At 64.8% G+C, this 112051-nt stretch overlaps 3 protein-coding genes and 1 long non-coding RNA gene across 14 annotated transcripts; 2 read left to right on the top strand and 2 right to left on the bottom strand.

The window, feature by feature from the left end:
* Positions 1-2041: 2041 nt before the first annotated feature.
* On the bottom strand, positions 2042-48472 carry NFIC (nuclear factor I C). Of its 10 annotated transcripts, none has more exons than XM_074566056.1 (11): positions 48317-48467; positions 24334-24865; positions 12834-12905; positions 12256-12330; positions 11990-12113; positions 11642-11766; positions 8423-8551; positions 8133-8317; positions 6701-6860; positions 4985-5070; positions 2042-2937 (listed from the first exon to the last, which is right to left on the bottom strand). In XM_074566056.1, the coding sequence occupies exons 2-11, from the start codon at positions 24749-24751 to the stop codon at positions 2920-2922; spliced, it is 1392 nt and encodes a 463-aa protein (XP_074422157.1). In that variant the 5' UTR covers positions 24752-24865; positions 48317-48467; the 3' UTR covers positions 2042-2919. The 10 variants fall into 10 exon arrangements, with proteins under 10 accessions (XP_074422157.1, XP_074422146.1, XP_074422153.1 ...); XM_074566045.1 differs by lacking the exon at positions 48317-48467 and adding an exon at positions 45408-45608; XM_074566052.1 differs by lacking the exon at positions 48317-48467 and adding an exon at positions 42780-42954.
* LOC141734376 (uncharacterized) lies at positions 45610-46843 on the bottom strand. Its single transcript, XM_074566057.1, has one exon. The coding sequence runs from the start codon at positions 46815-46817 to the stop codon at positions 45720-45722; it is 1098 nt and encodes a 365-aa protein (XP_074422158.1). The 5' UTR covers positions 46818-46843; the 3' UTR covers positions 45610-45719.
* Positions 47568-51847, top strand: LOC141734377 (uncharacterized). 2 transcript variants are annotated; one of them, XR_012584512.1, is made up of 3 exons: positions 47568-47623; positions 48815-48844; positions 50737-51847. It is a non-coding gene; the product is annotated as an uncharacterized LOC141734377 (long non-coding RNA). The 2 variants fall into 2 exon arrangements; XR_012584511.1 differs by lacking the exon at positions 47568-47623 and having other exon boundaries at positions 48724-48844.
* Positions 51848-71495: 19648 nt separating this feature from the next.
* On the top strand, positions 71496-110536 carry UNC13A (unc-13 homolog A). The gene is made up of 42 exons (XM_074565417.1): positions 71496-71689; positions 77942-77971; positions 78384-78483; positions 78729-78846; positions 79066-79189; positions 79351-79424; positions 79518-79572; positions 80367-80402; positions 80979-81186; positions 81723-81848; positions 83275-83886; positions 85646-85739; positions 86831-86880; positions 87613-87691; positions 89312-89383; positions 89702-89921; positions 90180-90407; positions 90643-90784; positions 91155-91324; positions 91800-91915; positions 92020-92183; positions 92434-92584; positions 94628-94696; positions 94832-94921; positions 95425-95559; positions 95921-96054; positions 96263-96348; positions 96625-96751; positions 96847-96943; positions 97082-97225; positions 97772-97855; positions 98137-98214; positions 98470-98558; positions 98705-98857; positions 99009-99132; positions 104849-104905; positions 105092-105172; positions 105313-105460; positions 106535-106591; positions 108044-108136; positions 108214-108373; positions 108658-110536. The coding sequence occupies exons 1-42, from the start codon at positions 71668-71670 to the stop codon at positions 108944-108946; spliced, it is 5286 nt and encodes a 1761-aa protein (XP_074421518.1). The 5' UTR covers positions 71496-71667; the 3' UTR covers positions 108947-110536.
* Positions 110537-112051: the final 1515 nt, after the last annotated feature.

Here is a 112051-nt window from a genome sequence, read left to right as displayed (position 1 = left end):
GTGGGGATGGGGGGGTGAAGAAAAAAAAAAAAAAAAAAATTGCTTTAAAAAAAAAAAAATAAGAAGAAGAATCGAGAGAAAAGGGATTTTTCCGGCCGAGAAGAAGCCATGCAGGAGGCGAAGGGGGGGGCGGCCGCCCCCGGCCCCCCCGGCCCCCCGGGAGCCCCGGGCATGCAGCGACTCCCTCGCACTGATATCGGGTCCGGTAATACTTAGTCTTCGAAGGCAAGGCACATCATGTGGTATAAAATTTCGTGCAAATTAGGAAAACATGGATTATTATTATTATTTTTTTTTCCTCGTAGGTTTTTTTTTTTTTTACGGCTTTTTTTTTTTCTTCTTTTCTACAGAATTTTTTGTGTGTTTTTTTTTTCTCCTCTTTTTGTTGTTTTTTTTTTTTTTTTTTTTCTCTTTCGCTGAAGGTGACGGGGGAGGGGGGGGGAGGAGGGGAGGGGGGGCGGGGGGGGGGGAAGGTAGAGCCGGTTAATACAGTCTGCCATGCACAGCATCAGCCATCGGCGGCTGGGTTGAGCCAGGTCACCAGATCCTGTTAAAGCACCATGCAGTTTATTTGTCTTTTTTTTTTTTTTTTATGTCTTTTCCTTTTTTTTTCTTTTTTTTTTCCCATGTGTTTCTTTTCTCAGATCTTTTTTTGTAAAAAAAAAAAAAAAAACCAAAAAAAAATAACAACCAGGTTTCCCTCTCCGCCAAGCGCTTTTTTTTTTTTTTTTTGGTTGGTTTTTTTGTGTGTTTTTGTTTTGTTGTTGTTGTTGTTGTTGTTGTTGGTTTTTCGTGGGTTTTTCTCCTTTTCTTGTCCGTTTTGATTATTTTTTTCGTCTCCCGGGATTTCCTGCGTCAGCCCTTTCCCCGGTGCCGTGCTGCGGGCGGGCGGGATCCGGCCTCGCTGCGCCGTCCCGGGGTGGGGGGGGTGGGGGGTGGGGGTGGGAAGCTGCGGGGGGGAGCGGGGTGGCCGGTGGGACGGGGGCTGCGATGCCGGTGGTCCACGGGGCAGCTCTGGGTGCCAGGGGAGGGGGTCAGGCGGGTGGCGGCGGTGGCCTCGATGACGTCCCCTGCTCCCGGACATCCCACGGTGGCTTCTCTCCGTCATCACCCGTGGGGTGTCCCCTGGGGTGTGGGGTCCCCTTGGGGACACGCCTGGGACCTGGCTCCTCCGTGGCCGCCACTATCTCGCTGGAGACGTCGGGAGCCTTCGTCACCTTCCTCCTCCTCGCCTCGGCCGCCGCGTGGGTCGCTCTGCTCTAAGGCACTGCCATGTCCCCGCGTCCTCTTCCCGGCCACGCTGCCATCGCGTGAGACGGGGACGGCCGGGTGCTTCCTCCAGCGCGGTCCCCGGCCGGGGGCTCCTCCGGGGGTGCCGGGACCCCTCCCCGCTGCAGTTCAGGCACTTGACGCGGGGCCGGGGGCTCTGTGGGGCCGGGGGCTCCGTGGGGCTGGGGGCTCCGTGGGGCTGGCTCTGCCCTCGGCCTCGCTCAGGCTCCTTTCCTCCATCCTTTTGTATTTTTTAAAAAAAAAAAAAAAAAAAAACCAAAAACCCCAAACCAGCCATCCCAGCAAGCCAGTGCCGGGGGCTCCGTCTCCTCCTCCTCTTCCTCCTCCTTCTCCTCCTCCTTTTTTTGTGATTTTTTTTTTTCTTTTCTCCTTTTCTTCTTTTTCTTTTCTTTCTTTTTTTTTTTTTTTTTTTTTTTTTTGACGATTCCCTCTTAAAAGTGCATTTCCTACAAAATGTGCAACACGAGCGCACCCTCTCCTCGCCATCCACCTGGTACCTGTCCACAGGAATGCATAGCTCAGACACACGGACGCACGCCCCCGCGGACCGCCCCCCCCCCCGCGTGGGGACACGCAGGGGGACACAGGGACACGCATGGGGACACGTGGGGCCAGGGGCCGGTGCACGCTGGGGGGCGAGGAAGGCATTGCAGAGAGACGGTGACCGGTGCCGCGGCGTGACCGATGTCATGGCCCGACGGTGGCAGGCCGGGTCCCGCTGGGGCCGTGGTGGGAGCGTCCCCAAACCGTGTCCCCGCGGGAATCGGGGTGCCACCACCACCACGACCCTCCTCCGTCCGTGCCCACGCACCCTCCATGTCCCCAAGCACCCTCCTCCTTGTGACACTCGCTCGTGCTGTGCCAAGCCGAGTGGGCCACTGTGCCACCGTGTCACCCTGCCACCATGCCACCGCATCACCGCGTCACCGCAGCACGGCGTCGCCCATCCCCGAGGCGCTTTCACGGCACGGAGCATCCCACCGCCCCGACGGCGAGTGCGGCCGCATCCGTTGGGAACCGGCGGCAGGAAGGGCCCCCCCAACCCCGCCGCGCCCCACCCCGGCCCCGGGGCCCCCCCGAGAGTCTGCATGGGGCTGGGGGGGACGGCGGGGGGAGGGAATTGATCTTTTCTACTCACATAGAGGCAAGAATGAGAGAGTCAAGAGCCGTTTGCATATCCGACCCTCCGGCGAGCGGCCGGCAGGGCTCTGGCGCCGCAGCCCCGCTGCCGCTCCGGGAGGCATCGCTGGCACAAGTTGTGTCAGGTCTCGGCACGGTGCCGGCCGACGGGACACATAATAGTGTTTTTTTTTCTTCTCTTTCTGTTTCTTTGTTTTCTGGCGCATCGCTGGGGTGGGGGGGGAAGGTCCTCCTGGGGTGGGTTGTTGTTTTGTTTGTCTGTTTTCCTTTTTAAAAAAGTTTGACCCTTTTCCTTATTCCTTTCTCTCGCTCTTTCCTTCGGGTGTGGGTTTTGCTTGTCGTCGTTGTCGTCGTCGTCGTCGTCATCGTCGTGAGTCCACGCTCTCCGTCGTCACCGCAAGGCTGGGCCTGGTGCTCGGGGACGGGGATGTTCCTCTGGGGGTGCCTAAAGCAGAGGAGAAGGGAGGCGAAGGGGCGGCACGGCGGCGGTTATCCCAGGTACCAGGACTGCCGGGAGAGAAGAGAGAGAGGCCGGCGTTAGTTCTTTGCGCCACGAAGCCACTCCACCCCCCCGGGGCGTGCGCCCCGCACCCTGAGATAGCTGTCCCCATGCTGTCACCCGTGGCGTTCCCCCTCCTGCACTGAATTTATCAGTCCTCTGCGTCGGAGCCACCCGTGTCCCCCTTGGTGGCCGGTCCCTCTGCAGCTCCGCGGCAAAGACGACGCTCCCCGGGGAACAGTCCCACTTGGGGATGACGGGTAGCGGGGGTGGCAGGGCTGGAGACCCCGCAGGGTGGCCCCCTGCCACCCTCCCATTGTCTCCCCCCCCTCCCAAGCCCCAAGTTCAAGTTCGTCCCCGATTACCTCATGTCTGGTTTCCGTTGGCAACGAGACAGCTCGGGGCCGCCGCTTCCCTTAACCCTTCCCGGCCCCGCCACACATGACCCGAAAGCAGCAGGTCTCGGCTACCCCTCCCAGGGATGCGGGACGCCACTTCATTTCCTCCGTGCCTCAGTTTCCCCGTGCAAAGCATCCTTGAGCCCCGGGGAAGCTCCCGGAGCGCGACTGCACACCCGTGCACAGGGACAGGGACTCCGGGAACTGTGAGCAGCTGTCACCCCCAGGGGGCTGGGGGGGTGCAGGGACCCGGGCACCCTGTTCCTCGGGGTTCTCCCACTGCTGCCCCATGTCTCCTCTTTAGGGACCCAAAGCCCTCGGGGTGCCCACCCCGCTGTGCTCTGCCTACGTGTAGGATTGGGGAAACTGAGACAGGGCAGGGGGGGCTGTGGTCAGAGACAGGCCCCCAGCGTTTGTCCCCTGCTACGGCACAGCACCCTTGGGTGTCCTAACTTGTGGTCCCCGAGCACTTGCACCCTGGCACAGCACAGCACCCCTGGGTGCCCCACGGCACAGCTCAGCGCTCCAAGCACTTGCCCCCAGCGGGTGCGGCACCCCGGGGTGCCCCCGGCACGGCGCCATCCACACACCCATCCCACTGCCCCAGCACCGGCGTCACCCCCTGGGCAAGGCTGCAGCCTCCCGAAGCCGCCCCTGCTGGGACGGCTGAGGCCGGCCAACTCATATCACAAGTGAGGCAAGGTGCTGGCACTACCCTGCCCTGGCCCCATGGCACTGCCCACGGCGCTGGCATCGGCTCGCGAAATACCAGTTAAAAAATTGCCAGGACTAAGCAAAAGGCCCTGGAAAGGCGCACGCCACATCCCGCTGCAGCTGGAGCGGCCGGCGGGCGCAGTTGGGCGAGAGCAGGGGATGCTGTGGACACCTGGGCAGCCCGGCTGTGCCGTGGTGCCAGGCCAGGCACAGCTGGAGCCTGGCAGAGGGAGGGCAAGGTGCCAGGCATGGGCACGGCAATGACCTCCCTCTGCCCTGGGGGACCCAGCGCCCGAGGCCCTGGCATGGGGTGCCGGGTGGTGATGCCCATGGTGGGGATGCCAAGGCGGCAATGCCCGTGGTGGCAATACCCACAGGGGCGATGTTGAGGCTGTGATGCCCGCAGTAGCAATGGCAGGGCAGCAATGCCACAGTGGTCATGACCACGGTGGCAATGTCCATGGCAGGAATGCCCACAGCGGCAATTCCCACTGTGGCAATGCCCATGGCAGTGATGCCACAGTGGCAATGCCCACGGTGGCAATATCCATGGCAGTGACGCCACGGCAGTGATGCCGTGGTGGGGATGCCCACAATGGCGATGCCTGCAGTGGCCATGCCCATGGTGGCAATGCCCATGGCAGTGATCTTACAGCGGTGATGCCCACCGTGGCAATGGCCACAGTGGCAATGCCCACGGCGGTCACGTCACAGCAGTGATGCCCATCTTGCCAATGGCCACGGCAGCAATGCCCACAGTGGCAATACCACGGCAGCGATGCCACGGTGGGGATGCCCACGTCAGCAATGCCACGGCAGTGATACCCACAACGGCGATACCCGCAACGGCCATGCCCATGGTGGCGATGCCCATGGCGATGCCACGGCGGCGATGCCCGGGGCGCGGGCAGGAGGGTCCCCCCAGCAGCATCCCCGCTCTCACCTGTGCCTGATAGATACTCCCAGGATCCCTTGGTCCTAATCCCACGAAGGAACGGTTCGCAGGGGGCGTGCCTGGTGCAGAGTAGGCTGGGGAACAAACGAGAGCTCATTAACGGGGCTGCCAGTGGCACCGCCATCGTCCCCCCGGGGCCAAGCCTGGCCCACTCCCTGGCACTGCTGGGATGGGCGTCCCGGGCACCCGGAGCTGGTGGCCGGGCGACATCCCTGGCTGTGTCCCGGCAGTGGGCGAGCAGAGGCCAGGGATGCTGCGCCCGGGGTGGTGCCGTCGTGTCTGTGCCCTGCGGCAGGGCCGGCTTTGGGGCGACGGCGGGCTGGGGGTCAAGACCCCCCCCAGGGTGCAGGCGCAGACGGGTGCTCCCCTACCGTGCCGGCGCCGCGGCTTCCCGAGCAGAGCTGCTGTGGGGCGAGTGTGATGGGAGCCACCAGCTCCACTCAGCCACATCCACCCGCTGCCACTTCCAGCCCCAAGCTGGGGGTCCAGCACTGAGACCCCCCCGGCCCCGCTGAGCTCCTGGGCTCAGGGTCCTGAGAGGGGGCTCAGAGCTACATGTCCTCTGCTCCCCTTGGGGACAGCTAGTGTCCCCCATGCGCATCCTTCCCTGAGCCTGAGGGGGGGACTGGCACTGCCCAGTCCCTCCCCGTGGCTATGGCCATGGCCCCGTCACCGGCCAGGCCACGGCACCCCGAGCTCTCCCCTCCACATCGGCTGGGCTTTGATTCTTCACGCCACATAACCTCGACACCCGCCGGCGGCTGGCAGCACCCGGCTGCGGCCTGTCCCCCGCGGACACTGCGCCCGTGCAGGGCTTGACCTGGTGCGGACATGGCACCCTCTCAGGGTACCAGGAGGTGTCCCGTGGGAACAGTGGGACAGAGACAGGGACAACCCCTCACAGAGTGCGGTGATGGCACAGCGTCCCACCACTGTGGCACATGCCCCAATGCCAAATCAAGGGTGACGCCAGCGTCTTCCCTCTGCGCTCCCAAAATCCTTCTGGCCAAGGCGCTAAAGCCCCCTGAGGTGGAGCGGAGGGGGATGAGCTCGTCAGCCACCGCTGCTAACAAAGGCTCCCCAGGCGCCTCCCGCCGAGGGCTCCAGGGGCCCTGCACGCAGTCCTTGCACCCGCGCCGCTCCACGGCCCCCAGCCAGATCGGGGTCCCCAGTGCCAAGGAATCCCATGGCAGCGAGAGGACGGCACCCCCCTGCGGCACAGCCAGGCACACTGCCCCCCGCGCTGTACCCACGCCGGCTGGTCCCCGCATCCCCGACAGCACCGCCGCTGCCAGCCAGTGGGGAAACTGAGGCACGGAGAGGCGACGGCCTCCCCCGCAAGCCCTACCCATGCTGGGGGGGTTTGGGCAGGATGTCGGCTTGGGGGAGCCCCTCTGCGGCTCCGCTCCCACTCCCCCGGCCATCTCAGAGGGACGCGGGACTCGGGCTGGTCCCTGGGACCAGCACGGAACCCTTCAGGGGAGGGAACACAACAGCCGCCTGCCCAAACCCTGCCTGCTCTGACCTGCCTGAGACCCAGCAAACTCGCTGTGTGCTGGCTGCCGCCCTCTCCCCGGCTGCGGGGAGGCCACCTCCACCAACATCCCCCCAGCAGCACTGAGATTGGGGGGGGACCTTCGGGGGGCTGCGAGAGGAGGGGGCCGGCCGGGCCGGGGAGAGGGGTGGGCGCCGCGGGGTGCTTACTGGGTGATGTCGGTGAGGTCGTCCCTCCCTCGGTAGTTGTCGTGGTGGATTTGGTGTCAGGAGAGATGGCCAAGCGGGGCATGCCGGGGGGAGGTGGCGGCGCCAGCATCTGCGTGGGCAGGTAGTGGCTGGGCACTTTCACTTGACCACTTCCATTTAACTGGGGACACAACACAGACAGAAAAACAAACAGCACAAGCCATTAGGAAGCACGCGCAGCACCGGCAAAGCCGGCCCGGTGAGCCCCCGGTGCCGGCTGGCACGGGCACGGAGCATCCCTCACCGTTGACACGAGTTTGATGGGTCTCAGAGCAGCCCTGAACGGTCGGCGCCGGCGAGAGGGAAATCACGGCGGTGCAGGGGGGGTTGGGAGTGGGCTGGGGGGGGGCCATGTCCCATGGCGGCGTGTGCCAGAGCCGGCGCGCTCTGCCCCCCTCTCCGCGGCGGCAGCGGGAGGCCTTTGAAGTGCTCACCTGCAGGGAAGGGGCACCCCGCGGTGCCGGCCTTCAAAGGCTCCTGTCCCTGCTCCCCACACCCGACCTGGTGGGGGGCCACTCCCAACACAGCCCCCGCCAGCCCGGCACTCAGCCGCTGCACAGGTGAAGATCAGCTGTGCCCCCCACCTTGGCATCAGGCCTCACCGGTGAGGGGCAGCAGGCGGGTGCTGGGCAGACTCAGAGGGGCTCCCTGAGACCCTCCTGCATCCGGGGAGCGGAGCGGGAGCGCGGGGCATGGGAGTGGGAATGCGGCCACCCCTGGCCCCCAGCTTTGGGCACAAAGGGAGCCCGGGGGAGTGGGTGCGCGGGGTGCTGGGTACAAGGGGTGCTGGGGGTGTGGGGTGCGTGGGGTGGTGTCCGTGCCACCCCCGTGGGTCACTGAAGGACACGGCGCAGCGGCGGGGCTGACAGGTCACCAGCCGGCTGCACGGGAGGATGGGGCACACCGAGCCCATCACTCTCCCGGGCACACTGGCACACGGTGGCTCTTTGGCGACGGTCACACATCCCCTGCCAGATGCCACACTCCCACCAGACCCCCCCCCAGCCCTGGCTGACAGCTCAACCCCAGCACCCACCGCCCTGTCCCCGCTACGAGGCAGGTCCCCGTGCTGAGCCAGGGGCCACCACCTCCATTGCCGGAGAAACCAGGTGCCAACCCTGACCAGGCACAGCGGAACTCCCGAACCAACGCATGGCACCAGCCAGAGCTGCTCAGCCGCCACCACAGCGGTAAGAACACCCTACCAGGCTGGGTACCGGCACCCGGGTGCCACCGGAGCACCTTGAGACCCCCCTGACATGCGGCGGCGGTGGTGACGGCAGTGACTGCAGACGATCCAGGAGACGCTGCTGTGGCAACCGGTCGGCAACAGGTCCCCAGCACCCCACGGCGAGGTCAGTGATGGGATGCAGGGATGTGGCCGGATTCTTACCGGTCCGGGCTGCTGGTTGGACGGGTCGCAGGCCAGCGAGACGAGATCTTTCAGCGGGTCCTGCGGGTTGAGATGAGGCGGGTACCGAATGGCCGTGTGGGGGAAGTAGGTGGAGGCCGTCTGGGGGAGGATGGAGGTGGTGGGGAAATGCAGCGCAGACGACGGGTGCGGGCTTCGGGCGATACCTGCAGGTGAGAGCGGAAGGGGTGATCCACAGTGTCACTCGGAGCTAGTCACTGCCCCAGCCCCTCGCTGGCCCCGTGCCTCGGTTTCCCTGCCAGGACACTCACCGCTGTGCACCGCGATGACGGGACGGTGGTGCTGCGTGAAGCTGCTCAGCCGGGGCGAGGAGTCCTGGGGCGATGGGCTGTTGAAGGGGGACTTGTCCATCTCCGTCTTCTTCACGGTGGGGGAGATGCCTGGGGAAAGCAGGGCGCAGCGTCACACCCCGGCACCCGCCACGGGACCCCCGAAGTCCTGGGGGTGCTGCCAGCCTGGCCTGGGCTCGGGGGGGTGCGTCTTCCTGGGGTGAGCGGCGCCCTGGGGCCAGGCTGGGCATGAGGAGGGTGCGTGGGTGTGACGTGCGCGTGCGTGCACGTGTGTGCGCGTGTGCAGGAGGACGGGCACCTCTAGGGGTGTCCTGCAGGTGCGCACGTGTGTGTGCACCAGCATACGGGTGTGCGCGGGTGCGCGCCAGCACGACCGTGCGCACCTGGGGGAGTGTGTGGACACGCACATGGGTGTGCAGGCGCGTGCCCATGCACGGGCATCGGCTGGAGCGCGCGCGTGCGCCCGTGTGCGCATGTGTGTGCATGCAGGTGCTGCATGTTCGCACGTGACCACCCTGGGTGCAGCAGTGGGTGCCCCCACTGGGACCCCCCCCCCCTCCCCTGGCACCCCGGGTCCACATCCCACCAGTACAAGGAGCTCCGGGGGAGGCACAAAGGCGCCTGCTCGGGGTGGGGGGACCCTCCACGGACCTCTGGCCCCCAAGGTCCCTGCACAGTGCCAGACACCCAGGTCCCCAAGGGCCACCCCAGGGCACAGGGTTGAGCAGGAGGGGGCAGCGGGCACATTAATCTCCCGCTGCCACCGTGGCTTTAGCTCTGGCCGTTTGGCCCAGCCCCGGTAATGGGTTTAGCCCCTTCTCAGCCGGGGGTTAGGAGGATTTCCCAGAACATCCCGTACAGGATTGTCATAACCCCGCCTTGCACCCCTCCTCCTCGTCCCCACCCGTCCCTGCCCTGGATCAGGTCACCAGCGGGGGACAGGGACATCCCTGCACAGCTCCCTCCCACCACGCACGCCAGCGTGCAACGCTTTGGGGAGGGGGTCTCCTGGGACTCTCCTGCCCCCCAGCAGCCCCAGCCCCATGGGGCCTCGGGGGGGCAGGATGGGGCACTGTCCCCAGCACATACGGGGCACCCTCCTGGGGCAGGACTTGCTTTCCCCAAACCTCCTTCTGACAGGATCGGTGCCTCCAGCCCCCCGGCCAGGCACCACCAAGCCGTGGCAGGGCTGGGGGGCCGGGACGGATCCTGCCCCACTGTTGAGGGTGCGGGGAGGCACGGTAAGAGCCAAGTGGGGAGAAAGACCAACGGTTCCTTCCTTCGCCTGCAGCCCGCGAAGGCGCCCCGGGGCGTGGGAGCCGCTGTGCCAGCCCTGCAGCATCGCTTTAATTAGCCCAGCCCCCCCCCCCCCCCCTTTTCTTAATGAACAGCTAATTGGGGCTGTCTAGACAGGAAAGGGAAAAAAAACGCCAAGCAAGAAAGCAAGCTGTCCATAGCGCCAGCGGCCGCCGCCGTGGGGCTGGGAGAGGCTGGCGTGGGGCTGGGGTGCTGGGCTGGCCCTATAGAGAGCACCTACAGAGAGAGCCCGTGCCTAAATGAGGGGGGGTCCTGTACCAACACCACGGCACCTACAGAGAGCCTGGGCCTCAATGGGGGGGTACAGCAACCCCATGACACCTATAGAGAGCCTGTGTTTAAACGGGGGGGTGTATAGCAACACCATGGCGCCTATAGAGAGCCTGGGCCCACATGGGGGCGTATAGCAATGCCATGACACCTATGGAGAGCCTGTGTTTAAAAGGAGGGTCGTATAGCAACACCACGACACCTATAGAGAGCCTGTGTTTAAAAGGGGGGTCATATAGCAACACCGTGGCACCTACAGAGAGCCTGGGCCTCAATGGGGGGGTATAGCAACCCCATGACACCTATAGAGAGCCTGTGCCTAAATGGGAGAGTATAGCAACCCCATGACACCTATAGAGAGCCTGTGTTTAAATGCGGGGGTATATAGCAACATCATGGCACCTATAGAGAGCCTGGGCCTAAATGGGAGGGTATAGCAACACCACGACACCTATAGAGAGCCTGGGCCTAAATGGGAGGGTATAGCAACACCACAACACCTATAGAGAGCCTGGGCCTAAATGGGAGGGTATAGCAACCCCATGACACCTATAGAGAGCCTGTGTTTAAACAGGGGGGTATATAGCAACACCATGGCACGTATAGAGAGCCTGTGCCTAAATGGGAGGGTATAGCAACACCATGACACCTATAGAGAGCCTGTGTTTAAAAGGGGGGTCGTATAGCAACACCACAACACCTATAGAGAGCCTGTGTTTAAAAGGGGGTCGTATAGCAACACCACGACACCTATAGAGAGCCTGTGTTTAAAAGGGGGGTCTTATAGCAACACCATGGCACCTACAGAGAGCCTGGGCCTCAATGGGAGGGTATAGCAACCCCATGACACCTATAGAGAGCCTGTGTTTAAATACGGGGGCATATAGCAACACCACGACACCTATAGAGAGCCTGGGCCTCAATGGTGGGGTACAGCAACCCCATGACACCTATAGAGAGCCTGTGTTTAAACAGGGGGGCATATAGCAACACCATGGCACCTATAGAGAGCCTGGGCCTCAATGGGGGGGTATAGCAATGCCACTACACCTATAGAGAGCCTGTGTTTAAACAGGGGGGTCATATAGCAACACCACAACACCTATAGAGAGCCTGTGTTTAAAAGGGGGGTCGTATAGCAACACCACGACACCTATAGGGAGCCTGTGCCTAAATCAGGGGGCCCTACAGCAACCCCTTGGCACATATAGAGAGCCTGTGTTTAAGGGGGGGGGTCCTATAGGAACACCACGGCACCTATGGAGAGCCCATACCCAAGCCGGGGCTTCCTACAGCAACACCATGGCACCTGTAGAGAGCCTGTGACGTAATGGGGGTAATTAGCCTGTAGTAACCCCCAGAGCACCTATAGAGAGCCCATGCCTTGATGGGGAGCCCTATAGCAACACCACAGCACCTATAGCCGGCTTGTGCTTTGGCCTGAGGGCCCTATAGCAACAGCACGGCACAGACTGAGGGCGGGGGCTTTCACAGGGGCGGCCTACAGAGAGCCAGTGAGCTGGCTGGCGGGCTCTATAGTAGCCGGAGGGCACCTATAGGGCACCTATAGGGCACTTATAGGGAGGCATTTACCCCCTTCCATGTCTTCTGTCCAGTTGCGGCTGCTGCTGGTGGGGGAGTTGGAGGAGGTGTAGTACTCGCCCCCTGGGCTGGTGTCGATGTCGTCCTCCATGGACCCCGACTTGTGCCGTTTGCTCCTGGGGGGGCAGAGAAGGGATCAGCGCTCGCCTGTGGCAGGATCCAGCCTGTCCCCCGCGGCAAGATGGCCAGCGGCCCGCGACCCTGCTTGGGCTGGCCCCGGCGTCACCCAGCATCGCCCCACCATCGCCCCGCCATTGCCCCGCCATCGCCCCGCCATCGCCCCAGCATCGCCCCGGCATCGCCCCAGCATCGCCCCGGCATCGCCCCGGCAGCACCTACCCGCTGGAGGAGGTGCTGGGCAGCGTCCTCCTCATGCCGGTGCTGGAGGGGTTCAGGTCATAGGCCAGGTGGCCCTGCAGCTCCCCCAGGGAGAAGTTTGGCCCCGTGCCTGTCACCACCGGCGCTGTGGGGAGAGAGGGGGCTCAGGGAGGGCCCAGCATTGCGGGGAGCCCCAGCCCGCAGCCGGGATAGGGGAGCTGTCGGTATGCTGCCGTGCCCGGGCAGCTGGGGGTTGGGGGGGGTGGTGGCATCACGGTGGTACTCACTTCGGGACACCTGGATGAGCTCGGTGACACTGAACACGCCCGAGGTGACAAAGCTTTCCTGGAAGTCTGTCGAATCTGTGCGGGAGAGAGGAGGGAGCATTGGCGGGGAGGGACACAGGACCACCCCTCCTGCCCCGCACTGTCTTGTGGCGATGCTCGAGGGCACCCCAACACCCCCAAATCCCCCATAATGCCCCCCACCCCCCTCCTCAGCCAGCTTCGCTCCACTTCGATCCCCCAGCAAGGGACCACCCCGACTGGTCCCCTCTGCCGAGGACACCCCGGGGCTGCTCCGTGCCTCAGTTTCCCTGGGGGTGAGAGCGCTGGCAGGGCTGGGGGCTGCACTCCCCACTGTGGGACCCCCATGGCAGCCACTGTCCCCAGGGGACACAGCCCCAGTGAGGCTCTGCTGGCCGTGGGACAAGGCTGAGGCCGTGCCCAGCTCATCACAGGTGCCAGGCAGCGGCTGGCTGGGGGGCATGACTGCCTGTCGAAGGGGCCACTTCTACCGCAGGGACCCTGGGGATGGGCTCAGGTGTCCCGTGACCCCTTGCCCGGGCCCTGCCTGCCCCACTCACCCAGCGTGATGGGTTTGCTGTCCTCCTGGTCCGAGCCGATGACCGTCCGGGGGCTGCTGCCCTGCTCTGCATCTGCAAGAGGGAAAAACCACCGGGGTGAGCCACCCCACGCCGGTACAAGCTGGGGACACCGAGCGTCTTTCCCTGCGGCCCCCTGCCAGCGACAGGAATGGGGACACCCCCACGCTGGCCTGCAGGATACTGCTCCCCCAGGGAGGGAAACCCCTGGCGCTCGACCCGCCCTGAAGCAGGGTGATGGCTGCCTGCTCCCCCTCCTGCCTCCCTGCCTCCTCTCCTCCCTCCAGCTGTCACCCATCCCTGCCCCACCGGGCGGTGTCACCGCGGCCAGGCATCGCCGGTGCCCGTGGCACCTCATCCTGCCTCCCCCAAGCCCCCTGGAGGGCAGCAGGGCGCTGGGGCAGCACCCGCTCCCGGCCCTGAAGCCCCCACCGTCCCCGCACCATCTTAGCTAAAAATAACCTGGCTCAGATGCTGAGCTCAGCAGCACCGGCACTCCCCACATGGCACGGCACAGCATGGCACGGCACGGCACAGCACGGCCGGCACGCCCCCCGACTCTGCATGCCGCAACCGGGCCTGAGCCGCACCGGGGAGCAATCCTTCCTCCCTGGCACAGCCGGGAAGCCCTTCCAAAACTTTCACCGTTTATTTTCCCCCCTGCGCCGAGTCCTCATCCTTCCTCCCGCTCCTCCATCACCCTCCTCCTCCTCCCACCCCTTGGCCTTTGGCATTTCTCTTTCGCAGCTTTGGCTGATGCCGGGAAAGGGCTGCGACAATCCAAACACCACCGTCAAAACAGAGCGGCTGCCGCTGCCAGCCCGCCTGCTGGGGCTGGGGCTTTTTTTCCCTTTCTTTCCTTTTTTTCTCCCCCTTTTTCTCCCCCCCACCCCACCCCATGCTGCCCCCAAGTCCCTCATGCGCGCGTGGCTCCTGGAGCGGTTATTTTTGGCTGGCCAGGCCGAGCCATGCGGGCAGCAGGATCGCGCCGCCCCCCACCCCGACACCCCCGTGCACCACCCGCGCCACCCCCGGGGCCGCTTGACGTCGACGCCGAACGCAGCCATTTTGTCTCCCTCCCTAGTTGCCGCCGTTCCTCCCCACCCTTTCCCCGCGCCGGCCTGGCAGCCCTTCCATGCCGGCAGCCCCGTGGCATCCCGCCCCAATGCCGCATCCCGCCGCCGGCCAGCCCCATGCCCGCGTGCTTGCCCGCGCGCTTGCCCGCACGCTTGGCTTCCTCCAGGCAGCCATTTTAGGGAGCAGAAATTCCCCCAGCGACGGGCGTGGGGTTTTTTCCCCCCCTTCTCTCCATATTTCTTTTTTTTTTTTCGCCTTTCTTTTTCCCCCCGCTTTTGAAAGTCGCCGCGTGCCCAAGCGGGCAGGAGGGGCGCGGGCGGTGGGAGCGAGCCGGGCACAAGCGCGCCAGGGAAGGGGGCAAGCGGCAGCAGGGGACCCCCCGCGCGCCCGCGGGCACCGCGCGGCCGGACACGGCCCCTCCTCGCCTCTTAAAACAACAAATCTCGCAGTGGCTCTGGAAGTGGTTAGCGATGGAGCCTGGCCAAGGCACGGGGCGGTGTCTCGCGGTTACAGCCCCGAGGCCGGCCCGGCTCCCCGCGCTCCCCCCGCCATCGCCTCAGGGCTCCCCGGCCCCCCGCTCGCTCCGGCATGGCACCCGGCTGCCACTCTGGGGGGTGCTCGGCCACTAAAGAAGCCCCCTGGGCCGCGTCCTCACCCAGCGGCCTCTGAGGTGGCCAGCACAGCACTGGGCTCGGCCCACGCGGCCTCCCACCATTGCTCGCCCTGAGATGGCCCCTCACACGGCCCCTTCTCACCCCAGAATGCCACACACGGCCCCTGCTTGCCCCAAGATGCCCCACATGGACCCTTCCTCACCCTCGGATCCTCCATGTTGACCTTCGCTCCCCCTGGGGTGCCTGGCGCAGCCCTTTGCTCCCCCCAAAGCCCCCCCAGCCTGGCCCCTGATCCCCCCAGGGCACCCGGCAAGGCCACTCGCTTGCCCTGGGTACCCCGCCGGCCCCCCTGGGTGTCCCCACGCCCCCTCACCAGCATCACCCTGACCCAGCACCGCCGCTGCCACCCCACCCACCCTTGGGGGGGCACCCCGGGGGCCTCCCCCCACCCCAGTCCCAGCCCCGGCACCCCAAGGAGCACCGGGGACTTTCCCGAGCTCCGCGGTTTGGCAGCAGGACTGTCCCCTCCCGGCTCCCTCGTGTCCCCACATGCGGGCGCCAGGACGGGGGACTGTGGGCTCAGTGTGTGTCGTCGTCCCCCCACGCCCCCCCGCCCCCGCCCCAACACTGCCGGCGATCCTCGCAGCCGGGCGAGCTCGCCAGCAGATTTCTGGCTGCCTGCTCCGGCGCGGCGCGGCCGAGCCAAACTGTTCTCCCCGCCATGTGACAGCTGCCTGCGGCCGGCCCGCGCACGCTAAAATGGCGAAGGGAGCACCAGGCTCCTGCCACAGCCTTTGCTCCCCCCGAAGGGACGGTTTTTTTTTGGGGGGGGGGGACGGGACACGATGGACCAAATCTGGCACCCAACAAGTGGTTCGGTCACACTGGGAAGGCAAAAGAAGCCTGGGGAGCCCCCCCTGTGCCCTCCGGACTCACTGATGGGGGGCATCCTGCACCCTCCGCACCCCCCGGCGCCAGGATGGGGGATGGAGGCCGGGGCGGAGGCCACATTGCGGTTCAGTGCCGGGTGTCCCCCCCACCCCGGGAGGGACGGGGAGAGCACTCAGTGCCCGAACAGGTCGATCCAATTGCTTTTAAAACTAGCAAAGTGTGTGCCCTGGCGGGGGGCGGGGGGGAGGGTGGGGGGGCGAGGGCTGCCCGGGCTCCTGGCCGCGCTGGCAGCCTGGACCGATGCCACCCATTGAATTATGGATCCCCGGCACCCCGGCCCCACCGGCTGGCAGGGTGCTGCCAAGCCCCACAGCGACTCCCTGCCCATGGCCTCGGCCCATGGGAATGACCCCCGGGCAGCAGGGTCGGCCCTGGGGAGTGGGGGGGCTGGGGGTGTCCCTGCAGGCCTGTTGCCCCCCCGGGGCTGGCGCGGCTGTGGGAGAGCCCTGGCTCCGTGCCCGAGCACTGATGGTAAAACAGGGCACGGTGTTACCGGCAGCGGCGCGGGGCGCAGGCGCAGAGGCTGGAGGATACGCGGGGCTGGTGGATCTGCTGGCGCCGGCGTGTGCGGCCATGGCCCCCCCTCCCCAGCGAGGGCAGCAGCTTTCCTCCTCCCCCCCCTCAACAGCTCTGCCACTGACAGGGCAGGAGATGGGAGAGGGCTCAGCACCGCCGCCTGCAGGGTCCTGCCCTGCACCTCAGTTTCCCCTGGGGCCGGTTCAGGGCTTTGTCCCCTGGGGAATGGCCCCCCTGCCTCTCCCTCGGTGGCAAAGCAGCCCCAGCACCTACCCAGGAGCAACGCGCAGCCCCCCCCTCACCCCCGGTGCCTCTGGCTGGCCTCCCCCACAAGGTGCATCATTAGGGCCCAGAGTGAACAGCCTGGTCAGGATGGGGGGGGACACCTGGAGACCTGAGGGAGCCCGAGTGCTGTGGGGCAGTGGCCCCATGGGAAGGGCTAAGGGTGGGCGAGGCTGCCAGGGGAGGATGGGGGTTGCGATTTGGGGGCCCCTCCCTGCCAAACCCCCAGCACCCCCCCATCCCACTGTGACACCCCCCCCCAGCCCCCCACCCCGGGCTGAGTGGCTCCGCTACACGTCTGGAGGCCGGGCAGGCTGGGGTGGCCCTTACATAAAACCCGGAACACATCCACTTGTGTAACCTCCTTTATATAATACCCCGAGAAACGCCGTGTGTGCCGGGTAAATCCCGGCTCAGCCAGGCCGGCCGGCGCGCCGGGGGCACCGGACCCCTCTGCCATGCCCTTTATAACATCCCGCTCCCCCTTCAGCCCCCCCTCCCCTGTGCCTGCAGGGCTGCAAGTGACGTGAGGGGTGAAATGAGTTTGCTGGGTCTCAGCCCGCGAATGCAACGGGGGCGGCAGCTTCTCCTCCCCCAGCCGAGCAGAACCCCGGGGAGGTCCTGGCTGGAGGCGTCCCCCAAGGTGGCGGCGGGGGGGGGGACGGACGCGCCCCGCTGCCACGTTCGCCGGCTGCAGCCAGCTGGCCCGGGCGGGAGGCTGGGGAGGCGCGAGCACGTTGGCCGGCGCCTGCGAGCGAGAGCTGGCGCGCTGGGAGCGAGCGGGGTTGTCCTCGGCTGACCCCGGCCGGCGCGGGGAGACGGCAGCAGCCGGGGGGAACCCCCCCAGGCAGGCGGCGCGGCCGCCCCCTCGCTCAGCCCTGCCAGGCCTGGGCCACATCCAGGGCTGCCGGCGCCCGCCAAGGCGAACGGGGACAGATGGCAGCGGACAAAGGGACGGGAGAGAGCGGGATGGACAAAGGGATGGCTGAGCCCCCCCACAGTCCTTGGGCTCCCCCCCGCCCCCGGCCCTGGCACCCTAGGCTGGAGGGACTGGGGGGCACCCGGGGGTGCAGCTGCTGGGAGGGGATGGGAGAGAGGAGAGAGGGATGGGAGAGAGAAAGGAGAGACAGGAAGGGAGGAAGGGAGGGAGAAAGAGAGAGAAAGAGAGAGAGAAAGAGAGAAAGAGAGAGAGAGAGAGAAAGAAAGAAAGAAAGAAAGAAAGAAAGAAAGAAAGAAAGAAAGAAAGAAAGAAAGAAAGAAAGAAAGAAAGAAAGAAAGAAAGAAAGAAAGAAAGAAAGAGAAAGAAGAAAGGAGAGTGAAGAAAAAGTAAGAAAAAGAAAGAAAAAGAAAAAGAGAAAGAGAAAGAAAAAGAGAAAGAAAAAGAGAAAGAAAAAGAAAAAGAAAAAGAAAAAGAAAAAGAAAAAGAAAAAGAAAAAGAAAAAGAAAAAGAAAAAGAAAAAGAAAAGAAAAGAAAAAGAAGGAAAAGAAAAAGAAAAAGATGGAAAAGAGAAAAAGAAAAAAGAAAAAAGAAAATAAAAAAGTAAAAAGGAAAAGAAAAAGAAAAAGAGATAAAAAGAAGAAGAAAAAAGAGAAGAAAATAAAAATAAGGAAAGAGAGAAAGAGCTGACAGGGAGCAGTGAGAGAGGGAAGGGGAAGCGGAAGGCAAGAGGAAGGCAGGGGGAAGACAGGAGGGCAGGAGGGCGAAGAAGGGAAATCGGGGGGCGGGGGGACACCCCAGCTCTGCAGGTGCAGCCAGGGGGTCCCAGGCCTGGCCCCCTGCCCTGCCAAGGGGGCTGGCCCTGGGCAGCTGCTGGGGGCTGCCGGCGTCTCGCTGTCCCACCAACCCCAGCCCACAGCATGGCACAGCCCCACGGCACGGCACAGCCCCGCGGAAAGGCATGACACAGCCCCACGCCACGGCGCAGCCCCATGGCACGGCGCAGCCCCACGGAACACCAGAGCACAGCCCCACAGCGTGGCATGGTCCTACAGCATTACACGGCCCCACAGCAGGGCACAGCCCCGCGGCACAGCCAGCCCCCTCGCAGAGTCCCATGGGCCCCCCCATGGCCCTCGTGACCCCCATCTCCCCCCCCGCATTGACCGCAGGCATCGCTCCCGGTGCATTGTGGGAATCTCCCGCCCCGGGGCTGCAGTCTCAGGACGCACAGGGCTGGGGGCGGGCAGGAACAAGCCCTCCCCTGGGCTGGCCAAGACCCCAGCGGGGGGGCTGGCATGGCAGGGGACCCCAGTCCCCAGCTGTCAGTGCCAGCCCGGTTTGGGGGCGCAGTGGCATGCTGGGGGGCTTGGCGGCGTCTGTTCCCCCACCCCATGCCCACAGCCGCCGGCGGGAGGGAGCGCCGCGGGCATCTGCCGCCCCAGCTGTCCCTTGCCAGCGCGGCACGGAGCCGGGCACCCGGCCAGGATGGCAACTGCGGCCCTGGGAAGGGCACGGCGCTTGCCAGTGTGGGGGGATGACGGGTGGCGAAGGCGGGGGACGGCAGGTGCTCGCGAGACAGAGCTCGCTCATCTTTTATTCATCGGCCACGGAACGGCACAGGAACCGCTCCGGCCCTTTGCCCCCCCCGCCCCGGCACCACAGGATGCGGCACCCGGTGCCAGGTCCCCGGCAGGCACCGCTCACCCCGGCCGAGGCTGCGGTGCTGAGCACGGGGCAACTGGCTTCAGTGGTGCCCCAGGGCTGGGGCTGCCCCCTGCCAGCCGGGCACTGCGGGGAAGCCGGCTGGCTCCGGCGTGCCTCCGCCTCGGCGCACTGCGGGAGAGCCGGGGAAGCCCTGACCTCCCCAAGGTCGCCGGCACATCGATCCAGAGAGCTCCAGCGCGCCGAAACCGCCCTGGCTGCTGCTTGCCGCCGGGCTCACGGCGGGGCCAGGCTTGGGGAGGGCAGGTCCCCCAGGCAGTGACGCTGCAGGGGACAGGGATGGCTGGGGTCACCGCAGCTCTTGGAGGGCAGGAACCCAGCCCCTGTCGATTCCCTGATGTCTCATACCCTTGTGCCCTTTCCCGGGGCGGGGGGGGGGGGGGTCTCTCCTCCCGCACCCACTGGGCTCTCCCCATCCTGCTGCCCCCAACCCCGGCCTCCTGGTTTGGCTGGGAGCGGAGAGATACCTGGAGCGGGATGAGGGTTTGCACGTCTGTATCTGCGTGCCGGGGGGTTCTCCGTCCTGCCTGCCCGCTGGTGCCCAGCTCTGCAAACGGCAGAGCCCAAATATTGTGCACCCCATCAATCTCCTCGCCACCCTGCCGATAAATATTTGTGCGGGGGCTGACGGAACGGCGCTGCCCGGGGAAACGCCTGCTCCTCCATCTGGAGGGACCGCGCAGACGTTTGGCACGGCCGGCCTGGCACGGCCGCAGGCGCGCTCGGGACGAGAGCCCTGGCACGGGCTCCCCGGCAGATTGGTGCCATCTGCCTCGCGCCGCAGCCAGCAGCGAGGCTGGTGAGGGGAGATAAGGGGCTGCCAGGCGGTGGGAGACGCAGATGCTGGCACGGCGTGGAGGTCCCTGCCTCCCCCCGGCTGCTGTCCCCCCGCCGGCGCCATGGATGGCTGCACGTGGCAGCGTGCCGAGGGGTGCCAGGAGCGGGATGCCACCCTGGGGGCCGCCGCCTGATTGCCCTGGGCACCCATCTGCTCCCACCCTGCACAGCCCTGGGGGAGGCAAAGCCGGGCTCAGCTGCCAGGCACTGCCAGGGGAAGCTCACTGCAGGGCACAGCCTTGCCCCCCCTGCCGGCCCCACACTGAGCACACCGGCTGCAGGGTCCCTGCCAGCCCCAGAGCACCCCAAAAGGTGCGAGGGGCCACCACTGACCCCATCCTGCCTCTCCCCGGCTCCTGGAGCCTGGCCGGGATGGGGTCCAGGGATGGGGGATCCCGGGATGGGGATGTGGGGCCGGGGGCACGAGGAGGGGGGTCCAGGGATGGAGGTCCAGGGATGGGGAGTACCAGGATGGCGATGCAGGGATGCGGGATGCAGGGATGCGGGATGGAGGCACAAGGGTGAAGGCGCAGGGAGGGGGGGCCCACAGAGGTGGGGAGCACTGAGGTGAGGGTGCAGGGAGGGGGGCACCAGCCCCCCCAGACTGGCTGCTGCCGTCGGGAGCTGCTGGGAGGAATCTCTCTGTAATGCTTCGAAGGTCCTGGCACCATCGACTGGGGAGATTGATTACCATTTTACTGCAATGCTTTTGACTTTCACCAGCGACCTCCGAGCTCCCCCCCCCTCTCCCCCCCAGCCCCCCCCTCACCACTGCACACCCAGCTCTGGGCTGGCTGCAGCGCCGTCCCCTCCCCCACTGCGGTGTGCACAGCCCAGCCCTGCACCCAGCCCTGCACCCATCATCCTGCACCCACCCTCCTGCTCCCATCCTTGCACCCATCATCCTGCACCCACCCTCCTGCTCCCATCCTTGCACCCATCATCCTGCACCCACCCTCCTGCTCCCATCCTTGCACCCATCATCCTGCACCCATCCCTGCACCCACCCTCCTGCTCCCATCCCTGCACCCACCCTCCTGCTCCCATCCCTGCACCCATCATCCTGCTCCCATCCTGCTCCCATCCCTGCACCCTGCTCCTATCCCTGCCCCCAGCCCTGCACCCATCATCCTGCACCCATCATCCTGCACCCATCATCCTGCACCCATCATCCTGCTCCCAGCCCTGCTCTCATCCAGCACCCATCATCCTGCACCCATCCTGCTCCCATCCAGCACCCATCCTGCTCCCATCCGGCGCTCCCCCGCACCCCACGGCGGCCCCCCTGGGGCCAGCGGAACTGGGACAGGGTGTCCCCCCAGCCCGGCATCGCTCAGGCCTCAGTTTCCCCAAGCGCAGCCGGGGGCACGGAAAGCCGGGTGGGTCTTCTGGGCAGAAGGATGGGGGGCAAGAAAGAACCGAGAGGCAGAGCTGGCCCTTGGCATCGGTCCGGGGAGGGGGGGCAGGAGCTCAGCACCCCCAACCCCAGACTGCCCCTGACCCCAGGTGGGGAGAGCAGCGCCGGGGGGGCTCCTCCACCGCCTCCCCTCCCCGCCGTTGCCAGAGCAGCGGCTGAGAAATTGTGCTGACACCAGCAAAACGGGCCGGGCGTAGGCGGGAGAGCCCAGAGCCCACGTGCTCCGGCCTGATAATGGGGGGCCGCGGGGGCTGCGGGGAACCAGAGCTGCCCAGCCAGGGGGCTCCGAGTGGCCAAGATCCCCCCCAGCCTCCTCCTTTGGGGCCGGGGCTGCTGGGGGGGGGGGGGGGCCAGCTGCAGGGTGAGATGTGCAACGGGGAAAAGCGAGCGGGAGCGAGCCGGCAGCGTGCTGGGCAGGGACGCGGTGAGCGATGGCGGGGGACACCCCGTGCACCCCGAGCGGTGCCATCGCCTGACCCGGCCATACAGCGCAGGGTCCCACTGCTGCAGTAGCTGTCCCTCCTTGCCTCAGTTTCCCCACCGACGTGGATAACCCCTCACCAGCCACAGCCCCACAGAAGGTGCCCGCTGAGGGCTGGGGCCGGGGCAATGCCGAGCACCCGCCCCACCGCAGCACCCAGCACCCCGCAGCACCCCGGGGGGGTCCCACCCCCGGCACAGCCGGTGCTGCTGGCCTGTCCCGGTCCCCCTTAACCGGGGCAGGGAGCGACCTTAACAGGGAAAGTGAGAGGCTGCCAGGCCTTATCAGAGAGTATTTACAGCCGCTGTGTTCCCAATTAGACAGTCAGGTGACTGCGGCTGCTGGGGACCCAGACGCCGGGGTCAAGGTCGCCGGTGGGGGGTGGCAGAGGGGCAGCCACCTCCCCGGGGACACCCACAGGCTGCGGCGTGGCCAGGGAACCCGCCGGCGTGGGCACCCCAATGCGGCACGCCGAGCGGTGCAGCGGACCCCGTCAGGGCTGCCGCAGGGGGCCTGGTCCCTGCCATCAGCACAGCCACCGTAGGGCTCCCAGTCCAGCATGGGGGGGGGTCCCAGTCCAGCCCAGTACAGGGTACCCCCCAGCCCAGCATGACACCGTACCTCTAGCCAAACCGGCACAGGGCACCCCCAGTCCAGCCCAGTATGTAGTGCCCCCATCCCAGCCAGTATGGCGTGCCCCCAGCATGGCATGTGGCACCCCAGTTAAGCCCAGTACCCCATCCCAGTTCAGCCCAGCACAGCCATGTCTCAGCCCAATACACGACACCCCCCTGCCCAGCAGCTGCTGCCCTGTCCTGCACAGGGCACCCACGCCCCCACCCCAGCCAGTGCCCGGGGCCCCTCTGTCCCCGGCACAGCACCCGCTGTTCCCAGTGCACCACCGGGCCCCATCCTGCCCCCGAGCGGACGAGCCACATGCATGGGCACGTGAAGCCGGCACTACGCGTGCGCACATGTCCACCCTTTCAGCTGATCGCCAATGCCCCCCCAACCTGCCTGGGGTCCCACCTGGGCCCTGGGGCAGGATCTGGCCCTGGCTACTCACTGGCAGAGGCTGTGCCCTGCTTGTCCCCAAAGCCATGAGGGCTTGGCGCAGCCCCCAGTGCCCTGCCCGGGATATGTGGCTCCCTGGGGACCGGGTGGGGTCGCCTGCTCAATGTGCCTCAGTTTCCCCAGTGACACCCAGCGTACCCCACCGCTGGCCAGGCAGGGGCAGAGCTGTCTCTGGCTGTCTGTGCCCACCATTATTCATGGCCCTGGCACCCCCTTTGCTGGGACTGCTGACACCGCGGAGCCCTCCATGGTGTCACTGTCTGGCCCTGGGCCCTGGCCAGTGCCGGGCAAGGAGCCCCACAGTCCCCCCACCGTGGTGTCGATGGGGATGGGGGGAACAGCTGGGGGGGCATCACCCAGTGCTGTGGGTGTGTGCTGCCAGGAGGGGACCGATGTCCTGGTCCCTGCACACCTGGGCAGCTCAGCCTGGCCATGGAGGACTGCGAGCCCCTCGACTGCCCCTCGGGGCTGCACGTCGCGGCCCCCCCTGGCTCGGCATCGTCCCTGCGAAACCCACCCTGCCCTCGCCTGCGGGGATCACGAAGCATTTTCCTGGGCTCCTTACCCGCCTGAGGGTGCTGGGGGATGTCGGGGTCCGTGGGGGACCCCAGCTGCCAGGTGGGTGTCTGTGCCAGCATGTCACCAGCCGGGGACAGCAAACCTGCCCGGATAAAATAAGATCTGACCGGAGCTACTGGGAGCTTCCCTTGCCCAATGTGCGAGGAGGTGGCGTGAGCTGGCAGCGAGGACCATGGCTTAGGGACCTAATCCTCTGAGCCTGGAAACCGTCGTCTGCCCTGCCCACCGTGCCTCAGTTTCCCCCTTTCGATTGCCAAGGCTTCGAGAGCAGGTCTGAGCCTCCCTCCTCGCTGTAGTGAAACCAGCCCAGTTCTCCCAGCGGGTCCGTGGGACCCCTGGGCGGGTGAAGGGCAGGGGAGCAGCATCCCCTCATTGCAGAGCAGAAGCTGCTGGGGTTTGCCCCCGCTGGCACCGTCGCTGCCCCCTCCCCAGCCGCTCCTGTCCCCGCCTCGGTCACCCGCCGGGCGAGGGGCTGGGACGGCAGCCCACGGCAAACTGGCACTGCTGGACCGCTCCCAGCTCCAGCCCTCGGGGGATGCGCTGGGAACAGGCTGTCCCTTCCCTGCCCATGCCGCCCACCCGCTCCTCACCGGGCTGCCGGCACAGGCAGCCACGTCAGGCAGGCGTGGGATGCGGGGTGAACCCCCCCAAACCCCCCCCTCCGGGGATGCCCAGAGCCAGGAGCATCCTCAGGGACCGCTCGCTTCCTCCCCTCCCTGGCACGCGCCTCCCGGGGCAGCCAGGATCCATCCCGGCTGGGGGAGAGCGTCCGTGTGGGCAGGGCGGGGGGCACCCGCTTCCTTTTGCAAGGTCTGCCAACAGGAAACGTGTCCCGGAGTGGTGTCCCCAAGCCAGGGATGGGACAGACATCGGGGGAGAGGGGAAAGCGAGAACAATCTAGGATCAATCGCAGGGAGCCGGATCTGGTTGGGACGCATCCTGGCTCTGCCTCGCAGGGACGAGCACCCACCGAGCACCCACGGAGCACCCACCTCTCTCGCGGACGAAGTAAGCCAGGTAGAGGTCGAGCTCCTTGACGGAGACGCTGATGTGGTGGGGCTGGACGCAGAGGATGGGGTTGGTGCACTGGCCCGACTTGACCAGGCGCTCGCCATCGGTGCTCTCCAGCGGGATCCCTTTGAAGAGGATGACCATGACCAGGTCCAGCCGCCACACCTTGTCCGCCTGCCGCAGGCAGTCGATGCGGCGCATCTTCCCCTTCTGGTCGGGGTTGGAGAGGACGCAGCACGAGGGCTTCTTGCCCGTGATGGAGAGCACGAAGTCCTCGCGGCACTCGGGCCGGATGTCCTTGCGCAGCTTGGCCAGGAGGCGCGAGGCCCATTTCTGCTTCACCTCCGGCTTCTCGCTCAGCAGCTCGTCCTTCACCGCCCTCTCCTCATCCTTCGTCATCCTCTTCTCGTGCTTCTTGAAGTACTTGCGCTTGCGGGCCTGCAGGTTGAACCAGGTGTAGGCGAAGGCCCGGACGTGGGGGAGCAGCGCCTCGATGAAGGGGTGGAACTCATCCTGGTGGAGCAGAGGGACAGGCGGTCACTCCCAGCTGAGCCCCCCCAAACCCACCCCGGGGACGGCTGGGGACATCCCCACCGGGCTCCATCCCAGCACACCCAGGAGGAAGAGCTGTGTCAGAGGCGCGTGCCCAACACGGACGGGCAACCCCTCCCCGTGCAGCGGATGCCCCCCCATCCCGGCAGCCCCCCATAAATCCCACCGGCTGCAACGCTCCCGGGCGCCAGGCACGCCGCCTCGGCAGCACCCGGACCCTCTCCCCTTCCCACCCACGCGTGCCGGGATCTGCTCCTGACAGAAATCCCGCCTGCCATCGCACCCGCCGGAGCTGCCGTGCCAGCGCCAGGCGCTGCCAGACCGCAGCACCCAAGGGACGGGTCCCCCACACCCCCAGCATGCCGGGTGCTCCCCTAGGGACTGTGGGTGCCTCGGAGCTCTCCGCTCTCTCCAGACCAGCGGGAAACTCCCCCAGTTTGCCCCAGTTGCGGCCAGCCCAGCGGCTGGCGCCCGGCCCAGTGCACAAGGAGTGCTCTGACTGCCTTTTTCCATTTGGCGAGCGCTGCTGGACGAGTCTGGCCCCAAAAGAAAACAAGGAAAATGCATCCCCCCCCTCCCCGGCCCCTTCTTCCCACATCCCTTTTTTTTTTTTTTTTTTTTTTTTTTAAATCCCAGTTTGGAAAATCAGTGCTTCCTGGCTGGGGGGGGGGCCACAACCCCCCCGAGGGACGGGACAGAGAGGTGTCAGGGCATCTCCCGGCAGGGAAAATGGCAGGGAGAGGGCCAATCATCCCCGTGCGGGGCCAGGATAGCAGCAAACTTGTCCCCGAGGGCAGGATTTGGCCCTCAGGGTCCCTCACAGCAGGTGACGACGTGGAGAAGGAAGGAGCTGGGCTCGACGCTCGAGTCCCGCCAGAGGCTGCCAGGGCCGGGCAGGGGGTGGCTGGTGGCAGCCGCCCCCACCGTGCCACAGCCCCGGTTCGCAGGGTCATGCCCGGGTTTGGGTCACCCTCCCAGCAGGGGGGGGATGCCAGGGGCAGGCGCTGCTCCCGGGGGGGACCCAGGAGGGGACCGCGGGCAGCCGCTGGGGGAGGACGGAGCCCCGGTAGTGGGACAAGGCGAGCGGCTCTGGAGATGGCGATCGGCCCCGCTCATCCCAGGGCAACGATGCATTTCCCGGCCGAAGCAGCCCTGTCCCAAGTGACCCTCCTTGGAGGGAACAGTGTCCCCCGAAGCAGGCTCCCGGTGGGGGCCGGCCCCATACGGACCCCGCTAACTCCCACGCGGCCCCAAGTCCAGCACAGACCCCCATTAACCCCAAACCAGCCCCTGCGAAACCCCAAACCCCCTCCCCTGGCATAAACCCTGTTAAAAGCCAGCACAGGTCCCCCGGTGCAGCCCCTGCTGTCCCCGGGACCAGCGTCCCCTGCACGCACCCCGCTGTGACCTGGCACAAACATCCCAGCACAGCCCCTACCGTCCCCTGAACCCGGCCCAGACGCCATAAATCACCAGCACCAACCACCAGCACAGCCCCACTACCCCCCCCACCACGCACAGACCCCCGTTATTTGCCAGCACCGATCCATCACCCCGGCACAGACCCCGCTGTCCCCCCGAGCCAACAGCCCCTGCTCCAGACCCAGCCGTGTCCCCACGGGTGTCGCCCCCACAACCCACGGAGGACCCACCCTTGCTGGGGACCTCATCCCACCTGTGGGGACACAACCCTGCTTGGGGACCCATCCTGACCCTGGGCACCCATCCCTGCCTGGGGGACTCATCCTGCCGGGGGAATCCGTCCCTGCCTTGGTGGACCCGTCCCCGCCGGCTGCTCCCGGGGTGGCTGCAGCCCCGCGCGGCCACAGGGTCTGGTTCCCTCCCCGGCAGCAGCCGCTAATTCAGTGCAGCTGGGCAAGGGCTGGGCATGTGTCTTAAATCAGGGAAGAAGGTCAAAGAAAAGTAAGACAGGAGCCGAAAAAAGCAGCAGCGAGTTCCAAAAACAATACTTGGCCGGGGCGGTGGGCGGCTGATCTTCCTTGGTGGCCGGTTATTCAGACGAGCCCTACAAATTGCTGCCATCCCCCGGCCCCGCCACCCTCCCCAGGCAGCTGGCGGCAGGGCTGGCTGCAGGGCCGGGGCCGGGGACACCGCACCATTGTCCCCGTCCCTGCCCACCCCTGGGCAGTGCCACCCCGGGCACCGCCGCAGGGACGTCGGGCAAGAACCAGGTTATCTGTGTTGGGGGTGGCAGCACCCATGGGTGCTGCTCGCCCTCTCTGCGAGGGCCGGGGGATGCTCAGTGCTCTGCCACAGGGTGGCAAGTGCAAGCCCCGGTTTCAGGGGGGGCTCTGAGCAGACGCTGGCTTTGCCCCCCCTCACCACGGTGTACAGATCCCACTTGGACCCACATCTGGGACCCCTGAAAACCTGCTGCGTGCAGAAAACCCGATGGCCCTTGGCAACCCTGAGGCCATGGTGGCCACCCCCCTCCCCAGGATTACGGTGGGACGGGAGCGGCACCGAAAGCCGATCAGCCCCTCACCAACTTTCCCTCCCGCCTGGTTTATCCCGCGCCGAGATGCCGCGCAGAGTTAAGCCGCTTTAGCGGGGCCAGGCGAGGGCGGCCGGGGAGCACCAGGACAGATAGTCGGATGGGTGGGACGGCTGGGTGCTGAGGGGACAAGCTTGGGGACCGTCGTGCCCTCCATCCCTGCCACGCTGCTGGCACCGTACGGCCAGTGAGCCCCTCGGCCAGGCACCCCACCCTGGCTGACACCGGCCAGCTTCACGGCCAGCGCGGCTTCGGGAAGCAGAGGCAGGGATGCGCTTTCCGTCTGTCCCCGTCACCGGTCCCCGCCGTCCCCCCCAGCCCGGCCGGCAGCGTGGAGCGCCGGCAATTGGCTGGTTAAGTATTTCTCCTGCTGTTTTTCCTTCACGGGGCTGGGAAGCAGAGACGTGCTGCAATACCCCAGACGAGGCTGCTCCCGGGGCATTTCCGGACGGGAATCTGGCAGCAGAGCCTGCGCTTGGGCCCCATCCAGCCCGGGCTTGTAAAGCCCCGCGACCCAGGGAGGAGGAGCACGCCTGCGTCGGGGTGCTGCCGGCGCCGGCACAGGGCCCCCCTCGCACCCCCCTACCAGGGACTGGCGGAGCGCTGACTTTCCCTGCCAGATGCTACGAGGGGAAACTGAGGCACGGGTCAAGCCCAGCTCTTTCCTGCTGTTAGTCCTGCCATGGAGTGGGGAGGGGAAGGAGTGATGCTCTGCGTGGAGCTGGGCACGCCATGCCAGGATTAACTCCTCCGGCAGCGCCTCTGCTCCTGCTCCTGCCCGTCCCCACCGGCTCGGCCGGTGCTGGAGCCCTGCACCCCGGCTGCTCGGCCGCGGCGGTGCCTTCCCACCCTGGGGACAGCGGAGGATGCTCTGTGCCACCCTGAGACATAGCGCCAGGCGCGGGGCATCGCGGCCGGGCACCGCAGCGTGGGCTGGCCAGGGCTCGGAGCATCCTCCGCTCCAGCGCCATGTCCAAACAGGTCGGGCTCGGCGAAACAGCCTGAATTTTCCGCTGAAAAAACACTTCCTCAGGAAATTCCCGAGCAGTTTTCATGGGGGGCGGGGGGGGGGGGGGGGAGGGAGGGACATGGGGGGATTGGAGGAGGAGGAGGAGGAGGAGGAGAGGGACGGGAAGGGTCAGTCGCCTCGGCAGCAGGTTTGGCTCCTCACCGGCACGGCCCCAGCCCTGGGCAGGCGCGGGATGCCATCCCTGCCGCGGGCAGGCAGCGACGCGGAGGACCTTGCTGCATCCCGGCCCTGCAGGGACCACACAGGGTTTATTTTATGAAAGGATGCTCAGCCTCCCCGCCAGCCAGCCACACACCTCCAAACCGCTGCCGGCTCCCACCACCGCCGCCGCTCCTGCCACGTCCCGCTCCCCGCGGCCGCGCGAGCCCGGGCAGGGGCTGGCAAGTTGGGTGCTGGGTGCCGTGCCCCCACGGGAAGCCTTGGCACAGCGACGGGCGGGGGTTATGCAGCCGCAGAGGTTCTGGCAATCCTAAAAATCCCCAAATCCCAGCAGCCCAAAGGGGCACGGGGGGGATTTGCTCCTTGCCCCAGCCTCAGTTTCCCCTTCTTGGCGCCCATGGGCAACCTTGGCACGGACGAAACCCGCTCTCATGTGGCCCCAGCGAAGCCTCTGGTAGCCGCTTCTTAACTGTTCGCCAAAGCGGCTCTCAGTAATAAGTTAACCTGGTAATGAGACCTGTTGCCGAGACAGATGCAAATGATTGGGAAGTGCTCATTAGAGGGGATGGAAGGAGGCACTTAGGCCCTGAAAAGCACCCAGCCTTTCCCGGGGCGGCCCTGCGCCGTATTAGAGCCCATTTTACAATAATTGCTCCAGAGGAGGAAATCTATTTGGATTCATCATAAAGTATTTATTAACAAGAGCTTATTCATAATTTTTGCTGCTCGCCAGCATGGCGCGGCCAGGCTTCCCGGCCTGCTCGGCAAGTCCTAACAAGGCTTCCCCGGTGCTGGCGAGCAGCATCGCCGTGCTGGGAAGGGGGAAACTGAGGCACGCTGGGCACGGGGCAGCGGGAAGGAGTGTGGCAGCAGCCAAAGCTCCCGGGAAAGGAGCCGGGGACGGTACGAGCTGTGCTGGCCTCGCCGGCACACACCTGGCCCCGCGCCGGAGCTGCCCGTGGGGCAGAACAGGCTGTGGCAGCCATGCTGCCCCCCAGCAGCTGAGCCGGGGCGGGGACGACCCGGCCCCACGCTTGCAAAACCCCTCTTGCAGCCCCTGCCGGGGCACGGAGTCCCGGTGCCCGGGGCAGCCTGGCTGGCACCGCTGGCGCGTGCGGAGGTGAAGGCAGGACACGGTGCCACCTCCCCGCAGCTCCTCTCCCCGGACCCCAGGGCGTTTCCCCCCTCCCCAGAGAAGAGCATCCTCCGACATCCTCCAGCCAACATCTCTGTGCACGGCTCGGGGCTGCGTACGGGCCGGACCGTACCCTCAGCGCGTTCCGGATGCGGCCGCCCTGTTGGGAGCGTCAGCCAGGATGGATGCAAGGCCAGAAAGGGGCTCCCCTGCTTCATTTACTGCCGCGATGCTCAGCCCCGCTCAGGATCAGACTGGGAGACAGCGGATGGGCTAATAAAACACCCGATGCTCACCAAACACCCGGGACCACCACCCCGCCGGGTCCTTTGAGCCATCCCGGCGCAGGCAGGTCCCTGCTGCCCCGCGGGCGCCGCGAGCACCCCGCGTCGGGCCGGTGCCCACCTGCCTGCGCCTACGTGCCGGGGCGGGAGGCGATGCCGGCGCTCGCCCTCGCAGGTGGTGCGGCTGTGAGCGGGGGCGCGGGGAGCGCGCCGAGGCCGCCGCCGCAGGTCACGCGAGGCCGCGGCAGGCAGCGAACCTGCCAGTTGCTTTGGAAAACAGCAGGAAGAAAAGCAGCTCTCTTTGCAGCCCCGGGCTCAGGTGCCAGCACTGCCTGGGCCCGCGCCAGCCGGCACAGCCCTCCCCGGGGAGGCAGCACCGCCGGCAGACGGCGGCCGGGGGTGGCCCAGGTGGGCTCAAGCCAGGGATGGGGGCTTTTCCGGCAGCACGGTACTTGCCCCAACCCCGGGCCCATCACCCAGCCTCTGATCTGCACGCAGGCACCCTCACCTCCAGCAACAACTGGCGTTGATGGTCCCCGATTTTGCTAAATACACCCCAAACCAGGGAGCGGCGTGCCCAGGGTGTGGGGAGGGGGTAAGGATGCCCCGGGGATGGTACCCAGCGGCGGCACAGCCAGCACTGGCAGGCAGAGGAGCCGGGGGGAGCGGGTGCTGGGAAGGGAGACATGGAGGTGGGGGCGCCTGGGGCCGCTCGCTGCCTTGCCTGCAGACACACTCGGGTCTCCCAGGTGCCTCATTTCCCCCAGGTGCCTCAGTTTCCCCAGGTGCCTCATTTCCCCCCAGGTGCCTCAGTTTCCCCAGGTGCCTCATTTCCCCCAGGTGCCGTCTGTGCCCGTCCCCCTCGGGGTGCAGGAGCTGACAGCTCAGCCACCTCCCCCCGGGGTGACCCCGCCTGTCCCCAAGGTGCGGTGCTGGCTTTCCAAAGACGGGGAAACTGAGGCACGGCACCCGCCAAGCCAGCCTGCAGCAGAGGCAGGATGCGACGGCGGCTGCTGGGGTCCGGGAGGAACCTTGCGAGCAGCGCAGGGGGAGCGCTGAGGGGACCCGGCCCATGGCCAAGGAGATGTCCCCCCGCCCCAGGAAGCATCCCGTGGCCGGCAGTGCGGGGGCCACGTGGCTTCCCAGCCGAAACCCCCCTGGGGCTCCAAGGAAGGGAAATGTTTTCTGGAACTGGAAAAAAAAAAAAAAGCTTTGCCAACAAGGCCCCGGCGCTGCCAGCTCCTCCGCCCGGCCCTGCGTCAGCGCGGGGCCCCGGGGGTGGCCTGCTCCCCCCCAGCCCCGCTCCTGGCACACGGTGGGGACTGCGGCTACGGGGGTGGCAGGGCTGGAGCGGTGCCTGAGACCCAGCGCTTCGCCCACCCCAGACCCCAGCGTCCCAGGCTGGGAACTGCCGGGATGTGCCGCGGGGACGGTGGCAGCTCGCACCCCCAAGAGCGCAGAGGGAAACTGAGGCAGGAGAGATGCCCCGGCGCTGGCAGCACCGTGATTGCCCCAGGGACGGCAAGCAGCATGCAGCCCCCGCTCAGCATCCCCCCCCCAAGCCCCGAGGAAGCTGGGACCAGGCAGGGCCCCCCCAGCCCCCCCGGGGCTCTGAGCCCGGCTTTAGCCCCTGACGCAGGAGGTTTTATTTCCCTCTGTACATATTTTTAGCCCTGCCTGCTCCGTCCTGGCCTTTCCAAGGGGGATTAATTCCCCCCTCCCTCTGCCAACATGCACCATTAAGGTGTGGGGGTGCAGAGAGGGGTCCCCGACTCCCTCCAGGGGATGCCCACGGGGAGGAGGAAAGATGGCACCCGGGGGTGTCTCTGCGCCCCATGACGGGGAGCGCCACGATGGGGTGGCGGTGCTCACCCTGCTGCAAATCCAATCCCTGGCGGGTTGGAGCAAGTCACCAGTTAAAAATAGCCCCGGCCTTTCGCCGAGGAGCCGGCGACCTTGCGGGAGGATCGGCCGCCCCCGGGGCCCTGGCGGTGAAGAGTTCACGGCCCCCCCCCCGCAGCCCCGTCGCCTTCGCTGCAGCACGGACATGGCCGCGGCTCAGCCTCCGCTCCGGCATCTTACGGGCTCCCTGGTGGGTTGGGGACACCCTGCCAGGACCCTCCGTCTAGGCATGGGGAAACTGAGGCACGGGGCGGCAAGAGAGCAAAGGGGGATGAGGGTGTCCCCAAAGGGTCACCACTGCCCTGAGCGCTGAAGGACAGGACTGCTTTAACTGGGGGGGGGGGAGTGGGGTTCCTCCGCTTTCGGCAGCTCGGCGGAGCCTTCCTGGGGAGATTCAAAGGCTGAGCCCAGCCGGGTCCTATTTCGGGAGGGTTTTGGACGCCTCCCAAGCAGCAGGAGTGGGGGCCGGCCCGGACAAAGGGACTTTGTTTGGGACGCTGGGTTCCGGCGGTGCCCGGTGCGGAGGCTGGTGGCTGTGGCTGGTCCCCTTGTCCCCTCGCAGGACAACTCAGCACCCAGGGCCGCGGCAGGGGGCAACGGCCCCTCTGCCGTGTCAGGTGCTGCACCCACCTGGAGGTAAACTGAGGCACGGGGTGGGACTGTCCTTGCTTCCCAGGCCACTGCTGTAACCGCTAAGTGACACTGCCATACCGCGGAGATGGCCGTGCCAACCTGCCTCGTGACGTGGAGTCCACCAGCCACCCGCCCTGGGCCACTTGCCCAGGCTGGCCCTGAGCCATCCCCTGGGGGAGTCCAAGGTCCCTGAGTGGGGCCGAGCACTCCGGGAGCCAATACCCTGGCCACCGGCTCCACGGCGGAGCAGAAGGAAAACCCCCCTCAGGCCGGATCCTGCCAGCTCGGCGCATCGACAGGAGGCACCAGGGTGCCAGCGGGATGCAGTGCTGCCAGCACTGCTTGCCCTGGGACCGGGGGCCTCCATGTCACCTCCGTGTCACCTCACCCCCCCCCACTGCTTGCCTCAGGCCCTGGGGGGCTTCGGAAAGCCCCAAGGTTTGGGGGCCACAGTACCGTTACCAGCCCATGCACGCTCCCCGCTACACGTAGAGCCGCAAGCGCCCACGTGCGCACCCATGGGTGCCGGGCACAGAAACCCCGGATGGGACTGGCTGAGCGGGCAGGGTCCTCACTGCGGCGATGCCGGGTGAGCTCGGGCTGGCTCCTGTCGCCGTCCCCACACAGGACACGGCGTGGCCGCGGCTCGGCCCCGGCGCTGCTGCCGGCAACTCCCCTCTCCAACCAATTCACCACCACAAGGCGAAGAGGCTGGCGAGCGCGTCCCGGTTCCCTCCGGCGGTACCTCAGGATGCGATGCAGTCATCGCTAATGCATCTGGACTCATTTACGGGGATGAGAAAATGTTTCCAGGTTTCCCACAAAGTCCCATTAAGATCCCAGTCCCACTCTATTTTTAGTGCCCTCATCAACAACGCCTTCCCCAGCCACCCTGGCGGCTCCAGGGCCCTACGGGGCTGGGGTGGGGGGGGCACCCCGGGGACGCGCCCACCTTTGTGGGGAGCTGAGCTGCACCGAGACCAGGCGGCTGGAGGGGGCAAACCCCGGTTCCCCACCCCAGCAGCTTCTTTGCACCCATGGGTAAACCCCGGCGGTGGGGACGCCCCAGCTCAGCTTTCGCCCCAGAGCGGCAGAGGAAGAAAATGTGGTGGGAAACAAGAGCGAAAGCTCCCCCCGCATCTCCCCGGTCACCGCGTTGGCCACAGACCCCAGACGGACACGGAAAGCGGACGGCAGCGCTGGGCGATGCTCAGTGGGGCTGGGCACGCTGGTGGCACCGTGTCCCTGCAGGTGCAAGGTCACAGCCTGCAGCACTAATTTGTCACCTGGCGACAACCGGTGGCCCAGCCAACCCCCCCCCCACACTGCTGCCAGCAACCCCTGGAGCCCCGGCACTGCCTCCCCCCAAGGCAGTGGGTGCCTGCGGGGCTCCTGGTGCCGCTGGCGAGGGCGCGCATGGACCCTGTCCTCGGCCCTGCACCCTCCCGGGCTATCTATAGCCATGACCTCAGCGGGAGCCGGGGCAGGCGCCCGGCCGCGCATCCTCCCTTCTTGGCAGGGCCGCCGCCACAGCCCCCACCCGGTTAAAGAGCCGCCGCCAAGCCGAGGCTTTTATCCCATACGCTCGCTAATCCGACGGGATTCGGTGTCAGGGGCTGCCCACGGGCGGCTCACAAAGGCCGTTTCCAGAGGGGGGGCTCAGCCAAGCGATGGAGAACGCCAGCCGGCAAGGGCAGACGGCGGTGCTGGGTGTCACCGCGTTAGGTGACGGCGTCTGACCTCAGGGGCTGGATGAGGGGGGACATGGGTGACCTGGCTCCAAGGAGGTCGAGCAGGGGATGTCCCCGCGCGGGCAGGGGTGACCTGAGGACACCCCGCAGCTGCGCCCCGCAGGCGTCGGGGTCGCAGCCTCCCGCAGAGCCCGGGGTGGGGGGCGGGGGGGCACGGGGAGGGACCTGCTCGCTCTGCGCCGGCTGTCCCCCGGGGGCAGTGGGGAAGGGGTGGCCCAGAGGAGGGGAATTTCCCCGGCTTTTTTTCTCCGACAAACTCCTCGGCTTGTGCAATTAGAGAAATTTGTTTAACAAACTCCCGGGGGAGCGGAGTGGGAAGGTGGGGTGGCGCGTGGCCAGGGGCGCTGCTCGCACAGGCCCGCTCCCTCCCCGCCCGCGCCTTTGATCAGCGGCGCGCTTCGCCGGGCCAGAGGAGCGGTTCCCTGAAGCCAGATGGCGGCCGGAGCCGTGCTGCGTCGCGGGATGCGCCTCGGCCCCTGCGGACGTGCTGCCCGTGGCAGCCCTCCGGCCACGCGTCCCCTCAAACCGTCCCTTGGCCGCCCCCTCCGCTCGCTCGCCCGCATCCCACCGCCCTCACGCTCGCCGGGGCGGCACGGCCTCAGCACCCCGCTGCCCCATTGCTCGTGGCCCCCAACCTCCCGGGCCGCACGTGCGCACCCATGCGCGTGCCCATGCGCGCGGCATCGGCTGGCGGGCAGGCGCAGGCCCGGGGCGCTCGCTTGCGCGCGCTCCCGCTCACTCTCTTTCTCATGCGATGCCATTTCCATCAAAAACCCTTTACTCTGCACTTTTCGCCAGCGCCGCTTCATTGGTATTCACGCCGCGCCGCTCGCCTGTCCTGGCGCACAGGTTACTAAAGGAGATTTTGCGGCGCAGCGCGGCGGGGGTCACATTACAGCCCGCGCCGTCTCGCTTTCCCGAATCGCCGGGCAGGAGCCAGGGGACGGCGGGAGGGGATGGGGCGCAGGATCCGGCACGTCCCAGCTCCTGCCAGGCAACGGTGGGACGAAGCAGCCCCATTGTACCAGGGCAAGGCGGGCTGGCGGCGGGGAGCTCTGCAGCAACCAGCATGACGGGTGGCTCTCTGGGGACAGCCAGGTCACCGGCGCTCTCCGTCCTCCCCGGCAGCCTGCCGTGCCTGCTACAAGGTGGGAGCAGCCGGCAAAGGGAGACCTGAGCAGAGAGCAGGGCGCACGCTTGGCACCGCCATCACCCTCACCACCGGTGCCCGGATGACTCCCGAGTGGCATCCAGTGTGTCCCCGGCAGGACTGTGCCCCCACGGGGGATGGCGTCCTTGGGCGAGGAGGGAATGGCGGGCGCCTCTCGTTTCGGGGCTGGTTCGGGGAGAGGGGAAACGTCTGGATGGAAAATCAACATTTCTCTCTCCGGCTTTTTTGGTTGGTTTTTTTTTTCCCCTTCTTTTCCTTTGAAAGCAAAAATATTTCTTGGTTTTTCGTGATCAGAAACATGTTGGGGGTTTTTTTTGGACAACAGCCGGTCAAATACCGTTTCCCCGCGAAGGGAATGCAGGGGCCCTTAGCAAGGAGAGCAAAGCCTTCTTAAAAAACAAGATAAAACCCCCCGTCTTTTAAGAAATCCACCTGGCCACGGACTCGAACAAACTCCCAGGGAAGAGGGGGTCAGCAGGAGGGCCTGATCCTGGCATTCCCGTGCCAGGCAGCGCTGCCCAAGGGTGCTGCGGCCCCTCCTGGAGCGGCGGCGCTGCCTGGGAGGGTGATGCCCACGGCGGGCAGCCTGAAGCCCAGACCTGGGGATTTTGCCCAAAATGCTGATTAGAGCTGGCTGCCGGCCGGGGAAGGGAGGATTAATGCGCTTTTAAAGCAGCAGCGAGTTAACCGAGAAATCAATCCTTGGCAGGGACTGGCCCGCGGGTCCCCCGGCGCGTGAGCGCTGCCGCACCTGGGCCACGGGATCCTTTCCCAGCTCCTCTCCAGGACTTGGGAAGCGCCGGGCCTTGGCGGCCGGCGCAGGGCGTTGGGTCCCGGCCAAGCTGGCACAGCGCGGCGCGGCTGCGGGGGATGCCTGCCCAGGGCCGACGTGACGGATGGCGAGCCCAGCCGCCCGCCCGCCCGGGTGCGAGCCAGGCCCCGGGATGCCCGCGGGGGACCCTGTGCATCCCCACCCGGCAGCTGGTACATCTCCGGGGGGCTGCGTCCCCTCCCCGAGGGTGACATTGTCTCAGGGTTCCCAGCTGGGCAGGGCAGGGGCGGGAGGCTGAGCTCAGGCTCTTGCTTTTGCCGATTTGGTGCATCCAAAGCCTCCAAAGGCGCTTTGATACCCAAAACCCACCAGGGTTTGGTACTGGGCACCTCTGCCCCCCCCCGCAAGGCTGTGCCCCTCTCGGGCCCAGCAGCCCCCAGCCGTGCCGTGGGGCTGTCACCGGTGATGCCACGTGGTGCTGGCCCGACCGGGCAGGGCTGAGCCAACCATCGATGCCCCGGCCGCTCCCCATCGCCTTCGCCGCGCTGCCCCGACCTGCCCGGCACACCCCGAGGTGCCGCGGGAGAAATCCCCGCCCCACGGGTCTCCGAGGAGCGGATCACACCCCTGCCACCCCCAGGCCCTGCCTGCACCCCCCCGGCCCAGCTGCAGGGACTGGGGGAAACGGGAACCCTCCCTCCCCCAGCCCCGCCGGCCCCCTCCCATAAGCGCTCAGCCCCCTCGGCGGTGCTCAGCGCCGGCATCGCCATCCTTGCGCAGGAAGAGCCACAGCACGGCTGGGGGCGGCGGGCAGCGAGCCAGCATCGCAGGGAGATATTTTGCCTTCTTCCCCCCCCCAGCCCTCCTTCTGCCCCTCTAGCAAGGGACCCCGGGGGTGCTCTCCATCACCGCCACCGTCCCCATCCCGGCCATCCAGGGCTTGGCTCGTCCCTAGGACAGGTGCAGCCATGCCAGGAGTGACGGCAGGGCGGGGGGGGGGGACACGACGACAATGGGCACCCCTTGGGCTACGGGGACACGGCTGGGGCCAGGCATGGGGAAGGCTGGCACCGGCAGCACTGGGCAAGGACAGCGGGCAAGTGGGCAGGGCAAACCATCCCTGTACTGGGGACCATCCTCGGCCTCCATCACCCCCAGAGGCAGGGGACACTGTCCCCCCCTTTCCCTCTGGATGCCAAACCCACCTCCAGGCCCTCCCCCGGGCCGGGATGAATCTCTTGCCGCCACCGTGGCAGTTTTCCCCCGGGATCCCTGAGCTCTCTGTGCCAGCACTACCCTGGGGAGACACCTTTCACATGCTCCAAGTGGAGCGTGGCCAGCTGGGCAGGCCCTGGGCACGGCTCCTCTGCCCACCGAGCCTCGCCGCGCCGGCACAGCCCCGTGCACACCCTGCCGCACCGGCCACGCTGCAGCCAGAGGGGGAAAAAACGCCGGGTCAAAGCAGGATCAGGCTATGGCTCCCAGCATCCGTCCCCAGCCCGCTCGGGCGTGAGGGGATAAAAAAATCACCAAAGAGAGCTATTCCCTGCTTGCTTCGAGATAGCCGGGCAGCGAGCCGGGCTTTGTTCAGCGAGCCGCAAGCGCCCACGCACGCTCGCAGCGTTGGGCACGCGGCGGGTTTGCTCCCTGCCCCGGTCCGGAGGGAAGCGCAGGCAGGGAGGGAAGCACTCGGCAGGGGCAGAGCTGCCCGGGAAGGTGAATTATTGGCGCGCTGGAGGAGGGCGGCTGATTTATCGCGCGAGGCCCCGGCAAGTTCAAGGTGATGCGGTGGAGAGTGGCGCAGCGCGAGGGCCGGCCACCCGGCCAGCGGCTCTCACCGATGGCGTCTCTCCTGCCGCAGGGCTTACCCTGCCCGCCACTCGCCGTGCCCACCCCAGCCCCCCGATCCGGCTTCACAGACCACGCTTAAAACAGGCTCTATTATTCCCGGGCGAGGATTTAAGATGACAAGGGGCAGAAGCGGCAGGGTCCTCGGTGCCGGCGCGCGTGGCAGGGCAGGGCTGGGCTGGCCGGGGCAGGCGGGCACGGCGCGGTAGGCGCCTCGCGGGGAAAGCAAGGATCTCCCGAAGGTTGCATTTAAAGAACGGCCTCATTGTTTTTCTCAAACAATACTCAGCAGATGGGAGAATTGAAAGTGTGTTGCAACCTTCCCTCTCTCCCCCCGCTGTGCCCGGCTTGCTGCTCCCATCCTTTGGCAGCCGATCTGAGCTCCCCGCTGGAAACCAGTTCGCCGGAGCTACTGGTGGAGGGGGTGAGCACCGGCGCTCCCCTCTCTCGCCGCAAAGCCGCGGGGGTTTTGGGAAGGTGGCTTGCCAAAGGATGCCCCGGTGGGATGTGCCGGGCAGGCAGCTCCCCGCTACGGCCACATGCCCCCGCCGGCGGTGGCAGCAGGGTGACCTGCAGAGCCGACCGGTGGTGGCCGGGGAGAGGCGAGATCCCCCTCGGCTCCCCACGGCGGCGACCGGGCCACGTGGCCGCAACACCTCTTACAGCCCGGCTGCGTCCCCCGGGCACTGTGGCGTGCCCGTTTCCACGGGTGCTGCCGGCACTCGCCGGTGCGGAGGTCTGTGCCAGGCCAGCCGGGCCGCGCTGCTCCCTGGTGCCCCCGGGACCGGTGCTGCCGGCTACAGCACGCGCAGGGCTTGTTGCCCGGCTGCCGGCTCTCAGTCTGCATCGCTTCTGCATCGAAACCAGGCTCCGAGGATGCACCTGAGGAAAGCGGTGGGAGCCGGGCGTCCTGCCGGGGTCCGGCTGGAGACCCTCGTCCCTCCCCCAGGCCCCAGCAAACCCGTGGGGCCGGGGAGAGGGTCTCTGGATGGACCCCAGCGAGACGCCTGGCTCCCACCTCACCTCGCTCCCTGCCGACGGGTACCAGGGTGTGGGCTCAGGGAACGCCGGGGCGACTGCCAGAGGCGAGCCAGAGGTTTGCAGGAACACCGACGGTCATAAAATTTACACGTGTCCCCCCCCCCACCCCCGCTGGAGCACCCCAAATCCTCCCCACCCCAAGCCCGTTGCAGACCCAGGAGCCGGGGATAACTGTTGCGGCTCCACAAACACCGCTGGCGCCTGACGGACACCCGCGCAGGGCCAGCGGCGGGTGCTCAGCGCCGGGGTTATTTCGGGGTCCTGGCAGCCGGAGCCCCCCCCACCCCCTTCCCCATGTGCAGGGTGAGGCCTCCTGCGTGGCGGTGGTGCCGGTGCCGCTTCCCTGCTAATCCGGGCAGCTTCCTCCTGACTTCCCGGCCTGGCCCCGAGGGGGGGACAGGGGGAGTGGGAGAAAGTCCCCAGGCAGGGACAGAGAGCTGAGGAGGGCACAAAGTCACCCCCCTTGCCGAGGCCCCGGCCAGGAGCGTGTGGCAGACGATGCCTTTTGCCAGGGCTATTTTGGGCTGCCAAGCCCCAGCTCGGACCAGCTCCGGCCGGGAAGGGCGGCTGCCCGAGCGGTAGCCGAGGGCCGAGTGGCCATGCGGGGCTCGAGGGGCTGGCAGTGGCGATGGCGGCGGGGAGATGCGCGAAGGCAGAGGCAGGGCGGCTCCCGCGCACGTTCCAATGTATCCACATCACCATCCGCGGCTCCCGAGGCCGGGCGAGCCTCCCCGCCGCGCGGGTGGGATGGGAACGGCACGGCTGGCGGCGGGGGGAGCGCTGGGGGGGCCGGATCCGGTAGGTGCAGACGACGTCTGATCCCAGCCGAGCCGGGCTGGATCGCAGCTAAGGCTACGCCAGGGCAAGGGTGGTGGTGGTGGGGAAACCGGAGCCTTCCCCGCGCGAAGGCGGCGAGGCGGAGGCTGGGATCCGCCGAGGAAAAACCAGCTCCCCCCCGTCAGCCGGGCGAAGCGTTGGGAACAGCGCGGGTTTGGGAGCCAAACGGCTACTGCCAGCCCCGGCCCAGCCTGCGACCGCGCGGCTGCCCACATCAGAGCAACGCTGGTAGCTGGCAACAACAGGCCCTGCCAAACCAGCACCAGTTGGAGACTGGGACAGTGGAGAGGTGGCGGGACCCCCGGGAAGGATACGGTCAGGGTGGGAAAGGGACAGAAAGGGAAAGAAAGGGAGAGTAAAATAGGAAAAAAGTAAAATAGGAAAAAAGTAAAATAGGAAAAAAGTAAAATAGGAAAAAAGTAAAATAGGAAAAAAGTAAAATAGGAAAAAAGTAAAATAGAAAAAAAGTAAAATAGAAAAAAAGTAAAATAGAAAAAAAGTAAAATAGAAAAAAAGTAAAATAGAAAAAAAGTAAAATAGAAAAAAAGTAAAATAGAAAAAAAGTAAAATAGAAAAAAAAGTAAAATAGAAAAAAGTAAAATAGAAAAAAGTAAAATAGAAAAAAGTAAAATAGGAAAAAGTAAAATAGGAAAAAGTAAAATAGGAAAAAGTAAAATAGAAAAAAGTAAAATAGAAAAAAGTAAAATAGAAAAAAGTAAAATAGAAAAAAGTAAAATAGAAAAAAGTAAAATAGAAAAAAGTAAAATAGAAAAAAGTAAAATAGAAAAAAGTAAAGTAAAACAGAAAGAAAAGTAAAATAGAAAAAAAACTCAAAAGTAAAAGAGAAAAAAGAAAAGGACAATAGAAAAAAGAAAAATAAAAAAATTACAATAGAAAAAAGAAAATTTAAATAGAAAAAAGAAAAGTAAAATAGAAAAAGGGAAAGTGAAATAGAGAAAAGTAAAATAGAAAAAGGAAAAGTAAAACAGAAAAAAGAAAAGTAAAATAGAAAAAAAAAAGAAGAGACGAGAAAAGAGGAAAGAGAAAAGAGAATAGCGAAAAGAAAATAGAGAAGAAAAAAAGCCCGACTGAGGTGTGCCCTTTGCCAAGTCAACCACACGACGGGGAGCACCATCCCCGGGGTCATTCCAGCAGCCCCGGCGCTGCCCACCCCTGCCCAGGTCGGTGCCCGCGCCGTCACCGCACCCACGGAGCGCCAGAGACGAGGCCGGACCCCCCCCCTGCTGCCCCCCACCACGATGCAGGTGCCGCCATGAAGGGACACCACCACCCCCCACACACACGAACTCCCGCAGGGTGCAAATCTCCGAGGTGGGGCCCGATCCTGCCCCCAGCTCCGGCACAAGGGATGGGATCCCACATGGGAATCGCCGACACGGGGGTCCAGCGGCGGCAGCAGCAACCCCCCCCTCACCCCCTACGCCACCCCCCCCACAAAAAAAGCCAAGCCCTCGTGGGGTGCAGCACGAGGCCGGATTGGGAGCGGGCAGCCAGCAGGGAAGAGGTTACGAGCGGGGAGGCGGGGGGGCGAAGCTGCCTGCTCAATAATTAAATAAATATCAGCGATCAATAAGGACAGAGCAAAGGCAGAGCCGCAGCGGTTGTGGTGCGGGCAAAGGGGGGGGGAGGTGGGGGTCCCCGAAGTGTCGTCCCCCCCCTCTTTGCCCGCACCACGGGCCCTGGCACGGCCACCGGGCCACGTCGGCGTGGCCTGGGGTAACACCAGCGTCCCCACGCACACGGCGACACGCAGACCTGGGGGGGGGACACACACGACACCCCAGCATCGCCCCTCACCCCACTGACAGAGGTGGTTACCCCCCACCCCACTTTCCACGTCTTGCCATCCACGACCCCCCCACCACAACCCCCCCCCCCCCTCCACGCCCTCTTGCCTGCCAGCGCGGCATGGCGCAGCCGTTTGCAAATTGTCCCAAACTTAGAGGATTTGGAAGAAAAAGCATTGTGCCACCCCCCCCACCAACTCATTGCACCCCACCATGTGCAGCCGGGCTGCAGGGGGGTGGGAGGATGGCGGGGGGGGGGGGGGGGGGGGGGGGGAAGGAAAAAGTTTCACGCTACGCAAAAGACGGCGCAGCCAAGGCCGAACCTGCAGCGCCGAGACCCCCCCAACCCTTGCTGAACCCGAGCGGGGACACCCCCCACCCCGCGCCGTGTCCCACCGTGTCCCCCCCACCCTGTCCCCAAAGCCAGCACCACCCACCGCCGGGCGCAGCAAAAAAAAAGAAAAAACAAAAAAAAAAAAAACAAAAACCAAAATAAACCCCAAACCACAGCGCAACCTTCCCCCCCCCCCCGTGCCCCAAGTGAAAGTGGAGGCAGAAAAACCCCCAAAAGCCCCAGAAACACCCCCTAAAAAAAAAAAAAAAACCAAAACACCCTAAAAAAGGCGGGGGGGGGACGACGACGACGACGACAAGAGGGAAACGCGGCTCCTCTGAGCAGCCCCGCACCGGCCCCAACCCGCCCTTTCCCTGTTATGATTATTTTTGTCCGGTGGGGGGGTGGAAATTGCTTTTTCTTTCTTTTTAAAATTTTCCTAATTTTGGGGGGGGGGGGGGTTGTGGAGTTATTTTTTTTGGGGGGGGGGGGGTTGCGTTGCGGCTGGAAAGGAGAGAAAAAAAAAAAAAAGTCTGTTGCGGCGAAAGGGGGGGAATAACGGGGTGGGGGGGTGAGGGGGGGGGGAAGATGGAGTAAGGGAGAAGGGCGGGATGGGGGGGGGGTGTAGGGGGGTGGGGGGGGGGAGACCGGTTACCTGGGTCAGGCAGAGAGGAGACGAATACATCCCGAGCCGCGCTGGGAAAGTGGCTAATTGCAGGGCTGAGACTCCAGGCGTAAAAGTTACTGAGTCATTTCGGAGGCTGGAGCAGTCCGGGCGTTTTTTCTCTCTCTCTCCTCCGGAGCGGCTCTGCGGGGCCCGGGGGGGGGTGGGGGGGGGTGAGGGGGGGGGGGTGAGGGTGAGGAGGAGGAGGAGGAGGAGGAGGAGGAGGAGGAGGAGGGGGGGGGGGGGGGCAACGGGGCAAGGGGGGACGGCCCCGCGGGAGGGGGGCCGAGGAGGAAATAAAAAGGGTCCAACTTCCAACCCCCCGCTCCCCCTCAAAAAAAAAAAAAAAAAAAAAAAATTAAAAAATTCACAAAAAAATTAAAAATTCCTCTCTCCCCGCCCGCCCTCCCGGCTTGAAAATAAAGCGCTTTTCTTTTTTTTTTTTTTTCTTTTTTTTTTTTTTCGGTTGTTGTTTGTTGAGGGGGTTGGGGGGGGTTGGTGGTTAAAAAGGCAAAAAGCTCATCTTCGCCCCAAGGTTGCGGTGGGGGGGGGGGTGGGGGGGGGGGTTCGGGGGGGGGTACGCACCCAGCCTGCAGGCAGGGGTGGCGGGGAAGTTAGAGGGGAAGCGGCTCCATCCGAGCCAGGGGCAGCGGAGAGAGGGAGGAAAAAGAAAGAATGAGAAAATGAAAAAAAAAAAAAAAAGAAAAAGAGAGAGAGAGAGAAAAAAAAAAGAGAAGAGGGGAAAAAAAAAAAAAAGGAGCGAGGAATGAAGTGACGTTATGAAAAAAGCCCATCCCAAAATATTACATCCCATTTAAAGATGTAGGAACCCCCTTTGGCTCGCAGGGCCGAGGCGCTGCGGGGCAGGGGCGAGCGGGGGGGACGACACGGAATGGGGGGGGCCCGAGCCGGTCAGCGCCGGGCCAGCTCGCCCATTTTCTGTTGTTTCGGGTTTTTTCATTTTTTTTTAATTTTTTTTTTTTTTAAATAAACGGAACTAATCCGGCCAGAGGAGAGAGGGAAAAAAAAAAAACCCCAACCCTGCAGATTCATGTGCAACTTCTGGGCAGCGGCTGGGGGGGGGGGGGGGGGGGGGGGAGCTGCCTGCACCCCAACGCGGGATTTCCCCCCCTCCCCGCACTCCCTCCCGCCGCATCCCGCGGAGAAACGCTTATTTTTGCGCGTCGTCTCTCGCCCCCCCCCCCCCCGCCCGGTGTTATTTAACGACCGGCAGCATCTCGCCGCTTTTCCCCGGTGCGGCGGCGGCGGCGGGTGCGGGGTGGGGGGGGGGAGCCCCGCATCCGCGTGTGTGTCCGTCCCCCGCCCGCCCCGAGCGCACAAAGAGGGAACGAGAAAGGGGTAAAAAAGAAATATTATAATAATAATAATAATAATAATAATTACAAAAAGCGGAGCCCTGCGCGCCCGGCAAACTCCAAACCGCAAGTTCTCACTCCAGAAAACACCGCCGCCACCGAGCCCTTCTGCAGGCTCTAATCAAGCTTAATTAGAGAGCGCGCGAGGCCGGGGGGGGGCGGGGGGGGGGGGAAGGAGGGAAAAAAAAAAAAAAAGAAGGAAAAAAAGAAAAAGAAAAAAAGAAAAAAAAAGAAAAGAAAAAAAAAACAGGAAAAAAAAAAAAGCACAAAGGGAATCCCCAGTTCCTAATTGTGAAAGTGAGTTTCAGCCCCGCAGGATGGCGGCCCCCCCCCCCCCCAACCAAGACCCGCAGGGGCGGGTTGGCCGCGGTGCGGGGCCGCCGGGGAGGATAAAACGGCGCAGCGCCCCCCCCCCCCCCCCCCGCATTGTCACTCCCCAACTTTTGCCGGCACCCGCAGGACGATCCCCGACGGGGGTGGGGGTTATCCCCCCCCCCATTAAAACCCGCTCCGGCGGCACCAGCCCGGCTCCGTGCGAACTTCACTGCCCCCCCCCCGCAATCCCCACCCCGGGGGGGGCCGCAGCGCTCACACACACACTCCTCTCCTCCCCCCCCCCCGTGGCCTGGCAGGAGGCGAAGCACGAACAGCCCCGCACGGCGGGGGGGGGGGGGGGTGGCTGGGTTTATTCTTATATAGAATATAGTGATTTTTTTTTGACACCCCCCCCTCCACGTCCGTTCCCCCCAGGGTGCGGGCAGCGCGACCCCCCCGGCCGTCACTTCCAAGTTCAAGTCGGTGCGGCCGCCAACCTCCTCCGCCCCTTTTTTTAGCGGCCATTTTCAGCTCCATCCCAGCCCTCCGCGGGTTGCGGAGGGGCACCCCCCCCCTTCGCCCCCCCCACCGCGCCGCGACCTCCCCGCCGGGCGGCTCCCGCCTCCGCCCCCCCCCCCTTATACCGCGGGGGAAGTGGGGGGGGGGGAGAGGCGGCGGCAACTTCCCTCCCCCACCCCCCCCCTTTCACCCCCCCCCCCCCCGGGGCACACTGTGAAACTCCGCTGTCCGCCCCCCCCCCCGACCCCGACCCCCCTCCCCACCCCGCGACCAACTTTTGCGGGTGGGTGACACCCGCAAAAGACGCGCGCACGGGGGGTGGGGACGGGGGGGGTTGGGGACGGGGAGGGGGGGGAAGAAGGGGGGGGGAGGAAAGTAGAAGAGAAAATGAAAGTGTCATGGGACCTACCATAGCCAAGTGCAATTAACGGGCTTCCAAGTTGCTGCGAAAAGCAAAGAGCTGAGGGGGGGGGTGGTGGTGGTTGGTTGGTTTTTTTTTGGTATTTTGTTCTAAAACGTGTGTTTTCCACCGAGGCGAAGGAGGGGGGGGAAAAAAAAAATCCAAAAACGTTGACCCCCCCAAATAATAATAATAAAAAATATTAAACCCCCAATAATAATAATAATAATAATAATAATAATAATAATAATAAAAGCCACCCCCGCGCCCCCGCGCCCCCCCCCACTCCAAGGCCACCGGTGCAGTGTCCTCGGCGGGCGGTCACCCTCTCAGGGCCATGCTCCGGCCCCGGCGCCGGGGGGGGGGCGGGCTGGGCCGGGGGCCACGGGCCGGGCCGTTGCGGGGCGGCGGGAGCGCGGGGCCGGGCCTCATGCGCGGCGGGGGGGGCGGTGGCGGTGGGGGGCGTGTGTGTGTGTGTGCGTGGGGCGGGGGGGGGGAGATGGTGGTGGTGTGTGTGTATGTGCGTGGGGGAAGGCGGGGGGTTATTTTTTGGAAGGCGAAGAAGAAAAAATAATAAAATATCTGTTTAAAAAAAAAAAAGAAAGAAAAATAAATAAAAAAAAAATTAAAATAAAATAAAAGCCGGGGCGGGCTTTGCGCTATGGCAAAGCAGAGAGGGCATCCCCCCCGCCCCCCCCCAGCGGAGCCCAACTCCGGCCGGGCACGGCTCCTCCTCGCAGCCCGCAGCGCCCCGGCCCCATCGCCGCCGCCGCCGCCGCCTCCTCCGCCTCCTCCTCCTGCCCTGCCTCCTCCTCCTCCTCCTGCCCTGCCTCCTCCTCCTCTGCCTCCTCCCCTCGCCCCGGGCACCGGCGGCGCTGCGGAGGGGACGCTCCCGGTGCGGGGGCGGGGAGGAGGAGGAGGAGGAGGAGGAGGAGGAGGAGGAGGAGGAGGAGGAGGAGGAGGAGGAGGAAGGCTGCGGCTCCCGTCCCGCTCGCCCGGCAGCGCGGCGGCGGCCCCCGGTGGGTGCTGGTAGGTGGCGGGGGCTGCGGCGCGGCCCCCCCGGGCCGGCGGGCTGCGGAGGGAGGTGCGGGGCCGCCCCCCGGCCCTGCCCGGCGCGGGGAGGAGGAGGGGGGGGGGCGCCGCCCGGTGCGGAGCTACCGCAGAGCGGGGAGGAGCCGCGGGCAGCGCCGGGCCCGGCCGCCCCCCCCTTGCAGCGGGCGGCACGGCGGGACCCCCCCCCCCGGCCACCCCCGGCCCCGCAACACCCCCGGTCCCGCGCCGCGGAGACCCGCTGCTCGTCCCCATCCCCGGCCCACGGACACCCCCACCCCACGGACACCCCCACCCCTGACCCACGGACACCCCCGTCCCCATGGATACCCCCATCCCGATGGACACCCCCCACCCAGACACCCCCATCCTCACGGACACCCCCACCCCCGACACACGGACACCCCCATCTGCATCCCCTGGTCACCTCCCCCCCCCCGCCCAGAGCATCCCCCGTCCCCGCCCCCCCTTCTCCTTGTCACCCCCCCCTTCTCCTTGTCACCCCCCCCATACTCCTCATCCCCCCCCCCACCCCCGGATCTCGGCCCCCCCCCGGGTCTCTCTTAAAGTCACAGGCCGCTTTGCAGCCGGGGCTGCGGCTCCAGCCCCGGGGGGGCGGGGGGGGGAACTGGGGGTTTGCCCCCCCCCGGGTCCCGCTCGGAAAGTTGGCAGCGACCCGGGAGTCGGGTTTGGTCCGGGAGAGATGAAGGGGGGCGGGGGGGGGAAGCGTTTCCCTTTCTCCATCCACCCCTTTTGTGTCTGGACCTGTATTTTTAACCCTTGTTATCGGGTAATCCTTTAAGCTTTTAATCCTTTCAAATAACCATCTTTTTCTAGAGGAAGGCAACAAAAATGAGATATTTTTTTGCAGTTCGCTGGGGGCACAGCGTGCACACACACACACACGCACCCCCCCCCCCCCCCGGCTGCATTTTCGGGCACGCTCCGGAGTCTTGAACCGACAGGAACGTAATCTCCCTCCCGTCTCCTGCGCAAATGATTCTGCCGTGATAAATAATACACTAAATAATTTCTTTTATATTTTTAAAATAAAGCAAGCTACGCTGAACATTCCCCTAGTTTTTATTTCATCATTTTCTCCCTCTTTTTTTTTTTTTTGGGGGGGAGGGGGGAGGAGGAGAAGGAGGAGGAGGACGACGACGACACACAACTCGGTGAGCCCTGATCATTTTTACAAGGGATCAGCTCGATTTTAACAGGGATTTTGTACGCGCTGGAGGTTTATTTTATCCATCCCCGGCTCCCCTTTGCCGGCTAAACCCACCGTGCCCGTACCGGGATACCGGACGTTACACGGCATCATTTGTGCCTTCGCAGGGTGTATTTTTTTACTGCCGTTCAAGTTGTTCGTCAGACACCGAAGTACAGCCATCGGCCTTCGGGAAACAAGATCTTAATTTTGTCCCGGCTTTCTATCCCCACCCCCCCCAAAAAAAAAAAAAAAACCAAAATTTTCTTTTTCTTTACATTTCCAAGCTCTAGAATTTTTTTTTTTTTTTAAAATCGCCATCTGCTCCCCCTCCCTCCCTCCCCCCCCCCCCAAAAAAAAGCCTGTTTTTAAAGCCACAAAAAAAAAAAAAGAAAAAGAAAAAAGGCTGCTGGCTGAAATGAGCCGTTCGCTCGCCTCGTCCCAGCCCCAGAAGCCTCGAGGAATGTAAACTCGGCCGTAACTTTGCTCGCGGAACGCGGTTCTCGTTTTCTACCCGACGCCCGGGCAAGATAACGGCGCAAAAAAAAAAAAAAATCAACCCTGGGGAGGAATTTGCCAATTTTTAACCTCTTCCCAGGCCGCCGCCGGTGCCCGCTTGGCAGCTGCCCCCCCCCCCCGCCCCCCCCTACCCCCCCACCTCCTGCCAGCGCTGTGTTTTTGCTGCGATTCCTCGGCGTTTTGGGGAGGACGCGGATGTTCGGCTGCAGCCCCGGCGCGGTGGGCGATGCTGGTGGTACCGGGATGGCGGTGCCGGATGGCGGTACCAGGATGGCGGTGCCAGGCTGCTGAGCCCAGCGAGGGGGGGGAAAAAGGGGATGATGGGGGGGATGGGGAGGGGGGGGGGAGAAAAAGCATTGCCGGGGTTTTATTTTCACTTCTGCAAGGGCCTGGCGCGCGGGATGGTGGGGACGGGGGTTCTGCCTTAATTAGTTATTTTTATGGTGCTGTTAAAATATTTCCTGGGTGATTCAAAGCCGGGGGCGAAGTGCCGCCGGCCTCGTCTGGGGACACCCCCGTGGCTTCCCAACGCCTTCGGCCACCGCGCTCTGTGTGTGTGTGTGTGTGTGTGTGTGTGTGTGTGTGTGTGTGTGTTCCCCCCCCGAATTCACCCCGTTTCCATTCTGGGACCCTGCAGGAGCCGGGACAGCCGTGACCCGGGGCTGAGGTAACGGCGGGGCAGCAAGTGGCACCTGTGGGGCCCTGCGGCCAGAGCGGGACCAGCGCGGGAGGCACCCGGGCCAGTGCGGCGGGTGGCCAGGGGCCTTTTGGGCTGGGAGCCCTGGTGCTGGCAGGCAGGGTGCAGGCAGGGCTGTGGGTGCAGGCAGGGTTGTTGGGGTGCAGGCAGTGGGTGCAGGCAGGGTGCAGGCAGGGCTATAGGTGCAGGCAGGGTGCAGGCAGGGTTGTTGGGGTGCAGGCGGGGTGCAGGCAGTGGGTGCAGATAGGGTGCAGGCAGGGCTATAGGTGCAGGCAGGGTTGTTGGGGTGCAGGCAGGGCTGTGGGTGCAGGCAGGGTGCAGGCAGGGCTGTGGGTGCAGGCAGGGTTGTTGGGGTGCAGGCAGGGTGCAGGCAGGGCTGTGGGTGCAGGCAGGGTGCAGGCAGTGGGTGCAGGCAGGGTGCAGGCAGGGCTCTGGGTGCAGGCAGGGTGCAGGCAGTGGGTGCAGGCAGGGTGCAGGCAGGGCTGTAGGTGCAGGCAGGGTGCAGGCAGTGGGTGCAGGCAGGGTTGTTGGGGTGCAGGCAGGGCTGTAGGTGCAGGCAGGGTGCAGGCAGTGGGTGGGTGCAGGCAGGGTTGCTGGGGTGCAGGCAGGGTGCAGGCAGGGCTGTGGGTGCAGGCAGGGTGCAGGCAGTGGGCGCAGGCAGGGTGCAGGCAGGGCTGTGGGTGCAGGCAGGGTGCAGGCAGTGGGCGCAGGCAGGGTGCAGGCAGGGCTGTGGGTGCAGGCAGTGGGTGCAGGCAGGGCAGTGGGTGCAGGCAGGGTGCAGGCAGGATTGTTGGGGTGCAGGCAGGGTGCAGGCAGGGTGCAGGCAGGGCTGCGTTGGACGCAGGGTGCAGCCACTGGCCCCCCGCTGCCCACCCGTCCCCGCTCGTCCCAGTCGGCCCCAGTTCCTTGCCGCCACCCTTAATTCCTACTGCAAATCCCAGGCCGAAAAACACTAAAAATACAATAATCCTTTTTTTGTTTGTTTTGTTTTGTTTCCAGGCTGCCCGTAAACAGCTTTCGGGGGGGTGGGGGGGGAATCCAAACCCAATTTCATTTTCCCGGGCGGGTTATCCCTCCTGCCTCATATATATAAGAAAAAAAAAAAAAGGGGGGGGGGGGCGGGGTGGATTTGGGGCCCGGTTCGGTTTCTGTTACTGGGTTTTCGCGTGGGTCAAGCCCGGGGGGGGGGGGGAACGAGGGCGAGTTATTCCCATTTTGGCGCAGACGGAGGGGCTGGATCAGGCCCTTTGTTCCCTTCCTGGGGTTTATCTCCCGGCCCTTCGCAGGCTCCCCACCGCCCTGCTGTAAAACCCGCCCCGAGGAGCAAGTGGAAATTCCACACACGCACACGCACGCGCCCCCCCCCACCCCCTACCCCCCCCCCGCCTCCAAAAGTGAAATTTGCTCCTGCAAAAAAAAAATAAAAAATAAAAAAATGATGGGCTGAAATCCCGCGCTGGCAGGTTCAGGCCGCGTCCCCCCGGGTGACCGTGGGGCATGAGCCCCCTGCCCGGTACCGACCCAAACGGCGTCGGCTACCGTCCGATCCCCCCGGCACGGCCCCCACGGCCGAGACAGCCACGCTCCCCCCCCACCCCACCCCACCTCCCCAAAGCTGAGTTTTCTTTCTAAAGGGCATTTCATGGTTGATTTGTGCTGCTAAGACACCTCGATGCCAACTTTGGGGCTCAGCCCAGGGATGGGGGGGGGCAGATGCCCAGGGAGCAGCGCGGGGCTGGGTAACCCCCCCCCATCGCCACGGGAAAATATCCCCCAGCCTCGTTAGCCGCCTTTCCGGCCTTATTTCTAGCATTTTTAATTTTTTTCTAATTTATTTTTAATTTTTTTTTTTTTTTTGGCAGGGTTTTTTTTTCTCGCGAAGGTCCCGGTCTGCTTGGGTCTGCCGGCAGCGCCGAGCCACGTCCGTCGGCCGGAGAGAGGGAGAAAAAGGGAAACAACCCACGTTGGGACCGTTTTGTTCCTGCCTTTCTTTGCTTTTAGTGTAACTTTTAAGGAGAATATTCTGGTTTCGACCAGAATTTATTTACTTTATTCCTGCATATGGCTCTTGGCCCGGCTCCCAAACAGGCAGAGGTCTGGCCCGGCTCGATTCAAAGCCAAAACGTGCGATGAACAAAGATTTTTTTCTTTTTTTTCTTTTTTTTTTTTTTTTTTCTTTTCTCTTTCTTCATAAAGCAGGTTTTTAACTGGTGAAATTGTTGCAGGCAAGGGGGGGGGGGTGGTGGTGGTGGTGTCGAGGGGGGAGATTTCTGTTTCAAAATTGCTAGCAGATTCCGGTGAATTACTCTGCAGGAATTTCAAGGGGTTTTTAGGATTTTTTTTTTTGCTGCGGCCCCCCTTTTTTTTTTTTTGTCTTTTTCCCCCCCTTTCTTTTGGCTGCGGGTTAGATGTTAAAAAAAATAATATCTATATAAATCCCCAATTTTTCCCCCCACCACCACTCTGTATTTTTTCCGTCAGCTCAAGCGTCACCTCTTCCCCCCCCGGATTTATTGGAAAGCCGCCCTCGAAGCGCCGCGGCCCTTTGCAACCCTTTCCCCGGCTCTGCAGTGGGGAGAGAGCCCCAACCTCGCTGGGGCTGGTGTCCCCCAAACCGATCCTCAAACTTCTTTCTTTACAGCGAAAAGAAGATTATTTTTTTATTATTCTTATTTTTTTTTAATTGCCTTTTTTTGCCGGCCTCGCTGCTGCCAAAGGGCTTCAAATCCTGCGGCGGCGGCGCCGCATGGCCGAGCCCCGTCAGGGTTTTTCGCGGACTCGCGTGGACGGAGGCGCCGGGAACTTTTGCAAACGCCGAAATTTCACTCGTTTTTAAAAAAAAAAAAAAAAACCAATCGACAACCAAACCCCAAATGCAGCCAGGAAACATTTCCTCACTTAATGGTTTTTTTTTTAATTTTTCTTTTTTTTTTTTACCCCCTCAAAAATGAAATAAATCGAGTGCGGCCACTCTCCTTGGGCTGGTTTGTCATGTCAGTATGGGGAAATTTGGGGAAAATTCGGGAGGAATGGGGAGAAATAAGGCCCCGTCTCTTTGTTCCGTGCAATTTGCTTTATTTCCTCCCTGCAGAAGGATCTGGCAGACGGGGGGGGGTCCTGCCGTCGTCCCCGGTGCCACCAAACCTCCGCGGACGCCCCGTGGCCCCGGCAGCAAGGGAGAGTGTCGGGAGCAGGAGCGGGAGCATCTCGGTGCCGTGACCCCGCCGGGTCCCTCGGTGGCCCCGTACCCTTGCGCCGTGGGCAGGTGCCACCGCGCTGCGCCCAACAGCCCCCCCGACGCCGGGGGGGGTGTGGGGGGCCCGAAACGCCCATGTGCCACCCAAGGGTGGGGGGGGGAGGACAAAAAAAATCACCCTAAATAGAGCTTTGCGGGGGGGAGCGGGGGGAGGGAGCAGGGAAGCTTCCCACCGGGTTTGGGGAGCAGAAAGTGAAAGTGGCTGGCGGTGCGTGCGATGAGCGCGTCGGGGCTCTGCGCCCCAGCCGGCACCCCTGTCCCCCGGGGGGCTCAGTCCGGGGAGGGAGGGGGACACACACACGAAAGCAGCCGGCGGTGGCATTTTGGAGCCCCGGCGGGAGGGGTAGGAATCATGGGGGAAATTTTAATCAGTTGCCAAAGCAAACGGCGCGGGGAGGTAACGAGGTACCTGCTCCCGCCGCCGGCTCCAGCGCCGCAGCGTGCCCGGCCCCACGTGCGCCTAATATCAGGGCCCCGGGGCGCCAGAGCGATACCGGGGAGGGGGGGTTAGGAGCCAAAACGCCCCGGCAGCAGCGATGGAAAATCACCATCGTCCAGTCGCTCCAGTTTGACACCGGCGTCGGACACGGGGGTTCGCTCCTGCTCGAGCCCCGGCCCCTCCGGCGGCCTTTTGGCCCAGGCGTTTGCCGCAGTCGGAAACGGTTTCTCCGAGGGTTTTTTTTGCCAGAGGAGAAAAACCGGGCTGGAATTTGCAAGGAGAAAAGTTTGAAGGGAAGGGCAAAGAATTATATTAATTTTCCAGGACGAGTTTCCAGCCGTTGCCGGTACACGGAGGCACGTCCCGAAACCACGCGCAAACCGGTGGCACACGCGCAGGCGACACCGGGCGCAGGGTCCCTTCTCCGGGAAAAGTTGAGCGACTCACATAATCAATTGCCAGCCTCCGTCTCTCCGGCTAAACCAATTACTGCAGACAAATTGGCGTGAATATTCGCCTCGCAGAGCTCTCCGGGCCTGCACAAAGGGCTCGCTTTCCCCCTTCCCCTGCCACGATTTTACGAGAGAGGAAAATCACTCGGATGCTGAGCGTACTGTAAGTAATAAGGGCTTTGAAAATAGGCTCCTAATTAAAAATGATACCACTGCTCGTTTGGTTTTAAGCACACATTAAACTCTTTTTTTTTCCTCCCCCCCCCCCCCCCCCCACTTCCCTGCTGTATTTATACGTTGGGGTTGCTGGCTTGGGGGTTTTTTTGGGTTTTTTTTTTTGTGAAAACTGGCTTTCTGTGCCGTGATTCTGGTTTGATTTGACTCCCCCCCCCCCCCCGCCACCGCCCCACTCCGGGGTCTGCTTCGAATTAGCGAAAGCCAAATCCAAGAAGCTGGAAAGGGATATTATAGAATTTTCCATGTCCTTATTATTTTTTTTTTATTATTTTTTTTATTTTTATTAGGGGGATCGGGCAGCTCGGCTGAGCGGGGAGGAAAAAAATGGCTTTTGCGGTTGCAGCAGTTGTGTGAGCCGCTGGTGCTGGGGCTGAGCTCGCCGGGCACGCAGGCGGCAGCACCCGGTGGCCCCGGGCGTCGGCGGGGGGCACATCACCCAAAGCCATCGGCACAGGGCGTCAAGCCGCAGCGGGAGATGGGAAGGCACCGGTCGGGCCAGCTGCGGTGTTTTACCGGGGTCTGTGGCATCCCGGGGGCTGCGGGGGTGACAGGGGACCTGCGCTGCCGTGTCCCGGCTCCCCGGTGCCAACCAGCCCGGGCACACGAAGCGGGCGCCGAGGGACACTGTGTGACCTGCCCTCTCGGGGGGCGAGGGGGACATCGTCCCAGAGGAGTTGCCATCGCGCTGTGTTTCGGCAGGCCGTGGGTGCCGTTCGGCCACGTGGCGTCGGTGAGCGGTGCCGGGAGCCGGGCATCTCTCCGTGGGCTGGCGGGTAGCCCTGGGATAGCCCAGGCCTTGGATAGCCCTGGGAAGGGGGCGCGGGGGGACACGACATTTCATGATCCCAGTCTAGACTTGGCTCGTAAACCCAAAATTATGGCAGGAAAGAGGGGCTGGGGGCGGCGCGTGAGGAGCCCGTCCCCTTCACCGCCTTCCCCAGGGCGAAGGTGCCCGTGCCTCAGTTTCCCCAGCCCACATCATGCCGGGGAAAGGGGGATCCGGTGGCCGGTTCTTTCCCGGTTTCGCACCCAGGGGGCTGGGAGCAGGGCCTGGAGAGTTAACGCCAGCGACGCCAGCACTCGGCCGCCGGCACATGCTCTGCCCGGCCCTGAATCCCAGCCAGCTCCCGGCTCGGGCAACAACAGCCGCTATTGTGCACCGGCGGCCCCGCGCGAGCACCCAGCTGCCGCCGCGGGCTGGGAGGGTGCAACCGGCGGGTGACAAGTGGACTTTGTATCCCTGCTTTGGGCTGCTGCTTGTTGCTTTTTTATATATATTTTTTTTTTATTTTATTTTATTTTTTTTTTAATAGGAAGCATGGAAAACAGGGCGTTCGGCTCCCGGCGCTTCTCCCAGCCCGCTTTGCAGCAAGCCAGGGGAAAAAAAATATTTTTTTAAGGCAATTGCTTGGCTTTTTTTTGGCCTTTTTTTTTTTTTTTTGGCTTCTTTGGCCTTTCTCCCCCTTTTTTCCCTTTTCTTTTTTTTTTTTTTTGTTTTTTTGTTCCCTTTTTTCCCCAATTTTTTGTTTTGTTTTGTTTCTCGGGCCTCTTCCTCCGGTGGCCACAGCTGCGTCTCCTCGGAGGGGCTGTGTTTACCCAAGTGGCACCGTGTTTGTCACCGGGCCTGGCTTGCTCCGGTGTGTAAATATGTGGCGGGAGCCACGTGACCGCGCCAGCAAACATCCTCCCGCCGGCTGCCAGCGCCGGGGCCGGTTCTGCTCCCCCCCCTCTGGCAGCTCCCGGCTCCCTCCCGCCGCAGCGGGGCCCAAACCTCCCGGCTGCTGTCCCCCGAGCGTTGCCTCGGGCTTGAGCCCAAACTTCTGCCTATTTTGGGGTGAAGAAGGGGCTCCGTGGTCCCCACCCTGGGCCGAAGGCAAAATCCATCCCCGGACGACTCCCGTGGAGCCGCAGAATTGCCCCCTCCCGCCATGTTACAAGTGGGGAAACTGAGGCACGGCTCCGTTGCTTGGCTTTTAGCCGTCGATGGCAGCGGGAGCGGATCAAAACCATGGCGGGGGGCACGGATTTTCCTGCTGGATCTGAGACACGGGGTCTTGCAGCGTGCTCCCAGCTCAGTGCTTCGCCCGTGGGACGTGGGGTGCTGCATCCTGCACAGGAGCATCACTGGGGTCGAGCAGTGGCAGCGCCGGGGGCTGGCGGGGGGGGAGGTGCTCAGCCCCAGCTTAAAGGCAGGGAAATGGCGGCGCGGAACGGGGCCGAGCCCCACGGCCGCTCACCGAAATGCCGGCGCGGGCGCTCCCCACCTGCCCGGGCACCCTGGCTGTCCGCCCGGCACAGGGAGGAGGGGGCAGGCGGCGTCACGGGCCGGGAAATGGAGCCAAATCTCAGCCCAGTGATAATGGTTAACGTTGATTTTTGTCTTCCCCTTCCTCTGGCCCGGCAGGACTTTGGGGTGTGCAGAGCCAACGGCTCCCGTGGCCGCAGACGTCCTGCGTCCGTGTGTCCCCTCCATCCTGACCCTGCTCCGAGGCCCAGACCCGCCGGGGGGGGGCTTGGAAGCAGGAAGGGCGCCCAAATAAAGGGTGTTTCGGAGGGATGGAGGAACCCTAAATTCAGGGTTTCTTTGGCCCCTGCAGGTGCTTTGTTGTGTCCGGGTACAGTGTGAAGCCGCATCCCGCATCCCAGCCCTCCGCGCGGGCTCATCCCCTGCTGTGGCTGCGGAAGAGCCTTGGATACACCGGAATCCGTCCGTTACCTCCCCTCGGCCCCCGGCTGCCGCTTCCTGCGCGAAGGGCGCAAACGCAGAGGGAAATCAAACCGATGGCAACGAGCGGGGCTGGCACGGCGATTCCCAGCCCCGGTAGCCCGTTGGCATGAAGGGAAGCTGGCGGAGGAGTTCCCGGGCAGCCATGTCCCACCCTGAGATGGGAGCAGGGCTTCGGGGAGCGCGGTCCCAAATTGTCCCCGTAAACGTAGGGTCACATCCCCAAAGCCCCGGGGAGGACGCCGCCAACCCCAGCCTCCTGCGTGGAGCATCCGTGGGGCTGGGGCTTTCCGGCCCAGTGCACCCCCCCAGAGTCGCCAACATCCCGGTGCTCCCCGAGAGCCGCCAACATCCCGGTGCAGGGCTGTGCCGGCTGCGGGTCCGTCTCACCCAGCTCCTGCCCCTTCTTTCTACCGGCGACGGAAAACTCCGTGGCGGCACCGGCTTGGTGCTGCCGGGGAGCCCCGCGCCGCCTGCCCCGCAGCACCGTAAACCCGGCTCCAGCCTCTGAACTGGGAAGTCTGTCTCGAAACCAGTCCGACGAGAATAACTGGGAAGGCAACTGTGGTTTCTTTTCAGGAAAAAAAAGGAGATCTCGAAAAAGAACTGAAACTGTTTTCATTTGGACAAAAATATTCCTAGACATTTTTCCACGTTTTGCCAGCGTGCAAGAGCATTTGCTTTTCATTTTTCAATGGAAACCCAGAGAAATGTAATTGAAAATGATGTTTTCCCTGGAAAAAAAAAAAAAAAAAGGCAAAAAAAAAAAGCAATTACTGCTGAAAATCCGTTTTGGTAAAAAACAAAAGCGAGTTGGTGAAAGAAAACCCTTCCAAAACCGGGCCCGGCCTGTGCTGACATGGTTCCCCCCGAGCTCTCGTCCTGCCCGAGCTGTGCCGGGTGCACGGTGCTGCGTGTCGCGGGTGCCGGCGGTGCCTGCTCCCCCCCGGAGCGACGTGACGCACGGCCCCGGCCCCCCCCGTCCTGCACCCCCCTGTCCTGCGGTGGGAGCCGGGCACCGGTGGCTGGCGGGCGCGGGACGCACCACGTCCCCGCCGTGTCCCCGCCACGTCCCCCGCGGCCTGCCTGCATTTTGGAGAGGGGTGTGAAGCAAACATGAGACGGCCTCAAACGCTCGGTCCCATGGTGCTTTTTGGAATAGTGATAATTAAATTCAGACTTTTTTCCTTTCAAAATGCCCTGGAAAAATCCAATCACTTTGCAAATCAAAATAAGCATTTCCAATTAATCCTCTAACTCGAACCACATGGCTTTTAGGGAACGCGGTTGCACTCTGCTGAGACGCTATTTTTAAACTGGTGACGGCTCCGGCGATGTTCCGAGCGTGCTGCAGGCGCGGCCGAGGCGGCCGGGAGCTGCCAGGCACAGGCGCTGCCGGAGCGGGACTGGGAGGGGGTGAGGGGCACGTTGTCCCCGTCCCCGCGGGTGCGAAGCCGCTGCCCAACGCCAGCGCCGAGGCGTGTGACAACACTTGCCGGTGGCCCCAGCGGCTGCGGGGGGACACGGGCTGAGGCTTCCTGAGCTCAGCTTCTCGCCTCTGATGTGACAGCGGTGACCCCCCCCACACTCCTCCCCGTGGCCAAGGGGTTCCCCCCCCCCCAAAAACACCTTCCCCCCAGGGGCTGAGGCTGCACAAACTCATCACAGGCTGGCGCATGGTCTGCCCGGGGGTGGGGGGCACTGGGGCTGTGCTGGGGACAAGGGTGGGCAGAGGCGGTGTGAGAGCAGTGCCGGTGTCATGGGGGGTGTGGGGGGGTACGACAAGGAGAACATGGAACCCTCCCCCTGAGACACCCCCCCTGGGTTCACCGCAGGGATCCTGCCAGCGGTTGAAAATCCCGGCAGCGCCTGGCACCGCTCCCAGTCGTGCCGGTGGGAGGAACCGGTGGCACCGCTGGGCCACCCACCCCCCCACCACCCTGTCACCACCCTGTCACCTCCCTCCTCCCCCGGGGACAAGACCCTCCAGGTGCCCCGTGGCAGGCGAGGGCACCCAGCTGAGTGACGGGGCCAGCTCCTGCCTCCCGGTCCTCGTTGTGTGTGTCCCCCCCCAGCCCGGCCTCGGCCCCCGGCGGCGGTGGCATTTCCAGGGCCCCTCCGCGGTGGTGCCAAGGCGGTGCTGAGCGGTGCCAGCTGCCACCCGCCGAGCCGGGGGGGTGTGTGTGTGTGTGTATGTGTGTGTGCGGGGGGGTTATTTTTAGCCCTGGCTGGGGATTTGGGTGCTAAGCAGCCGGCACCTCGCAAGCTGATTTGAGCGCTAAACTGAAAAGCTGGGGACGTGGCCAAGGCGGGCGCCGATCCGGCCCCCCCCCCGGCCCCCAGCGCTGGGAGAAGCGGTACCTGCAACCCCCCGGCGTCAGCGAGAGATGCTGTGGGGTGGCATCCCCCCCCCCAGCCACCGCCTGTGGCTCTCGGAGCCGGGGGGACACATCCCGGTGGCCAGGGATGCCGAGGGGCAGCGCCGCCGTGGCTTGGGGCAGGGGGGAAATGGGGGTGCTGGCCCCCCTCCACGCGGCGGGGGCTGGCGCTGGGAGAAGCCGCCGTCGGCAGGGCGAGGCGGGAGCGGGAGCCGCGTGTCCCAGCCAAAGTCAACTCCGCCATCGCCGTTCCCAGGCTCCGTGCCCTGACAGGCGCCCGAGGCCTGTGCAAGTGGGGTGCTACCCCCCCCCCCCCGCCTTCCCCATCCTCCTCTTCCTCACACATGTGCTTCTGCGTAGGTTTTTCCTCCCGGGCTCTTTCGGGAGCAGCCAGGAGGCTGCAGCATCCCCTTTCCCCGGGTTGGAGCCGTGGCAGGGCCAAGGCTGGGTTTGGCACCATTTTGGGCTGGCTCAGTAGCCAGCGCCTGAAACCGGGGGGGACGTGGGGATGCTCGGGGCCCGGTTCACCCCACTGCGGGGGCTGGAGCACCCACATCCCAGGTAAAGGGAGAAATGAGGGTGCCGAGCTCCTCCGGGGGCTGCGGGTGGTGGGAGCCGGACACTGGAGCACGGAGAGTGCCCAGCCTCAGCCCAAGGTGCCCCAAACTTGTGCTCCCCCAACCAGCTCCTCCCGACCAGGTGCCCCCCAGCCTCGCCACCTCCGTCACCTCCTCCCCACACCTTGTCCCCCCATCTCGGCCATCGTCTGCCCCCCATTGCTGTCTCCACCAGCATCCCTGATGCCGCTGGTTGGGAAGGAGCCATCCCCCGGGGACACCCGGCACGGTGGCAGGCTGGAGGTGGCACATGGGATCCAGTGAGCGAGTGGCAGAGGGGACAACCCTGTCCCGTCACCCCCTACCGGCTACAGGGTGGTGCCCGCCACTCGCAAACGCCCCGCGGCCACCCCGCCATGCCAGCTGGCTGCCAGCCCTGCCTGGCACCCGCTCCCTGCCCGCTCCTGCCTGCACACGCCGCCGGCAGAGCCCTCGCCCATGCCCCGGCGCGCTCAGCACCCGCCCTGCACCAAGGAGCCCAGCCTGACCCTTCTCCCCGCCGCAACTTCGCCGGCGATGGCGCAGGCACCGAGCCTGGCCCCACACGGAAACGCTTCGCTCTTTACACCGACGACTGATTTATCGCCTGTGGCTGGGCTCACGGCACCCAACGGGCACGGGCAGCGCGGAGCCAGCCGGTACCGCTACCGGCTCCGCTTCCCCTCCCGAGGAAGCCATCAGCGTCTCCGGCTGCGCCTGGGCCGGTGGGTGTTTGGCAGACGGGCGCGGAGGCGGCTTTCGGCACTGTAACCGTGCCAAGCCGGCGGCTCCAAAACACTCTTGGTGCCAACGGTGTGCGGCTGGACCCCATGGGTGCCCGTGGCTCCCGGGGGAGCCGATGGGGGGTGACAGTGAGGTACAGAAGGGCCATTCCCCGGGGTGCCAGGGGCAGAGCTGAGGGTATTTCGCTCGGCTCCCAGCCCCGCAGCGTCGGCTTTCCAAGCCGCTCGCCGTTCATTTCTGAGCTTATTAAGAGCTGGGCTTTGTCAATAAGGCACCATGTAAAGCACATTGTTGTCTCTTAGCAACCTTAACTGGTTTAAGAAGAATTTTGTTTGTTTTTTTTTTTTTCTTTCTTTTTTTTCTCTTTTTTTTTTTTTCTTCGGAATATAGAAGAAACGCACCAGGAAATGGCTGCGCCAGCCGGGTTCATCCGGGAGCACCAGCTCTCCCGCGCGAGTCGTCGGCGCAGCACAATGGCTTGGCCCCGGCTCCCCGGCGCCCGGCCCCAGCTCCCGGCGAGCCTGCCCTGCTCCCAGTTACAAAACGGGAGCGTGGGGAGCACTGGGAGGCTGCTGGGTGAGGGGACGGGGCCGTGCTGGCGATGGAAGGGCACCGGGCTGTGCCAGGCTGGCCCCATCGGGGCAGGGAAGTGGGGAGGGTGCGAGGGACCACGGCCCCGGCGTGGGGACAGGAGGGAGCCTTAGCCATACCATGCCACTCTCGGCTTGAAGCCCCCCCCGCAGTGTCCCCAGCCCTGTTCCCCACGCAGGAGCCGGTTGGGGTGCCACGGCCATGGCGCCGGGCAGGCGGCGGCAGAGCAGGCAGGACCCCCCAGCTCCCCGCTCCTGCCCCAACGGGACCGGGATGGAGGGGGACGGGGCTCCCACCACATCCCTTCGCCGGGCTGTACTGGGGTAACTGGACCCTCAGTCTCACCCTCCCCGCGGTGCCGGAGCCGGTTAATGGCAAACGGCGCTGAGGAGCATTAACCGAAGCGGGCAGGGGGGCCGGGGTATAAACAAGCGCCAAGGGTGAATCTGCAACCGCAGGAAGTCAGTTATTAATTCAAGTGAGACATTTTTGCCCCTTGAGTTCCTGTGAGCGCGCCTTTATGTAACGGCGGGGGAAGGATGGGCGACGCGGTGGGGAGGGGGCAGCCAGTGGGAGGGGGGTGGGCTCCAGCGTCCCCCACCCTCCACGCCTTCGGCTGCTCTCCGCGTCCCCCCCATGTCAGCCCCGAGGGAGAAGGGTGTCAGGGTTGGAGCCACCACCGCGCCAGGGGGACATGGGGGACCCCGAGTGCGTCCTGTGCCTTCCCCATGGGAACTGTGTCCCCCCCCCGCCACCCCGAATTCCCAGCCTGGGCCCCCGGTGGGCTGTTGTGCCCTTGGGGACACGGCTGGGACCTCGTGTCCTCGTCTCACCTCCTGGGTGGGAGGACGGGAGCTGGCGGAGCCGCCTGCCTGTTGCGTGGTGCCGGTGTCCCGCCGTGGGCGTGTTTGTGCAAGGATGCGCTTGCACACACGGGCGTTAAGCGCAGGTTTGTCCCTGTGGGCACACGCGCATGCCTCTGTGTCTGCATTCGCACGCGTGCACGCGTGTCGGTGTGCGTGGGTGCACAGTTGCACGCGTGTGCACGCACACGCGTTGCCGTGTCCCTGCAATGCACGCCACGGGGCACCGCCACGGCGCACGCTGAGGAACACGGGTGCCCACGCAGGCCTATGGCGGGGGGCGGGGGGGACACAACACGACATGTGGGGCGTTAGGGACCGCAGCAGCCCTCGGTGGCGGCTGGCGGGCAGCCGGGCCCGCAGCGGGCCGGGGGATGCACCACTCCCCCGCCTTCAATTGGCTGAGCAGTAAATAAATAAAAGGGAATTAAATAAATAGAGGCGAGTCGGTTTATATAATCGCTGGTACAGTTTGTCCTGAACCTCTGCACGGATTAGAGAGCTGGCACCGGCCATGGGTCATTAGCAGCTGGGCTGAGCCCCCCCAGCGTGGCCCCGGCCCCCCGGCCAGTGGCCCCCAGCCTTGCCCCCTATTTACCGACCCGGGTACTTTTTAACAAGCAACCTTGGGAAGGGCTGTGCGCGGGTGTGTAAGTGCCCACACGGATGGGCGTGCGCGGGTGTGCGCGCGTGCACGTGCTGCTCTGAGAACGTGCACGAGGGTGTACGCGCGTGGGAGGGCACCTGCGTGTGCCTGCGCGTGCCGGCACCCGCCTGCGCCCGCCCCGGGTGAGCCTGAGCCCGGGATTGCGAGTGTGCGTGCGTGCACTGGTGTGCGCCCATCTTCGCGTGCACGTGCGCGTACACGCACACGCACACAACCACAGAACGGTTGGGGGCTGGAAGGGACCTTAAATCTCATCCAGTGTCACCCCCCCACCCTGCCCCGGCCAGGGACATCTTCGACGTGACCAGGTTGCGTACGTATGTTTGCAAGCGTGTGCCTGCCTGCGTGTGCGCGCACGTGTGCGCGTGCGGGTGTGCGCATGCAACGGGGGCGCACGCACGCGTGGGCGCGGACGCGTGCCTTCGCCCATGTGCTTGCAGGGGTGGGAGCGCGCCAGCACACGCGTGTGCCCTCTGCGTGCGGTGTGCATGTGCGTGCGCGTGTCGGGGTGGGAGGAGGCCCCCCCCCCCGCCCCCCCCTTCCCTCCCCCAAGGCGGTGGTGCCCAAGGGATGAGGTGACAGTGTGCCAGGACACCCTGGGTGCCAGCAGACCCGGGTCCCCACGTCCCCCCGCACCCCGCCCTCGCCTCCCCATGGCCCCGATCGCCCCCACCCCCCCCGCCCTCTGGCCCACACTCGCCCCCAAACCTTGACACCCTCCCCGCCCCCCCCGCGCCGCTCCCAGCCTCCGCAACCCGCCCCGGGGGGGCCATGGCAGAGCATCCCGCGGCAGAGCCTGCCGCCGGGCGCCCCGGGCAGCGGGGGCGGCCACCGGGGTGTCCCCAAGCCGGGCCCGGGCTGTCCCCGCCGGCGGCCCCCGCCCTGCCCGGAGCCCCGCGGGACGCGGCGCCGCTGCCGCCGCCTCCGGCGGGGCCGAGCGTGGCCCTGGCCGTGTGCGCTCTTCTGCTGCCATCTAGCGCTCGCCACGGGCGAGCCCCGGCCCCGGCCCCGGCCCCGCAGGGAGCCCATCGCCCGTGGCCTCCAGCCACCACGGGGCGGGGCAGTGGCCGGCTCTGGGTGCCGGGGGGAAGCCAACCTGGGGTTGCCCCGGGCACGGCGGGGAGGTGCTGGTGGGCTGCGACCCCCCTCGCTCTGGACCACTCGAGGCGGGGGGATTGGGGGGGGGCTTGGACCCCGCAACATCCTTGTGGACTGGGGGGGGAAAAAAGCCTTTTCTTGGATAAACCCGACAGAACCGGGCTGCCAGGGAAGGGTTCGATGATGTTGGATGCTGCGATGCCGTCTGGACACCCCTTCACCTCCTCCTTCCTCCCCCCCGACACCCCCGTCTCCCTGGGCACAGGTTATGGCGGGGGCTGTGGGAGCTCAGTTTTACCCGCCGGTGACCATCCTGGCACACTTTGTCACGGGAAGGGTCGGTGCCACAGAGGGGCTGACACTGCCAGGGACCAGTGCCATGGGCGGCTGTACCAGCCCCGGGCACCTCGCCACCACTGTAGTGGTGAAGGAACTGGTCTGCAACCATCACCGCAGCCGTCCCCAGCAGAGCTTTTTTCCGCGCGGTGCTGGCGAGCAGGTTTCCTCCCTTTCTCCCCAGGCAGCCGAGCTTCCCCGAGATGGATGGCCTCCCCCTGCGCTCGATACCTGCTGACTCAGGGCCTCGCGCGCTCGCATTGACTGATCAGCTGCCGCATCCCCTGCCAGGGCTCGGCAGTAAATCGGCTGTGCCGAAGCCAGCCCAGCCCGTGAAACACTCCTGTGCAGATGCTCGCTCCAGCCCCGCGAAGAGCAGAGGGGGGTGATGGATGGGGTGCCAGCAGAGATTCGGGCTCCTTGGTGCTTTGCTCAGGGACGTCTCGACAGGAGACGCCGCAGAGGTATTTTTAGCCGCGTAATTCATCGCTACCTCCAGCCTGATTAATTTTTTTCTCCGTTGGTCAATCCATCACGCGCCCCTCGGCGGCTGATGGATGTGCGCTGGGAGCTGGGCGCTGGGAGGGGCCGATGCAAAGCCCGGGCACGGGGTGCGTCCCTCTGCGTCAGCTCCAACCTTGGCTCCTTTTTTATACGGGGTAACGCAAAACGCGCCAAGCCGGGGTGCGGCATGGCAGGGCGACAACTCCCCCGTCTCAGGGAGCTGGTGCCACCCAGCCGGGCAGGACGGGGCCAGTGATGGGCGGCTGTGGGGCAGAATCGGTCCTGGGAGCGTGTGTCGACCATGGACCAGCTGCTGGGATGCTCCAGCCTTTGCCAGAGCACATTCCCAGCCAGAGATCCCCAAATGGGAGCCAGGGAGAGGCTGCAGCTTCCCACAGCTTTCATCCCCGGTGGAAGCATCTCCACTCAGCCCTGATTCAGCAGAACAGGCTTTTTTCCAAGTGCTGCTGCTCCCAGGATGAGGACAGATATTCCCGGGGGCTGTCGGTGTCTCCCAGGGGCGCAGGCGCAGAAGACGGATTCCCGAAGTACTTCGGAGGTTAAAGGCGGCAGCTGATGGGAAACATGGGCTGAGGGAGCTGACAGGACCAGCCCGATTCGGGATTTAGGGTCCCATTTGTGTTTCCACCCCCCCCCAACCCTTCCAAACCCTGCGAGCGCTCTGGCGAGTGGGCACACGTGGGTGCACCCTGACACCCCCACAGCCCCTGGGCTCCCGCCAGCCCCTCTTCCGGCCCGCCAAGCGTCACCCACCGCCCCCGTGTCCCGGCGTGACCCGGTCCCCCCCCCCACGCTGGCGGCGGTGGCCGGAGGCAGCGGGGGGCTGCGGGGGCTGTCTCAAAGGCCCAATTTTCTTGCTCTGAAGCCCCGGCTCTGTTTGCGGCAGTGGGGCAGGGCCGCGGGGCCACCGGGGCAGCGTGGGCGCTCCCGAGCGAAGGGGCACCATGTCCCCGCCGCGGCACAGGGGGCTGACGGGGGGGCCGAAATGCCGGTGCCCTCCACCTACGGTCCTTTGATACTGGCCCAGCCTCTTGCCCTGGAAACCGCTGCCGCCCACGGCAGGGCAGGATCTGGCCTCCCGCTCTGCCCCTGTCCCGGCGGAGCTGGCACGACGCTGGGTGCCATCGCGGCATGGGGACACCCAAGCGTCCCCGGGGTTTGTCGCTGCCGGAGTGCCCTGTACTGCTCATGGCCAGGGCTGTCGGGCTTCCCTCGCAAACCTGAGCTGCCGCAGTGGCAGCGGCTGCCGCTTCCCGGCAGGAATCCGCTCAGCCCATCTGCTTCCCGGAAATCCCAAGCACCGGCCTGGGAGAACTGCCCTACGGTCCCCGCAAAGGGCGGCGGGTGCTTGGGAGGCGCTGCCAGCGCTGGGTGGAAACCCTGGCTGCTCCCCGGGGACCCACAGCCCCTGGGCTCAACCTCTCGCTTCCTCTCCTTCCCAAACACAGCCTGGCGCTGTGCCCAAACCAGCCTTCGGTCCCGCTTAAGGCGATCCCCAGCCTTGAGCCGGGATGGACAGACAGACACCCGGGTCCTCTCGCGGGCGCCCGTCCCAAGGACAGGGGCTGGCAGAGGTTGGGCGAGGGTCACACACCGGCAGAGACCTTCATGGCCAAGCGGGGAGATGCTGTTCCCTGCCGGCAGCAGCATTTTATCCCAAAAAACACTGATGGGAACAAAGGGTTCGGGGTGAGCCGGGGGACGAGGACGACCCTGCACGGCCCCAGGCCTGGCCGGGACCTGGGGCAAGGCCAAGGTCAGCCGGAAGAAATAGAAAACCAAACCGCTAATGCAGAGAAACCACCCGATCAAACGAGCATCGACGAGCAGATCGTGCCCCAACGGTCCCAGCCCCGGCTGTGGCATAACCCCCACGTCCTCAGCCCGAAGTCCGGCTTTTGCCCCCCCATTGGCCTCCCCCTTCCAAAATCAAGCAGCCGAGCCCCGACCCGGCCTCCCCAACCCAACCCGGCCACCCCCACTCACCATCCACCAGGTCTTCGCCCTCACGTCGTAGCACAGCTGCCACTTCACCGAGCCCTTGGTCGCCGGCACTGCCACCGAGCCCGGTGCCTCCATCCCTGCCCGGCTACTCCGGGAGGTACCCAGCGTGATGCCCCGCTCCCGGTGCCATCACAGACTTTTTTTTTTTCTCCGGAGCAGCCCCAAACCCAAAGGGAAAAGCAGCTGGATGGAGGCGAGGAATAAATCCCTGTCCCAGAGGACTCTCGGCTGCCCCGAGGGAGGCGGGTCGGCTGCTCTCTCGGTTGGGCTGGTGGGTGGTCACTGCACGGCAGAGGCAGTGCCAGCGGCCGGGCACAGCCCGGGGACGGCACCCACGGCGGGGGGACGGAGGGACCCCGGGGGGGGGAAGGCAAAGGGACGCGCGGGGTCTCCACGGCTTCAGGGGTTGCTTTGACTGCTTCTTCCCCGGGAGGGGGCTGCTGCAGGTACCATCTACAGCCCACAAGCCCTGGCCCCTGGAAACCAGACAGACGCACAGACACGTCCCCACGCGGCTGAGGGACTCCCGCGCCACCCCTGCCAGTGCCGCCTGGCCGCATCCTCCCAACACACGTGCACTGAGCACAATGTGCTCAGCTTGGCGGGGTTGGGCTGCTCCCCTCTGGCTCTCACATCGGAGCCAAAGGGGGTTGCGCGGGGGTCTCATCCAAGGGACCGGGGGGGCTGGGGACCAGCTCAGAATCCCAGACTGGCCGGGGTCAGAAGGGACCTCTGGAGATCATCTCCTCCAACCCCCAGCCACAGCAGGGTCACCCACAGCAGGTGGCACAGGAACACGTCCAGGCGGGGTTGGAATGTCTCCAGAGACGGAGACTCCCCCACCTCTCTGGGCAGCCTGTGCCAGGGCTCTGCCACCCTCACAGCAAAGAAGTTCCTCCTCGTGTTCAGATGGAATTTCCCGTGTTCCAGTTTGTGCCCGTTGCCCCTCGTCCTGTCCCCGGGCACCACTGAGAAGAGTCTGGCCCCGTCGTCTTGTCCCCCACCCTTTAGCTCTTGCTGAGCAGTGATGAGATCCCCCTCAGTCTGCTCTTCTCCAGCTGAACAGCCCCAGGGCTCTCAGCCTTTCCTCAGCACAGAGATGCTCCAGGCCCCTCATCGTCTGCTGTCCCCTCTCCAGCAGTTCCCTGTCCTTCTGGAACCGGGGAGCCCAGAATTGGACCCAGCACTCCAGGTGCGGCCTCCCCAGGGCCAAGCAGAGGGGGAGGATGACCTCCCTCCACCTGCTGCCCACGCTCTTCTTGATGCCCCCCAGGATGCCATTGGCCTTCTTGGCCACAAGGGCCCATTGCTGGCTCATGGTCACCCTGTTGTCCCCCAGGACTCCCAGGTCTCTTTCCACAGAGCTGCTCTCCAGCAGGTCACCCCCAGCCTGTCCTGGTGCATGGGGTTATTCCTCCCCAGGTGCAGGACCCTGCACTTGCCCTTGTTGAGCTCCGTGAGGTTCCTCTCCGCTCAGCTCTCCAGCCTGCCCAGGTCTCGTCGATGGTGGCACAGCCTTCCCGGGTGTCAGCCACCCCTCCCAGCCTTGTGTCACCAGAAAACGTGCTGTGGGGACACTCCATCATCCACGTAGAGGATGGAGGTTGACGTTCCCTCATCCATGTCATTGACGAACACGTTGAACAAGACTGGACTCAGTACTGACCCCTGGGGACCACCGCTAGCCACAGGTCTCCAAGTGGGGCTGTGCCAGCTGTGGGGCTGATCTCTGTTCACAGCGTGGTGGCAGGGTCCGGTCACTGGGAAAAAGCAATCTCAGGTCCCGGCTGCGGAGCCCTGGTCCTGTTGCCCTGGCTTGGTCCCAGCGTGACCCAGCCCTGAGGATGTTGGAGGTTCCTGGGGGGGGACGTCCTTCAGGCCCCACGGGCACGACATGTGCTGTGGGGATCCCAAAGGATCCTGGCTGGGGTCACGCCTGCCCCCTTCCCCCTGAGCCTGTCCCCCACTCCCCACCTAGGGATGAGCTTTCCTGGACTTTGGGCTCTGCCGTGGGGAAACCCTGACCTCCAGTGAGAGTTGGGGGTCTCAGTTGTCCACATCACCATCAATTTAGATGGATTTAGTGCCCATCATCCCAGGAATTATGATGTGACTCGGGGTTTGGGGGTCGCGGGCTGATCGCCTGCTTCAGCGTGTTGTTGAACCACTGGTTATGGCTTTGTTCTTCTCTGCACAAGAAGGACACAGAGCTGTTGGAGCGGGGCCAGAGGAGGCCCCGGAGATGCTGGGAGGGCTGGAGCCCCTCTGCTGGGAGGACAGGCTGAGAGAGCTGGGGGGGTTCAGCCTGGAGAAGAGAAGGCTCCGCGGAGACCTTCCAGCCCCTGCCAGTCCCTAAAGGGGCTCCAGGAAAGCTGGGGAGGGACTCTGGAGCAGGGAGGGGAGCCACGGGACGAGGGGGAAGGGTTTGAAACTGGAAGAGGGGAGATTGAGATGAGATGTGAGGCAGAAATTGTTTGCTGTGAGGGGGGTGAGCCCCTGGCCCAGGTTGCCCCGAGAAGCTGTGGCTGCCCCATCCCTGGAGGGGTTCAAGGCCAGGTTGGCCGGGGCTTGGAGCAACCTGGGCTGGTGGGAGGTGTCCCTGCCCAGGGCAGGGGGTGGCACTGGGTGGGCTGGAAGGTCCCTTCCAACCCAAACCAGTCTGTGATTCTATGATTACCCTCAGCTGCAGCCAGGTCCTTCCTGGCGCTGCCCACTGGGACAAACCCCAGTCCCTGCTGCGTGCCCTGCCGTCCCCCTTGTCCCCTGCCCACCCTCCTGCCTGCTGCTTCCAACCCTGCCCGGCAGAGCCCGGCTCCTCCAGGCAGAGCCAGGAGATGCAGCAGCTCCTCGGGGCATCCCTGGAACCCCGTGACCATCGGTGATGCCGGAGGGAGGCAGGTGAGACCCTGGTTTTACTGGGAGGATCCAGGAGTTCAGGGGTTTTTTTTGGCTTTGAAGGCCCAGGAGTCACAGGAGAAGCTGGTTTTATGCCGAGCAGGGGATTTGATGACATTTGGGGATATTTAGACAAGAAGCTTTTGGGGGAGGGGAGCATCCTGCTGGCCGGGGTCTGCCTGCGCCGGGGTGGGGGCTTTGGGCAGACACAGACACGGTGCCGAAGGATTTGGGGACAGGGCAATGGCTGTGTAGGGAGGGAAAGAGCACGAGAGGCAGGTTGCAGGAATTCAGCTCCTGGAAATAATTATTTTCGAGGCCTGGAGATTACTTTCTGATATTTATTTTTTTTTTTCTGAATACAATTTTTTTACCCTTATTTTTGATCAAAAGCCAGGCTTCTTTGGGGCAAGAACTCAGGAGCTTTTCATGAACATTTTCCCTTCCGATGAGGCTTGTTTTCATCCAAACGGGGTCTTGGGGCAGAAAATAAACCCAAAGGTGAGCCGTGGGAGCAACTGGCCATTGGGTGCCAGGGCTGGGAGGGAGATGCTTTGGGACAAGGGTGCCGGAGGGTGGCATGGGGCAGCGTGTTTCCGTGGCGTGGCACGCGTGTGGCGGTGCACGCGGGCGACGCGCTGACTGTGAGCGGAGGAGACACGTCCTGCTTGAAGCCGGGGCTCCACTGCCCTGAGGCTGCCGCGCCGGCAGCGGCGGGGAGGAGATGCCACAAGACAGCACCCAAAAATACACCGGGTGCTGGAGAGACTTGGGTGGAATTGGGAAGGGCCTGGGCACGTCCCTGGCTGGGGGGAAAGGCCCTGGCAGGGTCTGGGGGGGAGCCCTGCACCTCCCGGAGGGCACTGCTGCCCTGCCAGGGTGGGGGGCACAGGGGCGGGCACTGTGGGGAATGGGCTGCTGCCAGGGCTGAGGGGGTACCGTACATCCAGCCGGGATTAGCAGAGCTGGTCCATCGTCACCGGCATCACCCCGACTTCACGGGAGCTCAGAAATGCTTTTTACGTGCCAATGGGAGGCAGGAGGGGGGCAAGCCCCCCACAGAGGGGGCAGAGGGATGTAGGTCTGGTGCTGGCTGCCATGCCAGGCGTTGGCACCCATCCTGGCGAGGGCTGGCGCTGCCGTCCCTGGGGCAGGGCTGCCGGGAAGCAGAGTGCCGGGGGAGCGGACGTGATGGGGAAGGGGATGGGGCTGAGCCAGCGGATCCGGCCGGGGGTCCCGGGGCAGGGCTGCACCCGGCATCCTGCATTGCCCAGGATGGTCCAATCTCCGCTGCATTATGGATCCCTCGGCGCAAAGCCCAGCTCTCCGTGCCTCAGTTTCCCTGGCAGGCAGAGCTCTACCTGCCTCTGCGGCCCCCCCACATCACCTCCTGGGACCCCCATCCCTGGCAGGGGGGAGGGAGCTGGCAGCCGTGCTGCTCCCAGCCTGGCTCCGTGGGGCTCCCCGCTGCCTGCCGTGGGTGGCCCTGCTTGCGCTGCCACCTCGGGGTGGGGGGGGGGGTGTCCCTGTGCACGCATGTGGGGTACGTGTGCGTGGCCGAGGGCGGGGGTGAGCATGCACACGTGGATGTGCGTGGGCACACCTGTGTGCGCTGGGCTCCACGCACACGCGTGTGCTGGCACACACGGGTGACCCTCCTTCCTGCCTCCTGCTGCTGCCACCAGTGACCCCAGTCCTCCGCCGACCCGCTCCAGGCCCACGACCACTTCGTGTGGGGGAAGGGGGGGGTTCAGGCCCTGCTCCCCTGCTGCCACCATGCATTAGCGATCAGGTGCCACATACGAGATCAGGCCAGGCCACTCGGGTCCCGCAGGGCCCTGCACACATTCCCTCGGTGTCCCGTGCCTCAGTTTCCCTTGGTATCTTTTTGTCCCCTGGCGTCCCTGACCCCCACCTTTTGCTGGAAGAGGGGACGATCCCTGGAAGTGGCGCTGTGCCACCCTTGCTTACGCTACAGAGGCACTGGGAGTAGGAGGATGGAAGAGTGAGTCCCTCACCTGGCTCCACAGCGCAAAGGGAAGCGGATGGGGACAGGCTCAGGACGAAACCACGTCCCCAGCTGGTGGGGTTGGGGGTTTTCTTTAACCCCCCGCTGGGCGGGATCCCTCCCGGGAGCATCAGCATCTGGAGCCGGGGTGCTGGTCCCTCCCTGGGACCGTGGCAGCTTCTCCAGCCCCTGGATCACTGTGCCCGGATCTGAGCATCGGTTTGGGATGGGACATTTTGGGGGTGGAGAGGAGAGAGGGGACCCTTTTGGGGAGGGACGACGACAGTTTATCCCCACGCGCTCAGACCCATCTCTGAAGGGGGCACAGCAAGGTACACTGCTGCCTCCTGCCCCCCAGGGGCTGTGAGCCCCTCCTGGGATGGGGCAAACGCTGCCCCCCGAAATCATCCTCCCCTTCTGGGGGTGTCCAGGCCCTCCCAGGGCTGTCAGGACAGAGTCCCCCCCAGGCCTACCCAAGCCAGACAACCCCACCCCACCCCCCCGGCGCAATGTGGGCAGATCCGTCCCCCCCCAGAAGCGATGGAGGTAGGACACCCCCCACATTGAGGGGCAGCACCGCCCCCCCGCCCTTCCCCCGGGCAATGCGGCCTTGCCCCCCCCGCCCCCCCCAGGGGCCGTACAGCAGGACCCCCTCGGAGTCCATACGTTCAGGATAACCCCCCCGGGGCTGCACAGAACCGGGCTTTCCCCCCCACCCCCGCCGCTCCCCTAAACCCGCCTCTCCCTCCCCACCCCTGGGTGCGGTTTTTTGGGGGGGCGGGGGACGGGGGGGGGGGCGGCTCCTTTAAGGCGGGGGCGGTGGGGCTGACGTCAGGAGCTGTCCCCGGTGCTGAAGCAAGATGGCCGCCCGCTAGTCAACCGGGGCGGCGGCGGCGGCGGCGGCGAGCGCCCCCCCCCCCCGCCCCTTCCCCGACCCCCCCCTCCCGCGCCCCTCGGCACCGGAGCCGCCACCGGGACCATGTCGCTGCTCTGCGTCGGAGGTACCGGGAGTGGGGTGGGGGATAAAAAAAGGGGAAGGGGGGGGGGCGTTGGGCCAGCCCCGGGCCCTCCGCTGCCTGCCGGGGGGGGGGTGGGGGGGCGTTCGCCCCCCCACCCCCCCACCCCGGCAGGCAGCGGAGGGCCCGGGGCTGGCGGGGGAGGGTCGTGAGAACGGCTCCATTCACAAAAAAAAAAAAACCCCACCACCCAGCGCGTGGATTTATGAATGAACCGGCGGGGGCGCGCGCGCGGCGCCGGCCGCGGGAGTCGGGGTTGGGGGGGGTGAAGAAGCGAGGGTGGGGGTGGGCGCGCCCCCCCGCCCCCCCACCAGCTAACCGGCTTCCCCCTCACCCCCGCCCCCCCAGCCTCTCCCCTCCAGCCCTCTCCGCCTTCCCGCTCCCCCCCCGCCCAGTATCTCTCACCACCCCCCCCCAAACGCAGACCCCCACGTGCCCCCCCGCCCCGAAACACTCCCCCGCCATAGCTCCCCAAATCCCCCCGCACCCCAAGCTCCCACTCCCCCAACCCCATCCGCGGACACAGCCCCCTGAATTCCCAAACACCCCCCAGCCCAGACACGCCCCAGACGTTCCCCCCAACGCCCCCACCTACTCCCGTACCCCCTATTCCTCCCCCCCCCCAAGCACTCCCCCCCAAGCATCATCTATCCCCAAGCCCCTCCACATTCCCCCCGAAAAAAACCCCCATATAGCCCCAAATCCTCCTATCTTTCTCCACCCCCCCCAAACACAGACCCCCACGTGACCCCCCCGAAACACCCCCACCCCCATCGCTCCCCAAATCCCCCTGCACCCCAATTCCCCTCCCCCCCCCGCCGGGCACAGCCCCCTGAATTCCCAAACACACACCCCCCCCCAAACCTGCCCCAGATGTTCCCCCCAATGCCCCCCATCTACTCCCGTACCCCCGATCCCCCCCCAAGCACCCCCCCAGCATCATCTATCCCCAAGCCCCTCCACATTCCCCCCGAAATCCCCCTATCTTCCCCACCCCCCCTCAACGTGCCCACCCTCCCCAACACCCCCATCCCAACCATTGCTCCCCAAATCCCCCCACACCCCATGACCCCCCCCCGCAGACACAGCTCCCTGCATTCCCCAAACAGCCCCCACCCCCAAACCTGCCCCAGATGTTCCCCCCAGCGCCCCCATCTACTCCCGTACCCCCGATTCCCCCCCCAAGCACCCCCCCCAAGCATCATCTATCCCCAAGCCCCTCCACATTCCCCCCCCCCCAAACCCCCATACACCCCCAAATCCCCCTCTCTTTCCCCACCCCCCTGCAAATCCTTAAATACCCCCCGAAATTACACCCCCAGCCCCAATTCCCTCCCCCTGCCACCGCCCGGCCCCTATGCCCCTGCAGGCATTGCCCCACCTCAGGGATGGTGATGCTGGGGGGGGGGGGGGGTCAACGTGGTGGTTTGGTGCTGGTGGGGGCCCGGTTAGGGGTGCTGGTCCCCCCATACTGGAAGAAATTGGGGGGAGCACCCAAGGAGGGGATCCCCACCCCCCAGCGTGCTGAGACCTGCCCAGCTCAGTGCGCAGATGAATCCTGCAGTGTGGGGCTCGACCTCACTGGCGGTTACTCAGTCGCGGGGGGGGGGGGGGCTCTTTCCCCCCTCCCCAGGCCCTGCGGCACCCGGGTGGGGAGGGGGTGGCACCTGTGGGTGCCGGGGGTGGCGGGACGGGGTGGCAGAGTGGCAGCTGGGGACAAGGTGGGGGCACAGGGCGTCTGGGATTCCCCCACCGGGGGGAAATCAGGAGGAAAACGGGGGCTCCCCCACTGCCGTGACCCCTCCCACCCCCCCGCTCCGTCCTCGTCCCTGAGGTGCTGTCACAGCCCTCTCTCCGGTGGCAGTGTCCCCCAGCAGCTGGCCCCACCTTTGGGGTCCCCCCCCACCCCGTGCCAGGGGGAGGCCTGCGCCTTTACTCCCGTTTCGGGGACTGTCACGCGCGGTGACACCCTCAGTGAAGCCGGGGGCGGACGGTGAGAAACAGCTCCCGGGTTCCCCCCGCCGCCCCGTCACTGCTCGCTGGGGGCAGCTATTTTTGGCACCCTATTTTTGGGGTCGCGGGGGTGGAGGTGCCACCCCAGAGCCTCCCCCAGAGGGGCCGGGGCCACCCACAGCCCCCAAGGGCTTCGTGCCCGGGGGGGGGGGACAGGACACGCACCTGGGTGAGGGCACTGGAGCGGCCCTGGGAGGTGTGGGGTGAGTGGGGACAGGGGAGCGTGGAGCCGGGGGGGGGCGGTCTGAAGTGGTGCCAGGCAGACGGACAGATGGACGGGCGGGCGGATGGGCATCCGGAGGGACAGATGGAGAGACGGCTGGACAGATGGAGGGAGGGGCGGGGAGACAGGAGCAGGTAGACAGAAGGGTGGGTGGGTGGGTGGGTGGACGGACAGAGGGGTGGATGGACAGAGGGAGAGGGTGGACAGATGGAGGGATGGAGGGATGGAGGGATGGACGGATGGACGGATGGACGGATGGATGGATGAGTAGGTGCATGGATGGGCAGAGGGGTGGATGAACAGAGGGAGAGGATGGATGGATGGATGGATGGATGGATGGATGGATGGATGGATGGATGGAGGGGTGGATGGAGGGGTGGATGGACAGAGGGAGAGGGTGGACGGATGGACAGACAGATGGATGGACGGATGGATAGATGGATAGACGGACAGATGAGTAGGTGCGTGGGTGGGCAGAGGGGTGGATGAACAGAGGGAGAGGATGGATGGATGGAGGGGTGGACGGAGAGAGGGAGAGGGTGGGTGGATGGATGGATGGATGGATGGATGGATGGATGGATGGAGGGGTGGATGGACAGAGGGAGAGAATGGATGGAAGGATGGATGGATGAGTGGGTGGGTGGATGGATGGATGGATGGAGGGAGGGAGGGAGGGAGGGGTGGATGGACAGAGGGAGAGGATGGATGGATGGATGGATGGATGGAGGGGTGGATGGAGGGAGGGAGGGGTGGATGGACAGAGGGAGAGGATGGATGGACGGACGGACGGATGGATGGATGGATGGATGGATGGATGGATGGGTGGAGGGGTGGATGGACAGAAGGAGAGGATGGATGGATGGATGGATGAATGGACGGACGGATGGATGGATGGATGGATGGGTGGAGGGGTGGATGGACAGAAGGAGAGGATGGATGGATGGATGGATGAATGGATGGATGGATGGATGGATGGCCGGCCGGCCGGCCGGACAGATGAGTAGGTGCATGGATGGGCAGAGGGGTGGATGAACAGAGGGAGAGGGTGGGTGGGTGGGTGGATGGATGGATGGAGGGGTGGACAGACAGACGGAGAGGATGGATGGATGGGTGGATGGATGGATAGATGGATGGATGGATGGATGGATGGACGGACAGATGAGTAGGTGCATGGATGGGCAGAGGGGTGGATGAACAGAGGGAGAGGGTGGGTGGATGGGTGGATGGATGGGTGGAGGGGTGGGTGGATGGATGGATGGAGGGGTGGATGGACAGAGGGAGAGGATGAATGGACGGATGGATGGATGAGTGGGTGGGTGGATGGATGGATGGAGGGAGGGAGGGGGTGGATGGAGAGGCAAGTGACTGGGTGGTTGGTCAAAGGATGGACGGATGGAGAGATGGCTGGACGGCGGGATGGGTGGATGGACAGGAAGGTCAATGGATGGACAGACAGAGGGGTGGGTGGGTGGACAGACAGAGGGGTGGACCGACAGAGGGTTGGCTGGAGGGACAGAGGGGTGGACAGACAAGACAGGCCTGTTGCAGGATGCCTACAGCCCAGCCTGGTTTTTAAACCGCTGTCAGTCCGATCCCCGCCAGCCACCTCCTGCCTCAGTTTCCCCCAACTGGCCAACACCCCCCCCCCCCCGAGCAGAGGCTGGTTACCCCAGCACCACCTTGGGGCTTCCAGCCTGTTGGGGGGGGTACTCAGCTCCCATGGGGGTCCCGCTGTCCCCAGTCTGGGGGCTCAGGTTGAATTTAGCCCCAGGGTGGCACCCTGGGCCCCGCCACCCCTGCGCCAGCTTTGGGGACCCGTTGGCGGGCGGGAGGGTGGCACAGCCTGCTCGAGGCCCTCAGCCGCAGATGGTGGCAGCAGGACTTCTCCTCGGCAGTAGATGACAGCCAGGAGAGCCACGTGTTCCCTGGGTAATTGTTTGTTCCTGTCAGCTCGGGTATTTTTGGAACTTTTCCTTCCTCTGCTCTCCCGTTTCGGAGGCAGCGGCTGGCGGAGGGCGGTCGGTCCTGACGGGTGCGTCGGGGTCCAGGGTCAGGGTGGGTGCCCACGCCGGGGGTCCCTGTGCAGCTCCGAGCACACGCCACGGACCGGTCCCTGTACCAAAGACTGTATTATAATATAATAATAATAATAACAATATATTATATATAATATATGAAGTAATACCTTATATATCCCTGTGCAGCTCCGAGCACACGCCACGGACAGGTCCCGGTACCAAAGACTGTATTATAATATAATAATAGGAATTTATTCTATGTAATGTATAAAATAATACACTACATAGAATATAATATATATAAAAATAGATATAGCGAAATATTACTACACACAGTGATGCCAGCCATCCCCACCAGTCCCCCGGACCTCCCAACCCGGTGACGCCGGGGGATCTTTGGGATCCCGGAGCTTCAGGCCTGGCCTCGAACCAACCCCCAGGCACGAACCCCCCCCACCCCCGCCATCGCTGAGTGAAGCAGCTCCTGGAGTCCTGTGATTCCCCGGAAACACGGCCGCCGGTGACGCGGCCGGCGACCTTCCTTCGAGCAAAGTCACCGCAAAGAGCCGCCACACGCCTGACCCTCTCGGTGGCGGAGGGCGGCCGAGCCGGAGGATCCCCAGTTATTCTGAGGGGTGTTGCTGAGGCTGAGCCAACGATTCCCCCCCCCCCCCGCCTCAGTTTCCCCAGAGGCACCCCAGGGCCAGGCGGGGACTGTTCGTGGCCTGTTGCCTCCTCCGAATCCCGCCGGGCACGTGGAGGCGGCGGCAGCCCCCGCGGCCCCCTCCGGCGCTGGCGGCGGGCGATAAGCGGCTGGCGAGCGGCACGTCTCTGAAATCAAATTACCTTTGATATCGCCAGGGCTATTTTCATCCCTCCTCGGTCACGTTGGTCCTCCACCCGCTGGCGCCCGCGTCATTTAACCGTTCTCCGGGTGCTGTGTCATTCCCTCCCCGCCTGCTCCCCTCCTGTGAGCCTCGAGGATGCCCCTCGCCCCCCTCGCCCCCCCTGGCATCGCCAGCGTGGGTACCCGGCTCTGCCCAGCTGCCTGTTTTGCCCCCCCCCATTGAGGGCAAAAGCTGGGTACCAACCTCCCCCCCAGCACTGGTGTAAAACTCGGGGGGCGGGGGGGACCAGCTGGAATTGGGGGGGGGTTTGTTCCCGTTGTGCTGGGCAGGATCTGACCCAGATGCACCCCCCTTCCCCCCCCACCCAAGTCGTTCAGTTGGGAGGGGTCCCCACTGGGCAGGGTGGGAACCGGCCCCTGGGTGCCCCCGGGAGGGGGACAGGGCTGCGGTGTGGGGACAGGCATTCCGGGGCTCCCCGCTGCAGCGGAGTTGGGGGGCAGGATCTCCACCACCCCCCGGGGCTGCTGTGGGATGCGGGGGGTGTGTGTGTGTGTGGGGGGGGTGGGTTACAGCCCACCCCGGGTTTCCTGCACCAAATCCGGGTCAGACGTTTGGGAGATACTGAGAGCCTTAACCCTGGGCTCTGCCCCACGGCGGGCACCGGAGCGGGGGGAGGTTCCCCAAACCCCCCCCTCTCCCCCCCCGGGGTGTGTATGGTAATGTCATCTCTTTCCCCAAATGGATCTGGATTCAGAAGCCGGGGGGGGGGGGGTTAAACACCCCCTCAACAGGTGAGGGCTGGTCATTCGGGGCTGCAAGGAGATGTTTCAAGTTGTGGCAGGTTTTTTTTTGGGGGGCGGGGGGGGGACTTTGTCCCCTCCAATGCCCACCTCCAGTTCACGCCTCTTCCCCCCTCCCTCGTGCCTGGCACTGGGGACTCCTGATTTACACCAGCAGGAGGGATCCTGCTGCTTCCCCCACCTTGCAGCTGGGGACTGGGGGGAGGGTGGGGGGTGGGGCCAGGCCTGGGGTCCCCCCACCCCCTTGGCACCCTGCTGGGGGTCCCCAGCGCCCCCCCCCCCCAGGGCTCTCAGACTGAATCTCTTCCCTCTTCCCTCCCTCTCTGTCCCCACAGTTAAAAAGGCCAAATTCGACGGGCCCCAAGGTAAGTGGCCCCCACCTGCCTGCCCACCCTGGGCGGGGGGGGCCAGGGCAAGGGGGTCTTGGGCTGGTTGGATGTGGCAGGGTCAGAGGAGGGGCTGGGGGGTGGCAAGGGGACCGGCTCAGCCTCAGCTTTTGGGGCAACATTTGGGAAGTGTGTGTGTGTGTGTGGGGGCACACACAGGGATGGGGGTGCCCTGGACAGGGTTGGGGGGGGCTCACAGCCAAACCACCCCTGGCAGTTGTAGGGTCCATCCTGCCCGGCCGGCTGGGGTTGAGGTGCTGAGGGCATTGGGGGGGGACGGACCCCACGGGAGGTTGGCAGCGGGGGGGTGGGGGCATGCCTGGGGTTGGGAGGGGCCGGGGGGGGCGGGGAGCGCACTGGGGGCCACTTCACCCTCCGCTTGCTCCCACAGAGAAGTTTAACACCTACGTGACACTGAAGGTGCAAAATGTCAAGAGCACAACCATCGCAGTGCGGGGCAACCTGCCCTCCTGGGAGCAGGACTTCATGTTGTGAGTGTCCGGGGTCCACCCTGGGGCTGTCCCCCCCCCCCCCCGCCGCCAGCCCCACTGCTCCCTGTCACCCTCCCATCAGGGGGAGGTCCCCCACTGCCGCTGCTCCCCCTCACCCCAACCCTGGGCGGGGGGGGGGGCTCACCCAAGTCCTGGGGCCGAGGGGGCAGGCGGAGGTTGGGGTGGCCCCGGGGGGGCTGCTGGGGAGGACGGGTGGGTGACCTGACGCCTCTCCCCTTCCCCAGCGAGATCAACCGGCTCGACCTGGGCCTGACGGTGGAGGTGTGGAACAAGGGGCTCATCTGGGACACCATGGTGGGGACGGTGTGGATCCCCCTCCGGACCATCCGGCAGTCCAATGAGGTAGGGAGCCAGGCACATCTACCCCCCCCACCCCCCCGCTGGACCCTAAGGGACATGTTGCCACCCCTTCGGCTGCCCTTCGCTGGTTGCGGGGGGGGACGGCCATCCTTCGCTGTCCTTCTTCATCCCTGCTTGGGGCCGGACCCCGCGTGCGTGGGGTTGTGGGGGAAGGGGGGGGGGTCGCTGGCAGCTCTCCTCACCCCCATTTCCACCCCACAGGAGGGCCCTGGGGAATGGCTCACGCTCGACTCCCAGGTCATCATGACCGACAACGAGATTTCGGGCACCAAGGACCCCACTTTCCACCGTATCCTCCTCGACACCCGCTTCGAGCTGCCGCTGGGTGGGTACCGTCCCCAGGCACCCCAGGACCCTTCCTTGCTCCCAGCCCCAAGGATGCTCGGGGCTGGGGCCGGACATCTGATCCTGTAGCCCCAAAAGCTGGGGGGCTGTTCTGGGGCGGGGGGGCAGTCTGGGAACCCATCGGGGTCTTTCCCCTTGCAGATATCCCCGAGGAGGAGGCCAGGTATTGGGCCAAGAAGCTGGAGCAGCTCAATGCCATGCGGGACCAGGACGATGTAAGCGGGCGCAGAGCCAGGCTCGGGGCGAGGGCCGGGCAGGGCGCAGCGGGGCTGGGAGCGGGGAGCCCTCACCGTCCCCTCTCTCCCCAGTACGCCTTCCAGGAGGAGCAGGAAAAGCCTCTGCCTGTCCACAGCTCCCAGTGCTGTAAGTGCATCCCTGTCCCTGTCCCGTCGCGGAACATCCCCCCCCCACCCCGCCACTGCCCCGTCCCCCCCCTGCTTCCTGCACTGGGGATGTGCAGGAGGGGGGGTCCGTGCCTGCCTTGGGGTGCTGGACCCCAACCCAAGTGGGGCTCCACCTCACCCCACACCCTCTCCCCATCCCCATTCCCATCCTTCCTCCCATGTCTGCCGGTATTTCTTTGCTGTCTCCCTGCCCCATAGCGCATGAGCCCTCCCGTGGGGCTGACAGAGGGGGGGCATGGCAACAGGGCTGGTAAGGAGAGTCCCCAGCGAGCCTGGGCAAGGGACAGCAAGGCTGGCGAGGGGGGGACACTGGCAGAGGGGTCTGGGGGATTTGGGGTGGCAGCTCGGTTTGCCCCAACCCGTGCCTCAGTTTCCCCTTCTGTAATCACGCTGGGGCCATGCACAGCCTGGCACTGTCCCCTGTGCGGTTCAGTGCCACCGTGCCTAGCCATAGCGCTGTCCCCAGCCCGGGTTGGTGCCACCAGGCCCAGGCCCAGGCACTGTCCCCAGCGCACTTCAGTGACACCGTGCCCATCCCCGTCCCATCTCAGTCTCTATCCCCAGCACGGCTCGGTGCCAATGTGCCCCATCCTGGGTGCTGTCCCCAGCCCAGCTTGGGGCACTGTCCCCAGCCCCGCTTGGTGCCACCATGCCTGGGAGATGCTGGTTCCTCCCAGGCAGCTCCTGCTGCTGCCCTGGAGCTGCCTCCATCCTTATTGTCTCTGCGCCTTTTTATTTTATTTTTTTTTGTAGGCAACTGGAATTATTTTGGCTGGGGAGAACAGCAGAGTAAGTACCCTGTCCCCTCCTCTCCTCCCAGCCTGGCGGTCCCCAGGACACCCCCCTTTGCCATGCCATAGCCTGGCCCAGGGCTCAGGGACCCAGAGCTCAGGTCCAGCCTGCGGCCTCGCGCTGTGGTTCTGTGCTGGGTGAGGACGGAGGCCCCGAGTGCCCTGTCCAGGGCAGGGCTGTCCCCACAGGCTGGCGGGGACACAGCACCGTGAGGCTCTGTGCCCTCAGGGTGCCCTGGTGACAGTGAACAGCTCAGGCTTTGCCGCAGTGGCTGGACATTGGTGGGGCAGAGGGAAGGTCCCCGCACCCTGTTGTCCTCTTCCCCCCTTCTGTACATCCCATTTCCCCCCTCTGCCCTCCCCTTGTCCCCCAAAACCCCTCTCTGCAGAGGGAACATGTGCAGTTTGTCCCTCATCCCTTCCTAGGTCCGTCTCCCCAGCGTGGTCCTACAGCGCTGTGGACACGGTGGTGGCGGTAGCGGGGGCTGTGCTGGGTGCGGGACGGATTTGGGGCATCCCTGGCCGTGAGAGCCGCGGGGCCATCCCCTTTCCCACTCCCTGCGTCCCCTTGCAGACGATGACCCCGACAGCACGGTGGATGACCGGGACAGCGATTACCGCAGTGAGACCAGCAACAGCATCCCGCCGCCGTACTACACCACCTCCCAGCCCAACGCCTCCGTCCACCAGTACCCCATGAGGCACCAGCAGCAGAGCTCCCGCGACTCCTACACCGACTCCATGCAGAGTTACGAGGACTACTCAGACCAGCGTCCCATCAGGTAGCGTCGGCGCAGCCAGCTCCCTCCCCGGGGACCTGCTCTCTCAATCCTCCCCCACAGGTGGCAGAGGCCAGCGGGGCCCCAGGGTGACGCCAGGGATGGCACCCCCAGGGCGGTGGGTGACGGAGGGAAGGATGGTGAGGCGAGGAAGAGGGGGATGGTGCCAGCCCCAAGCCTTTCCTTCTCACTGGAAAGTTTTCAAGCTCTTTTGGGTCACTGCCCTCTGTCCTCGCTGGGCTTCGGGACCCTGCAAGCCCCGGCTGTCCTTGCTGGGAGCCGAGTGTGTGACCTGGTTTGGGACAGAGAGGTGGCCGTAGGCAGAGCCGCAGGCAGGGACACCTGCCCGGCACTTTGTCCCCGCGGTCGCAGTGCAGTTCGGTTCCTCGCCAGCATCCAGCCCAAGGTGCCAGCCCCATCCCCCAGGATGGAGCCTCCCGACCGACGTCCCCACGGCGGCAGGGGATGCCGGGGCGCGGTGGATGGCGGCGGCGCGGCACCTGGGACCTTGCTGATCATCTTCCTCTCCTCCCCGGCAGACGCTATGGTAGCGTAGACTCTGCCGCAAACGGACGCAGCGACGCTGAGTCCGCTTCCGAGTCGAGCAGGCGGACCAGCCGCCAGCCTTCCCTTGAGAGCAGGCGGTCCCTAGACCTATCGGATAGGTGGGTCGCTACCGCGTCGTGTGCCGTGTGCCGTCGCAGAGTGCTGTGGTCGGTCCTTGCAGCCGTGGTGAGGCCAACACCAGTCCCGGCAAAGGCGGCCCCGTGCCGCCGCGGGGTCCCCCTCTCCCCGCCCCGGACCGCCTTGCAGAGGAGCAGCGTTGGAATGCTCCAGGCGTCTCTTGACCCCGTGGCTTCCCCTTCTTGCTGCTGCCGCCCCGGCTCATGGGGGGCGATGCCCCAGCACCCCGGTCCCGCTCGCCGGCACAGCGACCGGTTGGCAGCGCTGCTGCCTGTTCCCCCGTCAGGCCAGCAGGTATGGGAGCTGGGGCCTGGGGGACTCAAATGCCACCCTCCTCCCAGGGAGCACCTGGCCGGGCCAAAGCCTCACGCAGTGATTTGATTTGGGACCCTCGCGATGTGCCGGGGGCCCCTCTCCCAGCTCTGGCCAGGATCAGGCCGGGGAGGTGAGGGGTGTCCAGGCATGAGCCGTGTCTCCTGCACCCCTGTGCCCCAAGACCCCCTTCCCAAGGCACCTGGATGATGCCAGTACTCCTCCCTGCCGGGACCAGCCTGGGTGTCCCCAGCACCCTCCTCCCTGCGGTGTCCCCTGTCCTCCCGCCGCCTGGCCCGGCCGCTCTGGGCCCAGGGCTCTGCCCATCCCGTCCCCTCGTCCCCTTCCCCCTTGCCCACCCCTGAGCCCCGGCTGCCGGTGCTGGAGACGTGGTGTCGGCCTCTTCCTAGGCATGTCCCTGTCCTGTCTGCATGTTTGCTTATGTGACCCTCTCCCCACGGAGCCCTGCGGCCGCCCCCCGTCCCCGGTAGCCTCCTGGGACGCAGGGACCCCCCCTCTGTGCCGCCGCTTCCCCCAGGGGCAGGCGGCTGCGGGAAGGGGGTGCTGGAAGGGCCGGGGGCCAGCGGGGCAGATGGGGCGGTGGGGTCTGGCCTGGCAGGAGGAGTGACGAGGGGACCCCCGGGTAGGGATGCTGTGGTGAAGGGGAGCGATGGGGTTGAGGGGTCGTCCTTGGAGAGGGGGTGCCTGGAAGATCTCGAGGGAGCGCTGGGATGTCAGGGCAGAGGTTGGGCGCCGGATCTGCGGGCCGGGGGCAGGACGGGGTGTCCGGCAGGAGCAGGGTCTGGCTGGGGGGGGGCTGCCACCCCTGGCAGGGGTGAGCTGAGGGGACAGGCGCCGTCCCGTGTCCCCACGCTCGGCCCAGGCACACGCAGGAAGGTCAGACCCCTGAGAGTGCTATTCCCAGCCCACGCAGTCTCCCGGGTCCGTGCCTTCGGCTCCCACGACGCGGAGCCCGGCACTCACCTAGGGCTGCGTCCCGGGGGACCCCGGGCTCTGGCTGGGGTGACACGGGGCAGGCCAGGCCGCGGCGTGGACCCACGGGAACACTGTCCTTGTCTCCCCTCGGCCCCGCAGCCCCACGGGGAGCAGCCGCTACGCCTCGTCGGCCGAGCTGAGCCAGGGCAGCTCCCAGCTGAGCGAGGACTTCGAGAACGAGAGCCTGCGGGACTCGGAGCTGGATGAACGGGACGGCGACTCCTACCACTCCTGCCACAGCTCCGTCAGCTACCGCAAGGACTCGCCTCGCTGGGAGGAGGAGGAGGAGGACGACGACGACCTCTATCTGGAGGAGGAGGAGGAAGAGGAGGAGGAAGAGTTCAATGAAGACTACAGCGAGAACGAGGAAGGCTACCCCAAGGAGGAGGAGGAGGAGGAGGAGGACCTGCGGGAGCAGGGCACCTATGAACCCCCCGAGCACGATGCCTACCCCCCGCCGCAGAAAGCCCCTGGGCAGCAGCAGCAACAGGTCCTGCAGCAGCAGCAGCAGCAGCAGCAACCCCAGCAGGTCCCACAGCTGAAGCCGCAGCAGCAGGAGAGGAAGGAGGAGAGGAAGGAGGAGAGGAAGGAGGAGAAGGATACCTCTGCCCCCCAGGAAACCCCAGAGGCCCCCCAGCCCCAGCGGGGAGCGGATGAAGCTCCCCTGCAAGAGGCGGCCCCTGAGCCCGAGCCCCCGAAACCGGCTGAGAGGTAGGAGGGACCTGTAGCGTCCTTGGGATGGCACTGAGCCTGGTGACACCGGGGGTGCTCTGGAGGTGACCCGGGGCTAGCGCTGGTGCCAAGGGGCAGTGCCAAGGACCTTCTGCGGTGGCTGGGGCTTTTCCAGGTGCCTGAGGCGTCGAGGTGGGGGAAGGCCGCCTCGTGCCACCCTGGCGAGGGTCAGTCCCCTCGGGCACGCTGCTCTGGCCCGGCCACCAGCCCCACGCTGAGCAGGGGCAGAGCTCGAGGCGTTTGAGATCCTGCCAGGGCTACCGGGGGTGCAGGTTTATAACCAGGGATCCTGGGGATGGGGGAAGCGGGGGCTTGGGGCTGCGATTCCGCTCCTCTGGCTCAAGCCGTCGGCTCCCTGGATGGAGGGGGTACCCCAGCGCTTGGCACAGGCAGAGGAGGGAATTTCCTTCCTAGGAGTCAATCCTCCCTCTAGGCCACTAGGAAAAGCTCGTCCGTGGTCTCCTGTGCTGTGCAGATGAATTATTTGGTGGCCAGGTCCCTGGTACAGCACGTGAATAATTCATGTGTCGGTCCCTACCTTTTAATTATTGAACACGTCCATTTTTCCATGGTTTGGTGAACGGCACCGCTCTGCCCAGAGGGGAAGCGTGACAGGCTTTTTCGGTCTTTTCCTTAGTTTAAATTACAGACCAGAGCTGGGGAATCTCTAATTTAAAAGGATGTGTAATCAGCTTTTTTTTTTTTTTTAAAAAAAAAACCAACATATTTAGGCCCAAGAGCTGGCTAGAGTCCTGGCGGAGGTGGCTTTAGTTCGTGTCTGCCTGCGGTGCCTGTTCTCCAGGCAGGGGGCTTGGGGGGGGCCCGCGTTGGGCACTGGGGACCATGGATTAGGGCTGGGGACCCCAGGTTAGTGCTGAGGACCCCAGATTAGCGCTGAGGATCCCAGATTAGCGCTGAGGACCCCGGATTAGTGTTGGGGACCACATATTAGCGCAGGCACGGCCCCACTGGGACGGTTTGGGCAGATTCGTCTCCTGAGCTCCCCACAGCCTCACCCCAGCCTGGTTCTGGGCACCCATCCCCAGTGTCCCGTCACACCAGGCTCTCCAGGAGGCTGAGGTGTTTGGAGGATTTATTTTCTTTTCCTCCATGTCTCGATTTTGCGAGAGAGGAGGAAAAAAACCCCGCAACAACCAGCATGTCCAGGCTGGCAGGTCCTCCTGAGCTCGGAGCCACTGGGGTGTTGGGAGCTCTTAACCCCGGGAGGGCCCAGCGTGTTGGGAAGCGACCAGAGGGACGTCCTGTTGGGAAGATGAGTGTGGGGGGGATGTTTCATCCACGTGCTTGTGTCACCGGCAGTCCCCGACCCTTTGCTGCTGGAGGGATTCCTCCACGGGGCTTGGAGCAACCTGGGCTGGTGGGAGGTGTCCCTGCCCAGGGCAGGGGGTTGGAACCGGATGGTCTTTAAGGTCCCTTCCCACCCAAACCAGTCTGTGATTCTAATGTCACTTGGGTGCCCAGGGCAGCGTGTCCCGAGGGAGGGGGAACTCCTGGCTTCTCCCCGTTGCTTTGCCTTGACTCTGCCGCCCTTTGCAGCGGGACTTGCTACCTTTTTAGAGTCCTTCCTGCTAGCAAGAGGGGTTTTTGCCATGGCCACGCTGGCTCAAGGCCCATCAGGATCCCTAAATTGCAGGCTCAGTCCTGCCCGGGGGGTGGGGGCTGACTCCCCCCTCCCCGGTGCCGTGCTGGGAGGTGAGCAAGGTGTGTGTGCTTGCAGGGAGGAGACAGAGGTGGAGGTCCAGGACCCCAAAGCACGAGCCAAAGCCAACTGGTTGAGAGCCTTCAACAAGGTCTGCATGCAGCTGCAGGAGGTGAGCAACCCCCCCCCGGCCGCCCGCCCGCCACCGAGTCCCAGCGCTGGCCACGTGCTGGGCTGGGGGCACGGCCCCTTCCCGTGCCCGGGCATCCTCCAGACACCTCCGCTCCCCGACCCCGTGGACATCCCACACCCTGAGGGCAGTGGGGACCTGGGAGGCCCCAACAGCGGTGGCCCCGCAACCCCCATTCACGCCAAGTGGGACACCCCCCCCGCCCCGCCGCGGGACAGGGAGCGCTGAGGACCTTCCCCCGGTGTGTGCTGCATGCGGTGTGCTGGTGCGAGCCCCTCCGCCCTCTCCCTTGGATTGAGTTGACAATTTTTTGTTCTGTTTTTAGACTCCATCCTCCATCTTTTCTTTTTGTTTTGGCTCTGGATTCACCCCCTGGGGCTTCGATTCCCCTCCCCACCGCTTCTCTTTTCAGTTGTCCACCACCATGGCCCTTGCGCCCGTGTCTCCCCTTCCCGCAGGGAAGGGGTGTAGCCTGCCTGCAGGTAAGCATGTCCAACGGGAACCACCCAGCGACGCGTGTGCCTTCCCTGTGTGTGTGTGTGTGTGCAGGGATTGCCCCAGGAGGGAGGTATAATTGGCTCTTTCCTCCTTTCTCCCCCCAAAATAATCCCCTCCCTGCAAAGGGTGGTGGCCCTGGGGGACGGTCCCTGCACACACGCTATCCCCGGCGTGCCCTGCCTTTTCCCCGCACGTCTTCTCCATGCGGCTGCGGGGCCGCGCAGACCTGCTGAGCCTTTCCAATGCCGCTTCTCCGGTCCCCCGAACTCGGAATTTTTTTTGCACCGTGCCGCCATCCCCATCGCTTGGCCGAGTTCCTCTGCTGAACCCTGCCCACCGCTTGCCCAGCTCTTGGAGGTGTTTTACTCCCAGTGCAAGCTCTTTGCTGGAAAGAGCCCCGTCATTTTAGGAACAGGCTTTTTCTCCACCCGCCCTGTAAACACTTTACATCCTTCCCCAGTGCCGTGGGCACCACTGGGCGCTCAGCTGCCCCCAGTGCCGGGTCCCCGGGGAGGGCTGCCATGCATGCCGGGGGCCAGCGCTTGCGTCTGTGACGGCCACCTCGTGTTTTGCAGGCCCGTGGGGACGGCGATGGAGAGGCTAAATCCCTGTGGTTCAAAGGCGGGTGAGTACATGGGGAAAACGGTGCTTTCTGCCCCCCGCCCCGGGTCTCGGGGGCTGCTCTCCCCTCCTCATTAGGATGTGATTAATGAGCTCGTTGGGGGGGTGGCGTGGGGAAACGCTGCTGAGCTGAGGGCTCAGCGGGGGGGACTACATTTTTGGGCTGGATGCTGGTCGCTCGGTGCTTTTGGAGGAGCCAGCAGAGATGCCGCCACTCCGTGTCCCCGAGAGCCGCTGCCGATGGGGAGAGCCAGGAGGTGAGTGGGTTGGGACGAGAGCGAGCCGGGGCGGCAGCTCCCACTTCTCCCCTGCCGTCTGGGGCTCGAGCGGTGCCATGGGGAACCCTGAACCTCACGTCCCCGTCTTGCCCTCGCGGGCGGCCCTGCCGCTGACCCAGGCTCGCCTGTGGTGTCCCCGAGGGAAAAATCCCAGCTCTCCCGCCCCACGCTGCAAAGCCAAAGCTGACTAAGCCAAACGAGCTTTTTCCTTCACGCCACTAAAGAAAAACACCTTCACCTGGGGAAAATCCCAGTTTTCTGCCAGAATCCGCTTTTCCCCCCAGGTGTTAGTCCGGTGATCCCTGCCCCGGCTAGGGCGGTGGTGGGGATGGGGGTCCCACAGGGGGGGGTTTGTCTGCAGTCCTCTCCGCCAAGTCCGGAGCCAACGTGGGGCAATAGCAGGGAGCCCCTTCCTGCCTCAGTTTCCCCTTCCCCGCTGACTCTCGTCTCTCTTGCAGGCCTGGTGGCGGGCTGATCATTATAGACAGCATGCCGGACATACGCAAGCGAAAACCCATCCCCCTAGTTAGCGATTTGGTGAGGTTCCTCCTAACGCCTGGCACCCCACAGCTTCTGGCTTCGCTCCCGCTGCGTCCCGCTGGACTGCGCCGTCCGCCCGCCCCGGCCGACGATGGCCGGGCGTCTGTGCCCTGCTCCCCAACCGCCTCTAACATGGCTTGTGTTTTCTCTTTTCTTTTCTCCGGCCTGGCTTGGCCGTCCCTGGCGGCAGGGGGGCGGCAGTAAGGTTTCTGCGCTGCATTAACAGCATGCCCGACATTAAGCCTGGACGCAAATCTCTCCCTCTAGTCAGCGATCTGGTGAGCGCGGTCCGAGGGGTTAAAGAGAGAGCACCCTTGGGTGCTGCTGGCCAGCCCAGCCCAGCCTCCTCCAGCCCTGCAGGCGGGGGACGCGGGGGGGGGTGTCCCGGCCTGTTTTGGGGGTCTCCTGGCCCTGGCAGTGGGGAGCTGTGAGGGTGGCACAGCTGGGCTCTCCCCACCCGAGGGTGCTTCTCTTTAACGGAGCTCCAGGGCCCTGTCCCTACACCAAGCATCAGCCCAAGGCTGCGTCTTATCTCCCAATTTTTTTTACCGATGCTGCGTCCCCTGTCCCTTCCTGTCCCAGGTGCCGCGGGCTGCCCGCAGCGCGGGTGCTGGGCGCAGGGACCGGCCGAGGGGCAACGCCGGCTTTTCTGAGCCGCACAGATGCTCCTGGCCCCACCGTTGTCACACTGCGCCGCTACAGCCCAGTCCCCACGCTGGCATCCCGTCCAGCCCCTGGGCTGTGATGCGCAGGGTCTCCCTGCTGTCACCCCCCCTGGGGACAAGCGACAGCAATGTGGGAAATGGGCCGCCCTTTGCACCCAGAATTAGGTGCCCTTCGCCTCCTTCCCCCTCTCTTTACCCCTCGCCGCCTCCACTTTGTGCCCTCCCCAGGGTGCCTCCATCCTGTCCCCAACCCGCCTCTCCTCTCCCATCCCGCTGCCCCCACACCTTTGCTGCCCCCACCCCAATGCCCCCCACCCCCTCAGCCCGCTGGGGCCGCCGCTGATGCTTCTGCACTGTGTTGTGTCGGTGTCGGGGTGTGGGTGGTGATGGGGTGGGCAGAGCGTGGGGGTCAGGGCGGGGGCCGCTGCCTTTCCCGGCTGGGATTTGGCAAGCTGCAGCCTGAGCTGTGGCTTGGGGTGGGAAACCCCCCCAGGGACTGGCCCTGTGCTGGGTGAGGGGTTGATGTTGCCCCGATTCCCACTGGTTCTAGCAGGGAAGGGGCCAGGACTTGCTCTGCTGGGAGGTGTCTCGCACTAATGGCCTTTTATTCCCCCCGCCCTCGCCGGCCCTGGCTGCCCACAGGCAATGGTAAGTGCCCCCCACCCCGGTGTCCCTGGGGTCTCAGACACACATCGAGAGGCTCTGAACTGGGAATGCTGCGGGGCTGCTGAACTGGTTCCAGTCCCACTGTGCAGCGGGGGGGTGGCTTTGCCGCGCTGGCATCACTGGGAGCTGGGCTGTCCCCGTTGCCGGCCCATGCAGCCAGCGCCCACCCCTCTCTGGGGTGGGGGGGGTCTGCCCCAGGTGTTTTACAGCCACGGGGACCCCAAATGTGTGCGGGAGGGACGCCCCGTGCTCTGCCGGATCTGGGAACTGTGTTTCTTTCCCACAGTCCCTGGTCCAGTCCAGGAAAGCGGGAATCACGTCCGCGCTGGCCTCGAGCACCTTGAACAATGAGGAGCTGGTAGGTGCTGGGGTTTACTGGGGCGGGGGGGGGGTTGGTCATGGTGGGAGGGCTGAGCCCCGGCTGGCTGGGCCAGCAACGGCGATGTGGGGGGAGGTCTGCGCCACACCAGCATCCTCCTCCGGTGATGCCAAAGCAGCCAGGATGCTACACCTGGGGATGGTGGCAGTTGTCCTCTGCCCTTCTTGTCCGCACCCGGCGGTGACATTACACATGGCCCAACACCCGTTCCTGGGGTCTCCGCACTGTGCCGCACGGCTCAGCTGCCCGTACGTTGCCTGAGCTTTTCTCCCCTTCCTCTCCTCTCTCCTTGCACAGAAAAACCATGTTTACAAGAAGACCCTGCAAGCCTTAGTGTATCCCATCTCCTGCACGACGCCCCACAACTTTGAGGTGTGGACAGCCACCACCCCCACCTACTGCTACGAGTGCGAGGGGCTGCTCTGGGGCATCGCCCGGCAGGGCATGCGCTGCGCCGAGTGCGGCGTCAAGTGTCACGAGAAGTGCCAGGACCTGCTCAATGCCGACTGCCTGCAGAGTAAGGAGCCCGTCGCCCGCAGCCTCATCCCTTCTCGCTTTGGAGAGGGAGGATGGAGCGGCCCCGGGGAGAGCTGGGCTCCTGCCTTGTGCGTGGGGGGAAGTGGTGGGCAGGGCAGACCTGTCCTGGGCAGGGTGTAGACCCCTCCAGGTTTGAATTCATTCATGCACGGTGGGTTTGGGGAGCTCTTGGCTCTCTCCTGGATGCTGCCTGTCCTCCCCCCCCCGCCCCGTCTCACCCATGGCTGTCCTCTCCCAGGGGCGGCGGAGAAGAGCTCCAAGCACGGAGCAGAGGACCGGACCCAGAATATCATCATGGTGCTCAAGGACCGCATGAAAATCCGGGAGCGCAACAAGCCAGAGATATTTGAGCTGATCCAGGAGGTGTTTGGGGTCACCAAGACCACGCACACCCAGCAGATGAAGGCAGTGAAGCAGAGCGTCCTGGACGGCACCTCCAAATGGTCGGCCAAGATCAGCATCACGGGTAGGCACCGGTTGCGCCTGGCGCCACGTCCCCTCGCACAGGGGTGCCGGGTGCTCCCGTTCCCCTCCCGCCCCTCATCCTGCAAAAGGGGCTTCAGCCCCCGGGGCTCTGCCAGGGGACACGAGGTGCCCGTTGCGGGGACCTCGGTGCGGCTGTGGCACCGACTTCCCTCTCCGTTCTTTCCGCTGCGTGTCCCCCGCGGGTGCCTCCTGTGCCGTGCCGTCCTGCGCTGCAGTCGTTTGTGCCCAGGGCCTGCAAGCAAAGGATAAGACGGGTTCCAGTGACCCGTATGTCACTGTCCAGGTTGGAAAGACCAAAAAAAGGACTAAAACTATCTATGGCAATCTCAACCCAGTCTGGGAGGAGAATTTCCATTTGTAAGTTCACCCCTGGCCCCTCTGTCCCCCTTCCTGGCCACTCGTGGTCATGCTGGGTGGTGGGGAGTCAGCTGGGGACTCATCCTGCCCCGGTTGAGGGTGGAGGGGGGCTGCTGGGGTTACTGGGAATGCTGGTTTTGTGCCATGGAGGGTTTGGCTCCCAGCGACGGGGGCTGCGTTGGGGCTGCCTGGGCACGGTGCAGAGCCCTGCCGAGCCCACCGGGGAGGGTGGGTGCCCCCACGTTCGCTCTCTTCCCCAGTTCCTGCCTGGTGTTGGGATGGTCCCTCTTGTTTAGGGAAACAGAGGCTGGGGAGAGGCCGAAAAGGTTTCCCTGCTCATGCTGGGGCTTCTCCCGTCTCCCCTCCCCAGCGAGTGCCATAACTCCTCCGACCGCATCAAGGTCCGGGTCTGGGATGAAGACGACGACATCAAGTCCCGCGTCAAGCAGCGCTTCAAGAGGGAGTCCGACGACTTCCTGGGCCAGACGATCATCGAGGTCCGGACCCTGAGTGGGGAGATGGACGTCTGGTACAACCTCGGTAACCGCCTGCCCCGGCCCAGCCAACTTGGGCTGGGACCCCCATCCCTGCGCTCCCGGGGGGGCCGTGCTGCCAGCCAGGGCATGAAGGCTATTTCAGCACACTGGTATGGGTTCTGCTGTTAAAAACGCTTCATATTGAAAGCCATTGGGATCAAGTGTTTTCTCAGGGTCGGTCTCAAAACCCTTTGCCCAGGAGGTCTGGAGCACCAGCCCTCTGCAGAGGGGAAACTGAGGCACGGAGAGGCCACATCTCTGTCGTGCCTGGAGATAGGGGCAAATCCCTCTCCGCAACGCCTTGGCGCATGGCACCCTGGCACCCTGGGACCCTGGCTGCTCTCAGCGCTGGGCATCCCGCTGTCCCCAGCCCCAAGAGCCCCTCTGCGCCGGAGCCGCCTGCCCCTCCTTGGGGTCGGGAGTAAGCAGAGTTGCTCTGGGGAAGCCTCATGTCTCGTCCCCTTCCCTGTACTCCACAGACAAGCGGACAGACAAGTCGGCCGTGTCGGGAGCCATCCGGCTGCACATCAGCGTGGAAATCAAAGGCGAGGAGAAGGTGGCCCCCTACCACGTCCAGTACACCTGCCTGCACGAGGTGAGCAGCCCGGGCAGACGCGGGGGGAACGGCCCCCACCCCAGCCACGCCACCGAGCCCACCACCAGCCCCACGCGCCTGACCGGACTCGTTTGTACCTCCAGAACCTGTTCCACTTCGTGACGGATTTGCAAAACAACGGGGTGGTGAAGATCCCCGACGCCAAGGGGGACGACGCCTGGAAGGTGTACTTTGACGAGACGGCGCAGGAGATCGTGGATGAGTTTGCCATGCGCTACGGGGTGGAGTCCATCTACCAGGCCATGACGTGAGTCCCTCGCCCGCCACCCTGCTCAGAGCGGTAGCCCTGGGTGGGGGCGACGCTGTCGGCATCTTCCTCCCCTGCTGCCGTTTCCACCCGCCTCCCCGCCACGGGCGCGGAGATCCTCCTTTAGCTCGTCCTGCACCCGGGCACCCCTCCATCCCCTTCCCCGTGCCTGCACCCCAAACCCCGCGCCCCTTCCTAGAGCCAGCCCCTCCCGCGGCCCCTCGCCCTCACCTTCCGCCTCCCTCTGCAGGCATTTTGCTTGTCTTTCCTCCAAATACATGTGCCCAGGAGTGCCGGCGGTGATGAGTACCCTGCTCGCCAACATCAACGCCTACTATGCCCACACCACGGCCTCCACCAACGTCTCGGCCTCTGACCGCTTTGCCGCATCCAATTTCGGGGTAAGTCCGATGGTGCGTAAACACTTCTTCCTTCTTCTCTCTCTTCTCTTGGGAGGGGGCGGGGGGCTCGAGGGGCAAAAAGGGCCGTGCAAAACACCCCGCTCCAAACTGCAGGCGGGCGGCGGGGGGGGGGGGGGGTGGTCAGCCCCTGCTTGGCCCCAAAATTCATCCCGCTTACCTTCCAAGAAGGAAAAGAGCCACCTCCTTCCTGGCAGAAGGTCTAAATCTGCTTCCCAAATTATTATGGTAAAACCGCGGCCGGAGCCGGAGCGGGCCGGGATGCTGAGCCGGCAGCGTGGCAGGAGGGGGGAAACCTCGGTGGCAACATCCCAAAGAGGTGGCAAGGAGCCATCCCTGCGGCTCGCCGGGAGTTCTGCACAGCCCTGTGCGCTTTGGGCGCACCCCGGCACCGCCGCAAACTCGCCCGGCTGTGCCAGCACCCATGGGTGCCCGCCGGGTGCCGCGCTTTTGGCCAACGGGGCGAGTTTGTGCCGGGGGCCGAGTGCGTCCTCGGGGGTGTGGGGCTGAGCTCTCGCCCCGGCTCCCCCCGTGTCGTCCCAGAGGCAGCAGGCGGTTGCTGCGGACACACACGGGTCGAGCCAGGATTAGTGCCCAGCTCCGGGTCGGGAATAGTGCTGGGTAGCCAGGGATGCAGCCAGCGCTGGGCACAGCTCCCGGCAGCGGCTGCATTGGATCGTCTCCCAGTTCCTGTTGCAGGGGGTAGCTAGAGCCGAGCGAGCTGCGCCTCCAGGTCACGCAGGAGGAGGAAACCGTACGGAAAAGAAAAGAAAAAAGAAAAAAAAAAAAAAGCACCTTTTCTCTAACATGGAGGGTTTTAAAAACTTGTTTCTTTCTCTTTTTTTAGAGAGCCTAAAGGTTGGGTCCTAAAGTGCCCGGCCGTCTCGCTTTAACCCCGAGTACCCGTCGTGTCCAGTTTTAAAGCGCTGCAGCCGTTGGGTGGCGGGGACGCACGGTCTCGGCCCAGAGCCTGGCTTTGCCGTCTCCGGCGGGCGAACGCGCCCAAGGTTTGCGGTCGCCAGTGCAGGCTGTGGGCTCGGCCGAGCCGCAGCCAGGCGGGCGCAGGACTCGCTGCCCTGTCCCGTCCCTTTGTCCCGTATCCCCCCAGGATTCGGGGCGCTGCTCCGGGCTCTCCGGAGCCCTACGGGACAGTCCTGACCCCACACACCCCATGCTGGGGGGTGAACCCAGGGCTCTTGTGGGAGGCCATGGGGTTGTTCGAAGTCCCCCTTCAACAGAGGTGCAAAGCGAAATGCCTCCCGACAGCGTTTTGGGGAGGATTTGGTTGCTTCGCCCTCAGCTCTGACAGCTGATCCGCAGCCCAAGGTGGGATTTGCATCCTCCTGCCCCACACTCCTGGGCTGAGCTGAATTAAAGCCACTCGGCCCCGGTGCAGACCATTTACCTGGGGTTGTTCCCTGCCCGCGTCCCTCGATGCAGCCCAGTCGGGCGAGCGAGGAGCCCACGGAGGCGTCCAGCTCCCGGGGGCCATCCTGGCCTTGTCTCAAAGCAGGTCGGCCCCGAAGGTGGGCGGCCGCTGCAAGAGCCCAGCTGCTCTTTTCCCTGCCCTTTTTTTCTGAGCTCTTTGAAAGCTTCAGTCCCGGGGCCACGCGGCCGAGGGCCACGATCCCGCACACCCTCTCCCTGCCGCTGCCCCGAGCCCAGGGTTCAAGTGGGCAGGGCAGATAGAGCATCCCAACACCGTGAAAGGAAAGGGGATGTGCAGCGTTGCCTCTCCATCCTGTACCGTGCCCAGCATGGCCACACGTACCCCAGGAGCCATCGATGGGTGCCAGTGAGCCCTGGCCATCAGCGAGGACATGCTCTTCTCCGTGGGCGTCCCGTGTCCACCTGCAGGGCTCCAATGAAGGAAGGAAGGACAGCAGGATAGCAGGAAGGAGAGGGATGAGAGCTGGGGTTGGCATGGGGCGGGCTGGGGGCAGAGAAAGCCAGGGGCAGTGGGGAGGGGGGACGGTTCTTGCCGCCTTTCCCCCGTTTACCTGGCTCCGGGGCGTTTCTCCGCAGAAGGAGCGGTTCGTCAAACTCCTCGACCAGCTGCACAACTCGCTGCGGATCGACCTCTCCATGTACAGGGTAAGGTGCCTGCCGTGCCTCAGTTTCCCCACCCGTCTACTGATGTCCGAAACAACAGGCAGCTGTTTTCTCCCCCTCTGCTCGCCCCTGTAAGAGTTCTCTGTGCAGCTCCGCTCTTTTCTTCCCCTTCGGCAGAACAACTTCCCTGCCAGCAGTCCCGAACGCTTGCAGGATCTCAAGTCCACAGTGGATTTGCTGACCAGCATCACCTTCTTTCGGATGAAGGTATTCACAGAATCAGAGAGTTTGGGTTGAAAGGGACCTGAAAGCCCACCCAGTGCCCTGGGCAGGGACACCTCCCACCAGCCCAGGTTGCTCCAAGCCCCGTCCAACCTGGCCTTGAACCCCTCCAGGGATGGGGCAGCCACAGCTTCTCTGGGCAACCTGGGCCAGGGGCTCACCCCCCTCACAGCAAACAATTTCTGCCTCACATCTCATCTCAATCTCCCCTCTTCCAGTTTCAAACCCTTCCCTCTCGTCCCATGGCTCCCCTCCCTGCTCCAGAGCCCCTCCCCACCTCTCCTATAGGCCCCCTTTAGGTTCTGGAAGGTTGCTATAACGTCTCCCCGGGGCCTTTTCTTGCTGGGGCCCCACTCGCCCCGTCCCACTGACCCTCGCTGGCCCCGGCTTCTTGCAAGGTTGGGTCACGCTGGCCCCGTGGCAGCTCCCGGTGGGCTGGCCGGGGCTGCGGGGCTGCCTCCAGCGCTGTTCCCTCCCCGCACCCCCAGGTCCAGGAGCTGCAGAGCCCCCCACGAGCCAGCCAGGTGGTGAAGGACTGCGTGAAAGCCTGCCTCAACTCCACCTATGAGTACATCTTCAACAACTGCCACGAGCTCTACAGTCGCGAGTACCAGACGGACCCGGTGCGTGGCGTGCGGGAGAGCTGGGATGCACTGGGATACTGGAGGTGGGGGCGGGGGACGACGATGACATGTCGCTTCCCCCTGCTGACATTCCCCATCCCCTGCCCTTTTCCTTCGCACAATGCTCCTGCTCCCTCTCCAGAGCCCCGAGCCTTGGGCAGGGTTGGAGCCCCACTGCTGCGGGGTTGAGACCGGGGTCAGACAAGTGTGGCGGGCGGGGGGGCGGGGGGGGGGTGGGTGGGCTGCGGGGGGGCCTTCAGGGTGTTCCCAGCGCCCTCCTGCCTCCTTGTGAGCCCCGGCCACGAAATTGAGCCCCACAGGTGGGGTGACCGGAGCCTCCACTGTATCCCCATCCCTCCAGGCTAAGAAAGGCGAGGTGCCCCCCGAGGAGCAGGGCCCCAGCATCAAAAACCTGGACTTCTGGTCCAAGCTCATCACCCTGATAGTCTCCATTATCGAGGAGGACAAGAATTCCTACACGCCCTGCCTGAACCAGTGAGTAGGTGCTGGGAAAGGGGACGCTGCATCACATGGGGGGGATGCCCACACGGCGGCAACGGTAGTGTTAGTCCTTTGGAAGAGGGTTGTAGCGTCCATTCTACAGCTGGGGAAACTGAGGCAGACGGGAGGGGTGTGTGGGGACACACGTATCTCCAAGCGGAGGGCTGGTCCACCCTGTGTCCGCGCTTTCCCCCCGCCCCAGGTTCCCCCAGGAACTGAACGTGGGGAAGATCAGCGCTGAGGTGATGTGGAACCTCTTTGCTCAGGACATGAAGTACGCGATGGAGGGTGAGTCCCCCCCCATGCCGCCCCGAGCCTGGTGGGGAACCAGGCAGGAGCCGCGCTCTGCTCCCACCTCCCCTCTTCCCTGGGCATTTCACCCCCTCATCAACACGGTGCCGAGCTTAAATTCCACCCAAGAAGCTCTTCCATCTTCACCCCATTTACCCTGGCATCCCCGGAGCTGCCCTTTGCCGGGGGAGGGGGGGGGAGGCTGCCCCCCCCCACCCCCCAGGTTTGGGGCTGGAAGCAACCCCAGGTGCAACGCTTGCCTTCCCCGTGCAGAGCACGACAAGCACCGCCTGTGCAAGAGTGCGGACTACATGAACCTGCACTTCAAGGTGAAGTGGCTGTACAACGAGTACGTCACCGAGCTGCCCTCCTTCAAGAGCCGCGTGCCCGAGTACCCGGCGTGAGTGCAGCCCTCGGGGAGCGGGGCGGGGGGGTGCCCGCCGGCCTTGCGGGGCCGGCCGGCCGGCCTCACCGGGGACGGGGACTCTCTTCCAGCTGGTTTGAGCCCTTCGTTATCCAGTGGCTGGATGAGAATGAAGAGGTTTCGCGGGATTTCCTGCATGGAGCGCTGGAGCGGGACAAGAAGGATGGGGTATGAACAAGAGTGTCGGTGGATGCAGCCCGGGAGGGGGGCAAGGGGCTTGTTCCTCGAAGCCCAGTGTGTCCCCATCGGGACACATCGGGACATCCCCTCCCTGCCTCCTGCTGACACCACCTCTCGCTCCTCCAGTTCCAGCAGACGTCGGAGCACGCGCTTTTCTCTTGCTCCGTGGTGGACGTCTTCTCCCAGCTCAACCAGAGCTTCGAGATCATCAAGAAGCTCGAATGCCCCGACCCCCAGATTGTTGGGCACTACATGCGGAGGTTTGCCAAGGTGGGCAGCTGCTGGGGCGGGGGCCGCTGGGCCAGCAGCACCCCTGGGAGCGCGGTCCCAGCCCTGGCCTGGGGCTCCTGGGCTCTCTCTGCCACCTCCGGTCCGGCTGCGGGCAGCGGCACAGGTTGCACCACTTCTCACAGGGATGCTCATGCAAACATGCCGTGAACACACCCTGTGGCTCTCCCAGCTTCGCTAGCGCGGGAGATTAGCTAATTAATGAGTTAATTGGTTAATTAGTCTAGATTAATTTAATGCCACCGGCTCGCTGCAGTGCGGGATAGAGTTGCACGTGAGCTTGGTGGCCGATACCTTCACAGCTGTGCTGGAGCTGCCCGTGGAGACCAGATGTGCTGGATCTGGCTCCCAGTGGCTGTGCCCACGCTGCTCCCAGCGCGTCTGTGGGGCCGGAGGGTCTAGGGGGGTCCCAGGGTGTATCCAGGCGTTGGGTTGTTTCACTGCTGTGGGACTCATGGTCTCCTTCTCTCCTTCTTTCCTCCTCTTTGCTGCTCTCTGGGCGGGTCCTGTCCCTCATTTCGGCTGCAGACCATCAGCAATGTGCTACTCCAGTATGCTGAGATCATCTCCAAGGATTTTGCCTCGTACTGCTCCAAGGAGAAGGAGAAAGTGGTGACGTATCTCCTTTCTGCTTGCCACCCGCCCGGTGCTGCCAGGCAGGGCTGTCCCCCCACGGTGACCCCAGCCACCACCTCAGCTCCAGAGCTGGTCCCCGTGACGCAGGTCGTGCCCCCGGCCTCTGTCCGATGGCCGTCCCTGGAGTGCTGCCAGGCAGGCCTCCGTGCCGTGACTGCCCTCGTGTCCCCCAGTGCAGGGTGGGAGGGACCCGGGGCGGTGGGCAGCTATTCCAGTCACATTTGTTGGTGCTGACCCTCTCCATTCTGCCCCTCCAGCCCTGCATCCTGATGAACAACATCCAGCAGCTCCGCGTCCAGCTCGAGAAGATGTTTGAAGCCATGGGGGGGAAGGAGGTGGGTATTGGGGGTCTCCAGGAGGGGCTGGATCACTCCCTTCTCCCCAGAGGCAGCCCCTTCCCCGGCTCCGCAGCACTGGGAGGAGACCCCGGTTCCTCAGTCCTGTGTGGGCTCACACTCTCCCACCCCATGGCCATGATGGATGGGGCTTCGCCCTGCACAGGGGTGCATTTGGGGTGCAGAGACCCCCCCCTCCCTGCCCAGGGCTGGGCTAGGGACTCTGACAGCTTCTCCAACCTGTCCCTCCTCCAGCTGGACACAGAAGCCAGTGATATCCTCAAGGAACTGCAGGTGAAACTCAACAACGTCCTGGATGAGCTGAGCCGAGTCTTTGCCACCAGGTACACCCAGGCGAGGGGACGTGGGTGGTGGGCCAAGGAGAGGTGGTTTGGGGTCCAGGAGCCTGGGGCCAGGCCGGGAGCTTTGCTCAGCCAAGCGGGTCCTGGGCGCAGCCGTGGGGGATGCTGAGCTGCGTTGTGGTCCCCAGTTTCCAGCCACACATCGAGGAGTGCGTGAAGCAGATGGGCGACATCCTGGGCCAGGTGAAGGGCACGGGCAACGTCCCCGCCAGCACCTGCAGCAGCGTTGCGCAGGATGCTGACAACGTCCTACAGCCCATCATGGACCTCCTGGACAGCAAGTGAGTGTGGGGGGCAAGAGGGACCCCCACCCTCCCCAATGCCCCTTACCTGCCCTGGGAGTGTGGGGGACCTGCAAGGTCACGGTGACCGGGCAAGGGGTGGCGTCAGGGGTGCTGTGCCAGGACCTTCAGCCCCGTCCCCTCTCTGCAGCCTGACGCTCTTTGCCAAGATCTGCGAGAAGACGGTGCTGAAGCGGGTGCTGAAGGAGCTCTGGAAGCTGGTGATGAACACGATGGAGAAGACCATTGTCCTGCCCCCACTCACTGACCAGACGGTGAGTGACAGTGAGGGGAACCAGGGACAGGAGACCCTGGAGCTGAGATGCAGGTGGCTGATTGGGGCCAGTGTGGGACATTGCTGGCCAGGTGCCTTCACTGGCTGCTGAGGGGGTGGGGACTTTGCCAGCAGCCCCAAACCTGCCCCCAGCTCGTGGCCAGGGAAGGGATGGTGGAGAGAAAGGTCATCCTTGACCCAGGTGCCTGCTGCAGCCCAGCATCCTCCTGGCTGGCTTTGCCAAAGGACCTTCCTGCCATCTCCGTCGTGGCACCAGGAGGAGGCACTGGCCCCTTCCTCTCCATCCTCCCTCTGAGCTGGCGCAGCATCCCACCCCATGCCACGCTCATCAGCTCCGGCTTTGGGCACGGTCCCCGTGCCAGGAGGTGAATCAGGAGGCTCTGGGAGCGCGGGGAGCCGCCGCGTGTCAGCCGTGCTGTGGGGCTGGGGTCGCCTGGGGAGCAGGGACTGGCTTCGCAGGGATGGAGGTGACGTGGGGATGGCGGGGGGGAAACGTGTTCCTGCAGCAGGGCTGAACTCTTCCTTGCTCATGGGCTGAGCAGACGAAGCCCAGGGAATGGTCCTTCCTCAGAGGAGGTTGCCTACAGGCTTCGAGGCTCCGTATCACATCGCTGTGTGTCTGTCCTCCCCGCACGTAGCCGTGCACCACAAAGTTTCCCAGGGCGGCTATTCCAGCAGGGAAGGGTGACACCAAGGGCTCTGAGCCAACCACATATCTGTCCTTGTCACTCTCGGTGGCTTTTTTCGCTGTCACAAAGCTGGGCTCAGGCTCTTACTTGGAGTCCCTGGAGCCACTGGCCGCTGTGGCACCTTTCTGGGGCTGTGTGGCCCCTCATGCTGTGTCCGTAAGGGACAGCGCATTGGCGACCTGTCATCCCTCGGTGGTGCCACCTCACTGGCACCTTCTCACAGCCCAGAGCCCAGCTCAGGTCAGCCCTGCGTCACTCCTGGCCAGGCTTGCACACTCTTGGCCAAAGGTGGCCAAATCTAGCAGGACTGCCGGTGCCACTGGGTCCCAGTTGCCACCTCAGTCCCTATCTCTGTCCCTTCCCGGCCATGTGTGGCTGTGCCACGTTCTGGAGGCGGCGAGCCCTGTGCTGGGGGCAGAGGAGGTGGCACGGACATGCGGATCTGTTGGGTGATGTTCCTGCGGGGGGAGGCTGTGCCGGGTCTGGTCCCTACGGCAGGGGACAGCCCGCCCAGGGTGGCTCTGAGCTCCAGCCCGGGGGTGGCTGGGCAGGTTGGTGGCATGGGGCTACGTGTCAGAGCCGAATGTCGAGTGGGATCTGCCGAGTCCCTGGGGCAGAGCCCCCTGCCACAGCGAGGAAGGACTGGGCAGGTTGGGATGGGGCCATGTCGGGGCTGTGGAGACACACGGTGCCGGTGGCAGGGCATCAACGCCGAGTACTGTGGCACGTCAAGCTGGGGGACACCGCTGGCTCTGCCGTCCCTCCTGGCTGGCAGGGCAGGGGGCGGCCGGGGCTGGTACCCTGCCGTGGGGCAGCTGGGGCTGGGGAGGATGGAGGAGGGGGCCGACACTCATGTCACGGTTGTTCTCTCCAATTGCTCCGCTCGCCTCTCAATGGCAGATGATTGTAAGTACGGCGGCTCCCTGTCTGTCTGTCTGTCTGTCCGCTGTGTGTCGGTCCTGGCCTCGCCGGTTTTTGTCTTGTGTGGCTGCCCGCGCCCTGCCCACACCCTCCTCTGGCTCCCGACTTGGTCCACCTCTGTGGTCCCCATCCTCGTGCTGCCCGCTTGGCACTGGCTCCTGGCGGGCACTTGCCCGTGGCCCCAGCTGGGTTCAGGGGGGTGGAAAGGTCCCGGCCGGATCGGCGGCGCCTGGATGCGGGGAGACGCAAGGGTTAGCCGTGGGGTGGGAGGGGACGGCGATGGGGCAGTGCCATGTAATCAGGGACAGCCAAACCCAGGCTGATCCCATCGTCTCGCTCCGTGCTGAGGGTGAGAGAGGCCGAGGTCACTGGAGACAGGAGCGGGGGGAGCGGCGCGTGCCTGGCGGTCGGGGCTGCTCTTCCCGACCCCTCGTGCCTCAGTTTCCCCTTGAGGCCCTGGCTGGGGTGTGATGGTGGGGGCTGAGGGCAGAGGCTCGTCCTGCCTGCGGGGAGGAGCATCTCGCTGGGACACGACGGGCCCTGCCCCGGTTGCTCGGCGGTGGGGCAGGTTTGATGGCACGAGTTGTGAGAGACTTTTTCCCTGGTTGGGATCCAGCCCTGGGAGCAGGAATGCCTGGGTCCCCCCGCGGCATTGCTGCTGGGTCCGTGCACGGCTCTGCCGGAGCAGTTTCCTTTGTTGTCTTCCACTCGGTCTGAGGCCGTGGGCTTATGCCCCGCAGGGCAAGGGAAGGGCCACGTCCACCCCCAGTCCTGCCCCCACCCCTGCTGTGGCCGCAGGCACCTTCACAAGAAGGACGGTGGTGCGGGCGCTGGCGGTTGGGTGCTGGGTGCCAAACCCTGCGGTGACAAATGCCCGTTCCATGTCCCCCAACACCTTCTGTTTCCAACAGCAGCATTTGGGGGCGGCCCGGGGCTGGTGTCAGCTCTGTGGGGTACAAGGTGCCTCAGTTTCCCTCCAAGAAACCCTCCTGGTGGCCCCGCTTGGCCCTAACTGTGCTGCTTGTCCCTCCCGCAGGCTCCCCTGCCGGCTGACCCCCCCTCCCCGCTACCCCCTCCTGATTCAGCTGTGCCCCAGCCCACCCCAAGAGGCTGGTCAGGACCCCCCCGACATTGGCACTGCTGCCCCATTTTGCACCGGTTCTCTTGCCGCTGCGGGGCCTGGGCCGGGGGGGCTGTCGCCGGGCCCAGCGCTTGCGTGGACCAGAACTCCGCGTGCAAAACCCCAAGCAGAGCTGCCCCCCGCTCCCTGCCCAGGGCTGGAGGGGACGTGGGGGCACTGGAGGCTGCCCACAGACAGCACCTCCTGCCTCCCTATAGCCCAGTGGGGACCAGTTCCCTCGTGGGCTCAGCATCCCTGTATCCCAGCAGGGACCTGCTGCCCATAGGCACAGCATCCCAGGGTGGGGACCAGCTCCCCACCAGTGCGACGTCCTGCATTCCAGTGGGGACCAGTTGGCCCAGCGTCCCAAAGACACCAGTCCCTCACTGACCCGGCATCCCTCTGGGGACCAGCCCCCCACTGACCCAGTATCCCAGTGGGGACCTGTCCCCCGTAAGCCCAGCACCGCAACAGGATCCGGTCCCCCCTTGGCTGTCCTTTAGGAGCTCAGCGATGTCGCCGCTGCCAGCTTGCGGCCCACCCCGTGCGCCCAGCCTTGCCCTGCACCCCCCCACCCCCCACCCCCGTGTCCTGTCCCATGCTGTCCCCAAACCCCACCGCTCAACCTCTGACATTGCTTCTACAGGGCACGCTCTTGAGAAAACATGGCAAGGGGACAGAGAAGGTAAATAGCTGTGGGTTCCATGTGTGTCTTCGCCCCGTGGCCACGCTCGTGGCCCCACACCCGCCTGCTGTGGAGGTCCAGGCTTGTCCGTGCTTCCTCTGTCGTGGTGTCTGGATGTGCCGTTGCCTGCGTGGCGTGTTGTCGTGTTGAGGTGTGCCGTCTTGTCCGGGACGTGCTGCCTGTGTGCAGGATGGGGGCAGTGACCTGTTTCTGTGTGTCGTCCGGGGTAGGGAGCGGGTGTCGTGGCGTGTTTAGCCCCCGTGGGTGGATGTGGGGGGTGTTACCCATCTCCGGGCAGGGATGGAGTCCCCCGGCGCCCAGCTCCCCTCCAGGCACCTGGCTGGGACACATAGGGACAGGGTGCCCAAGCACGGGAGATCCTGGGAACAAACGCATCCCGCTGGTGGGGGCTCGGGGAGAGGTGACAACCCCCCCCGCCCCGGCCAGGATGCTGGGCCGTGCTGGGAATGCGGAGGGCACGCTGGGGGCCATGGGGCTGCTGAGATCCCCTGGACCTCCGAGCCCTCTTCCCCCTGATGCCTGAGGGGTCTTGGCAAGGCTCCCTGAGCCCCAGAACTTGCCAAAGGGGCTTTCCTCTGGCCACACGGGCTGTCCCTCCGTCTGGGTGCTCCCGCCGCCGGGCCGCCTGCTCCCAAAACCCGGCTCTCGGGAAGAGCAATGCCGGCATCTGTCTGGCAATGCCTGTGACTCCCCCCCTGGCTCCCCCTCCTCTCGCAGGAGACACTGTGGCTCCTGCCCCAGTTTGCTGAGCGGGCTGGGCGAGCTCCTCTCCTCCACCGGCAGCTGTTTCCCCAGCCCCAAACAAGGGTGGGGAGCAAGCCTGCCCCCGCCCCCGCTCAGGGAGAGACCGGGTGCACCCATCAACGGTTCGCACAGGGCTGAGCCTTTGCAGGTGTGAACCGATGCCGAACCAGCGGCACCAGCAGAGAACTGGGCGCAGCCAGAGGGGAGTGCAGGGCCAGAGTCCCCACGGCCGGGGGGATGTGGGGGGCCCGGACCCGCGGCTGGCGCTGCTGGGGCCACCAGTAACTGTCCCTTGCTGTTCTCTTCCAGAGCAGGGTGAAGCTGCCCAGTCACACTGAAGTAAGGACATGGCTCTTCTGCTCCCCACTTGGCTCTGGTCCCTCCTCTGGCCTCCTTCCCCTCCCTTGTTCCCTGTGCTGTGGGGTGTGGGGGGGTCCCAGCTCAGTACAGCGTCCCGCCGTGCTCTGTTTGGGTGACACTGGTGTCCCCAGCTCCCAGCCTGTCCACCGGCTGGGGGAGACGGGGACAGCAAGGAAAAGATTAACGGGACAGAACTTGGGCGGGGGCGGGGGAGGGTGCATAAAGGGTTAATGGGGGGTGCAAAACGAGGGCATTGCGGGGGGGCAAGAAGGTAATGGTCAGTGGGATAGATGCTGGGGTTTCTCGTTGCTGGGAAGAACTGGATCTACTGGTGCCGGGAGGGGGAAGGAGGTGGGAGTCACTGGCTCTGCCCCACTGCATCCCAGTTTACCCAGTTGCACGCTGGAGGGCTTGAGGAGAGCGTGCGCTCAGCCCCGGGAGCGGCTGCCAGACCAGGGAGGTGAGCAGGATCTGCCCGTGCCATGGGGCTGCGTCCCCAGGAGCCGGGCCAGTGAGCCCATGGAATGGCTTCATGGCCCCTGCCCGCGAGGGTGGCCCAGGGCAGGCGAAGGTGGCCAGGGGCTCCCATCCGCGGCGGTCCCTGGGGTGCAAAGGGGCTGGGAACCTCCCTGGGGCCTGGACTGGGCAGGGATCTGGGTGGCCGGGGGTGTTTGGCTTGGCTGCCCAGCGCCGTGGGGTACAGGGGGACCGTGCCGCATCCTCCCCACCCCCGCTGTCCCCCTGCGCTCGCTCTCTGCCCCCCCCGCCCCGATGTTGTATGGTTGTCCCTGCGGTGCCAGCGATGTGCCGCACCAGGCTCTGTTGGATGCAGAAGCGGGTGCCACAGGGACAAGGGATGGGGACCCTCGGGCCAAGCTGCTTGTGCCGAGCGGGGCGTGAGGTCCCTGATGCCAGGGTCATGTCCTGCCCTGGGGTCCCCACGCCCCCAACCGCGCACCTTGTGCTGAGAACTGGGGGCTGCAACCAGCTCCCCGCACTCGCATCCCCGTGCCTGGCACGGCTGGGGGCCCCCGGGGCTCTCTGAGGGGGGGCCCCTGGGCTGCAGCAAACTCCTGGCACCGTGTGCCCGGCCTGGCCATGGCACCCCCAGCCCGGCCGCTCACGGGGGCCGTTCCTGTCTCTTTGCTCTCTGCAGGGCACGCAGATGATTTTCAACGCAGCCAAGGAGCTGGGGCAGCTCTCCAAGCTGAAGGTGAGGGCTGGGAGGCTGGGCTGGGTTGGAGGGGGCGGGGCGGGGGGGGGACACGGGTGGTCTGAGCCCCTCTGGGTGGCACTTTGCAGGCTGGCCCTGTGGCTAGGACCCCAGCAGTGCTCGATGGCGGGGGCAAGGGGAGCGGGGCCCTGGCGCCATGCTGAGAGCAGGATTCGTGCCCTGCAGGACCACATGGTGCGGGAGGAAGCCAAGAGCCTGACCCCAAAGCAATGCGCAGTGGTGGAGCTGGCGCTGGACACCATCAAGGTGAGGATGGGCTACAAAGGGGCGTCCCTGGGAGCTCTAACCTTGAGGCACAGACCCGGGGAGGTGGGGGGGAGGGTTTGGGCACCTGGGGGGTCTCCAGCAGAGCCGCTGAGGACCCTGCGGCTGTTTCCCCCCTCCAGCAATACTTCCATGCCGGCGGCGTGGGGCTGAAGAAGACATTCCTGGAGAAGAGCCCTGACCTGCAGTCGCTGCGCTACGCCCTGTCCCTCTACACCCAGGCCACCGACCTCCTCATCAAAACCTTTGTGCAGACTCAGTCTTCGCAGGGTAGGATGCACCGCCCTGGCCCCCCCGCCCACCCGGGACCCTGCCCCACGGCCAGGGAACCCACCCTGCCTCCGTCCCGGTGGGGTTGGGGGTCCCAGCCAGGCTCACGGAGGAGTGGGAGGGATGGGTGGGGAGGGAAAGGCTTTTTTCCTCCCGTGGTTTGCAGGTGAAGAGGGGCCATGGGTGCCCAGAGGCAGCCTGGCACCCCCAGGTCCCCCCACCAGCAAGAAGAGCGTGTCCCTAGTGCCAGGGCATGGCTGGGCTGGCACAGAAATAGGGCTCGTGGGTGGGGGAGAAGGTCACCCTCTGGCCATGTGTCAGTGTTTGTCCCCTCTGGATGGCCCCTGTCACCCAGCACGGACACCTCTGGTCCGGCGTTGCCGGGCTCGGCCGAGCGGTGCCAGCCTGGCCCCGGCTCAGACCTCGCGCAGGATCGGCGGGACCGGGATGCTGTGCCAGGGGCTGCCCTGGGCACGCTGGGTGCCCCACACACCCCACGATTTGGGATCCATCCAGGGTGCCAAGTGCCATCTCGGGCCCTGCCCACCCCCTCTGTGAGGGTGCTGGGCACCCTCTGGGGCACGACTACCCCTTGGCTCCAAACGCTGCCCTTTATTTTGTCCCTTGGCTGCTGGAGGAGGGGACAGAGATGCTCGGTGGCAGTCATGGGCCATCGCACAGTGCCCCAGCCAGGCTCGTCTGTGTCCTTGGGGAGTGGGACGTGCGTTTGCTGTCTGTGCGTCTCCTGCAAGGGACGTCTGTCCTGTCTGTGCCTCCTGTGCCAGCCGTGTCGGGGGCGTGGGGTTGGGTCCGGGGGGGTGCCAGCACCCCTGGGTGCCGTCCGGCCCCAGGAACAGGGCTCGGAGCCGGCTGGTGCCCGGCACTCCCGTGTCGCCGCAGTGTTGTCCGGATGCTCGGCCGTCCGTCTGTCTGCGAGATCTGATCTTTCTTTCTCTCTGTTTGTTTTCTCCCCCCTCTTTCACTGTTCCCGTCCCTCACGCACGTCGTCTCCTTCCTCCTCTCTCTGTCTACTCTGTGCCGTGTCTCTGTCTCTTTCTCTCTCCTTCCCACTAGTTCATGGTGGGAAAGGTATTAGGTTTACCCTTAGTGAAGAAATTTATCCTGAGAAGGGTACGTGTGCTGCTCGCCCGCCCCTGCACCTGCCTGCCGCCGCCGGCCTGGGCTAGTAACAGTCCTGGCACTGCGGGTCGGGGTGGCCAGGAGCCCTGTCCCAGCGCCACCGGCCTTGGGGACCCCTTAGCATGGGCGGAGGAGCTGAGCTCAGCCATATTGACCACCCCGCCGGCCCGGGGAGGGGACGCCGTGCCCCGTGGGGATGGGGGCACCTGCCTTGGCTTGCAAGCGCTGGGCACCCCACATTGTTCCCAGTGCTGCTGCTGGGGGTGGGCACCGGCCACGACCGCCCTGCAAGCTGTCCCCACGGGCAGTGCGGCCCCAGGACCATGTCCGTGTCCCCCTCCCATCCCCTCTGCTGCCAGAAGGACCATTACTAGCCTTGCTCCGGCGAGCTCCGTCCGCCCGGCCCGGGACGTGAGGAATGAGCCCAGCTCCACGGGCCCTGCTTGGCCTCCATCCCACCCTGCCGGAGGGGCCGGGACTGCACCCCATGCTTGGCCTCCTGTCCCCAGACACCCCCCCCCATCGCCCGCCATCGCCTCCATTTCGGCTCAGCATGCGGCGCTGCCCGGGTGGCGGGTGCCTGGGGTGGTGGGGCGCCGGGGGTGGGACGGAGGATGGAGAGGAGAGTGTGCCACCGCCAGCCTTCCCCCACCTCCACCCCCCTCCCCCCGCCACCCCGGCCTGGCACCCCCGTGCTGGGGGGGTCATGCGGTGACACGCGGGGATGTGGCCTCCTTCGCGCTGTTGTTTCCACCCTGGGAGCTTTCCGCTGAGCTCGGTCTGATCTCCTCGGCCCCCTCTGACCCACGGAGCCTGTCCCTCTGCCTTGCACCCCCTCCTTCGCCCATGGGTGCATGCAGGGCTCTATGCAGGGGGGGGGTGACGCGGGGAGGGGGTGGGCTGGGCTGTTGGTCGCAGGTCACCCAAGTTCCCCAGGCTCGGGGAGCCCCCCCCAGGGCTTGATGTGGTCCCTGAGATGGACGGAGGGGATACAAGAGGGATGGAGGGGACACAAACCTGGCTGCCCTGTGGCACAAGGGCCAGATTGGGTTTCCCCCCCCCGCCCCGCCCAGGGCTGTGCTCGTGCCATGCACGGAGCACTGACACGGCCCCCTGCCCCGTGCCCATAGTAGGGGGAGCTGGGTCACTGTCCCCTGCCCCGTCCCAGCCAGGCGGGCAAGGGAGGCTCACTGGGCCCTGCCGATGTGGGGTGGGGTGGCAGAGAGCCAGCCTGGCGCTGGGGGTGTCCTGCCGTGCCCCAGCCCAGCCCGGTGCCAGCCCCACGACTCTTGGGCAGAGGCCACACTGTGCCAAATCCCACTGCCCACCCGCCCCCGCCCCACGGCGGGTGACCTGCCTCCTCCAGTGGGGTTGGTGGTGGGCAGGGGGACATCGGGGACACAGAGGGGACGGGCACTCACGGCTCCTCCCTCTGCCACGCAGGCTCTGGTGTGGATGACCCTGTCGGGGAGGTGTCCATCCACGTGGAGCTCTTCACCCACCCCGGCACTGGCGAGCACAAAGTCACCGTCAAAGGTGGGTCCTGCCGGCTGGGGTGCCAGGCTCTGGCAGGTGGCAGCACCCCACGAGCCTCACGTGTCCCCTTCTTGCAGTGGTGGCTGCGAACGACCTCAAGTGGCAGACGTCGGGCATCTTCAGGCCCTTCATTGAGGTCAACATCATTGGGCCCCACCTCAGTGACAAGAAGAGGAAATTCGCCACCAAATCCAAGAACAACAGCTGGGCCCCCAAGTACAACGAGAGCTTCCAGTTGTGAGTGGCACCGCGGGGCTGGGGACGTGGGGCAGGGCTGGGGGATGTGTGTCCCCTCTTGGGGGGTCTGCCAGTGAGTTTGCTGGTCCCCCAGGGGCTGGTTTAGATGTTTTCTCGTCAGTAAAAGCAGGGACTGGGGAAAAGGGAAAAAACCAAAAGGGTTTTTAGGGGCGGTGGGGAGGCAGCACCCATACAGGGTGCTGTTGCAGAGCCAGGGGGCTTGGGAGTGTGACCACCCCCCCTCCCCCCGATGCCAACACTGCCTGTCCCTTGTCCCCCCACAGCACACTGGGGACGGAGACGGGCCCCGAGTGCTACGAGTTGCAGGTGTGCGTGAAGGATTACTGCTTCGCCCGGGAGGACCGGACGGTGGGCATCGCTGTCCTGCAGCTCCGCGACATCCTGCAGCGACCCGGCTGCGCCTGCTGGCTGCCCCTGGGCCGCCGCATCCACATGGATGACACCGGCCTCACCGTCCTCCGCATCCTCTCCCAACGCAACAACGACGAGGTGGCCAAGGAGTTCGTCAAGCTCAAGTCGGACACACGCTCGGCCGAGGAGGGCAGCAGTTAAACGCCTTCCACACACACCCCCCCCCGGCCCCAGCCTTCACCCCCCCCCCACTCCTGGCCCCTTTTCTACAGCATCCTCCAGCCATGTACAAGCCATAAGAGCGGCCACGAGAGGAGTCTCCTTCCTGGCCCTGGTGTGGGTGAGGGACAGACGTGGCTGCAGTGACAGACCCCCTCCTGTCCCTCTCTTGGCCGGACTGGCTGCGTGACAGCGGTTCAGAGCACGGCCGTGTCCCCATCCCACCCCGACGGGAAGGTGCTGGGGCTGGTGGGGCTGCAGGGAAGGGCCCCAGACCAGGCCATGGGACAGACCTGCCCCTTCCCAGCCTGCCTGAGATGGAGGAACCCCCATTGCCCATCCCTGACCCTACCCTGAGCCCCAAACCTCATCGAGCGACACAAGGAAAGGGCTGGGGGTGGTGTCCCATGCCGCCCTGGCGTGTTGGCGAGCAGCTGGCGCAGCACGACGGCCCCTTGTCCCCAGCCCCTCCAGCATCGCTGGGCGCCCTGAGGGACAGGGACGCTCCCACCCACTGAGCACCCTGTACATTTGTAAATAGCTGTACATACACGGGGCAGGCGGACGATGTGGCTGTGGCCTGCACCCGGAAGGGCTATTGGGGCTGTTGGGTTGGGGCCGGGGGCTGGGGGGGGGACACAGCCCCCACATGCCCCGCACAGGGGACCCTCCCTGACTGGCGGTGGCATCACCAGGGCCGGGAGCGGCAGGGAGCAGCCCCCGGCCCGTATCCTGTCTTCCCTGCCTTGCCACTACCGTGGGCTGCCCCACTGCCGCCCCCCCACACCTCCAGGGTACCAGGGCTTGGGGGCGAGGGCTGGGGGCACTGGGGCAGAGGGACCCTGGGCTGGTCCTTTTGCTCTGGCCAGTGGGGACCAGCCATCCCTGTGCAGTGCAGCGGCACCCAGGGGACCTCCTTGGCGCAAGCAAGACCCTTCCCACCCCCCCGCCTCAACCCAGAGGACCCCCCACCCCCCCAGTCTCTCATTAACCACCATTTCTGCGTGATCAGTGGTGTGCGTGTCTCGTGCGAGTGGCCAGGGTGCACGGTGCCGGGGATGGCCACCCCAGCTGGCCAGCTTGCCCGAAGTACCAGGGAAGGCAGAGGCCTGATGACCCCACAAGTCAATATACCTCTCTCAGCCCCCTCCCCATCCCAAAACAGGGTACCCCCACTGGCCCCCACGGTCCTTTTTCTATAGGGTTTGCCCGGGACCAAAGGGTTTAGCTTTCCTCTCTCGTTTCTGTTCAATGTTTACACCCCTTTTCTAACCGCTGCTCCCGCACGGCCGGGCTGGGGCTCAGCCCCGCACCCCCCCACCCCCCCGCCCGTGGTGCCCCTGGCCCCCTGCCCCCTCCCCAAACTGTCCCGTTCGGCATGTGATTGAACCGACCAATTCTGCTCCTGTAGCACATGTGTCACCGATGCCTGTGTGTCTGTACCACCCCGTGCGGCACCGCCGGCGGTGGCTACCATGGATGCATGACAGTGAGATGTTTTGCACTATTTTGAATTTTTTGGGCTCTGTAAAAATATTTTATTATAACTGACATTAAAAAGCACACCCTTCACTGTGGCTGCTGGGAGCGGGGGTGGGCAGCCAGGGGCTCTTCATCCCCACTCCCACCCCGGTGCGGCACCTTTAAGGTGATCCCTGAGGATAAACAGCTGCAGGAACTCCGTCCGCGCTCAGCCTCACCAAGGGCTGCATTTCAGCGCACACACACACACCCCCCCACACCCCCCCCCCCCCCCCCGACTTCGCAAAGCCCAGCAAAAACTGAGCGAGGAGGAAAACTGGGGTCTCCCGGTGCAGGGGTTTGGGCCCAACAGTCGCTCTGCCCCACATCTCTCTAAGGAGAGGGAGAGACTTATGAGGTTAGAAGAAACTAAATTACTTTAATGAAAATATTAATAAAATAATATACAGGATCTACAAAACCAGTATCAAGCTCGTGGGACGACGATCACATCCCCGGCAGCACAGGGAAAGGCCCAGACTGGACACGGTGATGGACGGGAGCTGGATTCCAGAAGGCATGGATCGGGAACAAAGGCAGACAAACAGTGTCCTCCTCGGACACCGGCCATTGAAGACCTGACCCTTTGATTCCTCAGCTTTTATACGGCGATGGGATGGAATACCCTGTTGGGCAGTTTGGGGGTCACCTTTCTGTCGGCTCCTACAGACCGCTCAGTCTCACCTCAGATCACCCCACCTGCAGTGCTGCGCCCGGCTCTGGAGCCCTCAGCACAAGAAGGACACGGAGCTGTTGGAGCGGGGCCGGAGGAGGCCCCGGAGATGCTGGGAGGGCTGGAGCCCCTCTGCTGGGAGGACAGGCTGAGAGAGCTGGGGGGGTTCAGCCTGGAGAAGAGAAGGCTCCGCGGAGACCTCCCAGCCCCTTCCAGTCCCTAAAGGGGCTCCAGGAAAGCTGGGGAGGGATTCTGGAGCAGGGAGGGGAGCCACGGGACAAGGGGGAAGGGTTTGAAACTGGAAGAGGGGGGATTGAGATGAGATGTGAGGCAGAAATTGTTTGCTGTGAGGGGGGTGAGCCCCTGGCCCAGGTTGCCCAGAGAAGCTGTGGCTGCCCCATCCCTGGAGGGGTTCAAGGCCAGGTTGGCCGGGGCTTGGAGCAACCTGGGCTGAGGGAGGCTCCCTGACCAGGGCAGAGGGTTGGAACTGGGTGGGCTTTAAGGTCCCTTCCCACCCAAACCACTCTATGATTCTACGATTCCTCCCTACAAGTGTGACCCCTCTGTGCTTTTCCGCTTCCGACCCTCCAAGGGTCACACAACAGCGTGAGGGGCCTGGGCTGTTACAGTGATGAGAGGAGTCTGCAGGAGCCTCTCTGCAGACCAGCCCTTGGGATCCACTACAAACACAGGTCTTGGCACGCAGAGGGAACAGTTTCTGCACACCCTGCAGAGGCTTAGCTAAAAAGTGAAATTACTGAACAGAAAACTGGCTCTGTTTTACCTCAAACCTCTGAGGTTTTACTGTACTAATGCCATTCAACGTCTTCCTCAAGCAGTTACCGAAAACAAACGCCGGCCTGGTCAGGAGCTGCAGGGCACTGCTGCCCCTG

This window comes from Larus michahellis, chromosome 23, assembly GCF_964199755.1.
Source record: "Larus michahellis chromosome 23, bLarMic1.1, whole genome shotgun sequence".
In the NCBI taxonomy this organism is placed as follows: domain Eukaryota; kingdom Metazoa; phylum Chordata; class Aves; order Charadriiformes; family Laridae; genus Larus; species Larus michahellis.
Note: the sequence above shows the minus strand (reverse complement) of the source record. Positions and strands in the feature narration are given on the sequence as shown.

Excerpts from the sequence above, each read along its gene's own strand:
- UNC13A (XM_074565417.1), top strand. The coding sequence starts at position 71,668 with ATGTCGCTGCTCTGCGTCGGAG. Across the intron at positions 96,055-96,262 it reads TACACGCCCTGCCTGAACCA|GTTCCCCCAGGAACTGAACG; the intron begins GTGAGTAGGTGC and ends CCCCCGCCCCAG. Across the intron at positions 96,752-96,846 it reads CGCGTGCCCGAGTACCCGGC|CTGGTTTGAGCCCTTCGTTA; the intron begins GTGAGTGCAGCC and ends ACTCTCTTCCAG.
- LOC141734376 (XM_074566057.1), bottom strand. The coding sequence starts at position 46,817 with ATGGGGGTGTCTGGGTGGGGGGTGTCCATCGGGATGGGGGTATCCATG.
- NFIC (XM_074566052.1), bottom strand. The coding sequence starts at position 42,809 with ATGTATTCGTCTCCTCTCTGCCTGACCCAG. Across the intron at positions 12,331-12,833 it reads CAGCAAACCCATCACGCTGG|ATTCGACAGACTTCCAGGAA; the intron begins GTGAGTGGGGCA and ends TCTCCCGCACAG. Across the intron at positions 5,071-6,700 it reads GACCTCACCGACATCACCCA|CCTACTCTGCACCAGGCACG; the intron begins GTAAGCACCCCG and ends TTTGTTCCCCAG.